A 144,179-nucleotide genomic window follows, 5' to 3' on the forward strand; every position below is an offset into this window, starting at 1 on the left:
CATTTACCTTACCTTTACTTTGATGTGATAGGAGATATTGCTCTGTATCTTCTGGGTTTCTATTGTATGAATCTATCAACACAACCCTAGGACTATCAAAACATTCTCAGAATACATTGTGTGCGATAGATACTCAAAGGTGAGCTATGTAGCCCCTGCTAACATGTGTTTCCTGTTTTTTGCACCTCTTTTTTTTTGCCTTTTTTTGTCTGACCAAAGCTCCAGGATGGGTTTTCCACGTGCACACAAAAATAATTTGTAATTTGTAGAGAAGCCACATACCACACACACATTCTTGCTCTGATGTGAACACGATTGTGAGATCATCAAAGTGTTCTTTTTGAAGAGCTTTCCTTCTATTATACTTTTATTGTGGTAGTCTTCACGATGTTCCCTCTGTTTATCTGCAGAAGTGGACAAGTGTGTGTTTTAACTCTGTTTTATTTGATATTCTTTCTTCAAGGGAGAGATAAACAAGAGTATGATCACGGAAAACATTAATGTTTTCAGAGCTTGGCCAGAGTGTTGAATGGAAATATGAAAACGATGATAGGAAGGTGTAAAGTCTTTTTTGTGTCTATTGTGTTCAGATCTCCCTGATGATCAGTAAGAAATATAAATTCTTACAAGGAATTTTATTTCTTGATTTTTTTCCCTGTAGGCTACAAACAATTTTATTCTTCGATAAGCATTAATATATGATCCTTAAATTGACCTTACATCAAATTTGCATGTAGACTAATTCTGTATTTAAAATCTGTTTTTAGATTTATTCTTTACTTTCTCTCAGACTGTTACTGGGAGACACTGCTGAGGCTGCAGCTGAAATAAGCAATATAACTGCCTCTTAAACACTAATGGAATCAAATACTCATTATAATCCATCAGTTTCTCCCGTGCTGTATAATAGAGTTCTGATACTGAGAAGTTGGTTAACTTATACAGGTAACCTTTTTCCTAGTTTTCTCTCCTAGTCTCAAATAGGCCAAAATATTATTAATATAGTAGTTTTCGCCAGTCTTACTGACTCACACACTCATAACTACTGTACAGTGCTTTTCCTCTTATATTGCTGCTTTGTCTGGAGCAGCTGTGTTGTTTTCAGTCTGTATTGTGTTTAACTGCTCCATCCATCCATCCATCCATCCATCCATCCATCAATCCATTTTCTTTCACTTATCCGGGTCCAGGCCATGAGGACGTCTCCTCCTCTCCGAAGCCATCTCCTCCAACTTTGCTTTCATGCTTAACTCTCTCGTACCAATGTACCCTGCCTGGGATACATTTACCGGGGCCCCACCCTGGAGCCGGGCCTTAGCCCATGGGCCCCTGCCCAAAATAACAACATAGACCTGCCCAACACCTCCAGGAGTCACTGTAAGGGTTGGGTGCAATGTATGTTGTGCAGCGGGGGCCATGGTGGTCCGATCTCCTGTTATTGAGGCTAACTATTGGGACATGGAATATCACCTCTCTGGTGAGGAAGGAGACTGATATAGTTGAGATATAGCTGGGCTCACCTCAATGCACATCTTGGGCTCTGGAACCAGTCTCATGGAGAGGGGATAGACTCTGTGCCAGTCTGCAGATCCCGTCAGTGAGAGGTTGCAGGCAAGATGGGTATTCTTGCATCTCCTCGGCTTGCTACCTGAACTTTGGGGATTTTTCCAGTGGATGAGAGGATTATTTCCCTTCGCCATCAGGTCGGGGAATGAGTTCTGACTATTGTGTGCTTATGCAGCCTTCTTGGAGTCTAATAGCTTCATATTTTTCTAATTTTCTAATTTAATCTTTCTTAGTGAAATCAGCAGCTCTGCCGAAAGTAATTATCCATGTTTGTGATTGGTCAGATGCTGCCAACACTACCTCTTTCATCTAAACCCGTAGAGGAAACCCTGAGCTAACTTTTGATGAGTCGATATTAGTTGAAATTAGTTGAGCATTGTGTATTATCCTGACTGAAGATGTTGGGGTAAGTGCATGCAGATATAAAGATGCTGAACTTATTTTATATTACAGGCTCAGGACCAATGCATGTGCACTTGAAATTTACTTTGACTCTGCAAGTAGTTTTCATCTGTAGTGGCTCGATAGCCATCCAAAAGTAGTACACAGAGCACTGTTAACACAGGCATGTGGAATAAAAGAAAAAAGCAGTTCATTAACACATTCACATCATGTATGTTTGTAGTCTGTGTCCAGGCCAAGCCTTCTCATTCTCTGAAGAGAGCATAGACCAGCAGTTACCAGATACACAGTGTGGAGCTTCACATCGAGAGTTTCATGTTGCCTCGTGCAGATTGCTCCATCCCTTCAAAACAGGGGTCCTGATCAACCACTGGCAGCCATACAGTGACCAGGACATGACTGGCAGTGTTCCTATCTGCAGTCACTGCCAACTCTGTTTGTTGCACAGGCTGAGCCAAATACATCGCTGCCAAGATTTGAACCTGGGTGAAAGCACGTTTATTTTAGCCTTATTTCCTCACAACATGAAGGATCAGGGTGCAAATCCCTCTGGGGATTTTTGCTCTCACCATCCTGTCCCCATTAAACAAAGCGAGCTCCGTGTTGACATATACAATTCAGAGTAATTATTTGAACAGTTAGCAAGTATGTGGGAGCACTTTACGCTGTGCAGAGAATTGCAGAATTCAACTTTACAGTTAGCCCTACATTTAAGATCATTGTTTCACTAATAATTGAAATATTCAGTGTTTTTGGCTAAATGTGAGTGTACAGAATACTCATATATACACCTTTTAAATAATCATTAACAATAATAATTGTGTTTTTTGTTTGGTTGCAATACATGCAAATCAATAACAGAACCATCAGCAGGCCTGGGAGATCACGTGGTTTGCTTTGGGATGAGATGCTTCGTCTTATCGCCACTTTCCTCGTGAGGCTTGTTGTATTTGATCTGAGTATAGAAATGACTTCTTTTAGAATTTCTGGCTTTTCTGTTTTTGAAGCTTACAACTTATGATGAATTCAAGAGAAAATGTCCTAAAGAGCATATGTAAAAGTTATTTTTTGATGCATATAAGTAACATTCTTGTCATCCAGCCTTAATCCTTTCTACATCCCACTGCTAATGCAATGTAGAACACAGTGCTGGGTTTTCTACAGCTGACACAGGTGCTTTTAAAAAGCTGGATCCCGTATAGTGTAAATTATTAAAATTTTGCATGAAGATGCAGCTTAAAATAAGCACAAGGATAGATGTGATAGTACATGTTCACGTCAGGGTGTTGTTGCCACTTCACAGCATTCAAAAGAAGATGAACATGCTACTAGACACTCTCATAGGAGATAATTGGCAGGTGTTATCCCTGTACAGCAGTCTCGTACAACCATGTATACACTCAGCTGCGGCTAACTAAACAAAAAATAATTGCAGGTTTTCTGCAGGTTTTCATGGACGTACCAAAAACTGCAGTTCTTGGAGTGACCTCTTGAGGCTGGTAAAGCGAGTCAGTCCCCATAGACTGCAGTGTTAAAATGCCCACATGACAAGCATTAAAGACATGTAGTCTGTACAAAAAGGATTGCATTAACTCAAGCTATCAACTTTTTAATGACTCGTCCATTCATGTGCCGCTAAGTCTTAAAGTTGCAACGACTCTGTGACTGGCAGGTGTGCCAATACAGGGCAGCTGTACCTGACAGCTGTCTGCTGAGTTTCATGTCTGTTATGAGCCAGTGAACAACCAGGTTTGCTGTGTGGGATTATGTGACAAAAAATCAAAGCCTGCTGTGAGTTACAGGCCAAGAGGTCAGAGCACCAGTTTTGATAAGAGAAGTTATTAGCTTATTTAACATTCACTAGCAGGTATGTGCGACTGTGCATAAATGCTAATGAATCTATGGATACAATTTCCTATCCTTGTAAATATGATCACTCTTAGCTCCTTAAAAAACAACAGGGTGGTGGCCAAAATCAATTGGTAATATCATGCTGATGGTGTCCATTCTTTACATACAGTCTGATTTAAAATAAAATACAAATTTTGCAACACGGTTGCAAAATTAGCTTCTATTACAGAAATAGTTCACTGGCATGTTTTTGAAAGCATTTAAAGTTGACTCTGTGTTCATTTTAGATAAGGAAAGGTTAGTTTAAAAGATTATTGGGATTTTCCAGAGGCGCTGAGTCACGCTTGACTCTCCTGATTTGCATAAAGACATAATGATTATGCAAATGAGGAGCTGTGCAATATATTCCATGCCAGAGAATATTGCATAGCTTGTTACAATGAGGAGACGCATGGACATGATTGATCCTGTGAACATAATGGTGACTTGTGATTAGGGTAAGTTCCCAACTAAATGAATGGGAGTCAAAGTAATATCCTCTCAAGTTCCAAAAACACAGCAGAGTGTGTGTGTGTGTGTGTGTGTGTGTGTGTGTGTGCACCGGATAATTCAGGTAATTGAATAGGCTGCGAGAATCAAGTGTGCCATGAGGTTCCTGCCAGAATGAACTCTTATAAGTAATACCTACACACACCTGTACACACTCACACACACTCACACACAGCACTGAATCACTTTTATCAAATTTGAGTGTATCCTGTGCCTTGGGGCTTGTGTTATTTGTTTTTTCCTGTACCCTCCTCGCTTTCCTTTTTTCTCTGTAATTCCCTGTTCTCCTCCAATATCATGCAACTATAAACGTAATTTCTCAAACCTGACTTCTTGGGAACTGAAAAAAGAAAGTTTGATATTTGTTTTTTTTGTCTCCATTCTTTAGAAGCCATGTGTGAAACTTTTAGTGCATTCCACCGCCATAAAGTCTAGCGAGCACCAAGCACCATAAAATGTCCCAATAAAGAAAAAATTGGTGTCTTTTTACTAACTGCTGTACTATGTTATCACTCAGAATACCCTTTCTTTGCAGTATATCAGAAACAGCTGCTGTTGCATCACAGGCAGACACCCGCAGTTTCCCACCTTTTGAAGCAACACAGTGTACAGAAAGACACAGACCTGAATTCTTGCCTTGCACTTTAAGTAAATCATTTATTTAATGGGACAGTTTGGATGTGAGAATGTCATTTTTATTGGACTATTTTAAATGTGCAAGTGAAGACCCGCGAGCAGGACTGTCCTTTTTTCTCCCTATGTCTGCAGATTCCTCACATAAAGTCTCTCTCCATTATTCAAAGGAAATATCTAATATTCATACCTAAATGAAAGCTGTTCTATAATGTAGTGTGAAAGAGGGGAAAGATGGGGGCAAGGGACAAGGAGGAGGGGCTGCAGGTCGCGGGTGTGTGTGTGTGTGTGTGCGTATGAGTAAAAAGGGCAATTAGACGAATCAGTCAAAGGGAAGAAAAACTGTGCAATGTTTTCCAAAGTGGTCAAAGGACAATCCTCACCCGCGTTTGGGCAACAAAGTAAAACGGCCACATGTTACTCTGTGAGTGATTAAAGTGGCTGAAGACTAAACACTCATAAAGAAGGAGGCTGTTCTGTTATCGTGGAAGTTGTCTGGAGAAAAAGAGACAATTTTTTTTGTTTTTTTTTAAAAGAAAGGACAGATTGACAGCGCTCCTCCCATTCATCTCTGCTGCATGTCAGTTCACACTGTGTGTGATGTAGGGCAATGCTGTCTCGCTACATCGTGTCTCAGTTAAGGGTCATATTCTCACCATTCTTTCCTACACGCCTCAATGACTTCATCAGCTATCCTCCACCTCCTCATCATCTGCCCATGTGTCGCTTTTTCTGTGTGTGTCTCTCTCTCAAACGCCTCACTTCTGTCTTAAGGCCTTTTTTTTCTGTCTTCATGAGTCTTCTCCTCTCCGTCAATTCCCATCGGTTTCCCCCCTCAAATCTTCCTGTCTGGCGCTGTCTGTCTTTGTCAAGTGTATTTCTCTTCTCACTGAAGTCTGTTTGTTGCTTAATCAATTCACCCAACTCTTTCCTTCCCAGCTATTGTCCAGGCTAATTAAGCACAATTCAGCCTCCTCCCTAGATTAAATCATGCTTTCGACTCAACTTTAAGTTTTGATTGACAAAAACGCACTCAGTGTTGACAAGTTTAACAGCACTGCAGCTCGTATGAGCACAAAAATGTTAAAAAGCAAGCTTTTAAATTGACCATGTGCCCTCTAATGCTAGCTTTGTCAGGGCAACAAACCAAAACAAGCTTAAAGACGCTCAACATTTCAGTAGTGCTGAAGGGCCACAATGAGCAATCCTTCTACATTTAATTTAGCCATTTGATTGACCTTTAAACTAGAAAAATATGGGTGATTGTAATGTGACTAAACAATCAGTGGAATGAATAACTTAAAGTCTTGGGAAATAAGAAGGAAGAGCAGCAGTTTAATCTGTAACATTGCCTCTGCTTTTGTCAGACTCCTCAGATCTTCCAGATTAAATCATCTAGGATTACCACCAGTCAGCTGAGAAGGCGATATATATATAAAAATCAGTTAGAGCACAAGCACAGGGAGGTATTATGATCGTAAGATACTAACTCTATTATTAATAAATCACAAAAAAAGATTGAAAATTGACAGCCTCCTTACCATTGCTTCCAGAAGTACACTTAAACGCCATTAGAGAAAGGGAGATGACAAAAGGAATATAAAATATACAAGAAGTGGCAGGAGAGCAATATCATAACAGAGGTTTGAATGAAGGTCCTTGAATGTTTCCCTCCAGGTTTAATTTCCTGGTTTCTCAGTTAACCGCGGGGTGATGATTCCTCCTGATGCTGTGAGAAAGACAGAAATCATTACGCCACAGAGAGGAGAGACTGAGTCAATGCGAATAAGAAGGAAATAACAGAAAGACGAAACGCGCGTGAAACACGCCTTGATCAAAAGGAAAGTGCTAAACGAGCGTGAGCGAGCGGAGTAGAGACTGAGTGGAGGGTTAAGGCACAGATGAGGAAGCAGAGAATCAGGTCAAGAATGAGAAAGCCTCACTAATGGGGCTGCACGACAGTCATTTAAATGTATGCATGTTTATGAAAAAAATGAAAATAGCCCGAGGGCAGCCTAATCTGTAAGACAAAGTGAGTTGACATTTTGTGTGTGTTTGCCCACAAGGAAAAGATAAGAAGCTGCTGACAGGCTCAAAAATAGCCGTGTAGGAATGATGGGCTCAAACAAACAACATGCCCCGTCTCTCTCTGACCTTCTCTCTCTCTCTTTTCTGATTGATCTGCCTTTCCCTACAGTCTCTCTCTGTTTACTCCACTTTTTTAAAGCTTAATCTTAATTCTGGTCACTCTTGTTTATCTCGCTCTATGTTTCATATTCAGTCTTTTTCGTGTCCATAGGGACTCAGGGGAGTGTACTTTGTTTGATTTTTTTTCTCTCTCTCTTTGGGTAACTCAAAAACTACTCAGTTATGGATGGATGGATGGATGGATGGTGGATGGATGGACAAATGTCTGGCTGTTTGTACTGGGATGTGACTGTCGGGCTGTATGAGGGGAGACTGCTGTTTAACGATAAGAGCACAGGAAGGGTTGCCACAGCAACAACTGGGACAGGAAACAGCCTTAAGATATGTAAAAAAGACTTGGATAGAATGGGAAGGGTAGCAGTATTACGACTTGAAACAGCGAACTCTTTTCTACAGATGAATCCAGCAAACAGTGTGCGTGTTTAGCCTTGTAGTGACAGTGACATGGGTCACATTAGCTGGTAGCCCTTGTTACTGATGACTTAAGCATTCTGCCCGTGATGCAGCTTTGTTGTTGTGAGGCTGACCTGTATAAAAACTTTCACGATAACATCACACACAGCCGATTTGCTTTAATCTGCTCTGTGTGATTAACACGGCACCTAATAAGGGTCATAGCGCACTAATGTTACACTACAATACCAAAAGTAATCTCTCACCCATCAAAATCATTGAATTCAGGTGTTCCAGTCACTTTCATGTCCACAGGTGTATAAAATCAGGCACCTTGACATGCAGACTGCTTCTGCAATCAGTTCTGAAAGAATGGGTCGCTCTCTGGAGCTCAGCGAATTCCAGCATGGTACAGCGATAGGACGCCACCTGTGCAAGTTCAGTTGTGAAATTAAATACTAAATATTCCACAGTAAGCTGTTAGTGGTATTATAACAAAGTGGAAGCGATAAGGAACAACAGGAACTTAACTACAAAGTGGTGGGCCATGCAAAATCTGACACAGTGTCTGACTGCATTGTGCCAACTGCAAAGTTCAGTTTGGGAATGGCCCCTTCCTGTTTCTACATGACTGTGCACCACTGCACAAAGCAAGTTTGGTGTGGACGAAGTGGCCCGACCAGAGACCTGACCTCAAACTGAAGCGTGACCTGCGTTTGCAGAACGCTCCCCCTAAATACTTTTAAAGCTCTAAGCAGCTGTTTAACAATCCTCAGCTGGGAGTGATGATAGCAAAGAAATTAGTCATGAAGAGACTGCTAAGAGGTCAGGCAGCAAAAACAGTCTTGGAGGTTTTGGTCATAACATTTCCTTTTAACACATTAATCCTGCATGTTGAAAGATTATACTTATCTGGCGTGTTTGCCATGATTCAGGTAGTAGCATAGAGAGGATGTCAGTGGTTCAATCCTCAAGCTTCTATAGTTCACATGACAAATGGTTTTTGGTTAAGATACTAAACCCCAAACTGCTCCTGTGATAGATGTTTAAAAATAATAACACTTAAAGCAATGTGTGAATGTGCATTTTAATATAGAAGTTTGAGTTTGCTACAGGAAATAAAGCAGCAAAAGAGAGATTTTGTTTTTCTATTTTTATTTTTCCCCAGAGTGAATGACGAAGCAGGAAAAAAATAAAAGCTCAGTCCGATTATCCAGCTGTCCAAATCTTTCCCAAGTTGCTGGACTGCAGCTGAATCACCGGATCAGAGCAAAGCGGAGGCGGTCCTGAAAAGCGATTGTGGAAAACTAATAAACACTCGATTGGCTCGATTATTTAGCCCCTCCTGAACCTACTAGTGTTACATTGTTCTTAAAAATTGCATTTGCGGTTTCAGTGGTGACCTGTGTGAACCGTGTCCTGTGTGGAGGAATGTATCTGACAGCTTCTTTTTGTGTTTGCGTTCGCTCTTTGCAGTTCTCAGCGTTTCTCTACATCGGGTGTGAGGTATCCACTAAAAAAAAAATACTGCCACAGATTTACTTTGCACAGGTGATCAAACAGGTCATTGTTACATATCATATCAAACCTGGGCAAAGACCTGATAAAATCATTTTTTGGCTGGGGAAAAATAACAAAACACAAAGCATTCGAGCCAATAATGCTTGAAATATTTTATTTATCAAAACCAACAGACTGATTTTTTTTTAATAAAACAACAGAAAAAGACACAATAAATTATTTAGGTAAAGCATACAGTTTTGTCTTTAATATATTTTGAATGGAGCAACAGAGGTTGACTTTTGTTTGTTAAAACAGACATCAACAGCATTTCTCTGAGTTAAAACTACTTAGCCACCTGTTGAAATTCTCAGAATGGAAACTCTGAAATAAATCTCTTTGAAAGGTACGATAATCTCAAATGTTCCCAAAGGCCCTCTGTTTGTGTTTGATCTAATAAACTAGTTAAAGTTTTACGCTGAGATACATGTGATCTCATATTCAAGAGCTGCAGGAGAAAACAAAACAGCTACATGGAAAAAAGAGCATGTCACTGGAGCATGCAACAGTGGAATGTGCTGATAACAGCAGCAAACTGGCAGACACAGGATGCACATGCTCACATACACACACACACACACACACACACACACACACACACACACATGGGTGCACAACCACAGGTCCTGCTACTTTTATAATACATCAATTTGCATGTAAAAACTATTCCTTTGTTTTATATGCATGGTCCAGAAATTGCAGCAGCTGATGTCTTTATGCGCTCTAAAAAACAAACCTCACTACTGTTGGTTTTAAAGATTCCACTTAAGTTGGATTTATTGGAGAAAGTTAACTTGAGTCATTTGTGTTATTTCAACACGATAATGTGCATTTAAAAATGTTTTAGCCTAAAATGTTGACCTGGCAAAACATTTTGTTGAAATAACATAAATGACTTGAGTAAATGCAGCACAGTGGCATGGTAAGAATAAGAAATAAGGTCCTGGCCGTCTAGTCAGGGCCTTTGTGTGTGGAGTTTGCATCTTCTTTAAGCGTCTGCGTGGGTTCTGTCTAAGTACTCTGGCCTTTTCCCACAGTCCAAAGACATGGGTCAGGTAACATAACGAGTAGTTTAATGATTTACTTTTTCCTGGTTATAATTAAGTAATGTACTGCATTACTTTTAAGAAGTGTTTTGTGTAATATGTGTAAACATTACTTTCTGAGTAATGACCCCAACACAATGACAACAGTGGGGAAATACCTCAGTTGAACACACAGCATGAATTTAACTTGCAGAATGTCTCTGATATGCTGATTAGTGATGGTGATGACTCTAAGCGGAGTCAATGAGAACCCAATGAGAATCGATAGGAAAAACAATTTTCTGAGTGTACCAAAAGTCTAACAATGAAACAACACATAGAAATTAAAAAATATATATTAGCCACTAAGAGATGATTTGGCTTTTGTTTAAAAAAATCATAATTTACGGCCAGATGTTTGTTGTGTAAAGTATCTGTAGTCACTTCTAGTCCCTTCTACATACACCTGTACACTTTACCAGCAGAGCGCCTTAGAAATCTGTCATTCTACCTAAACTTACCCAGATTTGTCATTTATTAATAATAATTCAGTGTTACAATGGTGAGCATTTCATTTAATGTCTAGCTTTGCTGCTTTGACTCTCTATTAAACCGACAGCTACACACACACATGCACACACAGTCACATGGTGAGCATTCACATGCTTGGATCCGCTGCCAGCTCTTACAGACTGTTGGTAACCCTCCACCCTTTAAACAAAAGGACCTCTTCCTGCGCTGCTACAGGGGGACTGACACGCATACACACACTCAAGTGCTGCTTGTGTTATGAGCAGAGATCAAGAACATCGCTCACGGTAATTCCCACAGATCTCTGCAAACTTACAGAGCCGTGTGTGAGACTGTGACACACATGAGCATTTAGAAAATAGAAGAAAAAATGTGAATCTATCATAAAAGCATCGCTCTCCTCTCATCCCGACGTGCTGGTGATCTACAAATAGAAGGCTCGATTTCCCCTTTTCCATCAGCCTCCTCTCCTATAAACTTCCTGTTTCCCTCTCTCTATCCTCTGCTGTGCGTTCAGGGTCTAAGTGTCGCGGTTTTATCCGCGTTAGCAGAATTCCGCTTAGCAGCTGGAATGCCAGGAATGCTTGGAAAATTGGGCACAGTGCAGGAGCCGGATCTGACATTTTCTTTGATGTGTTCGAGTCGGAGGCAGCGAGAGAGAAAGAAAAGAAAGATGCATGAGCTGTGTGGATGGACGGACAGATAACGAGGAGGATGATATCCAGACAAAGTAGAAGAAGCCTCAGGATCCTGTATAAATAACTACAGTGTTTGGGGTTTTGGAAGCCTGGAGTGGATGTGTGTGCATGTAAATGTGTTAATGTGGAGGGCTGTAGTTAGCCTGGAGGTTGTAGTTCATATCAAGATAAAGTGTTATTTTTGTGTAAACTTCCTTCAGCCCATCCCGCCCTCCCCCCCTCTCTCCCCTTCTGTTTCACACTCACTCATCTCAGCATGCTCCTGGCAGTTGCCTGAAGTTTCTAGAAACAGTCTTATTTTAACACAAAAAATGCAACAAAACATGTGAAATAAAAGCAAAAGACTTCTTTTCTAGGCCTTGGAGAAAAATTCAGGTTCAGTTCAATCAGGCTGGCCTCCCTTACAATCCTTTCATCAAAATGTAAATTTAAGTTTACAACAACGACGGTTTTAAAATTTGGGAGGAAAGAAATTGGATTGACTTTAATGGGAATTTCTTTGGAAGACATTAACACTCATACCATACATGTAATGTTTAAATGCAGCACGAACAGTGAAGACAGAAATACCAAGTTGCAGGAATGGTAAATAGCAAACATTGGGATGGGAGTTGCATTTACAGGATTTACAGGTTTGACCCATAGACAGAGGAAAGGTAAGTCATGACGCGAGCTGCAGTTTACAAGTCAATTGTTACCTTCTTCTTTGCTGCATGTTTGTCAGCGGTGCTATTATTATATGAAGTCCATTGCAAAATAGATAGAAAGGACAACTCGTCTAACAGTTCCAGATGTGTCCGCCTCAGCGAGGGGGCTGGGAGGGACACGCGCACTCACACTGTTCATGATGTGAGAGGAAAATTTCATCAATGACCCAGCGAACCTTTGGACTCTGATGGCGCTGATACCGAATGGGGTCTGGAGCGTACTTCAGCACCTAGAAGAGGCACAGAGGGAAAAAAAATGGTAAGGGCGCAGAATGGGAATGAAAATGGGCACAAATTATTTCTTGTTTTCTTGTTTTCCGTCTCGTTGCCAAACGTTGTTTTGTGTTGTCAAGTGATTGTATTTGTTGAATCCCGTTTGAATGTAAAAGAGAAAATATCAAGAGGAAGCACACCAGTCGTGACAAAACACTACAGGAGTTCAACAACAACAACAAAAGAAGAGGAACTGCTACCTGAGAGGATTTGAATATGTCAGAAAACCTGGCTTTGAAGCAAGTGGGGCAGGTCAAAAATGTAGATTACAAAGTCAAGGATGATGGGGTAGTCATGAAAAATCATCTTCTCCTGGCTTTTCGGGAGTTTCTGTTCTCCCTGTTTATTATAAGTGGCTACACTAAAAATCTGTTCATGTCTTAACCTTAGCAGGAGCTTTTCCCATTATCAGGTAATAAGGAAAACATTAAGTTACCAAAAGAAATGTTTACTGGGAAATACATAGCACTGGCATCATCATTTGATTTAGTGACCATTTGCTGCATTTCCTCTTAATGTAAAAACACAGCAAAAGTACAAACTGTTCCACAAATGATGCAGCAAATTTTTTTTCCAAAGCTCAATGAAAGAGAGGCGACCAATGATTAATGTCAGGACTTCCCAGAAGTGAAACGTTAGTGTGAGTAATAACGTGTTTCTAGAGAAGTTAAGTCACTGAAGGAGGCAGCTACAGGTCCGTGATTACCGGCAAGGAGAAGAGTGAACAAAGGAAGTCTCAGTCTCTGTATCCTACTCTCTCTTAGACGCACACACAAATACACTCATTAGAACCCAAACTGCAGTGGTTCTGTACTCTGCAGTGCAATGTGTACCGACACAATACACTTTTCTCCCTTTTTTACACACATAGCACCATTACAACCCCAAATCCCACTTTTGTCTAAATTGTCATTGTATGATTTTTAACAGTGAGAGAAAGAGAGACAGTGAGAGAGAGAGAGCCCTATGGACTATGTTTCAATAATGATGGTATGCAAGAACAAAGACACAAAGAGATGGAGGGAAGTGACAGAGAAGAATGAATGGCAGGCTTAAAGAACAAGAATGGTGGATTGCAAAGGGATAAATTGAAAATGGGAATTGGGTAGAATGAAAGGATGATGGAAACCCAGAGAGAGGGAGAGGAAGGGAGAGACAGAATGCTTACAATGCATGGAGATATGGAGAGATTAGAAAGAGAAAGACAGAGGCGGCATACAAAGCACTGAGACGAGAAGTGGAGAGAAAGCGCGAGACTGATGGTGCATTGCTGTTTCATTGTTGATGCAGCCCTCGCTACTACTCGCCCAATTTCTCCCTGCTTGTCCCTCACTCTGCATCTAAATCACTTCCTCTCAGTCCTCTCAGTCCCTCTTTCATTCGCTCACTCTCTTACTTCCACAGCATCGTGTACCTAGCACGTAGTGGAACTTTTAAACGTCGTTCTCGTGCTTGAATAAACCTGCTTCACCTTTCTGTAACATTTCTGTAACCAGACTCGCTGCACCATACAAAGAACAAATCTAAAATAATGATTTTTATGGCCTAATTGATGTTTTTTTTGTTTGGATTTGGGAGTGCTGATAAAAAAATAAATATAAAAAAATAAATAATAAAAGTCCTACTAGTGTATTGCTAGCTCAGCATTTCACTGGGCTTAAAATGTTGCTATGTATCTGAGGATTTTCATACATCTGAGTAACACACACACAAAAAAAGTATCTTATTAGTCTACTATGGGCCTGTAATCTGATATGATTGATATGATATTAGTCTTAGTGCTGATATATTACATTTAGCTATAATAAAAGTGCATTATAGGAATGTTTTTCTTTGTTTGTAATAGATGCAGAAATGTTCTTACAGGACTGCTGCAGATAAATATCAATGCTTAACGATAAGTTCTGTGGCACTCGTCGTGTTAGTTTGGTTATAAGTTTGTGCTGTTCTTATTTAGGGGTTAGTGGAGGTTAAGGTTAGTGATTATTCATCATCTGTCTCGTTGGTTTCTGTGTTTGGTTCCTTGTCTAGTCTGTCATGTGTGTTAGGCCTGTTAAGCTTGTGTTGTCGTGTCTAAGTCTGCATGTTTCATGTTTTATTTTGAAAAGGGTCTTGTGTTCTGTGTTCATGTGGTTAGTTTTACTCTTTCCTGTGCATCATTATGTTTATCCTAGTCAGCTGTTTCCTCATGTGTCTCCACTTCCCCTGATCACCTCATGTGTGTATTTAAGTCCTCTGTTTTCTGAATGTCGTTGTCAGGTCGTCTGTTATCCCCACCATTGTCTTAGTCATTGTCATTGTCATTGTCATAGTCTTAGTCATAGAGCTTCATAGTGTTTGTTTCTTAGTGTTTTTTAGTTTGCTTAGGGTTCCATGTTTAACTCCTGCCATCATCCAAATAAAGGATCGCTTTTTGTTTAAACCTGCAACTCCTGGTCTACATCTGCTTTTGGGTCCTGTTTCAAAAAACACACCGGCGCACCCCGCCGTGACAGCACTAGCTCCAAGTGTGGTTTTGGGAGACTGACACCTTCTCAACTTTTACAGTTTAGTTAGGTCTAGGCTGCTGGGGCTTTCCCATGATGCACTGAGTATTTCTTCTTCACCTTCACCTTTTTTTCACTCACTATGATATCATACGATTGTTGGGATTTTCTCTGTATTTTATACCTTAGAATGTAAAGCGCCTTTAGGCAACTGTTGTTGTGATTTGGTGCTACATGAATAGAATAAAGCTGAATTGAATTGAATTTAAAGGAAGTAAGGAGCGGAAAGGGGTGAATGGAGTTGAAAAAGATTTTCAAATGTTTATATATATATATTTATATATATGCTTTTTGTATTACTGGACTTTGTGAATATTATAGTACTTTTGCAATTATACATTCTGTCCATTGACTCATTCATCGCCAAGTGTGATCAGGGTTAATATGATTTGTTGCTCCCTCTCATGTTCAAAGTGAGCTCTCACGTTTCACATGCAAGTCTGAGAAGCGGTTAAGACGGATGACTGGAGTAACACACTGTTAGTATTTAATGAAGACAGCAAAAGTTTGTGAAGTGTGAGACATTTCAGGGCCATTTTTTGCTGAATTCATTTTTAGACTTTTTAAGAAGAACCCTTAACGACCCCGTGTACTGCTGCATAATTACAGAACAGCTGCAATATGCACAAACATACACTGAAAAATACTGAATAGATATCTTACTTTACCCCATTAAACTGTTTATGATTTGAACTATTGTTTTTATGGCTGATCTAATTCCATCATAGTTCAACAGTAACAGTAGCAAAACCATCTCTTACATCAAAAGTCTCAAATATCACATGAGCCTTTATGGAAAACATCTTTGGAAGGCATTGCTCACCAGATAGATGCAGCAGAGGCAATATTTAGCAAATTTCCCTTTCACACCCTCTAATTTTCCTGCTCTTTTTCCCCACATAAAAAAGATTTTTGCTGGTTTTCTGTGAGATACAAATATCTTGGTGTGGCTGTGTGGGTGTCTGTATAGCGTGCACGTCTTTTCTTTCTTTCTTTGTGATGCTGTGTGGTCTGGAAATCTGTAATTATCCGAACTCTGTGTGAGTGCCTCCATGGTGCTAAACCTACCTCGTGCAGTTTGAGCGTTGTTTTGGAGGCCTGACAGGTACAACCATTATTCCAGTTAGTAGTGCCACAGCCACAGTTGCCCCCGCAGCGTTTCACCAGCAGACATCGAGGGAAAAAGACGGCGTTGGTGGTCTTCAGCTCTTCTCGCAAGTTCACAGAGTAGTTGCGAGGAGTACAGCTGTACCACTTGACATCATTGTGAAGCCGGTTCAGATCAACTTGACAATAATGCAGAAAAGTATCAAATTAATAAATTATCACATTTTTTTTCCCTCTCGCTTTGTGCTTTTTATCAAGATTTACTAATTTCTACAACAGCAAATTATCTTCTCTTTTTTTAATCTGTTTTGTTTTATGGTATGACAGAAATACACTAAGGAAAATGGCCCTTTTATACTGTGTTACACTGCAAAGTTCCCTTTAACATTAAGATTGAAAGAGACAGGTCAGTTATTGCTTTATGTGATGATAAAGACAAATGTGTGGGACAGTGGAGGCACAGAATGAAGAATGGCGTGGAAGGACGGCAGTGATTTACATTGAAAATATCCTTAATATTGACTGAGTGAAAATGGTCGAGAGGTGGAGACACTATTAGTTATGGGGACAATTGCAATGACAAGTGACTGTAGAGATGGAGAGAGGATCGAAAGAGACGCAAAGATGAAGAAAGGGGGACAGAAAAGAAAGCAGGGGGCATTCATTGATTGAAGATCACAGCCTTTCTTTGTGTCATCACTTTGAAGAAAAATCACCTAGTTAGCGCACACTGGACCTGCTGCAGTGGCTCAAAACTCATTTTGGGGGAATTAAGGGAATTATTTGACAGGCGGACAGAAAATAATTAATTAAAGCACTTGTTGCTAAAGATTCAGATCCAGGAGCTCCACTAGAATCGTTATACGTTTATTATTCACATAAGTCTGCTGGGTGAAAATGTAGAAGGTGAATATTTGTTCCGATGCCAACAAACGACTGTGATGCAAAGATTGATTTGTAATGTGGTTAAGCAGAGAACTACAACAGTTATCTCAGTTATGTACAGACAAATGAGAGAAATGAAACCGACACTCGTGCTGTTTTGTCTGTGAAAAACAGCACGAGTGTTTTAATTTAATCTGGGAGCAATTCAGAGAGACCACAGGCAGTTTGAAGGCAAAATGATAAGAGGAAGAATAGAAAAAAGATAGCAGAAGCAGAGCAACAATCAGTGGTGGTTTGATTGCTCACTGATTGTGGTCATCAGCAGAATAATAATCATTGCACTGTCCATACCAAGGGCAGTGAATCTTTACAACACACGCGGCATAGAAATCATAAAGTAGATAAGAACACATAAGTTCTTCTTTATTTTTTAAAGAAATTAATACATAGTTCACTTTGATTTACTTATCGCATTGATAAAAGTAGCTGTAAAAGGTTGTAAATGCTTCTTCAGTGGTCTCCTAGGGTTTGCTGGAGTCATACTCCAGTACCATGGCTTCAGCACTTATTATACTACAGTCCGATGTTCCACCGCCTGAGGAAACCACTTCAGGGAAGCATGACTGAGTCAGAGCTTGGCAAAAGCAACATGATAAGAAGATACTGCTGATACGTTCACCTTTACGGTAGAAAGCAACTGTCCTCTCTGAAAAAAAAAAAAAAATGTAAGTACAAGGAGAAAGCCCTAAACTAACCAACTACAGTCGAGGCTTAAGCACTCAAACCCTAGCAGTACTTTTGTCCATATATATGTACTTGAAACAATTTAAAGGTAAAACTGTCAGGGTTAGCAAAGCTTCAGGTAGTGCTGCCAGCATGGCTGCCATTAGGAGAGAAACGCGAGGAAAGATTTTATCATTTCCTTTGGCAATGCAGAGTGAAGGAGAGGTGAAGGTAGATAGCGCTCTATATATATTGCATATACAACACTGATGATGGTTGTTTTCGGCCTCCTTTTTCGGTAAAATGGTAATTAAGAACAGACTTATGTGTTATATAGAAAAGAAATGCATCAAACGAAAGCTATCTCTGTGAGGTGCTGCACGTGTTTGCCTATTCCTCTAAAATCCTCGCATTCTGTCTTACAGGCAGCTGATATTTGCACATCTGCGTCAGACTAAATGAAAAGTGGATTATGTCGGCATTTGTGTGAGTATTAGCAGGTTAAATGAGGACAACTGTGTGACAATATTGGATGAGTAGAGAAGATAGTGTGAAATCAGTTTAAAGCTATCTGCTCATTTGAATAAATCTTATTATACATATAAAAATGTCAGGAAATTAAGAATAATGATCATTTGCTACTCAAATTCTTTCTAACAAGAGAAAGAACTGCCATGTTGAGCCTGACACCTCGCAACAAAAAGACTCCTGGTTCGAACCATCTGGTTGGACGGGGTCTTTTGTGTGTCTTTATGGGTTTCCTCTGGGTGGTCCCTGGTGCTCGAACATGCTTGTCAGGTTAACTGGTGATTCTACATTGGCCCTAGATTGTGGATGGGAGGGTATCAGGTTATCTGTCTGTCCGTATTAGCCCTGTGATGAACTATCCATGGCGTATCCTGTCTATTTCCCCCCATGACAAGTGGATAGGATCTAGCCTCCCACCCACAACCCTGAATTGGAGAATGGTCCAGTGTGGATACAGCTGAACTAAATGTATCTACATTTACATCCATATTATAGCCTTTATTCCTTGCCCATGCTTGCAAATGACAGTGAACCCATCATGTAGGTTGTCTGCGATTTCACTAAAGATCAAAAAAGACAAATTTTCAGCAAGGGATAATTTCATGTCTGGTGACAGAATTGTGAGGTAATGTTTGTTTAGATTTTACAATGTGACATCAGCACATTCAGACTTATGCTACTGCATTGCCTCTAATGAGCAAATCCAGTAACAGGTAAGTGTGTTTGTGTACTTTGGGGGTAAGGCGCATGCTTTTATGGTTGACGGTGAAGGCACGGGGTTCTTTAGGGGTTTTTTTATGCTGTGAGCTTGCAGGTGCGTATGTGTGAGACTTGCAGGGCTGAGCTTGTGTCTGTTTAAGGAGAATGAGTATAATCCCAGAAAGGCACTGGTGTGGAAAGGGGAGGGAAAGAACACAGAGGCAGATGAGCAAGCAACACTCCAAGAATGACTGTGTCACTCACACAGTATCAGCGTGAACACAGCATAGTGTCTGAGCACGTGTGGGAAAATCATAAAACATATTCTGCTCCAATGTTTACCCCCAGTTTCTTTGAAGATTCGTTTATTTGTATTAGCATTACGACGACTTCATTTGAAATTATTTATGTTTGAGGCTGAACGTGTGTGAGTAACTTTACGGACCTGGAGCTGACCCAATTAATATTATCATCTGGCTCGCTGTCCTTCATGAGAACAGAGGTGGGTGTCGGCCGTCTTTGTGTATGTGTCTTAATGAAAACAAAGCCAAGCTGCTGACTGTGGCAGATTTCTGCTCCACTGCACAGGTTGAATTCCCAATTAGAGAGAGCTATACTGGTGTATCGAAGACCTGCAGCATCTATGCAGCTCTAGGTAGTCCTGCAAAATGCACAAACTGCCCCTACACAGAGCCTCGTCCTCGTGCCAGCCGAGCATGCGCACGCACACGTGCACTAATAAATGAGATAGATTTGCTGTCAAGTACAAATATTTACTAAGGAACAGGACAGCCCTCGGGTAGAAAGACTGAAAGAGGAGAGAGATGGCTCAAAAGCACTGCAAATGCTGCAAGCTTGAACATTTTTTTACAGACATGCACACGCAAACACTCCCTTTCTATTGTGTATGGAATAAGCATATTAATTTTCATATCTAGTCAAAGACATCTGCAGTATGTATCCCCAAGGATAAAATCTGCTGCTTGAATGACTGCAGGTCGCTGGCATTGACTTCACAGTAAAGAGCTGCGTTGTTCTGTCTCGCCTTAAACTTGTCACTGACTCACTGTAAACCCTCCCAAAGGGCAATTCGATGATGCAACAACTTACGGCAATACTTTTGCACATAAAATGGAGCGCCCCCCGAAAAACAAGATCTCTGGTATTAACAGAAAAAATATTTTAAAGTTTCCTTTTTCAATCATAGTCAATCAGACTTATCTTAGTTGTCACCGTTACTTTGATCACTATGCTGGAAGTGCATGTGCATGTTTCTCCTGCTGTTATATATTCCTTCCTAAAAGCCAAATTAAGTATTAATGCACTCACCTACTAGAAAGCCTAATGTTACAACAGATCTCTTTCTTAAGTGACAGAGGCTGGCTAACACACCTTTTCATGGGGTTTCTTTGGCTGTCATCTGCGCTATATTTGAACATCCAGCAACAATTTTGCTCCATCAAAGTTATTACATGACTAATTTCCTTCAAATTACAGCAGCACAGACTTCTTCTGCAGTGGTGTAGCACTGAGTTTTATGTATAGCTCAGTATGTTAGAATGGGCCTCCTGCTGTTTGGGTCTGTCTGGGTCAGCACAAGGCTTCACGCTCTTCCCCTCCCCTTCAAGCTACCAGAGACCGACCGCAGCGGCACGAGGAGAAATACTGTGCACGCAGCAGAGTTTTTGAGGATCACCATCTGCAGAACAATAAAAAGGGATGACTTTCATCCTACTGCATCAGATGAAGCGAAGCCTGCGAGGTGGTTCAGGAACTGCACTGCGTCACACAGCACACGCAATAAAAAGCCTCGTCGTCCTCGTGTCATATACCAGACGCCCTGTTTGAGACCATCTCTGTTTCTGACATGTCAGCGCCACTTTTGCCTGCTCTTTCAACCCCTCCACCACCCCAGCATCCACCTGTGTGCTGACTGTCTGACTGAACATAAACTAGTTCAATATTACTACTAGTTAGCTGGTCTCATTACAACACATAAGTCTACAAAGACACTATATAACAAGCATAGAGGTGTTCAAGGTCAACTTAATGATTTATTTGTAAAAAATTAACAAATGAGCTTATAACTTACAAACTGTGATTTTTACAGGTGTGGTTTGTGTTGTCAACATATAGAGTACATATAAAGATTTAAAATATCATGTCACATTTGACCTCTGACCTCTCCTTCAAGGTCAACAGATTGATTTCAAGGTCAAAATGATAATAATGCTATATAGAGTATTCAAAACTATGTTTTTACTGCCACTGTTTGTATTGACAGCATACAGGCATATAGGGAATTATATATGGGGATTATAAATATAATCTTAATTTGGGGAACCGGCCTCTTTTTTAAGGTCAGATAAGGTCAAGCTTTCATAAAATGTCTTTTATTTTTAAAACGGCCTTTGTTTGTATTAACAGCATTTAGGAAATGATACTGTTGTAAGAGGATGATACATATTTTAGGCACCGTACCTATTATCCATTACCTACTCTAACTTAATGTTTGTGTAATCAAATAAACATCTGTCATGCTGCCCTTATCTGATTTTTACTGCACTACAAACTTCTTACAGCACATTTAAAAAGAAGAAATAAAACAAAATGAATACACAGAATCTATTCCGTCATGTTTGTTTACTTCTTTAAGCGTTTTGGATTTTTATAAAGAAAGCTGCAGGTCTCAGATGGCTGTAAAACTTACCTTTATTATGTCTGCCTGCCAGGTGATAGGCCCTGGATCTGTAATGTATGTGTGTTTGAGTGTAGATGCTGTCCAGGTCCTGTCTCCATGTGTTTGGGTTGAGGGATCTGAGAAGCTGCTCCACAGTGTCAAAGGCAGCTATGGTTCTGTCTAAATCATCGAGTGAAAAAGGCGTCTGCTCTGAGACCGCCGCTGACACCTTCCCGCCACCACTGTCCTGCAAAGGTCAAAAGTAAAATTAGTTCTATAGTTCTATTTGAATTATCCTAAATTCCACAGTTTATCCTAAATTTCCACAGTTAAAGGATTACAGCTGAAGCAGTAGCCGTAACTTTGGAGCTGTTGTTTGTTTCTGATCAGAATTCTGTACAGATTTCTGAAAAATCTGAATAAACATCAGATTTATAAACTTAGCAAAATCTGGATCTTAAGAAACTCCATTTACTATAATGTAAATGCTCACTCTTTACACACACAGCGTTACTGCTCAAATGAATGAGTGCATCCAGGCCTGTAAGCAATCTTGAGTGTGAGGCTGACCTTGTATCAAACTTGAAAATGCTACCAATCATCACATGGTTGAATACGAGCATAACAGCATATATTGCACATAATAACAATACAATACACCCTATTAAACCTGCAATCACTCCATAATTATATGTCATGTGAATATTGTTAATGCCAACATCTTTGCAACAGTGCTTTTTAACTATATGCCACCTGTTTGTGCATATGTCAACCTACTGTCTGAGGTATACACATGTGGGGAAAAAGACTAAACACAGAATTTCTGCTGTTTAAAAAAAAATTCTTTATTGAACATAAACTCTTGAAATCACAATCTCCTTCTTGTCAGTTCTTCAGGAATGGGGTGCACAAAATGTAGCACCAGATTAAACAAAAGATTTTTGGATGACCACTACTCTGTGCTGTAATTATTATGACATGTTGGACATTATAGGTATGACATTGACTGCCACAATCAGCAATGACTTTCATAAAGGTCAAAGGTCCTAATGAGGCTTCAGCAATTTATGGGGGAAGGTTGGATTCATCCAATGTAGAAACAGACAAGAGCCGCTGAGATTCGCTAAGATTTATTGTAAGCTCTTAAATAAAGTGGCTTAATAAGTATACTATAAAAATGATAATTTCAGTATCAGCAAATCTTCCTATCAAAATGTGAAATTAGCTCATATAAAATAAATGGTCACAAGAGCTCAACTGAATATTGAAATAAAATGTTTAAAGCCCCTTTGCATTGTTGTTTAAATAAAGACATTGTCATCTGTTAACATTTGTATTAACTTTTCTTTTTGGATTGTCTAATCCTTGTAACTGTCCCACTTTGTAAGAGTATAAGATTATATGTACCAGTGTAAAACGTGCACCCGCATACTTATATAACCAACCCATATGTATTAAAGCTTCCTCACAGCCAGAAGCCCACTTATTATTAATTATTATGATCAGATAAGTCAAAGAAGGTACTCTTACACAAATTACACTGATTTCCGGTACATACTTTAAACATTAGTTTAAGGAAGCAAGTCATTTGACACTTTAAGGTTCATGCATTTTAAATACAGTACATGCATGCAATAATGTATTCTGTGTGTGGGGGGTGTTGGCCTATGCAAATGGTCCATATGTTACAATTACAAGTCATTGTTCCTGGTGTGCTTACAAATGCATTTATGCACGGGTTGGAAGTGTTGGAAGGCAGGCTTTTATACTCATAACTCATGAATAAAGTTTGCGTGAGAATGGCTTACCGACATGGGCACGGAGACAGCCTCCCAGTTGGTGTTCGATGCAGGTAAAGGAGACTCATACTGCAGAAAAAGAAAACGGAAATCACTGATGTTATTGCATATGGCTGAATTGCCTTCTAAAAAGTCTGCACTCAGAGGCTACATGGATATGACATGTGACACATCAAAGGTAACTGATAATGCAGAAATGTGGATACAAGTGAGTGAGTTGAGGTTAAGATTGTGGGGATGAGATGAATTACCTTTAAATGCTGCTTAAGAGGACATTAAACACTTTCTTTACTGGCAAAGTCTGTAACATTATTTAACATTTTATAAGCCCACCCAGTCACTGCACCATCCCCTGTGACCTTTTGCAGCATACGCCTCTAACGCATGGTTTGCTATGTGAACAAACATAAGTGTATCTGCTCCATGGGGTGAATGACTGACCTATAACCACTGTTGGTATGTATTTCAGTGTAGTGATAATGTCACCTAAGTGACCTTTTCTCTTAAATCTCTCAGACATCACAGTCATACTGCACATATTTCCACATTTTCTCATACTGTGTTTTTCTTCACATATCAGCGAAACTACAGTTATTGTAAGTGATGATTGGATTTGAAGTCAGGCAAATAAAATCCTAGGTAAAGGTTAGGAGAGGACTGTGAAGATGAGTGAGAATGGAAACTCTGCTTGCTAAAGGTAAATGCTTCCATCTATCAATTCAATGCTCTCACATTTTTACTTTTCAAGTCACTGCCCTTGAAGTCAACTTGCAGGATACGGGGTGGAGCGTTCGCATGTTTTCCAAGACATTCAGGTATCTGCCTGTCCAGCTGGTAAACTGTCAGTGTGTCAGTGAAATCCTGAAAGAATTTTCAGTGAAGCCGGTCACAGCATGCCTTTGTATACGCGTATGTGCATCTGTCTGGGAACGTAATCAGACTCTGGTCAAATCATTTTTCGACGCTAAATGCTCATCCGACTGAATTATTTGGCACTCATTCACACATTCCTTGTCTTTTTTGCCCTTTTGTTTTCACACAGACAAACACACACACACAATGTCTGAGAGATCACGCTTTTTACACACACATAAAATCTCACTAGCTATCGAATCCCTCTCCTTGAAGAGTCTTAAATACCATCCCCAGTCAATGTGGAACAGTAAATCTGTCTCGACTGGACTTGAAACACACAGCGCCTTCGCTTTGTCTTGGTGTGTGCACAAAAGTAATAGAGCTGACATCAAAGATAGTCGGTGTGCAAAGGTTTTTTGTTTAACAGATTCTTCCATGTGGCCTTTGGATAAATGTACTCATACAAATAACTGCACACCCAAACCAGCTGTGAATGAGGTCAGAAGGTTTCGTGTAAGAGCACGTGTGTGTTTGCACTCATATTACTCATGTTATGAGGACTCGCACTTTGAAATTTTCATGGTAAGATTCATTTTAGGTTAGGGTAAGGTAAGGTTTAAGTCATGTTTGGTTACCTAACGCCTGGCAGACAACAGGAAATGAGTGTACGTTGATGCAATGTCCTCTGCAGTAATGAAAACATGCCTGTGTGCTTGAGTAAATGCATGTTTATAGACGCCTAGTCCCGTTTCCTTTTAAGATCAAAAGCTTCATGTCAACCATATGGAATCCTTAATAGGATTGAATAAAGAGACTTGACTCATCACAGGGCATGGACAGAGATAATTCTTTTTAAAAATGTGTTCTTGTGCAATGGAAACAAATTTTCAGAGACTGCAACTCAACAGAAAAAAGATGAAAAACAGAATTTCTCCAACTCAACTCGAGGTCTATGTCATATACATGCAGAATGCTTGCTTCATTATTAATGTTTCATTATTTATTTTTCTATTTGGTATTTTCTTTTAGTGGAGATATCGGCTGAATTTCAGGAGCAGGACCACTCCTCCTTCACACCCCCTCCGGCCTCAGGCTATAAAAGCCCCCCTTCACCATGCCCCCCCCCATTTTCCCTCTCTCTTCTCCTCATACTGGTGAAAGGGCTAGACAATTCACTAGCTGGGACTTTCACCAGTATGAGTCTCAGTACATTTGATGTATTGGGAAGCTATCTGATCTAAGACCATTAACAAGAATAGTGGCCTCATGCAGGACCTTAAGCCATCCACTATAATTGTCCTCAAAACCAAATTTGTCCAAGCAATGAATTAAGAAGACCATTCAACTTGGTCAAAAGCTTTCTCAGCATCCAAAGACAGCACTAAATCATCAACCTGTCTATTTTCCTGAGAACTGAGGAAACGGTGTCTTTCAGTTTAGTCTAAGGAGTTTGGAAAGAGAAGGATTGGACTTCTTGAAGAAGAAGTTCACCATGATCTGGATGACTGAGAACCTACACAGACATCTTTCAGTGTAACTTTCTTTTTTATCCACTGCAAAGGACATAATGAATAGGTTCGGTCTCACGAGGGTAGGAGGGAATTCCTGGATGATACTGAAAAGATATCACCTAAACACCTTTTTTCTGGAAATGGGAGCATTAAGAGCAAATTGCTGCTATGTTGATATGGTGGGAAAGCTGAGCTGGGGGAAGAACTTATTCACTAAAACAGATGCAAAATTTTGTTGCTACAGTTCAATCCAGAGCGTACACCACCTCATGCCCAGTGACAGCTGGAATAGGTCCCAATCCCTCAGTGACTGTGAACTGGATTAATAGATCAAAAAATGGATGAAAAGATGGATCCTTCACAAATGTTTAAGTCATGCTGTATCAGAAAGTCCTGTTTTATTTTCAGCACTGCATTTTTTATAGCGTTACACAAGCCTAAGTGATTCACATAAAAGCAGGTCAGGTCATTATCTTCAGATTAACTGATTAAAGTTCTGCAATGTGCCCTAAACAATATATGTTACCAGATCTAAATAAGATTCTTTGTAAATATCATGTGATAAAACAGAGAAGAGGAAGTAAAAGTCAGGAGAAAAGTTTCAATTCTACAGGACACACAGAGAGGGGAATCTCATTTTCCAACAACAAAGTAATGCTAATCATGGAAGCAACGTTAAAATTTCAAGGCGCTATACTACATTTTCTGATGTCGAGGGAATGCATTCTTATTTACAGTAGCAGCCCAGGGCAGGGCCATCAGGGAGCTGCCCTTTTCAACCTCCATTTTGTACAGTTGGACAGTGGAGCAGCTGAGGATTAAGTGAGTAGTAGATGGTGAGGAGGGAGAGAGCATTTTTCTGTCGACTTTTACCCTGCATGAGCAGCTATCTCGCTCACAGCCAGAGGACATTTAAGTTAGAAGTTAAATCACACTGACCACATTTTATGCTGTCTCATCTATGTTTGAGTCGTGAGCTAATGTTCGGCTTAGAGAACTGACAAGACTTACTGTTACAGTTCTTTGTTTAATTTGTATTCATTTATTTCTATGTATCAGTTCTCTTGTTTTTTGTAATATATATTAAACCAGAAACTAATGCAGTTATTCTTGCAGCTGTGTCAATGGAGGTTTGGTTTGTGGATCAGTGGCAGAAATTTTAGTCCATGGGCCCCACACGGCCTGTTTAGATCTCAAGTGATTAAAGCTCTTCATGAAAGATTATACATAACAAACAGGTGATGTCTTGTCCCGAGAAGCCTGCAATTTCAACAACACGTCTCAGAGTTTCCACATTCAGTATTTTGTTTACCAGAAAGCTATTGTTGTAAAGCAAATTAACATGGGCAAAGCTCTTTGGCTTTACCACCTGGCTTCTGTGTGGCATGGCAACCCACAGGTCATGCCTTTGTCAGCAATGATGACTCACACCTCTGACTCAAATGAAATTTGCAATTCAAAAAACCCACTCACTTTTACTGCAATTTTTCTACTTGGCAGAAACATTCAGTGGGCCAGATTGGACCCTCTGGTGTCACTCCTGATCTAGGAATAATTCAGGCTCATACTTAACGGATTACAGGAGTTTAGTCAGTATGCAAAACATATGTCCTGTCATATGACTCTATGCAGTGGCTCCTTACTGTTTCTGTAGGATTTAAAAGGGTAAGTAGCAGCCAGGTGCTGATAATCAAATGCACTTGATTAACTGATTATCAGCAAGTAAAAGCAGACGTTTTAGCAACTTGGTGGTCTGAAGCATTCAGATGTGTGCTACAAGCAAATTTAGCCCAAGGTTGGACCATCCAATGTTCAGACAAACTGCAAAAAACAAAGCGTTGCATCTGAGACTGTTAGCATAAGAGAAAACCAAAATAGAGCTGTTTGGCCAAAACCAAACACAGCATATTAGCTGCACAAACACCTCATAACAACTGGCAACAAAGTGGTGGACAACTGGTTTTGCAGCCACATGACCCAGGCACCATGCAGCCACTGAGTTGACTATAAACCCCTCTGTATACCAAATTACTCTAGAGTCAGATGTGCCATCTAAAATCTAAAGCTTGGTCTCAATTGGGTTATGTACCAGGACAATGATCCCAAGCATGGCTGAAAAGAAAAGACACAACGTTTTGCAACTAATCTCTCTGCGCTTGACGTACCAGCACTTACTAGGAACACTACGAAAAACAATGAAAAGAAAAAGAAAATCAATAATATTCTTACAAACATAAACAAAGAAAAGCTTCCCTTCACAGTAAATAGATGGCATATTTAGATGCTCAAAGACATTTTGGGGGCCTTTATAAAAAGTTTCTCTTGTGCAATGAAATGCACCCTTTGCTTCATGTAATTCTGCAGTGCAGGTGGTGAGTAACACCAGTTTAAAACAATGTTTTAGGAGGAAACAGTGACTGACATGAATAACAAGTTAGACCTCTGACTGCAGTGATGCCTACAGGGTTTTATCTGTCTGTCTCTCGTTTGGATGGTTTAGCAGATGTATTCTGAAATAAAGACACACATACTCACACACTCACATACCAACTGAAATTTGACCCAAATGATGGGACTGCATTTACAATTGCTGTTTCAATTTTAATAATAGAGTAGAAATGCATTTCCATGTACTTTTGTTTACAACTAGCCACATAAATACCCCCATTGGACAAACATTAACAAGATATCCAACTTTTTTTATTGACTTGTGCTATTTTGTGCAGCACTACCTCATTTAGATCAGCATTTGACATACTGATGGTTCAAATAAACACCAAAAAGCTAGTTTAAAGAAGGAGAACATGAAGCCTCCCTAATTAATGAGCAGCCATATAGGCTCATTATGAGCAGCGATGTGCCATTTTCCCCACATGTCACAGTTTAAGAATTTTCATTTTGCCTCAAAGAACACATTTTTCTTGGGTTCATATTGTGACATACACACAAGCAGAATTGCAAGTGAGTCTGCAGCAATCTACTTTGATAGATCTCTAAACTCAAGATGTGGCAATGGATCAACACCAAATATTTAGCTAAATACATGCTAAAGCTAAAGCTATGGTTCGTTACCCTTCCACAGCTCCTCCAAAGTAGTCACACTTATGGAGGACTGAGTCTGCTGCTCTGCTTGCATGCAGCTTGCCCCAAAGCTGGGTCTTCGTATCTAAGACATTAGGACCAATGAAGGCTTTTTATCAAACAAACTGAGATTTAAGTAGATTTGGATATAAAGTGTTTTAGGTGTCAACACAGCGAGGATTTAACTTTTTTTGTTTGCTTCCTTGTGTGACTCTGCTTTACCTTCCCCCAATTATACCGACTGTTTCACTTTCCCTAATGTTTTTTTTTCTTTTATCTAATCCACCTTAGTCCACTTCATATAACTTACTTCTTCACAAGAGTCTCTCTCTCTCTCTTTGTCTCTCTCAGCTCAGGTTGTTTTAGTCATTAGCTGACATGCCGATACCATCTCAGACACCTGTTCTCTCCTTCCAGTGCTGCTTCTCCTCGTTCTCTGCCTGCCTCTCCCTGCCTCTCACTTCCTCCTTTCCTCCCTCTGCCTCTTCTCCTCCTCCTTCTTATCTGTTCGACAGGTCTGGAGAGAACAAATTAGACCTGCTAAATTAAGCCACACACAAAGCTCCAGTCTAGCTGGAGGGAAACTGTGTTTATGTGCGCATGTGTGTGTGTGTGTGTGTGTGTGTGTGTGTGTGTGTGTGTGAAAGACGGAAAGAGACAAACACACACTCAAACATGGGAGCGCTTTGAAAAATGGGTAAAACTGATTAAATGAGATAAGCCTCTGGAGCTGGATTCTGCTTTAAATGTACAGAGGGGTGATTATTTGACCAGAGGAGAAATAACAAAGACTGAGGAGGGAGGGATGGCAGCGAAATGCAATGAGAGTCTGAGAGGGAGAGATAAGAGAGCAGTTTGTGGTTTACGCCAGTGGTAGGAAGTAAGTAGGTACATTTAGGCAAGTGCTCTATTATGAAGTGCTTTTACTTCATTGTCATTACATTAGGTTGAATGACATTGCTGTGTAGTGTTTGCAGTCGAGGTAGTTAAGGGCTAATTTAACCTAAACACCCTATACAGTTTATGGAGAGTACAAACTGTAATAACAGCAGGGGTGAATAAAAGTAATATGAAAATGGCACAATGAAAGGGAAGGATCTTCAATAAATACGATATCTATCTTTTCCTCTCTCTGCCCGCTTTGGCCTTTATTCCATCTGTGCTCACACCACTTTTTTCTCTCTCTTTTTTCTCGGATAATAAGCAGTGCCACCAGTTCAACCCTGTCTGTGATGCTGTGTCTCTTCCTCTCTCTGTCATAAATGAGGAAGTCTGGGAACATCTTTAAATGTCTGTGTGTCTCTCCACTGATCTTTCTCTTCCCCTTTCCCCTCTGATAATAGGGTGGGTGAACATTTCATATCGGATTCCCTCACTTTCTTCTTTCCTCTTGCCGACAGAATGACAAAGCTAATCTCCTTATCAATTTGTTTGACAGCCTTTGAGAGAACATGTTCTCATCTTTTCCCCCCAACCGTCCTGCCCTCCTTCACCTATCCCTTCATCTCTCCTCTTTGTTGAATGGACATGTGAGAAAAGCACGGTTGGCTTACACATGTTGGCAGTCTACTGACAGCGTTACAAGATCCTGTGTTTTTTTCTGTTGCTCCTGCCTCTCCTATCTATTCATCTCCATCTCATGCCTTTTTCTTTATTGCCGCTACAGGTAAAATAGTCAAAGAGACATTTTACCTAGGGCACTGCTGTGGTCCTGAGTCTGAAACTGATCGGATTTAAAAACAAAGAACACACTTGAATATAGAACTTTATGTTGCGTTTCAAATACCAGCCAATAATTCATCATCAGCTGTGTGTGTGGGGGTGGGTGGGTGTGTATGCACCTTACCAGCAATGAGTAGTAGATTTTAAATCCTGGCCTTGCAACAAAGTAATCATCAGACTTGAAAGTGACTTTGAGCTTGTTGGTTTTCGAGTTTAGACTGGGTGGTGCCTTCTGCCCGCACCACCGACCCCAAATTATAGTGCTGGTCTCCGATTGGTCCTCCACTTCAACAAAGTCATACCTGCAGTGTGAGTGAGAGCGATATAGAAGTATGTTAATAAGTAGGAAATAAGAGAGACTGGCTGAGGATTAAAACTGCACACACACACAAAAAACTATGCTCAAGTTAAGCACAAGTAGTTAGATTTTTTGTACTTTTTTGCACATTATTTCTGGAAATAAAAAACTTATTCTTGCTAAGGTCATGATTAAGCAGTCAGAGAACTGGAAAACAGTAAACAGCCATCACAGTTTATAAACCAATTTGTCTTCATATAATGTTCTGGTATTTTCTCCTGCAGGGACGAGGATTACTACTGTCAAAATTTCAGTTAACTTTGCTAAAGTTTTGGCTGATTTATAGTATCTCTAATTGTGCAGGACATGCAAATTAAGTGTCTAGACCACAGAAGCCAGTGAAGCCAATGCGCAAGTGCCTAAAAACTTGGCATTCTAACTGAAGGCCACCAGGTGGTGATAGCTGTGGTACAAAAAGACCTCCGGACCTGTGGAAGTCTATTGGAAAATGGCTTTTTGTCTTGGTCTCTGTAAACACTTTCCTGCTGAGTTTATCAGCTCAGTCACTCATTTTGAGTCATACTGAATAAATAAATAAGTCTATTTTGTAAATCTTGACTGTATCATGTTTTAGAAAGTAGGATTATTTTGTGGTATGAAACTAAAGATTGACCTACGATCAATCACAAGAACGTACGAACGTACCTCGTCACATCTAGGTTTTTGTAACCAAGATGATGCTGACAGAAACGCTCATCTCAAGGCTTCAAACTGGGAATGAGTTACGGTAGCTACGTCCATCTTTTATACTGTTTATTGTCTATCTACTTAGACTTTCTGTAACTTGTTTTTTATAAAGATGGCCAAATAAAGATGATTCTGATTCTGATTATTTTGATTAACCACAATAACAATTCTGTCACTTCTGTCAATTCTAAGGTTTTGCATAGAATTAGAATAGATAAATACAACCTGAGACTAACAAAAAACTTGACATATCACATTATTTTTTTTTATAAAAACTAAACCAAAACGCTGAAGCAATATGTGAAAACAAAACACCTCCTGATTCTGTTGTTATTGCTCTGAGCAATAACTTGAAGAATTCTGTGCCACTTTATCATTCTCCTCTATCATTATTTTGAGGAACCCTGACTCACTCTTGCTTCAGTTCATTGAGGTTTGTGGGCATTTGTTTATGCACAGCTCATTTAAGTTCCTACCACAGTCTTCAATCGGGTTAAGGTCTGGAGTTTGGTCCATTGGGACCATTGCCCTGCTGTATTACCCAATTTTGGACGAGCTTTAGCTGTCAGACAGATGGCCTCACATTTCGGTATATAGAGCTCATGATTGACTCAGTGACTTGTAGTGAGTTGTAGTGATGGTCAAACATCTCCATTTTGGTTCATCAGTCAAAAGGACATTGTTTCGTAAGTCTTGTGGTTGTTCAGGTGCAGCTTTGCAGAGCTAAGCAATGCTAGCATGTCCTTTCTCCTGACAAACCTTTCAAACAAGTCATAGTTGGCAGTCTTTTACTGTCATGAGTTCGCAGAGTCTGAGATATAGCTTTTTGGTTTTTGCTATAGTTTGTCTGAGGATTTAAAAGTCTGACCTTGGCGTGAATTTGATGGGACATTCACTCCTGGAACAAGTGGCAACTATGTCGAATGTTTTCCACTTGGGAATAATCTTTCTCACTGTAGAATGATGCACTTTAAATTGTTTGGAAATGACCATATAAACCCTCCTAGATTGAAAGGCAGCAGTACTTCCTCCTGTAAGGTCACTCCTGACTCCTTTCTTTCCTCCTTGACTTTTCGTTAACACACACCTAGATGCTCCGGACCTACAAGCTGCCATTTTTCACTCACTGCTTCTACATTTTGGCTTAGTTTTTGTTAAATACATTTTTAAGTCCTTCAAATGACCAGATGTTTTTTTTTTTTTTTTTAATGTCCTGATATATGACTGTCTATATGACATCACCATGGCTATAACTAGGCTCACGGGCAAAGCTAGACTTTGAGTATTTTCATGACATAAAGGCTGATGAAGCAATTTTAAACGTGTCACTGAAGCCAACCATGAAATTCTGCTCCAATTTTGTGCCAATCTCACAAACAGCTGGTAGATAGATGGCTAGACTGAACGCAGAGCATAACAAATGACACCAACTTTGGAATAATTTTTCTTTATGGACACTTCCTCTGTAATGGTTCAGGTAAGTTTTAGGGTTATGAGGCACTTTGAGTAATCAGACTTGTGGATGATACAAGTTTATGATGAGTTCTCGGCCAAGCAGACCATCACCATAAACTGCATGATAATAAGCCCACAAAGATACACACACATAATCAATGTGACAAACAAGATTTGAAAGACTGGGCAAAGCTCTCTCTCCTTCTTACTACCTTTCCAATTGTCTCCTCCTCCTCTCAACCCCCCCACCCCCTGCTGCTCCCCCTTGTCTTTTCAGGAAAGTGCTTACAAAGACGGCTGAGTTGCATATGGGGATTAAAAAGTCTATTTTCTCCCTGCAGCCCTCAAGGACAAACTTCTTATAGTTCTTGCCAAGAAAGCAAACTTCAGCTATCCATCTCTCCCACAGTGATTCCAGCACCTTATACCTTTTAATATTATTTTCTCTCAGTTCCTTTAAATTCCAATTTATTGTGGATCCATGTGAATACAGTACCAAATAATTCACATGTATTTCACCGTTGCTATTGTTCAGACTCAAGGCTTTTACACAATACACTTTCCTGTCCTTCCTGTCACACTTCTCCATCAGTCTCCATCTCCTACTCAGGTTTCTAAATCGCTCTTCCTTCATCTGATGTTTCTCCTTTACAGCTGCTCAGAAATGATCGGTGTTCTTTCTTCTTTTTGCTCACTGCCTTAATCCTTGTTTCCGGTATTCTATTTTGCTCCTCTTGTCTTTTTTTCCTAAAGGGATTTCACGTCGCCCTCCATACTTCTCTAGATCGTCTGCTCTAATATCTGACTCGTCAAGTTTTACCTGCACATTCCATTCTCAGCCTCCTCCAGTCCAAAGTGTCCGTCAAACTCCAGGTGTATGCGGCTCCCTGGTGGTGACAGCAGTTTCCATGACAACAGCAGGTTGCGAGGGTAAGCGTTGGGGTAGCGTGGGCTGTGGATGACTCCACCCTGTGGCGTTACTGTGATGTTTTCCTCCTTGTGGTACAAGTCTGTGGTGAGGCGATTGCTGTCTGTTAGTGGTTACAACTAATCAGTTAGTTAGTCCATTTATGAATAGAAGAAGAAGCAAAGCAGATTGTTCACAGATGCAATTTCACACCCAAGAGGAAAACGTTTTTAGACGTCGGCACCCACAAAGACATGCAACAACAGCTCATACAGAAACAATCCTCAGCAAAGACCGAAAGACTCATTTAAGTAAGAGCGTGCTGAGCACACATATTGAAATGGATCACGTAGATTTGTTTGGGTTTATCTTTTTCTTTGTTTTCTAAGTGAGACTGCGGTAGTTACCCAGCAGGCCATTTCACAGTTCGAAACTTCTCGCCACTCTTTGTATCTGAAATCTTTAAACAGGCGTCTCCATACTGCAGTTTTATCTACTAATCAGCCCACATATATACCATTACCCAAAGACTAGCCAACTATAATACATCAAATATCTGTCTGCCTGTGATTTTCTCATACATGACCACGGGACCACACTTCAGTGGGCACACTTAGCACACGGGTACATCTTAGCCCCTGAAGGTTCGTATCTACATCAAATATTGTGACATCATCTTGTTGTTGACAAACCACCTGCCGATGGCAAAAGTGAACCATCTTTACCATTTTTGCATCCTATTAACCCTTTTTACAAGCATTGCATCATTTTGATGTCATGATATTTTATGTCTACAAAACCTAATTATGACATACGCTCAAACTGCGCTACGCCAGTACTGATCAGTTGACAATGGAGGCCGTTTAGTGCAGCAAACTCATCGTCATGTTCAAGAAACCAGTAAAAGAGCATCTGAGTTTTGTGACATGATGCATTATCCTGCTGAAAACAGCCAAATGAAGATGGTATACTGTGGTCATACAGGGGTGCACATGGTCAGGACATGATAATTAAACAGTGCTCAGTTAGTACTAAAGGGCCCAAAGTGTGCCAAGAAAATATTATTCCAACAAGATGAACTTCAGGCGGTTGTCTCAACCATTTCTAAAAATGCTTTGAGTTCCATGTAAGGTGGAACTCAATACTTAATACTGTGTACTTAATAAATGTCTAACAAGTGTACAATGAGTGTGTATAATGTATTATATTATCATGTGGTTTTTAGTATGAAAAAAGTCTCTGATATCTTTCAGATAGGCCAAAGACTTGGTTGTGTTTCTATCAAACATGTATTTATATACCGGTGTCCATCAAATAACAATATTATTGTCTGACCTTTTCACACCTATTACATTTGAATATTTCAGTTCAAGTAAACATTTGTCACTAACTAAATTTGGCTTGCTATTATTATTCTGCAGAAAAGGTCAAAAAATATTCACATGCATTCCCTGAAGGTCATGAATATCAACAATAACTGGTCACCCACCAAAATCATTCAGAATAATTCTCTTGGAACCAAGAGTCATTGCTAGTTTTAGTAGCCGGGGACCGAACCGTCAGGGTCTCTGCCCCTGGCAGCCGTGATGCGGACGCTGTACCGGTCTGTCGTGGTGAAGAGAGAACTGAGCGTAAAAGCAAAGCGCTCAATTTCCCGGTCGGTCTACATCCCTACCCTCACCTATGGTCATGATCTCTGGATAGTGACCGAAAGAATGAGATCGTGGACACAAGCAAAAATTAGCTTTCTCCAAAGGGTGGCTGGCCTCTCCCTTAGAGATAAGGTGAGGAGTTCGGACAATCGGGAGAGGCTCAGAGTAGAGCCGATGCTCCTCCACATCGAAAGGAGCCAGTTGAGGTGGTTCAGGCATCTGACTAGGCTGCCTCCTGGGTGCCTTCTATTATCTGTGTGAACACATCAATCTATTGTAACAAAAATACTTAAAATATTTGCAAGAAATAGTCTTGCTTCATGTTTATATATATGTAACAACTTTATATGTACAGAAGCTGTATGGGTAGGTTCTAAAGTTATGTTTGAAGTAAAACGACTGCTCATTGGTGGTGAACATGAAATTACAACCACTCAAAATGCTGCCCTAACTAATCAATGCAATCATAAATCTATTTTTGACATTTCATAACAATAATCATTAATTGGCCTTACGAATCCAAAATCTATTCCTGAGTTCCTGAAAATTCAAGAGGGAAAAAAAAAGCTCTTACACACACTCCCAGAAGGTCAGGCTGTGTGCTGAAGTAGGCTGACAGGGCTGTATTTTCTGAGTGGTGTGTGTTTTTTAGAGCACTGAATGCATAATCAAGGCACAGTCTGCACCCCTGGGAGATGATGGTGATGATGAAGCTTTGGCCTTCTCCTCCTCCTCCTCTTCACTCTGAGCTTCTCTTAATTCCTCCTCTTGCTCAGCCCCGTCTTTACCTTTCACCTCCTCTCTGCGTTTCTCTTCTCTACAGTGCCGCAGTTCCGCCTCAGTCACTGGTCATTCTGCTCTCTTCAACAGTCTGCTAATTCCGGCTCCAGCAGTTAACACAGCACTCCAGTGTGTATCATGGGCAGCAGGCATTAATGCAGCATGTACTTCTAGTTTGGAGCATGTGTGTAAATGTGACTGCATGTGTGTGCTGGGGCACAATTTTATTTGTAATGAAATTCTTCCACTTTGCTGATCAGAAGCCTGGCTGTGTAAGTCCACTCAGTCAAAAGAAGTGCTTATATGTGAGGAACTTTAACCTAACGATATCCCCGGTGAACAGAGTGTGTCTGTTTCAGTTCTTTTCATAAAGAATTTGCGTTAAATCTCATGTGACTGCAAGTGGTCACAAGCACAGTGTGTGCATTGCTTACAATGTCCAATACATATAACTGTAAATCCACATTAGCGCCACTTTTTAACGCACCATGAAGCATCTATCTACTGAAACACATCAAGAGATAGAAGTCAGTGCTTCTGACCATGAAATAATCTAGCACATAATTGCTGTAAAACCACAACCTGAATTAACGCACCCATCCATTAATGCACCCATCCATTAATGCGCACAGGTATGAGTCTATCTGTGTGTAAGAAGAGGGCAGACACTAAAATGAGGAAATATGCAAATGTGCCTGAAAAGCAATGAGCTCTTCTGGATGATGTTCTGCAGTCACATCATGACCTTAATATAAATCATGCAGTGATGTCAGTGACACTGTTGCAAATTAATGCAAATGATACAGTGATTAGAAAGGAAGTTTCTATTAAAGATCCAGTCCACAGAATCAACAGTGGGAGAAACTAACTGGTGCATTTTATCAGACTGCTGAGGATTTTCGGTAAATGGCTCACACGGACTACGCAGAATCCGGAAACCAGCAGACATATCAGCGGGCACAGATGGATATGCAGTGCAGTCTGGAAATATTAGGACAGGAACAGATTTAGCTCAGGTTTTCACAGGTTTGTACTTATATTAGTCTTTTTTAAATTTTCATTTTCATTTTCTGAAAAGATTAACTTCAATCTGTTTCCACGGTGAGGTGGCTTTGTTCAGTGTAGGTTCTCTTATTATTATTATTATTTAAAATATCAATATGAATAATTTAATTGGTGATTATGGCAGTAGGAATGTGAATGTATATCTGGCTCTTTGTGTTAGTCCTGCGATGGGAGTTGTAACTTCTTGCTACATGATAGTCCACTCCACTCCATCTGCCATTAATTATTATTATTTCTTGCTGTTGTTGTTTCTATTTTCTAAAATTCTAAACCAGTCATATAATTTATATAAAATGAAATTGGGCGTAGGTATTTGACAGAAAGTCAACATTCTGCAGTCACAGAAAATGATATTGTGCTGATAATATCACTGTCTGACTCAAGTCCTACATTTAGCCACCCCCTCCAACCCCCACCCTCTTTCTCACACACACAAACACGCACACACATTGTCGTCTGCTCCACACTCACAAACTCACCACACAGTCACGCAGCATCATTGTCACAGTTATTTAAGTGTCAGATCAGGAGTCTGAGAGTTTAATTGGCAGTCAGTTTCTGTGTGTGTGTGTGTGTGTGTGTGTGTGTTAATCATTTTGCGAGGACCTACAACCTGCTACTTTATGGGTCTGTGTCTTCCTTATGAGACAAAAAAACAAGTTACCTGAAATTTAAATCCTTCCCTTTCAAGATAAAAAGCTCTTTATAAAGTTGGTTTTAGTTTAGGGTTTATAGTAAAGCATTAGCGTTTTGATAAGGTTAGGGTACGTTTCTACGTTTCTATCAGATGAATGGAAGTTAATGCAATGTCCTCTGAAGTCATGGATACACAGCTGTGTGTGTTTATGGATGTGGCAGGTTACAAGAAAAAGGTTCAGACTATACATGTGCGTATTTGCATGCATGCATGTCTTGAAGGATGTATGTGGTTAATTTTTCCCTAATTAAATTTGGCTCTCCCACCTCCAGTGTCAGAGTGTAATGTTCTCCATGGTGCTGAAATCTATTTCTGATCCCAGTGCCAATCACACTCTAATCACCAGCAACACGATGCATCACGGAAGGAAAAATAGCTCTTTAGAGAAAGCACTGAAGTTGCTCGGAGGGAACTGATATTGAAGCTAAGATATGAAACTTTATGTTTCTCTCTTAATTAAAATCAGATTTCGGTGAAGTCACAGGTGTGCAAAGAGTAAATATTAAACGTAAATATCTTTTTTGGTTCAAGTGTCTATTCTGTGTGAAGCAAACTCTGTTTTTCTTGAGTGACAGTTTACATACTGTATGATGAATTCCCACACAGAGACACAGTCCCAGAGGACATTGCCTATAACAAGGCGACCCCGTTTCTTACATCTGCCATCCCCTGTCTAACATATCCTGTCTGACTTTCATCTCCTCAAAATGAATTCTCATAACTTTCACACACAAACACACACACACACAAGAGAGCAGGACACACGTAATGGATTCACTTTCAGCTGTGAAAAACTACCCAGAGATTGCTGTTTTCATTCAAGGTGGCATTACTCTTTTAAATCTAAAAAAAACAGGCGTTTATTTTTGATGTGCTTCAGGATTATTAACTAAGTATTTACGCCTGTTTCAAAAAAATCACAATTAAGCATTTAATGGACAGGTCAAAATACTTTTTTTTGGAAAATGTGCTTTACTTGCTTTCTAGTGGAGAGTTAAGATGACTAAAACTACAGCCAGCAGCTGATTAGTTTATTGACAGCAGAGAGAAACAGCTAGTCTGGAAAAAGTAATATATGCGTCACTTCAATTTGCTGAAGCGTCTGACCTTGGTGTCTAGAAAACATAAAAAGATAAGAATAAAGTTGTGTGTAGAATTGAGTAATGCTAGCTCTGGACTATTTCTGGACTGAGTACGCAAACAGTGCAAGGATATTATAACGACAGCACCATGAAAGCACTCAATGATCAGTTTAGATGTGCCTCAGAAAGTATAGAAACGGAAACACTAACCATAAACCATTCAGTATGTTGCGTAGTAGTTTGTATGCAGCACTATGGCCAACTTTATTCATACTATGACAAAAATACTTGCTCAAATATGAACTTTCAGATATTAGCTTAAAAAACCCGAAATATTTTGACGACAGACCCATCTGCGTTATCTGCTGAGTTGTTTATTCATCTGTGTTTGGTAACAGAGTGTACTGCCCATTAACAGCAAAACTGCTGATAAACACAGCGAGCATGTGTAAATGTGTGCGTCTGTGTATTCGGTTTTATCATTAGTTGTTTATGTGTATGAAATAGGTTCATATGGGCATATCTGTTAGGAACTGGGGTATGTATGGGTCGCTGTTTCTGTGTTTGTGTACATGTGAGTGTGTATTGGTTGTGGATGTGAGAGCTGCACTTACATGCTCAGAGTATTTCCACCCATGAGGAATAACCAAAGCCTTTTCCATCTGGCTAAATGCTCAAGGCATATATATGTATGTGTGTGTGTGTGTGTGTGTGTGTGTGTGTGTGTGCGCTTCACTGTACTGCTTATGCAGGCTCATTGTTTTACCACTTTCTCATGACAAATCAGCTGTAAACATGCCCCTTTGTTTCTCTGTCATACTCAAAACACACGCACAAAGGCATGAAAAAGTCACACACATACACACACACACACACACACACATATCCTGGGGGTGAACAGTGCATGCCGAGGGGTGTCAGCTTTGGTCAGCATCGGCTCTTACCCCACATATCTACTCCCTCCTGGCTTCTTCTCTTTGCTCTTTTCTGCACCATCTCCTCTGTTTCACTCTCTTTCTAATCACGATGAATCACTTTTTCCTTGTTTCCCCAGTAATAGATGCCTAATGTAAAGTCTTACATTTAACATTTAATAATATTTCATGAATAGTGACCAGGTCAAACCTGTGTTGTATGTAGTTAAAAAAAAAACTATAATTAATCATTATATTACATCTTTTTCTGATATTTTACATTTTCTTTACGATTATTACTGGCCTACATTAATCACAATGCACTATGAAGGAACCAAAGACAAACGGCTCTCAGTCGAGGCAGATGGCCCCGCCCCTCCCTGAGCCTGGTTCTGCCGGAGGTTTCATTCTGTTAAAAGGGAGTTTTTCCTTCCCACTGTCCCCAAAGTGCTTGCTCATGAAGGGGTCATATGGTTTTTGGGTTTTACTCTATATCTATTATTGTAGGCTCTACCTTACAATATAAAGCGCCTTGAGGCGACTGTTGTTGTGTTTTGGCACTGGATAAATAAAATAAAATTGAATTGAATTGACTGAGAGAAAAGACGGCAATCATTTGATATAACTTGTGAGATGATCAAGAATGAAAATATGTGTTTAATAGAAGGGTGTGTGGGACTGCATAGTGTTAACCAGCCCACACGGGCATGCATGTGCCAAGGCAAATGTAGTGTGGACACACTACATTTATTATCTCACACAAAACAGAGCTTCTGCCATATTTGTAAGCAATCAAGTTGTGGTTAGAAAGTATATCGATCAGCTTTAGATGCACTGTGTACTAAAAACCACCAAAGAATATGTGAATTAATATATATAAGAATATTTGCCTTTAAAGTGCTTTAAAAGTTACCAAAGAGTTAAGAGGTTCGGTTCAGTCACTACAGAATTAAAAAAGTATAAATAGATGATCATAAAAAAGTCACACTTGCACAGCTAATCCTAGGGGTAAAAGACCAAAAAACATTTGTACCAAGCTGCAAACATGTCGGCTATTTTAACAAGTCAGTGGAAATCAGTGTGTGGGTGTAGTGTGTTACTTTGTAATGACATAAATTTTTTCTATAACACAGTAATGCCAGTATTGCAATACTGCTTTTACTGTTGTTACTGTTGTTACGATGTCTGCACAATGGGAAGATGGGAAAAATATCCTGTCCTTTTTCCTTCACACTTGCTAATGCAAACTTCAGTGAAGGAGGAAAATAGAGGAGAAATCTACAACATTTGAGGAGTGGAGATGTGGAGTTTACTTTTATTTCTAAAAAAGGACGAGAACATGATGTGCAAACTGTGCCCAGGTCAGAAAGAGCAACCTGCTGCTGATATCACCACATCAACTCTTTGGAAGTCTCTACAAAGACAACACACTTATACAAAATTAGTAGTGAAGAATCCAGAGTGATATTGCAGATAAGTATGCTGACCCCTGCACTCAGCCAGAGTCTGATCTTCAGCAGGTAACCAAAGAGCAGTGATGAGCAGACAGGCCCATAGCCTCGTATTTCTACCCTGACCTGTATCTATAAAAGAATCATTGTGAAGTGCTCTTTAGGCTGGATAACCTACTTAAAGACTTAAAGAAAGTTCCTGTTTGTCCTCATTATGATAAAGATTGCTGATGAACTGATGTTATTGGCCTAATATAACTGAGTTATAATTTTCTTCTTTTTTTGTACTTTTTTATTGTTTCTGAAAAGGACTTTGTAAAGTTTTATATGCATAAACTTTATTATTATTATTATTAACTGGTAACTATATGAAAGATGTTACTGAGTAATGTAAAAGTAATGTCCAATGTAGAGTCAACAATTACTTTGTCAAAGGAGTAATTTAGTAATGTAATGCATCACTTAAAAAAAAGTAATACAATGTTGTAATTTATTATTTTGAGTAACAGCCGCAACACATATGGGAACTGGTTCCCTTAAAGCCAGTTTCAAGCTCCACTTTTTTACACCACATTGGCTTCATTTTTAAGGCCCGCAGGTTAATGCTTATATTTAACATGAGCTACATCTAGTTGCTGGAAAACAGGGAAAATATCTTGAGATATACTTGGTTACGATGTAGTTACAAGCTGCGGAAGATGACAAAACATCTCTTGCAACAACCTGTCATTCAACTGCTTTCCTGTGACTATGCTCAAAAACTATGTAGCATACCTGCCAGATCATCATGCTTTCATTTTGATTCTTTTTAGGTAAAAAGTGAGGCAAATACTTCGTCTGGACTATAAATGTGTGCAACACACTAACGTTTGACTTTTGCAACATTTGCTGAGAAAACTCTTAGTTGCCAGGCAACATTATCAGGCAGAACTTTGTATTTCAAAGCTTTTGGTGCCTGAGTCATATCAGTGTCAGGGCTGTAAATACATTGATTTACACGCATATTTAACTTTTCACATGCAAACATCACGATCTCACTCACTTTTTTTCAGATTCCTACAGGTAAAACTACAGTGTGTATCAGATCCATCCATTTTTTTTTTTGTCACATGTGAAAATGCTTATCATGACCAAACTTATCATGACAGAGCACTTATCCTTATAACCCCCTGCCTGGGGGCAATTCCAAAACACTGTAGGGTGTTCGCCTCTCTCCATTCTCCATAGCAGCAGTTACACCCACTGTGACTGTCTATGTGGGTGGATGTTTTCAGGGTGACAGCATGAGCATTTGAAACAGAGCATAAGAAAGAGTTTGTGAGTTGTAGGGTGGATTTAGAAGTTTTGTTTATTTTTCATTTCAGGGAATATGCGTGTGTGAATATGTGTGAGAAAGAGTTTCATGGCCCTTTGAAGCTGAAGCAAAGGCGTGCCCTGTGACACGGACAGATGAGGTTAGACAAACAGATGTGACCAAATTATTGTTAACTGAGCTAGAAAACTCTTTGTGGACATCCTCACAGGGAAAGACGGTAGGGTGGGGAAGAGAAAGATATGGGATGCAAAACAATAAGAGAGATGGAGCAGAGATGAAAAAGGCTGCAATGGGTGTGAGAAAAATTGGGAAAGTCTGGGATGTTGAGAAAAACAAGAGTAAAAGGGGAAAAGATGGTCAGGACAAAAAAGGAAAGATGGAGCAGTGGCCACGGCTACTGTGCAGCGAAAACAACAAGAGAAGCCCCAAGATATCTCAACACATGAAAACTGTATAAGTTACACAAAAGAGCATATCTGAGTTGGACTCATAAATATGCAAAAAATGTATTATTATGTGTGTATATATATGAGCGTATGTGTATGTTTGTGTAAGTGTTCCACTTGTTTTGTTGTGATGTGCACAGATTTGTGCAAATTCATCATTATCTTGTTTTTTTCATCTATTTCAAAGGCATAAACAAAGACAAAACATCAATGCAAAGCCATGACTCACAACGCATTTAAATTTCCTTCGGTACTGGAGCTTTTTAGCTGGCCCTCACATCTTCACCAGTGAGTTTCAACGGTCCTTTTAGGCCTTTGATTAGCATTAGCATCCACTTAACTTTTCCAAGTGGCTCTCAGGCATCTATGACTCAACACCTGTTGATGAGGGCAAATTAGTCTAATGGATACAAAGAAAAGGGACAAACAGCTCTCAATGATTTGCGCCCGAGTGAGTGGAAATCAGGGATTAAGTTTGAGTTGAAAAGATAATACGTTAAAATGTCTTAATGATATTTATTGATATGTATGATAAAGGATGTTAAGTATTATACACTGCAAAAAATCATCATATAACCCAGTAGTCTGTGGATGGCAATTTTAAGGCTAAAGTTTGGTGTTTTGGCAGCGACCTGTAGGGTACCCACCTGACTGATACTTAAACTCTGAAGATCACCCTTTAAATTTACCTTAAAGAGAAAGGAGTCCTAAGCTGATTTTTTTTCCTTTTCCAGGCTGAAAACCTGTTTGTTTCTTCTCCTAACACTAGAACCACCAACTTGGTCATTTTGACCCTGATTTTAAAATAATCTTAACTCCTTTAACACTGTTAAAAACCTTGTAACTCTGTTAAAATCAAACTCTACCAGCTCATATTTCGTGACTTTTACTAAATCTGACTTACTAACCAAATTCTGAATTTTGGGGTGTGTGGAATCAGAAGAAAAAAAGTTATGACAGATTTTACCAAGAACCACCGCGGACGTCATTTTGACCTCATAGAAATGAATCTAAAACCACTACTGCGGGATGCGGCGTTTCCAAGCAACACGATTGTTTACACATATTCATGCTGACATGAAGGCTGCTATAACATTAGTCAAAGCTAGCTGGATGTGATTGATTAAAAATAAATAGGGGACTGTAGTTGGAGTTCCGACAGGGTCAAACTGACCCCTCCAGTTCTAGTGTAAAATAAAACCCATCACCTCATATTACATGACTTTTTTCTAAAATGGTCTTTGTAAAACCACTGATAATGTTTTTGACTCCATAAAAAATCAATGTAAAATGCCGTGCTCAAGAAAAAATAAGAATTGTTTACACATTTGGATATAAGGTCTGCTATATCATGAGCTAGAGCTAGCTTGTTAGAATTAATAGATACATATATTGGGGACTGCAGTTAGATAAAGATGAATAATTACTGCGGGGCTGAATGGGTTGTAGATGGCATATTGAGCAGGTGCAGAGTGTGTGACTGGATACACGGGGAACTGTGCACATTTCTGGCTGTGCAGAGCAGCAGGGGAGCTGTAGTTGAATTGAGCAGAGAGTCCAGGGTGTGCAGAACTAATATGAACTAATAATAAAGGAAATCTGAAGCAGGGCAGCCCAATGGACATGTGTCAGGCCTGAGGAGCAGAAGTGAGGAGGGCTGCAGACTAAAGCAGAGCAGTGGGAACAGTGGGTGAGAGAGAGACCTCAGGTCTGGTGATCAGGAGGCAGATGTGGATGATAAACTTTTTCTGTTCTGCTTTTACAATAATTTTTTTCATTTATATTTTGTTGTAGCCAACTGTGAGATCAATTTTAAAAAATAGGCAGTGAGCTGTTCAACCTGTCTCACAGTGAACTTGTTGTTTTTTATGCCTTCTGCACAATTAATCAAATTTTAATCTCCATCATGATTTTGGCTTGCCACAATAAAAGGAACGTGACTGAGTGATACTGAAAATGTGTGCTCCGCCAATTGAACACAAAGCCAATCAAGCACTCCCTAAATCACCATGCCGATCACATCTTCTCTGTGTAGCTTTAGGTTTCCTGGACTAGCCTGGCCAAGTAAAACTACATTAAGAGACAGACTTAAAGCAAAACTCTAACATCTGGCAAAGCAGAGGGCAAAAAGCTTGTCCCTGAAAGTGGATCATCACCAGTTGTTTGGAAATACTTTGTGATGTTAACCATGAACCATGCACTGCAAAGGCAACTTATTCAACCATCTAAAAAAACACGCCATAAAAAGTATAATCAGTGAAGGACAAGAAAAACAATGCGGTGGTTGTTGCTAAGGTGAATCATCGAACATCAACTCACACATCCGTAAATGTGAGTCCGTACAGCCCATCGGTGTATGCTTGCAGCTCACAAAGATGCAGTTAAATCACCAACACAATCACATACTGTTTGTTCAAAGATATGTGTCCACTAAACACGGAGAGTAACGATCACTTCAGGGAAATGGCCAACATGCCCCTAATGCACTTTTTCTAAAGCAGCAGAAACCAGCGCTGTACGCAAAACATCACAAGAAAAATGTGGAGGGATCTCACAGCTGTGGAGTGCTTTGCTACAGTGTTAGTCACATCCATCACGAGTGAAACACTTTATATTTTATTTCTACTAGAAGCACTCAGGTCAGGTGAATAAACATGTTATTTGCCAGCAAAGATTTTTTAATTAACAGGCGTGCGGCACGATGTAAAGGTGAATGGATTGCCTGTGGATTCGATTTTCAATGAGGTTTTTGTGTAATTCTTTTAAACACGTTATCTAAAATTGATTTTAAACTCTTCTACAATAAATGAATTATTAGGATGTGTTAGGTTTTGTGTTTTTTGTTGTACCCTTTGTTTATCAGTGGATTCTAAAATGCATTTCACCTTTACAATCTCTAAATAAAACACCAATTTCTGTACAAGAAGGGCCCAGCTGCGATGTCCAGGACATTACTGAGAACCTTTTATGACCTTTTATCACACAGGCTCCTCTGGGGTGGCAGCAAAGAGAGAAGGAGGAAATGGCTTTGTAGACAGGTAAAGAGGGCCACCTCTGTCCTGGCCAGTCTCCTAAACTGAGGAGGTGGGTGAGAGGAGGATCTCAGCCAAGCTAATTTCCATTATGGACAACACTTCTCACCTCCTGCATGAGACTGTGGTGGCCCTATCATAAGTACTTCATTCCAGTCAGATGGTACAATACATGCTTTCTAAAATATACATGTATCATTTTAACTGCACTTTATGCACATAAAAAATCTCTGTGTATGTATGTTACTGCATGTATGAGTTTATCTGTGCACTGCTCTTCTTATATATTTTTCTATTTTTATTTTTCTAATATATCTCTAATTTGCTTTTTTGACCTTTGTGCTGCTATGTAGGATTAATAAAGTCTAAGTGTATGTTAAATCTTACTTATATTTAAAAAACTAGATGAAAAAGAATAACTTCTTCAATACATGGCTTCTTTGTCATTGCTGCTACTGTTGTACTTCTACTGTTAAGATGGGATTTTAATGAGTGAGTCATGGGACTGGCTTTGATTTGCTTTTGGGTCACTCTTACAAGTGGCTTTTTCTGAAAACTGCCTCATTGTTCAGCACTGGAGAACAGCACTTTTAAGTTGTAAACAACTTGAATGAGTAGCATTAAATCAGCAGCGAAAAATGTTATTTCCGGTCTTCATGCTCCTCCTGATTTGCATACAAACAATTTCCACGCTTTTCCAAACTAAAATCAAGACAAGCCAGTGTTTCGGGCGTTTAAAGACACATTACTTGTTTTTAAGTCCCTTAGAGAATCTTATTTTGACTGTGACAATCTCCCACATTACTTATGCATTACATAGAAGGATAATGTATTAATCTGAATTAAATACTCAAGCTGATTTGCCGTGGGTTTTTAACATCCGTAAATCCAAACAGGATACAGCTTTAGTCTTGTTTCTATAAGATAATCTCTCCATAGCACTAAGTTAACATCTCTACATTCTCCTCGCCTTCTGCCAGTCCACTTAGCATGCTCCCATCCTCTGCAGTGATGTGCTCCTGTTTAACACCTTGGCTAAGCTCGCTGAATAATGCAGTGGGGGGAACAACTCGCTGAATCAGCACTGAGGACAGGTCAGCGGAGACACTGTGGTTGAACGACTCTGGCAGCCTCGACACATGAATGCAGAGGCAGCCCGCATAAGCAGACGCACAGGCGCATGACATATTCACATAAACACAGAAATCGACTTAGGGAGATGGGGCTCAAATGCATAATCAATGCAGATTAACGCATGTTTCATAGTCAACACATTCCCACCACTTCACCAATACATCGTGGCATACTAACTACACATATTAGAGCCCAATTTATGTCAGTAACTTCAATTATATTTGCCTCCTTTATTAAATCCAATTCAAATAAACACAAAAGTGCAGCATTACTAAAGACAAAAACATTTTTATAACTTTTAGATTTACTTTACAAGAACATAGAAGTGTAGCAGGTTTTTTTCTCCGACATCTAAGCTGAATACAGATTGTGGCTTATGCATAACATGAATAAATCCTTTTCTGGCCACAGTGTTGTACATGCTGTGTGGCGCACATACACAAATACAGTGCGGCACCAAGTGAAGGACGGAGAGGGAATCACAGCATGGTGTCTGACATCTTTTCCCATCTTGCTAAATAAGGAAGATGAAGCAAAAATTTCCTTGTAATTATGTTAAAAGTAAGACTGATAGGAGGACATGGAGGGAAGAACTACAATGTTGGAGGGGGGGATGACTGAGTGAGACACAAGAGGCATCTGTGCCTGCAAGCTGGAGAGAAAGTGAGAGGAGAAAGCAGGTAGGTGAGGAGAGTCAGCTCAAGTTGTAACAACAGATTTTAAGGAGGTTCTGAGGGAGGGGCGGGACAGGGAGAAGGGAAGGATGAGGGATGAGAGGGGCTCGTCCCGACGTAGCCTCTAACTCCTTGATGCAGAGCATTTATGAAGCCCTCATCAGCAATATCGTCCCCATATGAGAGTGTGTCTTGATACAGAGTGTTATTTCCCATTTTCATTATATTCCATTGTACTCACTTTGTTTGATGAGGTACCTTTACAAATAACATTGTGAACTGTTGGTTACTGGTCCTTTAAGGCAAATAGAAGGTAAACAGCTCAAAACTGTTTCTTAAGATAAAATCCATCATACAAATACAAATGGTAAATATTAGGACTGGTCTATTATAGACCTCTTAAGCTGTCTGTCTGCATGGATTTGTATGTCCTGTGACTCGGCATTCATCACAAGTCAGTGTGTCTCTGCATTAAGAGTTGATGTGTGTGCGCTTGTGAGAATATAAAAGTGTGTGTTTGTAAGGCTTGTTAGAGTAGCAGTTGGCTCCTGCTGACAGCTACTGCAGTCTGAACAGCAGGGCTGACGAGGACAATCAATTAGCCCTGATTTGCCCACATACATACACACACTCACAGTGATAGCTGCATAACGATGCGCACTGATCTAAACACACCTTATACAGTACTGTATTATAAACAACATTATATACAACATGATCGACATCTAATGAATTTCATTTGCAAAAAAAGCATATTTATCTTGAAATTCCGTCACCGTTCCAAAAAAACTCTTCTACTTTATGGAACAAGAAATGAGGGGAAATTGTGCTGGGCTGTGGCACTATCTGCCCGTGTGTGTCTGTGTGTGTATGTGTGTTTGTTATGCCCCAGCTGGGGTAGTGCGAGTTTATTAAAAATCAGACTTGATCCCTCTAAGGGCGGCTTGGATGCTGTTTGCTCGATGTATGCTTGTGTGTGTGTTTGCTCTGAGCGCTGTGTGTGATCCTGAGCAGATGCTGATGTTTTGACAGCCATCCTGCTCTCAGTCTGTCCGCCTCACATCAGCTTGTGTGTGTCTGCAAATGTGCATTCGTGTTTGTCGTAGAAAGCATGCGGCAAGCACAAGCCGTACGTGTGTGCACGTGTGTGTGTGGTCTTAGTGCAGGGTTAAACAGTGGTCTCACTGTCAGTGAGTATCTGACCTTCTATCTACCACTGGGATCACTTATCCTTCTGCAGGCTCCACAGTAGCACACAGCACCATCCTCCTGTCATTTCTTTCTTTGTTTCTCCTTCTTTCCTTTTCTTTTTAAACTTAATCTTTCTGCCACTCTTTCTCATTTCCCTCTTTGATAGCCCTCTAACAATGCCATCTCCCTTTACTCCTATCCAGGTCCCCTATCCCCATTTCTCTGCGTTAATAATTCCCTGCTTCTCTCCCTCAACTCTTGCGGCTCCCTTCTCTTCGCTCTCTGCTGCTCAGATACCAACATTCAGAGAGTTAATGATGAAATGAAAACAGAAGAGGAAAAGCTAATGAAGAAGAGGGAAGACAGGGGTAGAGGGTAGAGGGTAGGAGACAGTGTGAGGAATGCTGAGATACACAAACTGAGAATCAGAGCAGAGTGAATATGGGGCAGAAACGCTGACAGTAGGGGAAGGAAGGATAAAAGTGTTTGACAGAGGAGGAAAAAAGGAATCTTTTTCATTTGTGTCAGCGCGCCATTGTCAGAGTAACAAAGACATAGCTCTCACAGTGCACTGGAGGATTTGTCAAACACACTTTCCCTTTCGCACACTCAAACACACACATATATAAAAAGCACGAAACATAAATACACAGGGTGTTTATCTCTTTCCTTCAGCAGGGACGAATCTCCTGGGGTGAGAGCAGCTCCTGCTCTCATCTTTCTGCAGTGTCACTTCTGACATTTGTCATGTTCTCCCCCTCATTCAAGTCCTGGTTACGAGAGAATGAATGGTATCATACCATTTTTCAGGATCTGAACCCTGCACTTTAAAGTTTCAGCAGTCATTGAAAACATCTGAAAGACTTTATACCTTTGTGTAGTTTGAGAAAATAATCTAAGCACCATTTACCTGCACCAGTGTGTTTCACCTCGGTTTCACCCTCAAACGCGACCCATAAGCAATCCTTCACACGCGATTAATGACGGGAAGGCTAAATTCTGCATCATTTTTGCACAGCACCCTTTATGAATCCTTTTTGCTGCCCACTGTTTGTCTTTGGCAAACTGGATTGTAAAGATTTGTATGAACACAAGTCTGAAAAAAGGTAACTTGGTAAGTTGACACAGATTGTCTTAAGAATACAGGATATGTTGAGTTGATTATTGGTCTCAAGGCGCTGAGCTCATTAAACCACTGCAGGATGCTTCGGGGTCAGCACAGCAGATATTGAGGAGTGATGGGAATAATTTTTCCCCAAGGATAACCCAGCCCTTAAGAGAAATAGGTGGATAAATTGTAGCAAATAGGCTTTACAAAGCTTTAGGATAGTAACACATTATTTTTGTACTGTTGCCACCACAGTGGGTTTTACATCAAACAACCAAGATGTGATTGAAACACAGATTTTCAGCTTTAATTTACTGGGTTTATCAAAAAGGTATTGCATTAGCTGTTTAGTAATTGCAGCCATTTATATACAAAGATTTTTCCAGTTCTGAGAAGTAAACTGACCGACTGACCGACAAGTAGTTGGACGGCCAGGTGAGTCCTGCTCTTTCACTATTTCATCACAACCTAAGAAGATAGAAGATCTGGAGTTCATTCCAAATGTTGAACTTGTAGCGTTTAGCTTTTTTTTGCTGAAATTCTAAATATGAGGTCCAGAGGCATGTCAGTGCAACAATTAGTCCTTTATTAGGCCTAAAAACCAAAAATAAACCTATCAGATTAAAAAAAGAAAAGAAATAGTGTACTGCCCAGCTGAATATAAATACAGCAAGGTGCAAACCACTGGTTACACTCAACAACAAGAAGGTCTTTCCATGAAAACAAGATAAAGTTATGAGAACAGAAAAGTATTATGAAGAAAATGAAACACCTCCTGATTCAAAACCATAAAACGTTAGCAAGCTAATTGATAACCATCCTATCATTTCAGTGTGTGTGTGTCAAATATGTTAACATTTTTAAAGTCTGTCACTAAAGTCTGTCAATAAATAAATTGAATGTGAATGTTGTGCAATTCTACTGATATTGGTACTGACTATTACATTTCTGCTACTGTGAAATCTCTAATGGATAGTATGCACTACAGTACAATTTATGTACTTCATGAAACCATTCTACATAACTCACCATTTTAAGGCTGTGTTCACTTTCTTAGTTATAGTACAATAGCTTTAGTCTTTGATTTGGAAATAACTCAGCAGTTTTTAAGATGCATTCTCATGAAGTTAATCATTTATGCATTCATGCTAAAAACGTACACTTTATAGTACCTAAAATAGAATCATTAAACCCTACAGAGCCATAAGGGGAGAGGTCTGAGATAGCAAGGTCAAAGTTTGCTTCACAGCAGCTCAGCAGGAAATCGTTTTCACTCGTTTTCAGGTATTTTTGTGCCAAACTGAGGATGTTGTCATCTTTTGGTTTTATGCATCTTTGTTCCCTGCAGCGTGATATAGATCAACAGCTTTCCAACTCAAGTCCAAATGACTGCCAAATAGCTGCAAGACAGACTCTTTTAATTTCACTCTCAATCCCCTCGGAGAGCATGTTTCAAAGTACCACCTTGCACCAAGGGACATCGATGTAATTAACACACCTGCTGCAAGTACAACTACAGTGGCGTTGTTAATTAGAGTTCATTTGTTTGTGTAAATAGGAAGTAGAAGCTGTTCTGACAGGTCGTGGAAGTCAGGCGCCTTAAGTAGGCGTTTTATGTTTTTATTTATTCATTTTACTGCGTTTAATACTTTGTTCCACGCGTTACTTTATCACTCTGTAAGCTTTGAACATGTAGACTTCATTTTTCCTCATGTTATAGACTACATTTGAGATTAAATGCTGTTTTACAGGTGAGTAGTTTTAGGGAAAATGAAGGGATATAAATCTAGATCAATAAATAAAACTTTTAGAGCCCAGTAGGTGTTATTGGACTCGTACCTACACAGATGCAGTCCTCCTCTCTTGTATCTTTAACACACTCATACAAACAGATGAGAAGTTTTCTCATGCATTTACTGTTGACTCACATTAGCTTTGTTTGTGAAGGACTGGGGCAGACTCAACGCCATGAGAGCAGCTCACTATCCAACTAATCTACTACCTTCAAAGTACACACTCCCATTTCTTCACACTATGTTTTCTCCCTATTAATATTCTTCATTCTTATTCATCTGCGTTTCTCTGAGGTTGAGGGGGTGCTGCGAATCTTTGTTCACACTCCCTCCCTCCTCTCTCTCCAAATTTTTGTCTCCTCCTATCCTCTTCTTATCCCTCAATCTCTTGTTTATCTCACATTCACTGCTTATTCAGCACAACCCTCTCCCACTCATACTTCTCCTTTTTGATGCCATGCACTCTATATCACTCTTTTCACACCTCTACAGTCTCTCTCCATATCCATCACTCGGTTTCTGTTGTCTGAAGTTATCCCTCTTACTTTCACAAGCTCTCTCTTTCATCTGCTTGTCAGCTGTTTTTGTAACACACTGGCAGAATACAGCATCTCTCGCCACCCTTTTTTGAGCCTTTCCTCTTTGTTTTACCCCAGTCAACCTCTTACCTCCTATACAGTTATACATTTCTACTTGTTTAGCTTCCCTCCTTCCTTGTTTAGCTACCTTCACTTTATCTTATTCAACCTTCATTATCTTCTCTGTCTTTTTAATTTAATCTGTTCTTCTGTTTCACCCAAAAGTCCAACTGCTTTCTGTTTCTGTGCACCTTCCACCTCCGTGCTCTTTCCCTCCTCTGTTATTTGCACCCTGCTATTTGGCAGTCCGATGGCTCAGCTGCCAAGACTGACACTCTACAAGGACTAAACATCTGTCTCCCTTTCTCTCTACCTCGCTCTCTAGCACGCTCTCTAATTCTCCTCTACCGAGTCCCCAACTCAGCTCATTTTCAAAAGTGCATTGCTGGCTTGTAAATTCAGTTATTACAGCTAAGGAAGACAATGCACATCAACAGAGATAAATGATTCTGCACAACTCATAACAAGCGTGCATTAACAAGTGCCATAGTTGCCAGTTATGGGAAGCTTAAGTAATCAAAGACTATACACAGTATAGACTAGAAAGTATTACAAAATTTTCTACCACGGTACTTTTGAATTATCCCACTTTTGGCATGATTGCACATTAGAGTTTATGTTTTCAGCTCACTTTGGCTGGAGAAACAGTAAATATGTCAACTGTTGTCCCTCATACATATATCACCCATCTTATGGGGGGATAAGACAAGGAAAACTCTTTAGTGTAATACAGTCAAATGCATCACAATGTATATATATAAATGGAACTGTTGTTACTCAAAATAGTAATCTATTACACATTAATTGTTACTTTTCATAATAGTAATGCAGAATGTTACTTGATTTTTAATTTGTTACACTACCCGTTACATTACGTTATTCTCGTTACCTCGTAAAATGACTTGAAATGCACTGACACATAATTTTATGGTTTGTTTTTTTTTTTCTATCTGCCCCACATGTAGATAACTGAAGCACGTTTGTAAAGCAAGTAATAACATAGTTGTAACTTTAATGTAACTACTAAATTTAGTACAGTAATGCATTGTAATGTGTTACACCCAACACTGCCAAATGATAATAATGTAAATTATATATATTCATTATTTTGGTAATTCCCATGCATCTAGCACTCTCCCTTAAACCATCCAGAGCATTTTTTACTAGTAAGAACACAACTTATCTTCCTTTGTGTGCAACCTTTGAGAAAATGTTTGCAACTGTGTACAGGGGTTTCCCAAAGACTGTAATATGTTTATGTGCAAGAAAGATAAAGATAAATGTGATCGTGTTTTTCTAAATTGTTACAGTATAATCACATTTCTGTAAGACGATATGGTCACGGTTAATTTTCCTTTAAATCATGAATTTACAGTTCTTGGATTCTCACATCGCTGTGGTTAATGGGGCGCATCAGATCCTGTCATTGCCTCTTTTCTTTCTGTAAACTCCTGTAAACTTTGGATAATATTGGGGAATTCATTGTTCTTGTTTAGAAATTAGTATTTTAGGGAAGAGGTGAAAGGAAAAAAACATTTTTTGCATCTTGCATCATGTAAGTTTTAATCAAATACTGAGATATCAGATAATCTGCTGATGTTTGGCACTGTTCTTGATCTTGGCCCCCTCCCTCGTCAGAAATAGCTTATCTTTCCCTTCTCTATCAGTTCTGCTTACCTTCATCTTCTCTGTCCATTTGGCTTCCAATTGGTTTCACTATATATCTTTGGAAGCTGACAAGGCAGAAAAGTAGAGGGACAGGTCTTTTAACTTGGCATATCTCTCTCTACACACCTTTTCCCCGTTCTCCTCCTCTGTGCCCCCTAAGCTTCCTTTAAAACTACCACTTCTCTCCCACCGCCCTCGCTTCCTCCTACTAAAATATGAGCACCATATCATACAGGGCTCCACACCTAGACCCACTCAATTTCCAAGCCATCATTTCACCCTTTGCCTCTCTCTCCCTCTCTCTCTCTCTCGCTACACAAACAGCACACACTCCTCTCCCACTACACTGTCCAAGTGGTCGCCGCCCTATTTTTTTTTCTATGCAGGGGAGGAAAAGACCGTCTGCCAAACATTTAGAGGTGGGGTAACTTTGGCTCATGCAAAGTGTGTGGCAAAGCATGCATGTGTGTGTGTGTGTGTGTGTGTATGTGCACAATGAAAAGTGTTTATTGGGGGATTCCCTTGAAAGGGAGATCCTGTAATTGTGTTTGATTCAACCTGGGTGGGCGGGTGGGGAGTAGCTTCATGTTGGGTGTCCTAAATGTGACTCATGAATTCCAAATAACCTCAGTCATAATCCTCCCTGCTGTCACCCCTGTGTTTAATATAGTCCTAGCAAAACATTTGGAACCCATTTACATCCTGTCATTATTCAGTTCAACCAGGCTTGTATGATATCACAAGTCGGTGTGACCAGGTTCATGGCATTAGGCACAACAAAGCCTATTGTACAACAAGATATCATACTGGCTTCCTCTCCAGAAACATTATTGATGAACTGCTTCACAGAGTGATAATGTGATATAACACAGAAAACAGAATCCCTGTATTTTGGTTCCATCATTATCCTTATGAAGCATATGTCTAAATTCAACAAGGGAAATCATCCACATCTCTATCTTCATCTTCACTACCACCAGCATCTACACTCCTGTCCTACTTCCTATCCTATTCCTTATCTGAGTCTAATTGCCAAATAGCTTTTTTAGACATGATTTTGATTTGAGAAGATTTTAATGTAAAGTTCCACATTAGCTAGTAAATGAACACTAGAGAGGATATATTTTCACAGGTGATGCTTAAGAAGGTCAAGTATGTACAAACTTTGCATCTCAACTTTTAAGGCAACACGAGTAAAAAGAAGCCGAAAGTGGTCTAGGAAATGGAAAATGGAATACACAGTTCCATAAGAATGTGAACATTTGGAAAAGCTCCAAGACATCTACCAACGGATACAGAGGTGAAATTGTTTAGTCAAACATGAATCTCTACTTTGAACTATTCTTCACAGGGTTTCCACGAGTGTATTACAAGTCCAGCGCTGCACCAATCCACAAGACTGTTTTGATGGGGGTGTGATTGTGCCTCTGTGTGTCTGTGCTGTGTGTCCCTGGCCACACTGATCACTCAGACACACCGAGGGCCCGCAGGACATCACAGTTCCTGATAATGCAAACATATTTTTGTCAGGACATTATCCATACCAATATCTATCTGAATTGCTGTGCAGCTTGTGGCTCTTTTCTTTTTTCTCATAATCTGTGCCCTTTTTTCAGTATACAAAGGTAAATAAAGGTCTATCAGGTGCATCCACAGTCTCTGATAGAATACATTTGACTAAATGTGTTATCCTTGTGCAGGTGTCTCTGTTTTGTCTTAGTATGCCGGTGTGCCTGTCTGTGACACTGTTTGTCGCATTGTATTTGCCCACAGAGCCAAAGGGGTGAAATAGCTTTTGATTAAAAACAGCTGAAACAGATGGGTGAAGGCTGAGGGATAGAGACAGACATGACAAAGAGAGAGATTGAAAGAGGAGGATCTGCAGAGATGAAGTGATATGTAGCGAGGCACAGACTGATAAGACGGCACTGAGTGGACGGCAAAGATAAGAATTATTGGAAGAAAGAGCAGAAGGATTCAGAAGGATACTCCACGACTCTTCATAAAAAAATATTCTCATCAATACAAGATGTGTAACTTCTAATCTCTGTCTGGCAAAGTGACCAGTTGCACTCCATGACTAAATGACGGTTTTATAACAAAAACACAGAAACTTGTATGTCTAACCTGTTGTTAGTAGAGAGCTGATTATCATTGAGACTAACTGCAACTATGGTTACTCTCTATTTTTCATACTCCAAGTATAACTCTGTATGTGGTGCATGTGAGCATTCGTGCTAATGGCTCAAGCATAGTTGTGCTTTGGCCCTACACAGAGCCTACGCACAACTTTGCAAATTATCCACATGTTACAACTGTTTAGTGTCACCAGGGGGCAGTGTTACAAACAACCAATCTGTGGGCAACTCACACTTCTGTTGTTGTTAGTCTTTCAATTGGCTGCATATATAACATACAAAGTGACTGTTAAAAACAAGGAAAAGTGTCCATCATAGCCTCTGCCTGTGCTTTCCAGGCCCCTTTTGTCTCCTTTGAGGATTACACGCAAGCATCTGCAAAAGGGACAAGAGTGTACAAATGCAGTATAATACAAGCCCCCTGAATATGTAATATGCTATCATATTAAGCTTCTAAGTGTGTGTATTAGTTTTGCGTAACTTTAATCCTGAAGCAAACAGTTCAAAAGAAGATATCAGTGCTCTTATATCGCTAGAGAACTTCACTTTACCGCATTCTCTCAAAGTCACATATTGTCTGCCTTAGACCTCAGTATGCTAAGTAGCTAAACACACCTGTGTAAATTTAGATTAGCCCGGCTGCACCAATAAAATTTAATATTACAAGGTGAAATCTTAATATAATATATATGGAATAAATAACTTAAAATTACCATTCTGACATTTTCATTACAGCTGATGTCAGCAGTTTTATTTTACACGGAAAATAAATTTTAGGCTATGATATGAGGAGTCTCACAAGGATTGTTGATGGTGTGTTAGATTAATATTTCACCAAATATCCCTCTCATTTTTTCTGTTTTTCCACATATACACAACATATGTATACACACACACACACACACACACTAACGCCATGTACACATGATTTAGGCGAGCTGCTGAAGTTAAAATCAAAATGGGGAGGAAAAGTGCCTTTGGGATGTGGTGGAACAGGAGAGTATCATCACGGATGTGCAGCCAACAAATCGTGTGATGCTGTCACGTCAACATTGACTAAAATCTCTGATGGATGTTTCCAACACATTGTTGAATCTATGCCATTCTATGGTGTGCAATTCTATGTGATGTAGAATGGGCTTTTGCATGCATCTACTGCATTCTCAATACCTAAGGATATCATTTCTCTGAGATGAATACTGAGTTCACTCTGAGAGTATTAAGTTATACCTCTGTTAAAAACCAGTGCAGAGCACCTTCAGAGTCACCTTTACCATCAGTTGCTCAATATTTCGCTGTATTATTAGTCCTGCATATTAACAAGTTGTTGTAAATTGTTATTATAATAATAAATATCTTGAGCAATATGAGAGCAGTTCACAGAATATAAGCAGTATGGGAAATAGTTGAACATCTGTGATATTTTGTGATGTTTTCGATGGTAGTGGCCTAGCATGTGTATATGTTTGTGCTTGTGTATTAGTTTTTATCGTATTTGGGTCATCTGGTCTTTTCAGTGGAGATGACAAATTGCTCTGAGCAGAAAGGCCAAATAGTGTTTACTTTGTTGTATGTGTTTACATGTGTGTTTTTGTGTTTCCTTCTCTGCAAAAAGACGCCGTCTCCCTGGCTTACCCCCCCATCTCCACACCACCCAAACCCCTTTAAAGCACACGTAGACTCACTTCAATAGCAGGCAAAAAGAATGAGAAAAATGCTGAACAAACACGGGAGGAAAAAGAAAAACCTTGGGGGGAATTCCTTGAAATGAGCTAAGACATTCTGTCAGAACATTTGCACACAAATACACACATATGAGCACATTCGCAGTGGTTAATGGATGAAAGAAAGCTGTGGAGGCCCTATCAGCTTTAGGTTGGAAACAACTCTAATCAGCTACAGTCAATCAAATAACAGAACTAAACTCTCATATTCCACATAAGCTGGCTGTTTTGGCAAAAACTAGACACAAACACACAAGTAAAGATAACTTCGTAGCAGTGTATTATTTTAAGACTCTGCAATGGATTAAAGAGCTGATGAATCTAAGCATCTTGCAATCAGGCTGACTGAACAGCAGCTTCGGTTCCACATGACTTGACTACACTTTGATCTTATCAGTCTGATTTGGTATTATTAGAAAATATAGATGGTTTGACAACTGTGTCAAGGGGCTCTCTTATCAAATGGCTGACCTCATCTCATTGCGTGTGAGTGTGTAAAAAAAGTTAGACTGATAAGACACTGTTGTTTTAGTGACAAAGGAGTTTGGATTACAATACATGGGAAACAGTGCGACTCCAGTATAACAGCTTTTTTTAAATGTTAGAGTAAAACCAGTTTGTGGGAGAAAAAAACAATTTAGCAGTTTATGAATAATCTTGCATGCATGTGTTGTATGTGTTGACTTGTGGGAATGATTTTTAAGCTTCAAACTTTTTATCCTGACTTTGTTCATTTAATAGTTGCAACAATACAAAGCTGTTGCAAAAGGTAAATAGGGAACTCTAAAGCAGCACTGGATTTGCTTGATTAACCTATTTTAAAGCGGATATAAGTGAGGTGTCTCAAAAGTTGAGATAGAAAAGAAAAATCTTTCGTTGTAAACAATTTTCATGACATGCTGGTGGCATAATTTCTGTGTTTTAAACTTGAGGTATTGCAGCAAACCTCCCTGGACAAGGATTAAAGCTCAAAAGTTCCCCAAGACCATTCAATGGTTAGCTATGTTACTGTCAAAGAATTTCAAGAAGGACAAGAGCATAGATAACAGTATAATGTACAATGGTGTCTAGAGTTCGACTGATAACTCTAAATTAGAACCGTCTTTAAGACTGATACTGATACCAGTCATTTGTGACTTAAAAATCCAATATATTGGATGATGTTGTTTTACTTTTCAACAGATGTAAAGGATTTCCCTAACATTTTGTATGTGAATTTATTCATATGTTCTTACAGAGATAATATGACAGTGCATTTTAAAAATAATCTTGTTTTAATGTCGCCACAAGGCTCTACCTAACTCATATCAGCTCGTTCTTGTGTTTGTGGTGTTTCAACAAATACGCTGACACTGATAGTACGTTTGAAGGGTGTTTCTCCTGTTTCTTTTTTTTTTTTATTTTCATTTATCAGCTGTTATAAATGCTTGTTAGAAAACAACTGTAAATATATTATTAGAGGTCATGAAGGTCAAAGATTATTATTAAATACTGACTTTGGTATCAGAGTGTCTGGAATACTAAAAGAGTAGAACAACTGTGTTTACAATTGCAGTCTGAGACAGACTTCAATAACATGAAACATGAAAACAATAGCAACAATAGCAACCACCAAGGGAGATTTTCTACAGAGCTATGATACAGAGCTGAAAAAAGAAAAACAAAAGTTGGAACACGTATTAAAAACTCAGATTTCAACAGTATTGTGAAAACCTACTCTAGTGTTAACACTGCCTTCTTCTGATCTTTGCAGCTAATACCGTTTCTTTTCCTATTCTGTGAGGGAACAAACACTTTTCATCCTGCTGCTATTTTGAACCTCGCCCAAACAGATCTGATGCAGCTGCTGTCTTTTTAAAGCACCAACTTTTAATCTGTACCATTTCTTCCGTCACTCACCGCTTTTCTATTCCATCTGCTTGTCTTCATAACGCTGCTACAGCACTGCAATGGCTATTGTGATGTTCGCAGTAAATAAATGCATTTATCTAACGGGGTACAATGAAACGTCCTTCGGGTGGATCCTACACTCTTGGATTAAAATGATAAAACTCAGATACTGACTGATTTGTTGACAAGTTTGGTTGAGATGATTCAAATGACAAATGATGAAAAAAAAAACTAATAATAATAAGTTTAAGATGTATCTAAGATGTGTTTTGTTGTGTCAGACTTCCATTCATGGCTGAGCTCCCCATGCAACCTTGTGTTTTCTACACCCACACAGGAGAGAGTTTGGTCAAACAGGCCTCAGGGGCAGCTATCCAGGTCAGAACCTAATACAGAGGTATTTTCATGCTTTCCAGCCAAAAGCAACGCTGCAGCTGTTTGGGTGTGCGCGCGTGTGCGAACTCAGCGCTACTTCACCATGACTTTGCCCTCAGGCACGAGCGCAAAGTAAGCATGGCACACATCCAGAAACTTATACAGCCACGAGACTCGGAGAATCTGAAGACCTCATCTTAAATTATTTAGAGATGCATGATAATTATGCTACAAAGGTTTTTAACACCCAGTGGGACGAAGTGATGCCAGTTCTTTATTTTATTTTCAAAATCAGGAAAAAAAAATGGACCAGTTTGTTATTCAACGAAATTTTGCTCTTCCTGTTTCTCCACCGCTTATTTTTAGATCACTTAACTTTCACCACCGAGTCAGTCGTTTGCACACACATCCACGTACACACTGTGCACCACAAAACATGTTATTACAGCTACATCGATATTAAAGCTAAAGAAGGGTTAAAAAAAAAAAAGTGATCTCACCGTCTCTTCTGTTGTTGCCCCTCATCACTTTGGCCGTAGAGACCTGAGCCCTCACGACCCCTGTTAAAGTTCCCAAAATTAGAACCGTCCACATGTGGAAAAACACCGGTCCTCTCATGGTGCTGAGAATGATGCTAGGTTAAAAAAAACGACAGCGGTAAAAATGAGTAAATGTCCTCTTCACCTTCTAGTGGCTTAAGCGAAAAATGATGTACTTCAAAAGTTATCTAAAGCTTTCCATTAACGTTTCCAAGCTTTGAGTAGCTCTCTCCTTTACCCCTAAATTGGAATCACTTGTTGATTCCAACGCTTGAAGTCTGGCGCACTCTGTGTCCCGTCTTGCTCCAAAGTGCCAAAAAATATGGAAGTCTTTGCTTTCTTTAAAAAGTTATGCGCGCACAGTCGTACCAAGTGCAAAACTCTGAAACAGCTCAGCGCAGGTGGAGGGTAATATAGCCACGCTCACGGTCAGACTGGAGACTGTAGGCGCCGGACTTCTTATCTCTGTGGAACAACTAAAAAAAAAATCTATTCTGCCACTGAGAAATATCCCGCATAGTTTTCCAGTTTCTAATGCATCTGCACTATGAAAGTTGGGGCGTCAAACTTTGCCAAATGAGCGGCGCGTGCGCACCGTCTGTGAGCGTCCAGCTTACTGTGGGTGTGCGGGTGAGATGCTTGGGTGTAAGGTTATACAGGATAATTTAAAAAAAGAAAAAGAAAGAAAGAAAGACTTTCCAAAGAAACGTCGATAAAATGTATTTAAAGTTTTCTTCCTATCTATTCTTTCTATTTATATATCTTTTGCATTGTGATTATTGTAATTAAGTACTTGATTGTTAAAACACACTTTGCAAAATGGAATGAGGAAATGAGCAAACGCGAAAGTGGATTTTTTTTTTAGGAAATCCAGAGGAAATGGGGGGTGTCACCAGTTACATGAAAGGAAACGTGTCATGAACTTGTCCAGGACTTACTGGGAAATTTACTTGCCTCAGGTCTTAATTGTTGAATCATGCTGACGAAATATGAGATACAAGTAAATCCAGGTGATGAGATCTATTACACAAGTTTTAACTAAACAGTCACAGCAAATGACAGCATTGTGCAATGGGCGCTTAATCATCTGGGTAAGGAAAGTCGGACCTTCACATCTGGATGTTGTGTTTTTCAGTGTGAGAAACGTTTCATCACTTGGCAGTGACAACATCACTTTGCCTGAGCAACGTTAGTGTCATATATTTTCTGTAATTCAAAATGAGGTGTTGGAACCCATCTAAGATAACACAGCACATGTGATAAATCTGGAAATGAACTGTTTGGAATCACTCCCTAACAGTGATCTAACCACCACCGTAAAATATCACATGTGTGTTTCTGACTTGACTAATTCCCACTCACTGTTGTTTTTATCACTTTTTCCCTGGTCACACAAATACTGTTAGTGTCTTGTTTGCTTTCATTTCTTTTGCCCCATGTTCATGTGCATAGTCACAAAAAATCATCAGAGTTATTTAGACTTTATAAGATGAACTTGCCAACTTCAGGTTTCTGCTAAGTCAGCAGAAAGCCTACCCATTACTGAGCAATTGGCTAATGACTAATGCAGCACCTCTAAAACTTGGAACCACTTAGGGAATTATATAGGTTATTAATAGGGAGAGAAATTTAATTAAAATTAAAAGCTATTAGACTACCCCGCTGAGCTTCAAAGGCATATGCACCACGGGAGTGAATTTGTAAGTACTGTATACGTGGAGATCGGTGGTTTTCATACACCATGTGTATGGACACGCACACATGCACACACACACATGAAATCTTCTTATGGTATTAAAACTTTAACCTGCCAAGAATTTAATAACCGGGTAGCAATATTTGGATCTTAAATGAACATAAGTTGCTCATATGTAAAAACATAGACAGCTGAGGCCAACTAGCCATGCTGACACAACTGAATTACCATGAATTTTAAAATAATGATAATCTGTGTCATTAGTTTCTATCTAGACTACAAACATACATTAAAATGCAGTTACAGTAGCAGGTATTGTCTTTTCATTTGTATGTTTCATGCCTGTGTTAAGTGTCAGCCTAAGTAAACTTGTGTTTTGTTTTGTTTTTTGCTAAAGCAACCGCACATTGCATGGATGTGCTGTAGAACTAATGTCTCTTGTGTGTCTTTGTTTATGGGTGCAGTGGGCTATCCTCTTAATCTGTTGATTTAATCTTAAGCACTGACAGGCCTGTTGAAACTTTGGAGGCTACTTTGAGCAAAGCTCTGCATAGTTCTGAGCCTGGTGAAGCAACATTTCGGTCTTAAAGTCTGAATATTCCAAACAATGGTTTTAGCTCAAGGGTGATCTTGATGGTCCACAGTGTATGTTGATTTCACCCTTGGTTTACCAGGATGTCCTTAGCACCTTCATGCTAATCTCACCTTGTACCTAATCAAGTGGTAGCAAAATAAAACTGGGCTCAGGAATGAATGACTTATGAATGAATGATTATAACCCAGTGAATGCCACTGTTTTGTTACTGGTCCAAGAGAGGTGATCCACTATTAGCCTTCTGAAATTTTTAGATATATTTAGGAATACTATAGTTAGTAATATTTGCATGTTAGAGTCTCTATTTTTAAGTTTATCATTTAAAACATTTCTCTCTTATTAATTTTCTGTTAAATAAATATTTTCAAAAACAAAATCACATGCGAACCAAAATATTTTTAAGGGTAGACTTCTCCCACAGTTCCTCTGTAGATTAAGGCTGCACTTCTGTCTCTTCATGTAATCCCAGATTGACTTGGCTTGATGTATATAATGGGGTCATGCGGGTGCTAAATGTCTGTTGCAGTTCTTTGTGAATGTGGGTAGATGATTGTGATTGCTGTCAGAATGGAGGAACTGCACAGATCGATGCATCGGGAGGAATATAAGGTTCATCATCTTGTCCAAGGGCACTTCAGCATGTGGGCTGGGGGAGTTGGGGAGTTATGTCTGTGTATCAGCTGTGTGGTGTGCTCTAATGCTACACTCACTGTGGTGTAATGACGATGCTGTTTTCAACTATCCATCTCTGGTAATCCTGCACAGTCATACCAAGAAAGTAGTCAAATGGGGAAACTCTGTAACTACAATCCACTTCTTTCTCTTTCAGACACACACCCACAGTTTCTGGTTTGGGCCAATTAGGCTAGGGTTTCTGAGAATTGGTGTGGTCTTCATAATATAACCATGAATGCTTGTTTTTGTGACTCTGCATGCATGTGTATATAAGAGAGAGGTTAAGAAAGAATGCAAGTCTTTATGTGTTTGCTGTCTGACTAGACTCATACTCATATAAATAACAGACTTCCTTAGCTTAGTGTTTAGGGTCAACTCCTGGTTTATCATGATATAACATAAAAAGTGAAAGAAGGGATGGAATGGAAATTCAAAAAAGGATGAAAAGGGCAAAAAGAAAACAAAGAAGCCATAAAAAGTAGTCCAAAGAGAGTCTGTGTTACATCTGAGAATGATCACCAATAGTAATGAGGTCAGAGGTGATCCAAATGAGGTCAGACGGTGCTTTTTTACAAGGCGAAAAAATAGAGAGTAACTTGAACTGAAGTTTGCTCAGTTCAGATAGGTTTTTAGGTTTTGCATGTATTCATCATTAAGTCTCGAAATGTGGCAGTCTTCATGATTTCATCAAGACCGGACACACAAAAAGGTGTATCTGTTCTCACTCTGGGCTGTATTTTCCTGAAAGGAGTCCAGAGACAATCAAATGAAGGAAAGAAACTTAGAAACTGTCTCTATTAGTGGCTGAGTGCCTCCATGAAACTATTGCCATCTTTGTTGATTGCAATTGCATCTTTTTAGGTGCTTGTATTAATGCATGATTCTCTTACGTTTAAGTTGCATTCAAGCTTGCATAAACAGTCAAAGCTTTGTTACAAAGCTTAAAAGTGACTAAAAACTGGTGATTAAAACTTCAAGTCTGCGTGTTAAAATGTTCAAATTAACAAACCTAAACTAACTATTTGCCTCAAAATGTCAAAATCTCTTCAGACACATTGCGTCGGATTAATAGCCAGAGGTCAAAGGGAAATAGGGCGAAGAGGATTGTTATCTTTAGCTTTTCTCTGCTTTGTTCTGTCTCCCTGTCTCATCCTCTGTTTACCTCCTCATCCTTCCATCTTTTGACTTAGTATCAGATGAAGGGGGATTATGTTTTAGCAGATGGAGATGTGCCCAGTGTTTTAGTGTGTGTGTGTGTGTGCTAGCATGAGGGCAACTTGGGTATGTGTGTACAGATCCCCCTGGGAGCCATGACATGAAAACTGAAGTAACCTTTACTCATTAACTTGTACAAGTCAAACTGTAAAAAGTGAAGCTAGTTATAGGTTGGACAGTCCAGGTGAAACAACAACAACAGCACTTTGCAGAAACAGTATTTTGAGCTAGCTGAAACAATCAACCTGCTTTAACAGAATTAAGTTTACATTTGTATGAGTGTGAAATACAGTGTGCATACAGAAGTGGATAATGTTGAAAAACTGCTTGTAGATGTTTCTTTATTTTTCTGTAATGCATGCTTTCTTATAAGTGTCATAAAATTAACCAGTCATGACCAAAGCCATCAGAACTTTGCCAAAGCCTGGCAAAAAGCCTGGGGTTAGTATTTGACACTGAAATAATCAATTCTAGGATAAAGTATCAAAAAAAGTGAAAAAAAAATCTTCAAATCAATGTGGGAGTACCTATCAGTGGTGAATGGTCCCTCATCAGAATAAAGCAACATATTGTCGTCTTCTGTTCTTTTATTTCCTGGACATAATAAATGTGCCTGTTCAGCTCAGAGTGGCAGATTCCTCCAGGTTCCCACAGTAGCCTGTCTTTCTTGGCTGCCCTCTGAGAATCCCTTAATGAGCTCAACATCTCTCGGTGTGTGCATGAACACACAAGTGTGTGCTTACCCACGTAGCTGTGTGTGAGTGTCGCAATGTGAGCAATGAGGCATGCACTTCCTGGTTTCTTGTGCTGTGCTTGCACTGTATGGGTGTGTAGGCGAGAAGAGAGAGGAGTGCATGTCCATGGAGTGTGTGGATGTGAATTCCTAATTGAGTGCTGCATGTGGGGGTGTTTTCTCACAAACATGTGTGGAAGATATTGTTTTCTATTTCCAGGTTTCGGCAATTAGTGAGTCCATAACTGTAGTGTGAGTTATGGCATCCTGTGTCCAGCGCAAAGAGGTTGACCATCGTGTGTAACAGCAGCTTGGTCACATGCACACACACAGACAAATCACCTTTTATTTTGACAACAAAAAGAATGGATCATTACGGTTTGATTTTGCCACCACTGATATGAAGAGTTAATTAGTAAAAAACGTTTGCTGTAATCAAAACATAAAATATGTTCTACCTTTTGCACTGTAGTTTCATTATAGAAGACTGAAAAAAAATGAACATTCAGATTTGGAACAAACCATGGGCAGCCATAAAGTACCAACAGTGACCCAGCACATGAAGTTGCTTTGTCTGTCTTTCCCTATAGTTTAATATTACCTGTTTATGATCACTGATGCCAATATTTGGTTATACGTTTAAAACACTGTTCATGCATAACCACTGATCACAGCTTTTGAGAATGCATGAAGCCAGCTGTGCTATCTAGCCACCTAAATGGAAATATGATCACTCCAAGCCTTGCTGATTGTTTGATAACTGCAATGTCCTGTACTACACTCATACATGCCTGAATTCAGTGAACAGCTAAAGGCATCACTGCTAAAAGGCATGAAACTTCTCAGGGGAATCTTGAAGCAGTCTCTGTGGGAATCTTGGCATACGTCACTGACTTACAGGACTGTATCATAGACTAGGAGGGTAATGTCTCAGAATATGAAGGCTGGAATTGTTAATGCAATCATTAATGCCTACAGACAAAAAGTAATCTCTCTAGGTGCCAGTAAGGTTAAAGAGGAAAGCTAGCATAAGTGGTGATCAGGCCATAATGCATAAATTGAAGAGACTGAACCACTAGTCCAACTTGTGCAACTCACAATATCCGTCTTGCACTAAATTAATCTGTTAAGACAACTTCCTAGAAGTTGCTAATTTATGCTTAAGTGTTGGGTGTGGATAAAAAAAAACATGGATCATCCAGCTCTGGTTTATGAGCCTCCAAGGAATTCCTACTGCTTATCCACAAAAGGCAGAGGTCTTCAGTGTTGTTATCGTTTTTTTCTTTGTCCAACTGTGCAAAGATTTTGCAAAACCTACACATTAACAACCCGTTTTCTTTGACCTTCTAAGATTGGGTATTGATTGTGTATCGAACTCTGCAAAGTTTGCTTTCTCCGTGCCCTTCAGAATACCTTTATTTGTACTTCAGCCCTTGCAACAATAAATGGATAAGCAGTGATTTGATGGATGTGTTCAAACACTTTTTTTTTTCAAGCAGTTCAAGCAAAAACCTTTCGTGCAGTGTTATAGCCATAAGCATCAAGGATTTTTTAAACAACAGCTTGTTTTTGTATTTCTGATAGTGCTAGTTGTTTCTGTTGTTAAAGCAGTTACTGTATACGGGAGTTGTGTGTATTTGTGTATTTTGTGTAGGGCTGTCTGTTGTCTGCAGTGTTGGGACCGTTTTAAAATGTATTCCACTACACATTATAGAATACATGCCCCAAAATGTATTTTGTAATGTATTCCGTTACGTTACTCAATGAGAGTAACGTATTCTGAATACTTTGGAATATTTAATACTATTGTCACGCTTTTTACAACTACATGAATGTACTATTGCTGTGTGATTTATTACTATTACTGAAGGCTACTCGCCATACCAATACCAACTAGATTTTTAAATCTGAAAATGAGTAACAGTATGGTGGACATTAGGTAAGGCTGCACTTTTGCAGTGATCTTGTATAGAAAACGATTTCTGTATCAGCAATATGTTTTCTTTTTGCCTGTTAATAATCATGTGGAAGTGATTGTGCTTAACTTTATGAAGCTTATTAGACACTATGAAACAGATGATACGTAAAAGGGAAATACTTTTTTAAATTTCTCTTTTTCTTAAAGAAATCTACAACATCATGTGCAATTTTTAAAATGTAATCTGTCACGCCCATTGCAAATATTAATCACAGTTAAATTAAGAGGGGATGGCAGGAAAAACTCCGGAGCTGTGATCTCATCACGTACACTGCCGTTCCAGTGTGGAATGATCGCGCTGCGTTCTCGGGACTCCCGTGTGAACTTACAAGTCCGGACAAGCGAAAAGGCGAGTACGGACTCGCGTACTTGAAATGACCTAACAGTCTGCAGTCTATGAACTAACCTCAGCTAACGAGTAGCCTTCATTAATATTAATAAAAATCACACAGCAATGGTGCATCGAAGATACTGAAATTTCACCCACCCCATTCTTCTTATGAATCGGTGTCGGAAATTCCAAGTAAGAAATGCATTCCTGCCCGTGCACTGCCGCCTCTCTTGTGCTGGCTCCAGGTCCATTGTGTAACTGACGCCACCAACATTAACAGGACGCTTACATCAGAGCCTCTTATTGTGTGTTTTTTTTGGGTTTCCAGAGAAACTGTATTAATCTCAGATGGAAATTGGGTTAAAAAAACAAAAAATTTCAAGAAAGGCCGCGGGTCGTTTTCGAACCCGGGCCGGGCGCTCGCAGCCAAGACAACGTACATGGATACAGACCAATACGCTCGTCTAACTGAGCTAAACCTGCGCCCATTTGCATTTAAGGAACAAAATTGAAGAAGGCATAGAGAGGGGATAGCATAACGTATGAAACGGGAAATGACCGCTGTGTATTCTATTTATTTCAACAAAGTAAATGTATTCTGATTACCACCTACGGTAACTATAACGGAATACACTTACTCATATTTTGTATTTTAAATACGTAATGCCAGTACATGTATTCCGTTACTCCCAGACACTGGTTGTCTGATGTGTTGTGTTTGGAGCAGATTATCAATAGGAAGGTGTTCTTCGCAGGCTTGATACAAAAGGCAACGAGGCAAAGGGAGAATTATTATACCAAGCATATTGTTTTTGCTCCACTGACACAGTTCTCTTGCTTCCAACTTACAAAATCACAAAACAAAAGACTTACATTCTGTAAATAAATTCAACTAGGAGACATTAAATGCACACAAACACACCCAAAGTCATATATTAAAATGCATACATTCATGTATGGCGTATAGATATATGTATCTATTGCAGTATATATTCCTGATTCTCTTGAGAGCAAATAAACTTTGACATCATTACAAGAAGAATAGTGTTTAACAGGCATTGAACGTTGTGCTGATCCATGAGGACCAATGCTCTAGAAAACTCACAATGCACAAACAAGCACTTACTGGACATGCTTGAGTCACACCTGAGTCAAACAGATGCACATGTGAAAATAACATAGCCAAGAATATATTCATATCCCCCTCGCCCCTGTCTCTCTCTCTCTTTCTCTTTCACTCTCTCTCTCTCTCTCTCTCTCTCTCTCTCACACACACACACACACACACACACACACTATATGTGAACAAATGATTAGTATACGCAGTGCTTCCCGACACAGCTGATAAGGCTTAATTGCCTTAGTTCCTTATTATCAAGCACACAACAGAGTCATAAAATGTGAAATTAAATCCTTTACAGTCATTACATGACTTTAAAAAAAGAAACACTTTATTTACTTCCTAAGCATTAAATACCAGAATGTCACACATGGACAAGTTATCCACCAGCATCTAAATGCAATTTGCATTGAATTTAAAAGTATAACGCAGAGTTACTTTCTTAACTTTAAATGACATCTCAGACTCTACTTGATTTAAAAACCCAAATCAGTTAAACAAGAGTCAGTAGAAATGCTGATTACTCTGTGCAGCTTGAGCAGAATAATCAATACTGATCTTCCAACATGCTCACAATGACAACATGAGCACACTGATGATCAGGGGTAAGGTTTACTTAGTGGATGTGTAAGTATGACAATGGGACGTTTAGTTTTGTGGGTATTTTATTATATTCAAAGTATTGTATTGTGAGAAGACCAAAGTCTTTTGAACCAATGCTCTGTAAAGACAGGTGACTGCACATTGGTGGCTGTCATTTGGTGGTTAAGTACTGGTTGATCAACCAATTATTCAATCCCGGAACAGGAATGAATTCAATCCAATCACTCAGCAGGCACTGGTCTCCATCAAGACACACCCATCTCCATTAAGGCACGCCCACCTTCACACCTGAGACAGAGAAGAGAGAAAAAACCACACCCTTCTCTGGTGGGAGGAGTCACACAAACACACACACATATGAGCCACATAATCTTGGGTCATAACACTACATATACCCAACAGTATGATGACTGAGTAAACTGAGTGGTTTGAGTAGTGAAGGAGAGTTTGTGGATCGTAGGTAGCAGGTTACAATTTGTTAAACATTTTCCAATTGGTGAATTGTTTCAAAGACAGTAAGAACAAACTATGATAAAAACTGTGTTCTTGTTGACTTTATATAAATAGTTAGTATGATGTTACGGTATCCTTTTAGCCATGTGAAAGAAGATGATGGCTTCTCTTGAACAGCTGTGAGATTTCTTATTTAGTAAAAAACAAACACCAATGCATTGTTTGGCAACCTTTTGTTTGCCTTTTGAGTTTTCCTATATATTTTCTTGTTATGGGTTTCTATATAGCAATTTATATAGCAATACTATAACTCTAGCTATGTTTGGAAAATCATAGATTAATGGCCAGTAATTCTGCATGCCACGCAGAAGTAAACTTTTGCTTTGTTTGATTAAGTTCCATTAAATGTAAGGGTCTTTTAATTTGTTAGATATATCACGGGTTACAAAGTACATACACTCTGAATAGTTTAGCAAATAGAGAGTTTGACTAGATTTATGGATTTATTACAAAACAGGACCTTATGTGTTTATAATACATTATTTCACTGGAAATCCATCAGTCAGCTTTATTTACCAGCATCTCTTTTTCTGTTTGTGCAATTTATTTTGTGTGTGCATGTGAAGAACATTTGTAATACAGTAGCTTTGCATGTATTTAATTTGCAATTTATAAAAACTGTAAAAATAATTTTATGCACCTGCAGTATAACAAGTATCATTTTTGTGTTGTTCTGTGTTGTTTGCCTGTGTGTTCATGTTGGTGACAGTGGAGCGGGGGCTTCAGGGTTGTGTTTCTTGTTCTCTGCAGAAGAAATAGGCGTCAGAAATGTCAAGTAGCCTCAAATGGCCCATTAATCCCCGTGCTTGGCTGGTGGTGGTCTGCAGAGGTATGTACTCTGCTACGTGACAGGATACCCTGATCCTCAAGCACACAGCTGCATAGTTAAGGCAAGGACATCCATTCAGACTTTAACATCCATCCGTGAATCCGTGCAATTATTCTTAAAATATTCAGAAGATTTTTTTTCTCTTTTTGGGTTTCAGTGGAAGCAGGTCTGTGGCCTATTTTGCCTTCAGTGATAATTTTGTCAAACTTTCTTCATTCAGTGTACTTCTTATTTAAACAGTGTCCTATTTCACATTCATACACACATGCATTTCGCATAATCACAACAGGGGGCCACCGTTGACCACTCAGCTCCTCCACTGAAGCAGCAGGGGTTTATTTGCCTTGTTTTTTGTTTTGTGCTATTTATTTATTTTGCTTTTTTGGAACTTTGGAATCAAACTGATGATCCTCTTCTCAAATGGCCTTTTCTCATATTTAGGTCACCACCATTTAAACTAACACAGAACTCTACCATGGCAGCATTTGCAGTATGTTTGCTTGCTGGGAATTGTTTTGTTGTAGAGAGTAAAAAAAACCCCTGTTTTTCTAGTGCTTGGACACAAAGTGCTTTTCATTAGCAAAAAAAAAATATGTATACCAAACTCATGAAATACTGTAATCTAAGTATGTACACTGTTTTAAACTAAATTAGACCAGTTATGCACTCTGCTTACAGAGGTACCGTATATTTGATCATTTCATTAAAAGAAACTGTCAGACATCGTTGACACGTCAGTAATAATACAATTTTTTGCGGGCTAATATTTTGAACAGATGACTCGATTACATTGATAACACAACGCCGCCCTTGTGGACGACATACTATGTTTGTTTCTCTTCTCTCTCTTTCGGGGTTAATCATGCTGTCTTTGATGATGTTTGGTCAGACTTGGGCTGAGGATACCACAGTGATATGTTAACATCTCCTGGGGCAATCAGATTTCTGCGCTTGCTATTCTAAGATTGAGTCGTGCATTTTTGTCAAGTAATAATAGTTAATAACAACTTAAGCAATACCGGCAGCACTGCCATGAAAAGACTACACAAATATGAAATGATGTCACTGAGGAATGCTTTACATTTGCCATAGAGGTAATTTGAGTTGCAAGTGAACTGGGTCATAATTATTATTATTTTGGTAATGAATGCAAGACCACCATTGCAGTCAGTCAAAATTATGTCAGTGCATGAGAACCTGCAGGTTCAACTCTCAGTCAGTATGCCAGGCAGTCTTTTGCCCTTCTTTTTTCCATCTACTTTATTTTATGAGTGGTATATTCCCTCAGGAGGGGTCTTTTTCTTAACAGTATAGCAGAGCGGTTTTAAGCAGCAACAAGATAAAGGACCAATGCACTTTCGTGCAAACATTGTATATTGCAAAGAACTGACAGCAATTTGTCCTTGCCCACGCTCAAACTGTTGCTGAATAATGGGGAAGATTGATATTGTTTTGCTTTGTCCCACCCCTGAGACAAACAAACTAGACAACAACTGCTTGTGTTCATTGCCCAATTATTTACCAGCTAATTATTCATTCCCCTTTGGCTCGTAGTGAAGCGTGATTGGCACTTAAGAAATGCAAACTGTAAATGAAGATAGTGATATCCTTCTTCCAAGCAGTTAAAAAAGATGCACTGCTTGCCAGTCCAAACTCTGGTGTCGGGCTGTTACTGCTATTTCACCCACTGCACCTCTAGGCATTGAGCGCCCACTTACATTCACTTAGTGTTTATTTCATTTTACATTTATATTTTCTTTCTTACATTTAAGGCTGTGGGGTAAATCATTTTTTGTAATTTTGTCCTGCTGAGGGAAAAAAAAACCATTCATATCTGGGACGTTTTTTATTGTTTGGTTGCAAAAGGGAGAAGATTGGCATGCATTAGGGCTGGGAAAGAGATTCTTAGAAACAGGGTAAGTGAGGGGAGAGAGTGATACATATAAATGGATTGCAGAGTTTCGGCATCAGTTTTTTTATATTCAGCTAAAGTACACGGCTGATTCAGCTGGGATGATCAAACGGTCTCGTCTCGAGGGCACTTTTTTTCTCTTTATCTTTTCTGTCTCTTCTATGCACCCTTACCCCCCTTCTTCCATTCCCTCGTCTTTTTTTCTTGTACTCTCAATCGTTGTTTTCTTATGGTTACAAAGCTTAGTAGCACATAAGACTGCTTCCTCTAAAGTTTAGATTTATGTGCTGTAGGACAAAAGTTCTCTGCAGCAACGCCAAAGGTCTTGTTCACACTTGTTACTGCTGGATATGGAAGTATTCCTCACATTAAAATGGATAATACCTTTCATTGAGCAACATTTTCTTTTGATCTCTGTCTTCATTCTGCTTTTTTTCAATTTATCTTGAGTGTTTCTTCCAGTGACTGAGGCTTCATTTGAAGTATTTTTAGCGATTAAAGATGGAAAGTTAAGTCTATTCATCACTGGTTTGCACGTATTTAAAGACAAAAGACTTACCTGCACTATTTATCTAATTTTTTCAAGGAAACATGTGGTTGCTGATTTGCACCACCACAGGACACACATATACATGCACACTGCCGTCACTTGCATCGCAATAACAGGGGAAGTTCCAATATTAATTACTTACTGCAACTATTTTGTATTGGCCTGTGTCCTGTGAGAACAGTCACATCCCCATGGGCCACTTCCTGAAAGTAAATTCACAGGTTTTTTCGTAACATGACAAGAATACATTTCTAAAAAAAAGAACATGGCGCTTACAATATGTGGCACTGTATGTGCATAGATGCTTATGTGAGGGTGAGAGGAAAGTGGAAGGGACTTTTCTATGCATGTTCACCATTAGCGGGGTAGAGAGTGGCCTTCCTAATCTTCTTTCTTCTAATTAAAAGCCTGTGACTAAATGGACCAGCACCGGAGCTGTCTGCCAGGGAAATTAAAAAAGGAGAGATGATTAGAGGACAGAGGAAAGACAGAGGTGGCATAGAGGGATAGAGAGACAAAGGATATAACTGAGGATGGAGCAAAAACAATGGAAAGAGAGAATATGGAAGGCAGAAGGAGTAAAGGATGGTGAAAGGTGTAGGGTGAGAGTAAAGTAGAGACAACTTAGAGGACATAATGATGATAGAACCAGATGGGAAAAGAAAGAGACATGGATGTGATGGGATGAGGAAAAATTTGATTATGGAAAGATAAGAGTCACAAATAAATGGGACAGATATGCAAAACTAGAGTCATTCTGTGGTTCAGCTATACCTGAAGCTAAATTGTAATGTGTAATAATGTTAATGTAATTGTCTTTGTTTATCATGTACTAGCATTTGATACCTTGCACTAAACACAGATTTTAGCTTCTTAGAACACATTACTTTACATATTTGTGGTTTTATGAAAATATAAACCTTGATGAAGTCGGGAGATCGACCAGTTTATTTAGTCAGGCTGGACAGGTTCCCAGTGACTAGAACCATGGAAAGGGTCTTAAAGTTGGGAGTGCTGAAATGTTGTGTAAAATGTATATAGTATTCCGTTCACCTTGTCACATTCTTGTAGAACTCTAAAAAGTATTTTATTCTTGCAACTATCAGACCCTGCTGCACAAAACAGAAAAACAAAACTGAACTGGTCCACTAAGAAAAATCTACTGGGAAACTTTTTGGTAAATCCCTTTTTGGTAGATCACTTTGTGGCATAACACCAGCATGCGTCAAGAAACAGGTGAGCAACTTCATTATAAAATCACTAAAAGTATACTAGACTTACAACTACAAGGTTTCTTAATACAAAGTAGTCGAGATATATATAATCAAGCTACTGTGCAGCACTGACTAGAATCTGTCCAAATGTAGATATTTTACCCAGAAGCTAAATTTAACCAGATAGTCAATTATCAATTTGCAACAAAGACAGGACTGTGAAATTACTGCTTAACAATAATGCTCAACTGTGCAGTGGCAGGTCATAATAAGCCAAAGCACTACCTGTGTGTGCAGGTAATAATATTCCAAATGTGACTTGGCGTTCATAAGTTTAGCTTCTAATTTTCCTGATAACAGGCACTGATCCCCAAAGTGTGAGGACGTTTAGCTGGTGACAGGTATTGTCTAATAGCTCATTATATTTTTTCTGTACTTCTATAGTGTTTTCATATGACATGTCATATGAAAACACTATAGAAGTACAGATCTGTCCAAGGGAACCGCTGATTGGTTGATTTTGATTATAGTTACATAGTTACATATATCTCTATTGTTCTAGTTAGTTATAGTTCCAGCAAGTTGGCTATATCAGCTAATGAGTCATCCAGGGACTTTGAGGGATTTATAAAAATGTTAAATTATCGATTTAAACCAAGTTAATGACTTACTGTTAAGTTAAAGAGAGCTTAAAGATAAAAAGGATAACTTAGCATTATGAAGTCAAAATAATAACGTGACCATCAGCATTTACAATGGTGCAAGCAGAAAGAGAAAGCAAAGAATTGGAGAAATGAAAGAAGAAGGAAAATAAGAAAATAAAAATGAACCTCAGATACCTCGTAAAATTAACTTCCAGACAAGGTTTCAAAGCCCAGAGCAGTAGTGAAAGAGTCTGACTTATTAGTACAATTTGGTGTTTTAGTTTGGCTTCATGAATGTCGAGATTAGCTTCAAATTGGGATTCTTCTTCTTGCGGTTGTGTATTAGACAGTACCCAGGCTGTTATGAATCAGGAGCTGCAAGGAAACAAGGACGGACAGAGTTTGCTTTTTCTCAACACATACAGAAGAAATTCTATCTGCTTTTATGCCTCTAAGCCAACATGAATGAGTAAACTTGCGGTTCTCTCCTAATGTTTTCGTCTGCCCCTCCATCCACCTCGACACCAACTCCGGTTGTCCTTTTGTAGTTACATATTACAATATTGAAGCAGTTATTTTTTCATAAAAATATATTCTTTACTTTATGTCTTTATTTAACATGCTTGCGTATTTGTCTTTGTCTTTACTATCTGTTTTGCTGGTAGCTACTATATTAGGGGGGAGAAAGTGCAGAATCTACTGACATTTAAGAAAATAAAGTCTACTTAAAAAACGGGAGTGAAAAGAAAAAGTTATGACTCATGGAAAATGATCTTTAAGTGGCGTGTGGGAGGAACAAGACTAGTTGCAGCTGCTATAACCACATCTACGTGAAAACGATACCTAATGCAAAGTTTAAATATGAAGGGAGTACAGTAAATGTATATTGCTCATTAAAACCACACATGTTTAAGGCCTCCACAAAAAAGAAGCATTACATGTACACAGTAGGTTTTTATAAAGCAGATATCAGCACTCGAATATAATTTCTTGTTGTGCAGTTACCGAAACTCAAACTAGTCATCAACCTGATCAAACCTGATCTAATTCATTTCCATTGCAGCTGCTGGATGTAGATGGTGGTAAAATCTTTTCCACATTAAAATTAAAGTTGCTTATTCCGCACACCTGACAGTATATAAACACAGCACTGCACGGAGGAAGTATTTGTATATGATTGTGTGTTTATGTTATGGTATGCAGTCATAGTCTTGTTACCTTCAAGTTTCTTCAGCAGAGTGCAGGTGTGTCAAAGTTTGCTTGAGCCACATTTGTACACTTTAGAACATATTAAGTGCGTCATGGCTGTAAATGTATTCGGTGAAAACGTACACATGTAAAATTCATGCACAGGTTTTTTTTGTGTGTGTTTCCAGTGCTGATGGTGGTATGAAAGAACTCCTTTGCTAATTCCTGTCTGGCTGGGAGCTACAGTATTGTAGCAGCATCACCAGCTGTTCTTGGTGCTAAAGAACAACAAAGGCAGAACATGATAGGTCCTTTATGAGCAAGTTTGAGTTTTCTATTTGAATATAACTGAATTGTGACAACATTATGGAAAAGATAATGTGCCAGCAGAATTATTAAAAGTTGAGTTTATGATTCTCTAACCTCTTGTTTTTATCTAACCTTGACTATCCGGTTTTTCTCTAATATTTCTGCTGCTGTTTACTGCTGTTGAAATCTGCGCTTTTGGAGTCTGTCAGATTTCCTACACTTTTGTTTTCCACACACCTCCAGATGCTAAATTGGTTCTATTGTTTATCATTGCAGTGATTGTGATTCATACTGAGTGAGTCACAGTCACAAAGGCCTGGCATTTTAGCAATTTAGAAGAAACTTCCATTTTGTAATTTGGTCTTTAAATGATGACCTTATGATACCAAAAATACCACACAACTTTTATCACAGAGTAATTTTTTTTCCTCTGCTTGAATTATACTGAATAGTGATTTTCATTTTTATTTTTTTATTTTTTTACAGGGACAGCTTGCCCCTGAAACAAATTTACATATTTTTCCTCTGGCTTCTACTGCAGTTTCTCCATCTATATCATTTTGTGTGAGTTGCCCAGTTTGGGAGATATTGGCAATATAATGAGACTAACTGGCATTTGCCTTGTGGTGCTCACAGTGCCAAATAAATAAATAAATATATAAGCCTTGTAGCAATGTCTATATCAAGAAAAAAAAAGACTGTTAGTGTTACTGACTGTTCCTCACAACGTTTCACAAAAATTTGAGCAGTTTTCGTTTGAAACTATATTTTCTTCTGCACAACCACACTCGCCAAAGGTATCACTGCGGAAGGAAGCAAGCATCTGTTAGTGAAAACAAGCTCATGCTCATGTCAGTGTGATAGGATGTACAGATTAATAGCATCACTCCACATCTGAGCTGTAAAGTTGTGTAATGGAGCTGCTTGCATGTAAATATGTGTGTAAAAGAAGCGACAAAAGTTTGCATTTGGTAGTCATGTGTGTGAATGTTGTGTTTATGGCTACTTGCCTGCATATTGCCTCTGAAGGCAATAAAAGAAGCACATTTAATGCAGGAAGGGTGGGACAACCCTGTTTCCACATGCACACACACAGAGAAACACACATACACAGAGGGAGGGAGAGAGAGCAAGTTAATGATTCCACTTTTTCTGGGTTTGTTCAAACAAGTAATTCTCCTCTGGACCACTCTCTTCTTATGTCTTTCTTACAGCCTTGAGCCTGACGCAGTTGAGGAGCAGGCTTCTCTGTTTTTGTACCTGATGTGCTTTTGTACTAAATCAATTTGTATACCTTTGATTAGCTCAGCTGGGTACTATAATTATGTAATTTTTGCTGTCAAAGAAAACAGCAAATAATTTTGTGGAGTCCAGTCAAAGCTACAGAAAAGAATAAGTAACTTGATGCTCTCAATGACCTCATTTTTTACCCCATTTACAGAAAAAAAATGCACATTCAGTCCAAACACACACACACATATATATATTAACTAATATATATAGCATTAACTAAACTAAACTTAATTTAGTTAATGCATAATGTTAATGCATGCAACTTAATCTTAATTTTTATGTCTTAGTTTTTCTTTGAGTTGCGATCATACTGAAAGAGACAAAGTAAGTTCTTATAGTACTTACAGCAAGATTGTTATAGGTTCAAACCTGTTGGTATGTTGTGGCCTTTTACGTTTGGATTTTGCATGTTCTTTTGTGGAAGCATGGAATTTCTTCTGGTGCTCCTGCTCCAATTCATGTCCAATTATATGAATGTTTGGTTAGCTGGTGACTCTAAATTAGCTGTAGTCTTAAATGTAAAGATGAATGGTTGAATGATGGTTCAACCAAACGATGATTTCTGTTTTCCTGGTTTAGCCTTGTAATAAGCTACACACTGCCTCTTGGCCAGCGCCTGCTGTGATAGGCTCCAAGCCCACATGACAGCTGGGTAAGAAGTTATGGATGAGAAAATGGATAGATATCCAAAGTACAAGAAGATTCGTGCAGCAATCACATATGGCCAGTTTATGAGAGGTAGAACTTTTCAATTAATTCAGTTGTCTGTTTGTTTGTTGAGTTGTCTGTCTACATCAGTCTAAGTGGAAGCGATGTGCTTCATCACAGGATGTGCCCTGTCGAGGTAATAAATCGCAAGGCGTTCACATATGAACAGGACTATACCAAGTGACCTGGTAGACAGAGGAGCAAATGTGTTCAAATGTGGAGCAAATGTGGATAAAAGGATTTTGAATGCTGAAGAAAAACTCTTTATCACTGCAAAGTAAAGAATGCTTTCCACAAGTGAGGTGTCTAGTTAAAACAACTTATAAAACAAAGATGCAACTCCAGAAGAACAATAAAAAGGAACATCTAGTAACTCAAAAAGTGATTCAGGTATGACTTGGGCATGTTCGCCAACCAATGGAAATGGTAAAGTGGCACCGGTACTGATGACAGCACTGCTAGAGAGTTTAACTCATCCTGATAAAGTATAAATAGGTATTCTGTGGCCTAAAAGTTTTAAAATGCATCAAAACACAGATGGCATTTGATCATTTGATGACAAAGGCAAAGCAACAAAAAGACTGGCACAAAGAGATGGAGAATCCTTGATGATTCTGAACTGCATACAACTCACTGAGGACCAGACTGAAGGCAAAGAGACTGCACAACAAGTGAGCAGCAAGCAAAGGCTGAAGGTGGCTTCATCAAAGACCCGCGAGAGAGTCATGACAGTGTCTTGGGTCAAACCTGTCACTCACTGCAAGTGATTTTTCAAAAAAAACATTACATAAGGTTGTTTTTTCTTTTTTACTTCATACACTTTTTCCTTTACCTTTGACTGCTAAACTCTGAAAAAGTTCTACTGAAAAAACTGGATGTTAACCTTGAGAAATTAAAACTTTAGTGTAACCAGTTATTTCAAATTAAATTTGCAAAGCAACGAGGCTGAAGAACAATGCTGTGTTTATTGGTCTAATAAACTCTCTTTCTTCACAAAATGAAATGCTTGAACACCTTCCAAGTTTAATTCACTTTATGAAATTCAAAGGTTCATTTTGCCAAATGTCAAGAAAGCCCATTTTCTCATTTTTAATGCCATAGCTTTTAGCATGTAGCCATGCCATAAGCTGGCAAATAAATGCCACTAGCCCTGGCAAAAAAAAGAAAACCCCAGATAGTTCTGGTTTTATTTGCCAAGGTTTTATTGATTTATAGTGCCACCCTTAGACAATTACAGTTAATCAAATTTTGTCTGTGGTCATTACAGCATTAAAAATATCTCTTTTATCAGTGTCTAAGTAAATGAACTCTAGTCAAGTATGTGGATTATTAAAGGTAATGGGAGAAAAGGAAAAAAACAGTTGAAAATCTGCCACATTTTTCATAGTTTGAAAATCATAAGCAAAGATTAGAAAAAATGTGTTTATTAGGTGGAGAGAGGTTTGTCTCAGTGATAAGGAGAGCCTATCAAGAATTCAGTTCAATTCAATTACATTTTATTTACATAGCACCAAATCACAACAATAGTCACTTAAAGGGGCTTTATATTATACATACCCTACAATAACACAGAGGAAACCCAACAATCACACCCCCTCATGAGCAAGCACTTTGGTGACAGTGGGAAGGAAAAACTCCCTTTTAACAGGAAGAAACCTACAGCAGAACCAGACTGAGGGAGGGGCGGCCATCTGCCTCGACCAATTGAGGGTGAGGGGAGGAAGACCGGACAAAAGACAGGTTGTGGATTAAATGAAATGCTCTCTTTAGTCTTTAAGTGACATCTGTCTTAAATTCATCTATGACCTTATCACAAAGTTTTTCAAGTCAATCTGAATATTTTCTACATTAAATTGGACCAAATCTTCACCTAAACTTAACAGTGCTCTCTTTGTCTAAACAATCAAATTAATAATGCTGTAGTCTGTGCTGAAGAAAGTATATATTTTGAAGAAGTGAAAGTGTAGCAGACCAAAGTTAATCAAAAAAGCTCATTAAGCTGCAGTTCATTCCACAGACAAGACAAACACTTGCTATGTCGCTTCATCTCTACTTCTTCATCAGCTCTCAAGCTATCTTTATGAGCCAATTCCTTCAGTTTGTCCCTCTTGACACACATGCAAATGTGCAAAATATATTTAAATTTTGTACTTTCTAGTTGTCAGCCGTGAGCTACGCCATGCATTTTAAACATTGGTAAGAAACAGAGAGCTACTTACCATTTAAAAATGCATACAAACCCCACACATGTGCACACACAGATGCTGCCACTTCAGCAAATGCCGCAGAGTGGCTTCTCTTGAAGGAGACTGAGAAATTTCTGCAGTGCCATTCTGTCTGTGAATGTCAATCTCTTTTCCTTCCATTCCACAGGAAGGCTGGTGTTACCTTTGGAACAACAGTCAAGGTTTTCTTTTAAGTTTTATCAGACTGATGTATTAGTCATCACACACATTCTCATGCAATTACACAAGCATAAAGCCCTCTAGAGGAAAGTCAGAGTTATGGGCAGAGTGTGTGGTCCAAGTCTTTCTCCGACAGACAAGAGATTAAGAAGCAATATTTAACAGTTTACATGCGACTGTGTTTTTTGAGAGAGACAGAATGTTCTGGTGTACACGTTCACACTGTGAAATTCTCTATAGGCCTCTGGCTTGCATTTCATGCATTTCAGCAAATGTTCAAATATGCATATATATTTATATGGTTTATATATATATGTTCATATATATATATATATATATATATATATATATATATATATATATATATATATATATATATATATATACATATATATGTATATATATATGAAATGCATTTTTCTGCACAAGAGTCATCACTGAGGACACTCCAGTAGGTCACCACTATACCTGCCAATCAAACCCACACACAAACACTTAAAAATAAGCAGGTGTGGTTCTGCTGGGGTTTTCATGAAGAGCTCTCTGCTGCTGATATGGCTAGTAATAACTACCCGCTCAAGCCGAGTAGGCTCTATTATATTTGTATTGGACTCGCTCTCTCATGTATTCAAGAGTGAAATATGAAAATTCATATTGTTATGTACATGTTCATTTCACATACACTTAAAATATGCATTATAGTGTGTGTGTGTTTATTTATAAACACACACACACTATATATATATCTCCTTTAAATGTCAGAACTGTAAATACACAGGATGTATATTTTCATTTTGATTGAGGATTCAGATTATTTTCAGTTTCAATGCTTTATTGTGATCAGTTCTGCATTATGGTGCATGCGCAGCCTGAAAGGGTGTGGACAGTAGCAATCAGATAGACAATGAAGCAAAACTTTCACACAGACAGTTGTGATCGTGTGTGTGCTTGTTTATGTGTGCTTTTGTGTGCTAATTTGCATTTACAGTGTTGTTCCCCATGCAGTAAAGTCAGAACTGCAATAAAATAACCCAATTGGCCTTGAAAGCCTGTGAAATCGAGAGGACAGTAAGTAAAAGGGATGTAATGTGTTTAAGAGGAATGAAGGAGAGAATGATACTATACGTCATGGTACAGTGCCTGCCTCCTCCTCCTCCTTTCTTCCTTCCTCTCTATTTCTCTCTCTTGTCTTCTCCTCCTCCTCTCAGGTGCAAGACCCTGAGAGGAGGCCAATGGGTTCATTTTGACCCCCTGGCGGTTCTAGTGTTAAACATTGGCTAGTCTCCGAGTTTGCATTTGTGCATTTAACCTTTTTGGTTATTAAATCCTGACACTATAAGGCTGTTAAGCAATACCTGATGGAGCATGACTGAGAGCCATTCTGAATTTCAAACATTACCAATATACCCGTTGGGACCCTACAGGAAGGAAGGTCATTTTTTGACACCAATTGGCGCCAATACCAGAGACATACAGTACAGCTAGCCTTAATTAGCTTTAAAATCAATTTAAATATTTTTACTTAGTAGACTGCTCAGACTAGTTTTCTGTTTGGTACATTTGTGATATGACCTGATAATGATAACTCAATCTACTAAAATGTTTCATGTAAGAGACATCCATAGAGGCTGGGGTCTACCACACCAGGCAAGACTCCAGGTGCAGGCTGACATAGTATACAGAAACATCTGTGCTGAGTGCGGCCTGGAAGTCCCGAGGTCAAAATGGGATACGCTTCCTGGGGTAGAATGCCAGGCTAAGATCCTTTGGGACTTCTGGATACAGTCAGACAAACTAGTGATGGCTAACCAACCGGATATAGTAGTGGTGGACAAGAAGAGGAAGAAGGCTATAGTTCTGTGCAAGGCCGTCAACCCCCAAGGTAGTGGACCCAAACTTGCAGACCTCCTGCAGGGTAAGTTGAGATTTTTTTTTTAAATGAACTTTAAAATGATTTGATCATCTTTATGTGCCTAAAATATAACTCAACATTGTGCCCGTTTATATATACCACTGGCACAGTTTATAGACTGAAGATTATACTGTCGCTAGCTCCATGAGCAGTAGTTCTATTTTGGATTTTTAAGACTTTAAAAACTGATACCGACAAATTTGTCGTTTTTTGTTTTTCGGTGGTCTTTATTTTTTATTTCTTTGCAGACACACAAAACATGAAGATTCTCTGAGATTTATTCTTTCCTGTTAAATTTGTTCTTCCCTGTTATTTCCCTGTTGTCAACAGGGAAGTTGCAGAATGGAGAATACTACGCAACATCAACACTCATAATATGGTTGACGTTCATATTAATCTTTCAGTAAATACTATACTGTTCAGGGTCTAATGTGTAGTCATAGTTACTCTACATGTACTCTACAAGTATTCTACAGGAATATGGGTCTAAATTACACCTAATTTTATCCCCCAAAAAGTCCTGTTGAAATTTTCCAAAGCAAGCCTGTGACCTGTAGTACTAAACATTTCTGATGGCTTGGTAGTCGTCTTGCTTTACTGTCACCTTATGGACTGGAGTTAAATGGAGTATTATATAATGACATGAAAATTTACACATCAAAACATTAATTACTAATTTTGTAATATTTTTTTGTAATTTTGTACTAATCTTATGTAACTAGTGTTTTAAACAAACCTCTTTGTTCATTGAAATTCCTTTGACTAAAAGTTCAAATTAGCCTCCCATGAGTGAAAATGCCGTTTATCTTTGCAATGACGCGTTTATGAGAGAAAATCATGCATATGCATTTAGCTATATGTTTGTGAAGCAATATACAACTTTTTTGTATGTCTATGCAAAAAGAGACGATAAACATCTGTCCATGCATATGCAAGTATACATCACGGCATGAATCATATCCCATCTTGGATGTGTTTGTGTGTCAGCGTATGTACCCGGGCCTTCGAGGTTCCCCTTGTCATGCATTCTGAAATTTGCCCTTAGGCTGTTCCACTGAACAGCTGCTCTCTCCTCAAAGGCTGTCTCGCTCTTCTTCTGCTCTCATTCCTCTCAAGACCTTTCTCTCTGTTTCTGTCTCTTTCTCTTTTCCCTCTTCATAGCTCAGTTGGTGTTATCCTCTGGTTTGTGGTGATGTACTTGCATTTATTCCATAAAGGAATCTATGGCCTTGCACCTGGGTACCTCTCAGCCCTCATTACAGAATACAAACCTTCACACACTCTGTGTCCTCTAGATTTCTGTTAGTTATCTGATCACATTAAAAATTGCCCAGCATGAGTTTCATTTTCTTGTCCATTTCCATCCGCTGTTGTATTGTGTTGAATACCCTCTTATCCGAAAACCTTGAAATTTAGGTTCAAAACCAAAGAGGAGTGACTTTAAGTCTCTGGATTAAAATGAAACATCCTTTTCTTAACCTTAAATGACCCATAAGTTTATCCAGTCCTTAGTATTAGAGAATTATAGTCAAAATATCTCTGAAAAAGGAAAAAAACAAAAAGATGCCGTGATTAAAAAGAACTTCTGTTCCTAAAAACTTAAATGTAGAGATGCTTATCATTAACAGGTTAGGATAATTTGCTAAGCCCATTCACAGTTTGCCATTTGAGCTCAAAATTCAAGGAATTCTTATAAAACAATGGGTCTGTACTTTCAGACCAAAATAACAGCAAGCTTCTCATTTTTAGCTAATGACTCTGGACTTTTTCACCAAAAGAATTTAACAGACTGGTTCAGGTGGACTTGTGAACGTTCTTGAAAATTCATTACTTTGGTTGGATTTGGAAAATGGCAAATGTCCCCAAATGAAATAAAAAACAGCTGCTGATGTAAATGTAATGAAATTCCACAAATTCATCAGTGGATGTTCCCATCCTGAATAGATATTTTTCTTTGCTTTTGCTACAACAACACTGCACTGCATGGCTTCCACCATGCAAGCCTTCTTAGCCAAAATTAAACTAATTCAAACTTCAATTAGTTTGAACAAAGTAGGCATCCAGCCATGCGCAGAATGCAAAATGCAAGAAAAGTTTATATTAGGTCTGATTTCCTCCTAATGAAGTTTATTGCAGTAGGTTTGTGCAAACACAGCTTAGATTTCTTGTTTTCTCCCCAATAGATCTAACACATCCAAGCTTCTTAAATAAGGAAAGAGATGCAGTTTTCCATCCATCCCATCCATTTTACTGGCTTATCCAGTTTACGCTTGCAGGGACTGGTTAAAAGGCTAAACCTGTCATAGGGCAAGAGGCAGTGCAAACCTTGGGCAGGTCGCTAGTCTAATGCATGACTGACAGCTTTCATTTACAATGCTATATTGACTAATTGCCTTGGTTCTGCTAAACGTTTTGAAAAATCCCGAATTTGTTATTTGTAAAGTGAGAATAACTAAATAAATATATAATGTAGTTGTCTTAATACATCAAGATGATTAAAAGTGCCCTCATGTTCAGTCCAAACAGAGTAAAGCTGATGACATGTCAGATGGCAAAGAGGCTATTTTCCACAGATATGATTGCAGGTTTGCTTTGAAATTTTGACTTGCCCTCTGGTGTGCCTTGGGCACAAAATGTCTGAAAACCACAGCAATCAGAGATAACTGTGCATTGTACCAAACTGTTTGGACCATTCACTTGCGTTTCATATATTTTTATTGGAATCATGAGAAACACTCATGTCTCTGAAGACTGCACGCTGCATCTTTTCTGTCCTGTGCTTCGGGTACTTTCAACTTTGTTTTAAATATAAGGTTTTAAATTTATGTTTCTAAAAATATTCATCTTTTGATTACAGCTTTCATCAGTGCCTCATCTACATTATTCCTCTCTTTTGAAACCCCCACCCCGTACTTCTCCACCTCACTTTTCAATCACGGAAGAAATAGAAGTGAAACATGACAAAGAGGCATTTATCTATTTCTGCTGGCCAGAAAGGGGAAAGGCTATTGAATACTGGATGAGACCAGAGAATAAAGAGGCGAAGTGGGCAAGCTGGTTGCTGCTATGTGATGTAAGTGACATGCTCCTCTCTCCTGTGTGGTACAAAACAGAAATGCCCCATTGCTCACTCTCTATGCCTCAATTTTTCATTGCACCTAACATTACTTTGTATCTCTCATCATCGCTGTCTCCCCTTAAATCTCTTTTACCTGTCCGTCTCTCCCTCTAATCTCACTCTTTCTGTGTTTCTGACAACCTCTTTTTCCATCTACCCCAACCCTCCCCCCTTCATGGGCTCTTTAGATTTTTAATGAGCCTATATTTAGCCTTGCAGGATAAGAGGAGTGTTTCTGAAGTGTTTTAGCCTGAGCAGCATTTCGCCCGTCACCTTGGACATTTTTCCCGTCTGCCACATGCAGTTAATTCTCAAGTGTCTCATCCTTACATATCACTCCCTCTATCCATCTTTTAAGAGATTCATTATGACATATTAGATGCATTAGTAGATGGAATAAGGGCTCGCATACACTTGTATCCAAATAGTAACAAGTTTTGTGCATTAGGAATCCCTCTTTCTGGCCTCTTTCTCCGGATGTAAGTGTGGATTATTTGCCTGCATGAATGTCAATATTTTAAAGGTCCAGCAGCGATTTTACAAAAAGTTCAGGGGAATCTTTCCAACTTTCCAACTTTCTTGAATAGCAGACTCATTCCTGAACATGTGATAACAGGAACCACAGTCTGCTTTGTTTTTATCACATGCACTTTGCTCCTGTTTTTGTAATGAGTGATGAAAGAAATCAAGAACTACACTGAATACTGTAACTAAAATAGAGATTTAATACCTACATGATAAACTCACACATAACTTTGGAGAAATTAAATGACATCGTGATTTATAGGCAAGATCACCTGGGCATTTAAAATAAACTCAGGAATACCTATTATGACAAAAAGTCATGACCCATCGTGGAACACACCCACACTGCTGGGTGGACGTTGAAGCAAAATACAATAGCAGGAAACACACACACACACACACGAACGAAACTGTGGAAAAAGAACGGCTGAAGCGTTAATGCTCAGGAGACAGGACAAACGTGCTGAGGTATGAGAAGACACAAATGAAACACATCCTTTTTCTCAGCTACTAAAACTGTTATCCAGTGTTGCTGGGGGATCGGTGCAGTTCCATTAAAGTTTAAGGAGAGCTTGCTGTCAGGCAGCGGCTCTTTTATCACCTTTGGAGACTACATACAAACACATCCGCTTCAAGTCTGATCACCTTCTCTTCTCTTCTTTAAATTCCTTCACTCCTTCACTCTCCCCCCTTTGAAACTTAAGTTGACCATTTCCATTCATCACCTCCTTTAGATGTTGTTGTTGCTGACCTGTGAGATGCCTTCTCACAGGTTGTCTGTTTTTTAACCACCTTTCCAGTCATGGGTTACACCAATTATTCATTCTCTTATAGTCAAATTTAATGGGTTTCAGCCCCCATTTAACATTTTTTTAACTACATGCCTGAGTGACAGGAAACAACCAAACTAAATCATCAGCATGACACATCCTCATGCAGGCAGGCTTACACAATTAAATGGTAAGCTAGAAGAAGTTATATTTTAACATGAGAGTGAAGCAGTGTTAGTGTTCAGATCCTGCAGTTTAGATTCAGCTTGCTAGTGTTAACCAATTAATTTGACATTTAGATGAAGAAAATTTCATAATAATATTTAATAATCACTATGTCCAAACCTTGTTTTCTTTTACTTTTAAGACTCTCTGTACTGACCTCGTGTCCCTTTTGCCACAGTTGTCTTTGCAAACGGCTGACACAGCGTCATTATTTGTCATCAAGGAAACAGTCTGACCTCCCGGATAGGGGATGGACATATACATACATAGCTGCACACTCACCTTTAATCAGGAAAGGGATGGGTTCCTTTTATAATATATCACAGAGCTGCTTGACAGTGTGGGTGTGTGCATGTGTGTGTGTGTGTGTGTGTGTGTGTGTGTGTGTGTGTGTAATGTGGTGTTGCAGTACCTTGGATTTGGTGAGCGACAAAAGCAGGTGATCCGGAAACAAGGAAATCCAGGAAAAACATCATGAGCATGGGAGAGCGCAAGCACAAGAACGAGCACGTACAGCAAAATTGTTGAGGTTGTCCATAATGTAGGCTTTGTTTATTTTTAAGTAACATAAAAAAAGTTGGCCATTCCATCTCTGACAGCTTCACATGCTCAAGTATTCATGGGCTAGACTGAAGATGCATCATCTCATTATCATTTTCAGATGTTCCAGACAGAAAATGTGTTTTCATGCATTTTTATTTTTTATTTAACCTGTATTTATACAGGTAGTCCCATTGCGACTCAATGCCTCATTTACAAGAGAGACATGTTTCAGACAAACGTATTAAAATGAAAACAATAAAAGAAACAATAAAATAGCTAAAATTGTCTAATGTTTACACAGTCATATCAAAAACAGGAACGGGTTCCCGGTGATGATTTCACAAGGTCATTTGTACATCTTTTAAGATCTGCAAGTGAAATCAATTGAGAAAGGTGCAAGTCCTTCTGTAATGTATTCCATGAAGACGGGGCAGAAAAAGAGAATGCCTTCTTTCCATACCAACTGATGGAACGGTGAATGTAATGAAGTCCTGTGACTGCAGAGTGTGACTTGTTCATAGTGACTATGATCATGTTTGTGTGTCTGAGAGACTGAAAGAGAGCACATGTTGCAAAGTACAATGCACAGACACTCATAAAACTAATGAAAAATGATGATGTAGTTTCTAATTCTAATAAGAAATTAACTAAAATACACACATTTACATTCTTAATTGGCTAGAGACCCTAATTTCAAGATTGTAAAAGGTGTTAGTCATTCACATATTCATTGCAAGCTACTATATGTTTAAAGGCTGGGACTGGTTAAAATAGCACCATAGGTCAAGGTCAAGGTCAAATTTATTTATATAGCACATTTCAAACAGCCGATGCTGCACAAAGTGCTTAACAATATAAAAATGGCATTAAAAAGCAACAATGTAATACAATAATAATAATAAAAAACAATAATAGGACAATAAAAGAATTAAAACAATAACTAAAACTAATTCAAATAAGACCAAAGTGCTTGGATCATAGTGTGTCAAAAGCCAGGGCATAAAAATGTGTCTGTAGTAATGATTTAAATTGCTCAAGTGTTTGTGCAGATCTAATATTTAAGGGGAGACTATTCCAGAGTCTGGGACCTGCCACAGAGAAGGATCTATCACCACGGGATTTGAGATAAGTCCGTGGGATGGACAGCATTAATTTTGAGGTAGACCTCATGGTTTTTCCTGGAGCATAGGGAGAGAGGAGCTCAGACAGGTAAGGAGGGGCTCGGGCATTAAGTGACTTAAAAACAAAAAGTAAAACTTTAAATTGGATCCTGTAGGAGACAAGAAGCCAGTGTAAAGAAGCTAAAACTGGGGTTATATGCTCTCTCCGTTTGGTACCAGTTAGCAGGCGAGCAGCTGCATTTTGAACCATCTGAAGACGATGGATGGTGGCCTGATCTAGACCATAATACAATGAATTGCAGTAGTCTAATCTGCAAGTAAGAAAAAGGTGAATAACACGCTCAAAGACGTTAGCCCGGAGGTATGGCTTTACCTTGGCTAGCTGTCTTAGCTGAAAAAAGCAGGACTGAACTACTGCACTCACCTGCTTATTCAATTTAAAAGAACCATCAATGTAGACACCGAGGTTTTTTACATGTGTTTTACAATACAAGGAAAGGGCGCCCAGAGTGCTGTCGATATGATTAAAGTTGCCAAAAATGACAACCTCAGTTTTATTTTCATTTAGCTTTAAAAAATTTAATGACAACCACTGTTTGACATCATCAAGACAGCGTAATAAGAGCTGGGGATGGTCTGACCCTGCTTTTAAAGGTAGATAAATCTGCAAATCATCAGCAAAACAGTGAAATGAAATGCTGTACCGCGAGAAGATGGAGCCCAGTGGCAACACATAGAGTGCGAACAGGGCAGGACCCAAAATAGAGCCTTGAGGTACACCGTATTTAAGAGGGGGTATTTTGGAGTTGTGGGGGCCCATATTGACATGAAAAGACCTTTCTGACAAATAGGACCGAAACCACTGTAGGGCAGATCCTTTTAGGCCAGTATGAAATTCTAGCCGTGATAACAGGATGTCATGGTCGACCGTGTCAAAAGCTGCTCCATACAAGAAAATAAGACACACAACAAGGAGCAGACATATATAGTTTACTGACATGCTTAAATTGTAAAAAATGTTAGCTTCATACAGCCATTTAACACATAGTTTGGTCAACATAAGTCATCAGTTAATTTTTTAGCCTTTATCTCTAATTTTGTTCTTTAAAATATTCCTAGAAGTCTCTTCACTACCACAGGCATCCAAATTAAAAGAAAAAAAATCTTTAATCATGTGGTTTGCCTTTACCACACAGCCTCGCTGTCATAAATAATGAACCTTTCCTCTTTTCACTTCAGGTACCTTATGAAGCCCTCTGTCTCCTGTCTATGACTCTACATCTCTGGCGGTGCATGGATTCAAACATCAAACAACTTTAAAAAAATTAATTGTGGCTACAACTAGTCAGCCCTGAATTTATCAAGGAGCCAGATTCAAGTTTACAAGAAGATGGATTTGAACCTGCAGGTTTTATTTTGACACATGTGGATGAAAGCCCAAAACAAGGAACTGAATCAAGCTGATGAATGTGTTGTTTCAATTTGTATGGTGCTACTTTAAGGCGGAGGGAGACAGGGGAACTGGATTTTCTGCAATGTTTTAAAGCCAGTTTCTCAGTAACACAGTTGCTGCTTGTTGTCACAGCAGCTGAGTTAGTCCATGAGCTGTTTGTGGTTTAAAACAAACAGCAATCAGCACAAGCTGAGAATTCACTTCACTTTGTATCTACATTCAGCTTGCTTGTTATCTTGGCGAAAGAGAGAACATAACACTCTGATTTTTAAAAAAAATGCTACTCTGAGGCACTTTGCTCCTACTGTGCTGCTCACTGAGCCAAAACCCCCAGAAAAAAAACATTTAGCTGAAACTGCAATCATCTCAATCATCTTCTAATTCCATGTTTTATTATTTTTTTACTGCTGTATTACAAAATGTTTTGTCACACTACATAACTGCAAACATACAAATATCATGTTTTAAAATGCAAAGAGAAAAATGATCCGTCACTGGCTACCCTAATGTTGAAAACTGACAGCCTGGACAGAAGTAATACCTCACCTGTGAAGGCATCACTGTCAGTTAATAAATGTAAGGTCACTGTAGTAGGTGAGCACGTTTATCCTTTATTTAAGATATTTATTCATTCTGTAAGACTAAATATTATCACAAAATCACCACAGGTGTTGAAGGTGTGTGGCGGTGGGATATCATTATTTTCCTATTACTGAGAAGCATCTTCATGGAGTCATGGGAAGCAACGCCAGGCAGCAGCACATGAAAAATTAGCTCATTCTTTAGTAATATGAGTGAGCAATATGGTAGCTGGGATAAGCTCCAGCCCCCTGTGACCCCCTGTGACCCCTCTGCCAGAGGTTTCTTCCTGTTAAAAGGGAGTTTTTCCTTCCCGCTGTTGCCAAAGCGCTCGCTGAAAGACCGTTTCTACCTTCTGCGAGACGCTGGGGTATCAGTGAAATTCAACAACTTTGAGTGACTACAGGTGAAATAAGTTACTTTTCCTAGCTTCAAGGCAAGTGAATGAAGGGACTACCTTCCTTGATTGACAAATGATAGGGTGGTAAAGACATTAGAGGGTTGCCTAGGCAACCAGAGCCTGAAATATCTCCTATCGACCAACCTCCAGCTTCAAAGCAAGTCATTTCTTATGAGGGCATCCCTTACATGAGCTTTTATCACATCAAGTTTCTAAATGGATAAATAAACCGAGCCTTTGGATCACGACTATCTTTGACAGCCTTCAGTGGCCTTCTTGGCACCCCTACTTTGGGAACCCTTTGCTTATTAGTTAGTCATGGATCAGAAAATGTACTTAAAACCTCCTTTATCGCTGTTTCCATTACTGTACAGTGTCCTCTATAACCACATTTTGCCATAACAGGAGAGACACACATGTAGACATACTGACAAGCCTGCCAAGCTGTGGCAACTGGTAATGGCCACACTAGCAGGTGTAACAAGAACAGTTCTGTACCTGTGATCAGGTGGTATAATTATGTATAGGGATAGTGAGTTACGCAGGCGGGTTGGGGATGCCGAACTTAACCTGCTGTCTGCAAGAGAGGGAGAATACTGATGAGACAGTAACAGACAAATGGTGTGTGAGAAGAACAGAGAGGAGAGGAGAGACGGGGAGCCGGGAGAAGATGACAGAAAACAGGGGGAGGTAATGGCTGTGGTGAGAGAGAGATAAATGGTATGAGAAAGTTAATAACAAGCATTGTGGTTCCTCAGCTCCGAGTGGAGGAAATAGCAGAACAGAGTAGAAATAAAAAGAGAGAGAGGAGAAGAAGAAAATGGCTGAAATGCACATTCCCTTTGTGGTCTCTGTGGTGATGAAGGAAAGACGAATATGAGATGGACAAAATGACAAAAAGATGTATGAGGCAAATAAGGTGAGAGACACAGATACCACCTTCTTTGATCTGATATATTTTTTTAAACAACCATAAAGGATAAAATAAAGTTCATGGATATTGCATTCACACAGCTAAGATCACAAATGGAAACAAGGAGAATGACAGAATGAACAAGACAAGCAAAACAAGCCCAATCCCAGACAGACCAAAACCATCTCCATATATCACTGTGTCTGTGATAACATTATCATGTAGCTGTAGCCTTAAACAACATGTAATTTGTCAATGAACGTTCTCGAAATCTTTCCTTCTTCTTCTGTTTTATTGCTACCCTCGTACAGTGAGAAGAATTCAGAACAGAAAAGTTATCTTCTGGCCTGTGACCTTAAGAGATCTAAAAACTTTTAACAACCCACCGGAACACTGTTCAGTTCAGTGTTTTTCAAATTGAAGACTGTCAGGGTTTCTTGCTTTTGCTGTCTAGAGGAAAAACAGCTAATGGTTCTTGTTGTGAAACACACCATTTGATCTGTCAGATATTTGGAAATGTTTTTGTTACATATTGTGGCAACAATAGGAACACTACTTGGTTGTGGACTATGAAGAGTTAGAAATATGTTTCTTTTTGTTATCGCTGTATTTTAAGGCCTTTGGTCATTTTCATTTTGTTTGTGCAACAATTTTTATAGATTTGGTCATAATGTCTCTCACAGCTAAAGTTAAAATCTGTTTTTCGCCAGGGTACCTGCACACATTGTGAGAGTTTGTTGAGACAATTTAAAGATGTTACTACAATAAACATTAAGTGGACCTATATTGTGGCTTGAATTTTGCTAAAAGGATTGAACTGGAATCAAATTAAAAGAACTGTGGTCTGCAACTGTTACTGATATATTATGATGTGAGAACTATAACCAACACCATAAATTAAAATACATACATAGAAATACAGTTTATAAGGTAAACGAGAGTTCTAACAACATTGAGAATCATTATTTGGTATGACCATCCTTATTTTTCAAACCAGCCTGAACTCTCTTAGGCAAGCTTTCCTATAATTTCTTTAAGTAGGACATCCAAAACTCTTCTTTGGAGTTGGCTGCCTTTTGTTCTGTTCTCTGTCAAGATGATCCCACACTGCAGTTCTGGCTCTGGGGAGCTGATCTATGTCCTCCACTGTGTGTTTTTCTATCCAGGTATGGTTTTAAATGGTAAATGGCCTGTATTTATATAGCGCTTTACTAGTCCCTAAGGACCCCAAAGCGCTTTACATATCCAGTCATCCACCCATTCACACACACATTCACACACTGGTGATGGTAAGCTACATTGTAGCCACAGCCACCCTGGGGAGCACTAACAGAGGCGAGGCTGCCGAACACTGGCGCCACCGGGCCCTCTGACCACCACCAGTAGGCAACGGGTGAAGTGTCTTGCCCAAGGACACAACGACCGAGACTGTCCGAGCCGGGGCTCAAACCGGCAACCTTCCGATTACAAGACGAATGCCCAACTCTTGAGCCACGATCCCCCCTTTCATTGGGAGTGTGTTTGGGATCATTGACAGCATTCCATGTGGTAATGGATGGTGGATCAAAATCTTATGATACCTTTCTGTGTACATATTTACATCAATTGTAACAAAATTCCCAACACCACTGGGTGAATGCAGCCCCAAACTATCATTGAGCCTTGACCATGTTTTACAGATTGCTATAGACATTCACTGTTGTATCGCTCTCTCTCTCTTTCTCTCTCTCTCTCTACCATTTTAAATTGAAATCCACTCCATAAAACGTGTCGCTACCGATCCTGCTCAGTTCTTGTATAGTTTGGCATACCTCAGCCTTTTCTCCCTGTTTACTTTTCTTATGAACGCCGGCCTGATGGCCAACTTTCACTGAAACCATTTCACATGAGGCTTCAAAAACTTCAAAAAGATATGAGTTGATTCTTTGCTAAATGGTTTATTATGTGTAGAAACAACACAGATTCTTCTTTTGAATTATGTGACTTTTTACCAGTTGAACGATCATAGGTTCATAGTTTAGTGTTAAGTAGCTTAACAAACAAAGATATTCTTCTGAAAATAGTCAGGTACAAGAACTGGACTGAAGATGAGTAAATAATTGGTAATGCCGAAAGAAAACCTTTGAAAGATCTTCAGAAAACCTGGTGAACTATTAATCAATGTCGCTTTATTAAATTACAAGACAGTCTTGGAGGAAAAATAGCTCAAGAGTTTTGTACTGTACTCTTTGAAATTTGATATTTGTTGGAGGAAAATTTAACATTATTGTTGTGCAACATTGTGAATTTTGGTATTGATCTGACACACAAAAAAAACATTCTTTGTTTACAGCATTTATTCTCAACTGCCTAAAACCTTTGCACAGTACTGTATGTACAGACAAACCCACAATAAAACCAAGAATATGGTAGAGGGACAAACTTCTATTATATATGTATAGTGATAGTCTATAATTATTGGACCAATCCACATTAGTTTAATACTGTATATTCAAGTCCATGGCAAAATTGGGGGATGGTCCAAGTCCACTGCAGGACGGCGGGGAAAAAACAGAGATAACACTGGATTGCATGATGGCTGGTCAAAGAGAATAGTAGCAGTGAGCAGAAAAGAGAACATAAGAAAGATAGTCCCAAACTGGCTCCAGCTGTCACCAAGTTTGACAGCAGGAGCAAAGAGGGAGTGAGAAAATGACTAGTTGGAGCATGAGAGGATTGCATGGGCAAAAATGAAATGCGATGGCATTTCATACATACAGTACTTTTGTTTTCTGTCAACTTCCTTGGAGTAAGAGAAATAAAAGCTAGCTAAGTGGGCAGAGAGGAGCTGACATAGACAAATGCAGTTAGTGTGAAGCAGAAAAAAAAGGAGGAAAGCGTGAAAGACAGACATTGACACAAGAGACACCATGAAAATGAGGGGAAAGGGGGTTATATAAGGAGCAGGTAAAAAGTACGTAAATCATTGAACACTAAGAAAAAACACTTCAGTTCAAAAGCACCACAAACATCTGTAAAATGTCTCTTGTATGATCTCAGAACCAACCAACCAACAAAACAAACCAAGTAAAAAGTAATAATTTATGATTAGTATTTTAAATTAGACTTACCCAAGCTGACTGCGGTTTTGAAATGGGAAACACGCGTCTGTCTCTTTTATTGACCTGAGTTCTCCAACCACACATTGAATATCTACATTATGTTCTTTAAATATCCCAAGGTTAAAACTGATCCAATATGTTTAGAAGAACTAAAGCAATAAAAAAGCAGTTTTAATGCACAGTATTTTCTATTGCTGTTGTGTTGCAGGGCTGAAACAACCAATCATGTTAAATCCAATAAATACTTAACCATCCAACAGGCCCTGGTTTTCACACCTTGTGATCTCATTGTTTTTGGGAGGTCACTCTCACATTGTAAGCGGAACAAAAAAAGAGCTTATTGCATGCCTGCTCTCCTCAGTCACATTAGATGCAGCTGTAGATGCAGTTAATTAGCTAGAAGCACACTGTAAATGCTGTAACAGTTGTTCCCTGATGATGGCTTATGCTCTACTGAGTGCATTCTGGTTGCAAATGTTACACAGCATGTGTATTCAAATTGCTCTTAGGCTGTCCACTGCTCTTGTGTGGGTGCATCTGTGTTTGTTTCCATGTTTTCAGACAGCCTATTATTCCCTTTTATGCATATGTCCTTGTACTTTTTTGTAGTATGTGTGTGTACGTATGTGCCTGGAGAATTGAGTGTCCATACAGACGTGAGTGTGTGTGTTAAAGTGTGTATAATGAATGTATATGTTCCACACTGCTATGTGGCCATCGTATTTCAATCCTTGAGGCCCTCAGGGTTAACATCTCAGAGGAACAGGGAGAGGGAGAGACTGAGAGAGTGACATAAAAGGAGGTCTTAAAAGCGCTCCTGCAATAAAAAAGAGCTAAAGAAGGGACACAGCAGACAGAGTATTCTAAAGATGAGAGCATGACTGACATTTAAGGATGAAGAATGAGAAAGACGGCCTATATATTAGTATTAATGCAAAACCAGTTAAACTCAGTTATTTATTATGCAAACGCATTGTGTCAAAAAAGCAGTTTTCCTAATTTCTGCAAGGATGATCATTTGCAGATAATACACTAATACATCAGCCTGTTTTGCAGTCTGTCCACATTCATATAGTGTATATGGTGCAATAAAATGAATTTATGATGAGTGCAGGAGATTAATTTCCAGGTTCTGGCCAAATATGAAATATGGTTACTATCTGTCTTGCTTTTTCCAAGTTGTGGCATTGAATAATGGCCACAGAAAACAAAAACAAAACAAACAAAACTATACTGTCACTTTAAGTTTCAACCTTTACCTTTTAGGATGATTATGCCTTTACCTTATCTTTTCATCCTATTAGCCATTTGTGGGAAATTGTGTTTCATTTAATTTTATCAAAGTGAGCGTTTGTGAGGAAAGTAATAAAGATTTCATAGTGTTACTTACTCAGTACATTCAAAGGAATAAAAGATATGAGGTCAAAGTGACCTTCACTTTTAATCACCAGAATCAAATAAATTATTCCTTGAGTCCATTTATTCAGAAATTCTGTCAAAGTTCTCACTAAATATTGCCTTCATGTCTATTCTACTACTAGAAACGTAATGTCTAGAGCCATAGCACTATAGATACATGGAGGTTAATGAATGAAAAAAAAGGAAGAGAGAGTGCTGTGAAGAGGCCAACACTAAATGCACAGAGGTGTATAACAGTAAATGTTTTTTTTACCAAGAAATGATTGAAGATAAGATAAGAAGCAGCATTTTCATAGACTATGAAGATAATAATAATATAGACTCAAGACTAAAGTGCAACAAAAGATTTTCCAATTGTGACCTTTGACATTAATTACATCAGTAGTCACCACGGCTTAATCTGAGTTCTATGAAAAACACAAGTGGCCAGTGTGGAACAGAAAAATATTTGTACTTTATGGTTTTGTGTCAGTCACATTTGGTTATACAAAAAGCATATTTATTTTAACAGCAGAGAAAGTCAAAGGACTAAATTATGTCTTGTGTTCTTCTTGTTCTTGTTCTGTTTCTCTTTTTTTTGGCTTGTTTGCATCCTGTTTATGTGCATATGTGCAGACTAAAGGCAGATATGCGCCTTTAGTCTGATACAGGTTAATGAGGGTTCAAGTTATATAGACTAGATTCTTATGGATGAAGAGATGGAAAGTAAATTATTTTATTCTTAAATAATGTCACTAATTTTATGTGTACAGTGAAAAGTTTCATTCTAGTTAGCTTCACTAAATTCTATGCTTACAAAGAAGGCATGATTCAGTGTTGCAGCTACAGCAGGGAGCTGTGAAATCAAGGAGCTATCAAGCAACTATCCTTATCATCACCCAGTTACACAATGGGCTAAACATTCTAGTAGAAATTCATTTGCTGGGCCCAGGTTCTCATTTTAGGTTTGACAGCATTTTAGTAGATAAAGGTGAATGGCTTAAACATGAATTGAGCTGCAGTTTGGGGAAGGCCTCGAAGGGGACTGGTGGCGGCTCCCAGACCTGCAGAACCCAGTGTACTAAATAGAAGTGAAGAAGTGAAAGAATTGAAAAAAGGAGGGAGGGTGGAGCATGAAAACTAGAACAAACAGCTTGTAGAACTCGGGGATCACATATAGATAAGAACCTCAAGGAGTGTGTTTGGAGGCGTGCTCCCGCTCCTGAAATTCAGATACTTTATCTCCAACATGCGGCTGTGGCCAGAAATAACAGGAAGTGATATTGTCAGAATCAAAAGACAACATGAAATATTTAGTGGGAAGTGTGGAAAAGAAAAAAAAACAGCTAAAGGAGGGTAAATGTAAATGAAAGATAAACCATAAAATAATAAGAGGTTAATAGACCATGCTGGAGCTTAGGTTGGTTGAATAATAAAAGAAAAAGTAGCTGTCTTTTTGCAAGTCTTACAGCAGTTCTATTTTAAAAACCCATAGAAAACCTTTGAGGTGATTTATAGAAGATCAAAAAAGTCTAAATACCTAAAAACGGTTAAGATTAGTCATAGAAACTGCAGGATCTGAGGAGAAAATCTGGTCAGCACCTTTGGCTCTTTGTGTTACTCGACTTGTTCCTGAGCGGTCTTTATTTCAAGTGTAACAGCATGTGCTGTTTTACTGGGGGAGACGGCTGCCTTCAGAGAGTGCCATCTGCATATGATTGGTGGGTGGTGCCTATCACTGATAGATACGTAGGTGGTGCCTGTCAAAGTAGCATCCATATAAATGCAAAACCATTGGTGTCACAGCAAAGACTAAAGGACATGAACAATATAATTCATATTTCACCTTCATTTCAGTGATGTGGCTGATCTAACTTACCACAAGACCCTGTCCCCCAGTCCACAAAACTTGATTGGAGGACTTGAGCTGTCATAGCAAGTTTAGCCTCCTGAACTGCTTGAAGAAGAAGCAGCGAAAGAGGGGTTCTTTCGCTGCTTCTTCTCTCTTCTGCAACCTGTGACCTCAAGAACCTTGTGTTAAGGTTTGTGGGGTTTTCTTTAATCATTTTGTAAGGCCCCCCTCACTAGAACATGCATCATGGGAACCACCCTTTCTGGTGGTTTTAAATCACTGAAAAAAATTAGGAAGTATCTCAGAAAGTACATAAACTGAGTTCACTTCAAATGATGAAGACAAAGCAGAGTTCCCAGACCAGACTAGGAACAGCCTTTCTAGAACAAACTCTATGCATCATAAAATATTTTATTTAATTACCTCATGGTTTTTAGATTATCTGCCAGTAATTAGCGCTACAATATAGTATTTGCCATACATTTTTTAGGCTGAACTCTGTTGTTAAAATGAATATTCATACCAACCTTTACCCTCCCACACACAGATACACACACACACACACACACACACGCACACACACACACACACACACACACACACATAGTATGTGACAAAAGTGGTTATAAGACACTTGCTGATCTTTCTGGGTAACATTAATTATTGCATTTTGACAAAACACATGTATCTATTAGATTCAATATCCAATATCATATCCAATATTGTATACTGCAGATCTGGTAGCAAAAGATAAACAAACAACATGATGTGTGGAGCTGCAGAGCTGTATGACTTCCTCATGTTCATTATAGACTGATTTCTACAATTTGACTAAAAACGTTAAACACAAATTCATCAGCTCATGTTAAAAATATCTTCATTGTCTACATGTTTCTCAAAATGTGGCTCCCCTGTGGTGCTCTGAAAGGGAAACTCCAACAAATACATATTTAATGAGGTCATCTGCAAAAATAACCGTGTCCATGGGCAAGATTTACTATCACTCTGCACCAGAGTAAAACCCTCATTTGGCATTAAAAAAACATGTTTGCAGAGCAAAAGATGTGGACACGGGTATTTTGTTTGCTGCCCTTCTTGTGAATATATATTTGAAAGTAGAATATTGGGTGCAGAATATTTAAATGAAGGTTTTTGGCATGCAGTTTAATACAAAATGTAATGGTACAAAAAGCATGTCTTACCTTGGTTGTGGGATTTGTGAGGGCTGTAGTACCCATTCATTTGGAATGAAAATGTAGGATGAAAAATAGATGTTATCAAAATGAGTGCACAGTTGTCCCTGGTGGAAGACTCAAAGCTCTGAATGCTGAGTGCTAGATTTTGGCTCTGTTCTGTATCTCTTTACTCAGTCCTCACTCTGCATGTGTTAGAGGTGAGTTCCTTTCTGCTCTTCAGTAGTAATGCCTGCACTTTACTGAAACTAAGTAGAACTCAGTGGAACTGTTTCTTGATGCACGCTCAATCATCCAGGTATAGAAATCCCAAAAAGTTGATTCTGTTCATCTGGATGTCGCATTTTTGGTGGGAAAAATGTTTCGTCGCTCATGCAAGTGACTTCTTCAGTCTTCTTCGTCTGTGAGATTTCCATGGTCAATGATCAATGGTCTTTGATCAGTGGTTGTTGGTCAGTGTTGGTCAATTTGCATATTACCGATCCAGAAATTGAACTCACAGCCCGTTGTTCGCCAGTGTTGCTTGTTTCAGTCATAATGCATAATAAGGTTGGGGAAACCTGCAGTCAGCTGAGAAGTCACTTAGATGAATGATGAAATGTTTCTCCCACTGAAAATGTCACGTTTAGATGAATAGAATCTAATTTTTGGGATCAATGGAACTGTGTTACAGCATTTCCGTTGCATGTCTGCAAACCGTAAATTTTCGGTAGCTTTTGTTTTTTAAACTTCTCTCTGTTGGAGCGAAACAGGTACCATATTAATAGATACCTGCAGCATCACACAGCCTACAGAAAAAACAAAGCAATGCTTGCATTTCTTAGCATTTCTGTGCTGATGACATTCAGCTGTATATGTTTTTAAGCCTCATATATGGTTTTTTGTTTATCCCAGATAAGTGACTGGCTCTCCAATAGTTACCTTGTTTTCAACTCAAGCAAGACTAGAGCCATGATTATCGCTCTTCCTTAAGTATGTTCAAGAATCAGTTAAGTGATTTTTTCCTTTGTTGCATCTTCAAAGCATAATATTTGACTCTTCTCTGGGCTTTGCTTCATATGTAAAATCTCATGTTCAGGTTTCTTTCATTTAAGAAACATTTCTAAATCACAAGCTATAGTCATGCATTTATCTCATTGTGCCAGATTAATGCAATGCCCTATTTACTGGGTTAGAGAGAGCCAGACTATTTACACATTCTAGCAAGCAAGCATTACCACTGTTTTATGCTCTTTATACTGGCTCCCAGTTGATTTTAGAATTGATTTTAGAATTTGTTTTAAAATTGTCATACTTACATATAGAGGTCTAAACTGTAAGTGGACTAATTTCAGTGGACTGTTTATCTCAATTTCTTGTTAAACACACAGCTGGCTGCTGTCTTTGTTCGCAAGTTCAATATAAATTTGTTATTTCTCATAGAAGATTGAAGACGAGCGAGGTAGAGCTTTTCAGTCTGTGGCACCTTGACTTTGGACTGCTCCTACATTTAACTAACCTGTGAATTTTCTGTTTAACTAGGACTTCTGTAGAGTCTCTTGTTATCATTATTTTTCTTTTAATCTATTTCTTTACTATCTGTTTTATGATGTTTTTTATCCTCTTTTTAACAAGGTTTTTTTTTTTTTTTTTTGCCATAGACTACGTTTCAATTTTCTGTTTTATTTGACTGTATGTATTCCTAGTTTTTACTCTTTGTACAGTGCTTTGTGACTTTATGCCTGTGAATAGCACTCTGTAAATAAACTTTACTTAGGAATTGGTTTACCCTTATTTGCAGGCTTCATTGTGAATTTCTATCTATCTAAAAACTGTCCGATGAATAAAATCATTGAGATGGCATAAACAGCAATGATGGGCAAATGCAATGCTTTATATCTGTATAATAATGGCTAAAACGAACTAACTAAATAAATCTGTGGTGTTTTTATGTTCATATGTGTTTATATTCCTCTATAGTGGTCCGCTGCATGTGTTTGTGTGCCTCCAAGCTGCTTGGGAAAAATCTGCGCCCATAGCTGTGTTCTCTGTGCAGCGAAGAGCGTTGAAAGCTCAATGACATTTCTGCCATGTTGACTGCTAATAACTTTGTACTTGATGTTGATACAGAGCTTCAGATGGCCAGTAGAAGTAGTACTCACAGAGCACTTATGAATGCACACGCATACAGAAGGCCCTCAACCAGACACAAATATGTGTAAGCAAGCATGTGGGCACATTTGGAAGTCCACAGAAGATGTGGACTTCCAAATGAGAGTACACAAGTGCACAAGTAACACATAAAAAGACACAATAATGTGGCAAATGCAAATATGCAGAAACAGTCACTCTGCCGTCTCGTTCTTGAGCCAGAATGCCACCATGACCTCATCAGTGTGAGGTTTCACCTGTCTTCCTCACACTGAACAGCTCCACAATCTGTTTGAACCCCAGCTAAAATCAGGTTAACATTTCTCTCCTTCACTTCCATCTAAGGCAGTGATCACCCTGACAAGCAAGACTTTTCACATTTTAAACTATATTTCAAGAACAACATTCCTTACAAATATACCAAAATATATATTCTACACTGAGCTGCTGAATCACCATGACTGAGCTTACCTTCAGTTTGCACAGTCATAGTTCAAGTGTTTTTATAACATAACAAATATCTTTATGCTTTGAATTTCTTTTTTAAAAAGCTAGCTTGATAGATTTTGTGATAAACAATACCAGTGCTTAGCAGACCCTGTTTTTGACTCTCCATTCCTCTGGGATTGAAAGAATGCATCACAAACCTCACTAAAAATGCATGCATTTGCTCTTTTTTCTCTTATTGTCTCTGTTATTCTTTTGCTTTTTCCTCTTCTCCACCTCCTTTCGCTTTTTGCTGCTCCCTACATTGCTGTTCTCCTCTTTGCTTTACCCTTTGTTAGCTCTTTCTCCTTTGCTCTCCCTCTTTGCTGCAAGGTGAAAATTGAATGAGAGTGAATGAGCATAGTGGAAATCCCATCAGAGATGCTACGGTCTCCAACATTATTAATTAGCTGATATATTTACATCAGCATAAGTAGTAAGGAGGGAAAACATGCTTAGAGATTGAAAATGTATACACAAATGCTTACAAATACTATAGAGTACAGAATACTCTCTCGAGACAAGCAGGAAGCAATCTTATAGTGTACAATATTCAACATGTACTGAGACAAGAGATAATTAGGCGGAGTGGGTGGGGAAGGAGACAGGGAAATGTGAAGAATGGGACGAAAACTTGGGATTTGAGACCTTGTCCTTGGAGGTCTGGTATTCAAGGGAATATTTTGCCACATGCCAATCTGTTGGGTTTCACATAACAACAGTTACCAATTTAGGATTGAGATAGATGTTTCTTGCTTGTTTCTTCATTGAGACAGAAGTTGAAGTCAACTCTAATGTTAAAATGCACAACAAACCCTGAGGTCACCTTGAGGCATAACTGAAAATAAATTATCCATTACAACAAAATCGCTGGAGTCTGGAAAACAGAGAAAACATTGAACGCGCAACATCGTGTAAGGTCCAACATAACAGCTCCAAACAAAAGAATGTATGAGCTAATTTACAGACACCACTTTGAAAAATAAATGAGCCTAATCTGCTCTCCTAAAACTATTTTCTTCCACAAAAGTGCCCAAAGGCAAACATATTTTGTAAAATAGCATATGAGATCAATAAAACAGCAAAACAGATAATAAACAAGTACATGAAAAATGCCAGTAAATACATGAATAAATAAATACATTACATTTTGATATTGGCAACAGCATGAACTGAGAAGAACGTCAAACAAGAATGCACATTTAACATGCTGCACATGCATAAGCTGCTGGAGTGTGCATACTGTATTTCAGCTCACAAGGAGCACTGGAGGCTTTCTTCAAATTTTGCTTTCTACCTGTAGATTTTCCTATAACGACACATGCCATATGATAGCAAATTACAGCCACAGTAATTTTGGTGTTATCTTTCTTTTAAATGTTTTGAGGTGACTTATTTGTGTATGCACAATATTAATACAAATGACTAAAAATGTTATCAGTGACCATAAATGGCTGACACACCACTAAAGACAGAGGTATGACACGCAGCAAAGGTTCTTGCATGGAATCAAACCAGTAACACATGTTTTATTCTGTCTGCGACTTAGAAATCACATGCTGTCACACCTGGCATGAAACCTACTGAGTTTGCACCTGTTTGCGTACCTTACAAATAAAGACTACTCAGATCATCTGCGAACTCTGTGCACAATCAGTTATACAGATTTCTATTAAAAAACAAAGAAAAAACTTTGGGAAATTTGCCTACAAGTACTGTATCTTTAACTATTAGATAGTTCTCTGTATAAGAAATACTGGTTTGGGCTAGACTTCTGCCTTCATAGAGCTTTCAGGAGTCAGGGCACAAGGCAACAATTTGTTAACTGTGAACGACTTATTGTTGTCTCAATTTGAAGTGGCTTTAAAGACAGCAAGAAAACTGTCAGAAAAATGAATAAATGAAAACCCGAACATGGAAATGTTGCATTATCATTGAAAAACTTGGGTGGGCTCCAAAGAATTTTCCAGTTTCAAAATACGTTGTATTACTCTTAGACTTAGGATTGTCTCTTCTATGATAACAAATGAGGTTAAATCTGTATTTCCTCAGGGTGGAGCTATCCTGATCATGCTGGCTGCACCAGAAGTTTCCTCATACAGGAGGTCTACAGACAGGCTGCTTTCTAATGCATCACATCCATATGCTTTTATGTTTGAGTAAAATACTGTAAAAGTCTCGAGTCAGTCTTAATTTAATTGTGTTTTGCTCTGATATGGGCTATGGAAAATAGTTGCAGCGATTTATTGAAATATCTAAATAGCTTTCAGATACTGTTCATCTGCTCTAGATCATTTTAATGCCTTCCACTTCCTCTTTTGTCCTCCACTTCTCCAATGTCCTCAGTCCTTTTTAGGACACATTACACTGAGATATGCCAACTCTTCAGCTTTCTTTGGAAATCACCTTCTTGCCGCAAAGATACTGTTTTATACCTGTCTGTATTTTTGGCATTTTGGCATTTTTCGCATTTTTCATAGTCTCCACTAAAGAAATGGGAACAAATGACATGTTATTGTAACAAGCTTCTAGCAGTGCCTAAGGTTGCAGTTTCTTTACTAACTTGAACCTTTTTATGCTTGAACGATTCATAAGTGTTGAGCAGTTCAGTAAAACACTGAAAATGGTCAGGTACAAGGATAGCACTAAAGAAAAGGACATGACTGAAAAAGGAGCCTATGTCCTATGTCCTACGACCTTCATGAAACCTGGAGAACTATTGCCCCTTTAAATAAAACTACAAAAGAGTCTTGCTCCTTGGAAACAAAATGGAAAGAAATGAGGAGTGATTCAGGACTTTTGCACAGTACTCTACATCCCAACTATCCAAGAGCAACAATTAAACCCTCACAGATATGCTCACCCTCACCCTCCATTTGCATTATAGATGAATAGTCATTGGTGTGAAGCAGCTGTATCGACTGGCTGAACAGCCTTTATTGATAAGCCCATAAAAGACATGGCATCTTGGTATTAATAACTCACCACAAAGCTCTCCTCTGTATATAACACAGATATCATTAACTGTGGCACCGCTGTCACACTGGTAATGGCTATAATCAAGCTCCCTCCAGCAGTAAAAGTTGTGTGTGGGTGTGTATTTGTGTGTGTGCCTGTTTGTGTATGCACACAGTTGTCTTACGAAGGAGTATGGAGCAGCCCTTTGAGCCTCATTTTGACAGAGAATAGATTAAACAGAGATGCATGCATGAAAGGAAAGGCTAATTTTGCCTGATATGGCACTGGCCAACTTGAGTGTAATTCTACATTATAGTCTGTAAGGTCTCATCTGGTTTCAAACAGACAGTATATTTATATTTATGCTTAGATGTAAGCATAAATACAAGCACAAGAGACTATATTTATCTATATTTCTATAAAAAAGGATTTATTACACAAATTATGCATACTATTATGTTTTATGTATAATGCATAATAACATTTCATATCATTTAATTATGACATAGCATATATGGACACAGTGCTTTAGACTACAAGCCATATTTAACCAATCATTAAAACAGTGATTTTTATTTTAAACACGTTAATTTACTTCTCACCCTTGGCCACCTTAGAATCACTAATTAATGCATGCATCTCTTTGGACTATGGGAGGTTCGCACAGGTAGAACTTCACAGAGAAATGCCGCAGCTGGGGTTCAAACCTGGTGTTGCGAGGTGACAGTGCTAACCAGTGCAACACCATACATGCCATCATATCTGAGTGCATAGAAAATATAAAATATTAAGGCATGGGTTAACTTAAAGGAAAGATTAGATAAACTATATTAAACCATCACAGAAGAATCTCAATATAACTTAGCTCAGTCACTCATGCTTGATAGTTTCAACAATGGATAGAAAGGAAGTAACTGAACAAATCCACCCACAAGCGTGGCTATCAGCTGTATTGAGCACTTGAGGAAATGTGTTGCCTATATGCACTGCAGGTGTGTAAGTACATTACTTGGCTAAACAGATGCACAGCTGTAGTAATGCGATACAAATCTGGCACTACACTATATTTACTGCAGTACCGCACATGTATTTATGAGTTACATTAAGTTACCTGCAATTCCATGACTGCAAACGGTTTAAAGAAAAACATTTTGCAATGTTTTTTTTTTCTTAAATATAGAAAAGGTTTTTGGTGGAATATTAAATTTGCATCACTGTGAATTTATATACAGCAAATGTATGGCACAGTGTGGCTTTCTTAATTTCACCAGTGCATGAAAAGCAAAGACAAAATACAGAAATCCATTCACTTAGATATGGTAATTAACCCTCAGGAAGTCTTTTTAACTTTCATCGTTAGCTCACTACTTATGATGAAAAGACATCTTAAAAAGATACAAAAGTGGTACAAAAGTGTAACTGGAGACCAGCTGGTAATGGGATCACACCAGCTGCAATCCTACAGCGTTCTCAGACCACGCCTACAGTCAAACGCTCTCATTTTTATTCCCACTGCCTCTTGAACAGTTATGTAGGTGTCATGTTGACAAAATCTGTCAGAATTTCAAACACCAACTCAAAATTAATTTTGTGGATAGACTAGAGATGGTGTCTGCAAGGCATTTTGCCACGGCGACACACATACAGACAGAGATGAAGAATCAAAAGTACAAGAAGTACAAGTGCAATGCAATCGACACTTTTAATGACATCATCAATGTTGGTGTGCTTATAAATGTACAAGACATTGTTCACTGATCAGGCATAACATTATGACCACTGATGTTGAAGTGAATAACACTGATTATCTCTTCATCATGGCACTTGATCTTGATCTTGATCATCTTGATCTTCAAGATGGCGGCGCGAGCAGTCGCAGCGGCCCGGCGCTCTCCACAACTTAGCGGCTTTCTTTTATTTTGTTAGGGTGGGATATATTAGGGAGCAAGTGAACCTTTTATCCTCAAAGTTGTTGTGTTGAGATGTTGTTGACCCACTCTCTTGGCTCTGGTACCAGGCGGTTCTTGGGCGCATGGAGCCCTGGGACCCTGATCTCGTCTTGCACTAGGATGGCTGGCCACAGCTGCCTGTTTCCTCTGGTCCTCTGGAACTCCTACCCCTTGGCCCGTGGGCAGCCCATCAAGGGCCTCTCTCCTTCTCCTGCTGGGATAGGCTCACAGATATCACAGAGATGTGTGGCCTTAAGTCTTCAGTATTCATTGAGGGTGTGGATGACCCGGTTCTCCTGGATCCATCGCTGTCCTCCTCTGGCTCCTGGAGAGCATTAGATTGATGGTTATCTGGCATGCGCATTCATACAATAACACTTTCTTTAATGCTTACACACACTTATTCCCTAACATACAAATGTACTTAAAGGTTTGTCACTGGGGATGGTTTTTCAGTTCTATTTTAGGGCTAAATTTGCAAGAATTACCTCCAAATACAAAGAACATGGTTAATGCATTAGTGTAATGTGACAGAAACATATGACAGTCTCTATCTTTAGAGGTTCAGGATAGGTCAGTATTTTTAGAAAGGTTTCTTATTAGACTCTCTGTATTTCTGATGCCATACAAACAGCCTCTACTGAGTTTCCTCTGTTTTCTTTTAATTTCATATTTATTCCTTAATGAACACACAAAATATTGGCATACATCAAAAATATCTATATTAAATACAGCAACTTTTAATCTTATATCATATCATAATCTATGATCTATAATCTTAATCTGATAACCAAATTCTTAACGGTTGGCTAGAGGAAAGAAAATAGACAAAGTGGACTTTACATCATAAATGAGCTTTTATTGTGACAGTATGATCCACCGTTTATCAGTTTAAAAGCCAATCAGAGTGATGTCAATATGTTGAAGTCTCACAAATACATGTGTACAGTGTATTCCCTAAGTGAGGAACTAATTAGACTAAATAATTAAGGTATAACATAATATATTTAAACAGTGTCATAAAATACAGGGGAATATTATAACCGTCATAAGTGTAAGAGTTATTGCAGGGCTGTCGTGTTAGATAATAAAAATGTTAAGAAAGTTGACTGTGAATTTTTTATTTTTATTTCTAATAATAATGTAGCTCATTTTTTCAGACCTACATTGCCAATGGGTCAGTACACTTCATCTATATCTACTGTAAGCAAAAAACCTAACTGCATTTATTGCTTTGACACATTGAGAATAATTGGCTACATTGACTATGGTTTTATTTTTATACGATAAACAAGAAATTTGTATTTTTTTAAAAAGCAATCTTTGTGTACTGAATGTTGCCTTCACAAATTAGAAGTCATATTCTGAGGTGCTTTAGCCTCCAAATGCCCTTTCACTTTGACTTAAGCAGCTATTTAAAAAAAACACTAAATATAATGTAACAAACTGTTGACATCATGAAAATTTAATAAGTTCATCCCCCACAGCTGTAAACAATGTTCAGTGCTATAACTGTCATGTGGGCTTGGCCTATGCATGAGTGTGTACATGTCTACGCTTGCTAATATATTTGAGGTCATAAATATGTATATGTGTGTGGGCTTTGGCTTCTTATACAGTTGTGTGTTGTTTTTCAAAGAAAAGGGATGGAGAAATACATTTTTCTAGATAACCTGTAAGCCTAACGTATATGTACTGTATGCAACCAACACTCAAAATATCACAGTTCAGAAAGAACAGACCAGTTTAAAACACATATGTGGTGCAGACTGTTACGTTCCCCTAAAAGTCTAGGGGATGTAGGTAAGTAGCAAAACATGTCCAGGTTGAAAAAAGGAGACGTGAAGGCAAAATTGTTAAATTAAGGGTTTTATTAAAAATATTTCTACTAATTAAACTGAAAGAGACAGAAAAGCTGCCATCACGTTGAAAAGAAAGAAAAAAATAAGAACAAAACCCAGGAGCTGCCACACACAGCTCGCTAGCTGCAAATCAACAGTGCTCTCTGGCATTAGAGCTCCCCTTTCTCCAGCTTTAAACATCCATACAGGGTCAGTCACAGCAGGCCCTGCTAAATTTAAAAGCTGATGATGCTGATAAGATTCACCTACCAAATGTTACCTTTTATACTAGCTACATACACTCTAGGACTGGGAAACGAGCCATGATAACTTGTAAAAAAAAAATATCTGCTGAATATAATGCACCATATTGTGCTGAATTCACGTGGCTGAGAAGTTTAATAGATATAGTGAAGGAGGACACGCAAAGAACTGGTGTGACAGAAGAGGTTGCACGGGATAGGATGAGATAGAGGCAGATGATTTGCTGTGGTGACCCCTAAAGGGAGCAGCTGAAAGACGAGAAGAAGATTTTTAAATGGGATCTTTTTCAAAAAAAAATTTAAATTAAGGACTTCAGGGGATTATTTTGTTCTTCTCTCAAGTAGAATTTATACCACAAGTGTAGAACATTGGACAAATAAGGACACACAAGTGTTTGTTGTTCATACTCAGTGATTACTCTGATCTGTCACATTGTTGATAACAGCAAAAGAGAAGATGATTAAGAGCTTACTGGAATAGCACCAGATCACAGTAAAAGCATTATAGAACCTAATAAATATCAGTACTTAATTAGCAAATCCACTGCATAATTCACAGCATGTCAGCTGATCCTGACAAGCAGCCAGCAAAACTGTCGACATACTGATGTGTAGGTTCTGTAGAGCATATATGGAATTTGTAGTAGGAGCAGAAGTCACACATGTCAGGGAAAAGTAACCAATGGTTATTTATGAATGGATGATCTATGATAATGCGATAACACTCATGAGAAACAAAGAGCAACTCAAACCTGGAAACTGGACACAGATACAGTATAAAGAGAGAAGCTCACATTAACAAAGTGGTCAGGCAAAACACACAAAAAAACAATTAAGCAATGCTTGAACAAGCAGAGAAGCTGTATGAGATAATTAAACAATGATTTGGTTGGCAGATGATGGGTTAAAGCCCCCGCTCTGCACTGTTGGTCCTTAGCTGAGAAAAGACCTGCCTCAACATATTCGTTCCACTGAACACCAGAAGGTCTGGCTCATGAGAGGATGTCGGGACACGCAGTTATGTAATATCTTCATTGTCAAAATCAAATGAATGAATTTTTCATTTGTTATGGACTTGTGGAATCAGCAGTTTTGTGACAGCCAGCAGTAGCTGACACACACAAACCCCAAACTCCAGTTTGGTAGTACATGTTGTGGGTAATGAGGAAATAAACCCAATGAAGACAGAGAAAGCTTGTACTTCCAGATTAGGAGGGCAAAGTGCAGTAAACTGACTGTGGCTTTAATGTGAAAAGAGCAATAGTACATGTCTTTTTACACATACTAGAAAGCAAACACTAGACTTGTTGTAAATGTTACAAGAAAAGAAAAATTCTACACATATCTGTGCATTGTTGATCCTAAATATCCCAAAGTGCATCATATAATGTAGAAACCTAGGAATAAACAAAGAAGGAACACTGTCCAGTCAGTGATTATTATGGCACCTGCATGATATTTATCCAACTCCTGAGTGGTTTATTGGTTTCTGGGAATAAATGAAGGCAAGTGCCCAATAATGATATCTGCCACTGGCATGACAAGCACATATTTGAGGCAGGCAATTTATATCATTTAGTTTGTTTTCACACCAGAACATGACAACCTGTAACTGGATCTGTGGCTAACAAGCTGACAGCTGATAATAGGTGTTCATTCAAGTAGATATGTTAATCTTTATGACTTGGGCAATTATCTACCCGCACTCTGTCTCACTGCTATACTGCTGATGAATATCTAGAAGCCAGTGCTTTTTTTTTTTAAAAAGGGAAGAGCCACCTCTGTGGTTGAGTTCATATGTGTGTTCAGCAACGCAAGCACATAGAAAATGCATAAGTGGGAGCTGATGATTGATGCTTACACTGTGCATAAAGACTTAGAGGTCACAGTAACATCCGCTTTGGACACAAAAGGTGTAATTACAATGTAAAATATCAGCTTTTAAGCAGAAGTCATGCATGCTGTGGGATTATTATTTATTTATAGTGAAGACAGAAAAAGTGCATGATGTTAGTGCCAAATGAATTACACCTAAAGCATGATTAGGTTCATTTTAACCTGGTGTATTACACTTTTATGTCACTTTTCAGGCTTTATGGCTAATTCTAACCGTAGAGTAGTCACTGCGCTGTCACATGCTGATTTGGAAGTGAAGAGGGCAACATTGGCCTGGCCCTTGGGGCTGCAACAGCCAAATTAAGTGGATAAAAAAAGCCAGGGCAAATGAAATGGATTAACGTTTAATGGCTGTGCAGTTAGCAAAATGTCTCAATGAGTCATGGACAGTATAAATGCTGTGTAGATTTTATTCTTATACCATTCAGCTGTCATTTGGAAGATTTCCCAAAAAGTGAAAAATATTGTAGTAATTTTTTCTGATTTTTTAATAAGATGAGAGCAGGTATTCCTTTGTTTCAAGGAATACATTTTTGAGCCTTGAATAGCAAATATTTCTCGTGCGCCCTACTGAAACATATTCAATAGAAGCAACAACAAAGTCTCGGCAGCAGGCATCGAGGTCAGAACCGGGAGGAAGAGGAAGGAATGTGAAGCAGTCAACCTGGCTAGCTTTTCCAAAAGGATTAAAGAAGGCTGGTCCTGCAGGTCCATATGGATGCGGCAACAAGGAGCATGGACACAATGGGAACAGGTGTTGACCTGGAAGATTATTTTGTCCGAACTCTGGAAGGCTCAGCCACACTGGATAAGATTCCTGATTCATTCAGTCTATGACACTCTTCCCAGCCCATCCAATCTGCCCTGCCTGGGCATTGCAGTGACCCCAGCATGCTCGCTGTACCAGAGAAGGGGTTGCCCTGGTACAACGTCACTATCACTGGCCCCACAACCAGGTGCTGAGGGCAATAGTGAATGTCATCAACAAAGGTATAGCAAACAGCAGGCAGCAACAACCTACAAAGGAAACCATTAACTTGGTCTAGGCTGGAGAGAAGCCAAAACAGCATACAGGTCCAGCAGGTGACTCCTGGCAACGGCACGGGATTGGCAGCTGAAGGTGGACCTTGGAAAGCAGGTCACATTCCCAGACACTAAAGCAGAGACTACTCTCAGGCCCGACATGGTCCTGGTGTCAGAAAACAAGCCAAGTAGTCCTGCTTTGAATTGACTGTAGGGAAGACCGTATGGAGGAGGTCTTTGAGAGGAAGAGGGCAAGGTATGAGGGGCTGGTGGATGAATGCAAGGGGGGTTGGTTTCAGGAATGCAGGAAAGTCTGTCTAAAAGGCATTGAAGTCTCTAGACCAGGGGTGGGCAACTCCAGACCTCGAGTGCCGGTGTCCTGCAGGTTTTAGATGTGTCCTTGATCCAACACAGCTGATTCAAATGGCTAAATTACCTCCTCAACATGTCTTGAAGTTCTCCAGAGGGCTGGTAATGAACTAATCATTTGATTCTGGTGTGTTGACACAGGGTGAGATCTAAAACCTGCAGGACACTGGCACTCGAGGCCTGGAGTTGCCTACCCCTGCTCTAGACATTAGGAGCTTCAAAACCATAGAGCCATCAAGAACACCAAAGATCCAGCAGAAAAGGCATCAATGTGGTTGGGGATCAAGCACGGTGATCCATGGAAGACAACTGCTACTAGGACACAAGCCAGGGTCTGATCACCCTTAGCTAAGTCGCCCAGGCTAGGGTCTTATGTTTTAAGACCCAAAACATCTGATGACCCCACATTACATTACTGATGATATGTCCAAGTCCAGAAAGTGTATGTAAGAACCAGCCCTATATGTAATTAATATGCATAATGATGGTGACACTACACTGTGAAGAGTGCAATTAGTGGATTTTTTTCATGTATCTCAATGAAGTGCTTTGTTGAATGTTTCAGTGCACTAGTCTCACAGCCAGCTGCATATAGGGACCTACTGATGTGCAGATCAGGATCACGTTAGGAGTGCTAATCCATAAAAAATACATTCTGCATTACTCATCCTCCTGAACCTAACTGGCAATGACCATAACCATTACTGTGACATGTGTAAGTCTTTGATTTTATTTCATCCCGGTGTTTTTTGTCTTCCCACTGATGCAATTGTTTTGTATTATGTGTGTTATGTGTGTATTATGTGTATTAGCATAATGAGTAAATACACCATGAAATAATATGCAGTTGACTGAGTTTAGGAAGCATTTTCTCACAATACAAGAAAGTCCATTTTAAGCTATCCTGTACAAACCTCAAATTATGTATCACTGTAGCAGCTGAGTTCAGTGTCATCAGTGACTGTATTCATGTCTCGCCTTAGATACTTTGTTTAATCCCTGGACTGTTCAAATGTTTATTTGTAATGTATTTTGAAATATATTTCTATTAAATTTGTGGGTTATTTGTGATGGAAGAATAGTATTGACCTGCTATGATGTACTATGGTTTCAAAATAGTAACACTAATAAAAAGACAGGACATGAGTGAATGACATGAGTAAAAGACAGATATGAGTAAATCAGAGGGATGGCTTAGGATGAGCATTTTAGGGACAAAGCTAGAGAGGTAAGGCTGAGATGGTAGGGGCACGTGCAGAGGAAGGATATTGGATGTCTTGGGAAAAGGATATTGAATGTGAAGACGCCCAGCAAGAGGAAAAAATAAAGACCACAGAGGAGATTCATGGTAGTGAAGGAGAACATGTAGAGGATTGCTGTCACAGAGAAGGATGCTAGAGATGGGGTGAGATGGAGGCAGATGATCCACTGTGTGGGACTCCTAAAGGGAGTACCCAAAAGAAGAAGGAAGTTTTTATATGATTATTACCACCTAGTGTTGTTATAACAGACAACATGTAGCAATGCAACTTCAGCACCATGGACAGTGCCACATATCACAGATGCAGCAAGCAATGCAAAGCAATAGTTGATTATATCTTAGCTTAACAACAAAGAACTGAATGAATGAATAGGCAAGCATGACTTATTTACTTACTCAAGTTTTATTATGTTGAACTATGTTTTCAGTGAAAGGACTTCTGCTGTCATTGGCTTTATTTTCAGACTGTGGTAATTCACAGTCCACACGTGCAGGCACTGAGGACACATATGCAGGCTGAGTACTAGTAGCAGCTCCCGCTGTGTCTCCATGCACCTGACAGGACAATTATGCTCATTCCTGAGATTTCACACTTAAAAACTAAACTAACACTAACACTTGGTGGCATATGCAGTATTAGAAGATGCTACTCTTAATTTAACTTTCTATTCTTCAATTATTTTAATGCTATTTCATGTTGAATTCCATTGCTACAACAAGCAATGATAATGTCATTAATTAGCATGAAATAGCAAGGACACAGTGTATTTGTGCTTAATACTGGGGAAACACAAGCCAGGGTAAGTGGATTCATGGGCAGCACGTGATATGAAATGAAATGCTTGTGTAAGCTATTCATTATACATATAATGATTCCCCACATTAATTTTTTACAGCCTGCCTTCAATTCATCACTTCACATTGCCGAAAGTCTCTAAAAGGAGTTTGTTTGCTCGGGGTCCAGGACCCATATTGTGTGTATGTAACAGTTATAAATGAGGTCCCTGCACCCTCCAGTGCTGGTGCCAGTGTCTGTGGCAGGGACACAGAGAAGAGAGGAAAAATTTGATTAGTAATCACAGCCTAGCACTTGAAGTTGTTGCAGTTAACGTGTTTGGTATGAATGCTGCTATGTCACTTTGTGACCTGACTTTTTTCAACCTAATCAAGCCTTGTAAACTGCACATCACCAAAATAGCTGGAGGGCAGCTTGTTTTGATGGAAAAGTTTCTTGTGTCTACTTTAGTATGGTTAGAAAGAAATGTCTTTGTCTTTTAACAGTGTTTCACATATGAGTTATTTATTTGGGAAGTTTGAATCTCTCCTTCTAGTTAAGCATCAGAAAGGGTGCCCTTCGTGCTTTGGGTCAAAATGCTAGATTTTCTTGTGCAAATGAGTTAAACAAAACATGAGCACAAATTAACCAAAAATAAATCACAATAATCAAAAGTGTGTCGCAAGTGTGAAGGAATCATATATTCATTAGTTAAGTATTGCTTAGTAAAGTATAGCTACTGAACAGTTTCTTGCCAAACAAAATGTAAAACGTCAAAATAAGTAAATAGATAAAAGCCAGGTGAAATAAGGACTGTACCATCAGCTCAAGCCCAGTTTTGTAAATTACACCCATTTCTTCTCATGCGAAATTTTTCTGTCTTTTTATCTTCAAGGTCTTTTACATATTTGGAGTAAATCATGTTTCCCTTGAAACATGATTGAAAATGTCATTTAGTTGTATGTAGAGGGAAATTTTTTATCCGCCCCATCCAGTTTCTTCCAGCTTTGGTGCAGTTTGAAAATACAGCAAATAATGTGGCTTCTGAATGTAACTCACCCGTCAATTAAGCGTACCAACACAGTGTAATTGGGAAAGCAATTTATTTGTATAAGAATGTAATTTCTAGCATGCAGAATGTCACAAGAAGCATCCGCTGTTGACAAACCAAAAGGCATTTTTCCTGACTGCTCCCGAGGAATAGTAAATGGATTGCTTTTGGTTTGTGTCTTTCATTCAGTCATTCACACCAAATCCACTGCTGATGGTGGAGTTATCATTCAAGGCAATAGCCTCTCAAATTTGGAGAAACATGGCTCAGTGTCTTGTTCACAAATCCGTCAACATGTAAGCAGGAGTCGTCGGGGATTAAACTGCCAGTCCTTCAGTTTGTGGACAATCTGCTACAGTATCTGAGTCACTGCTAGAATGCCTTCAAAGGTATAACATAAATTGCCTATAGATATGAAAAATGAACCCCTGGGTAATGCTGAAGGGTTAAAAATAAAAGTAGGCCTTCTGTGTATGGACGATTTAGTTGGTAGTAGATGATAAAAAGGGTAAAGGCTGTGGTAGTTGAAGTTGCTTCCTAGAGAAAGTTTTACAACCAACTCTAGAATGCTCTGTGATCTCCTCCTTCCAAGTGGCTGCCTTTGGCAAGCTTTACCCTGACTTTTATGGAGGCAGGCCAATTAAAAACAGACAGTAAACCATGGATTCTGATTAAAGAAGGAGTTCTCAATACAGGGAACTTAGAGGGAAGTATGATATGCTTTATTTGTCTATACCTTCTATGGAAAAAAAATGTGCTGGTATTGCAGACATTTAAAATATGGAAACAGGGGAAGGTAGTTACAAGTGACACACAAGCACACATAAGCCACATTAGTTCTGTAGGACCTATATAGGCTATATTAGTTTTACACTGTATAAAGACCATTTGCAAAGCCAAGTAGAGCATCAAGAGATTCAGTAAATTAGTTCTGCTACTGCAGTAAGCAGAGGTCATGTAAAAGAATGGACAATATTTATTTTGCATCATAAGCTTATTTGGCAATTAGACTCCAATCAGGAAACGCAGCAGTCCTGACAATATTTGGAAGTAAGAGAAGATGCTGGTGGTGGTGGCGATGAAGCACATGGAGGAAGAGGCTCACAATGATTGATATGTGGTGGAGATGGGGAGGAGTAGGGTCATACAAATGAGAGTCTAAAAGGCTAATGGACAAGAGTTACTAAGATTTAAAGCACACAGAACAGAAGATGATTGGCCTCCAGGAGGCGAGAGAAAAAATGATTCGATCAGAGCGATTGCAACTGAAGTGAACTTGACATAGATTGAAAAGAGGAAGTGATGAAAAAACAACAACCAAATACCCAGTAATGCAGACAGACGCGTACACTTCCTCATTGAACTTATGCATAAGCTTCAGTCATTTCTAAAATAAATATGCACAAAAGAAGGTCTTTCCCTTACCTGTGTAACCCAACCTGAGAACAGGCTTAAAGGAAAACACTATTGTCATTCATTCAAAGCATCACATTTGAAACTTTAAAGCGATTAGTGGCACTACAGATAAAATAATTTGTTGTTTTGATTGTAGTGCTCTTCATTCAGGTGTCAGATCTTTCCCAGTTTTCTTTGGGCAAAGTGAAAACCAATCTGGGAACTCTGATGGCGTAAAACTTCAAACACAGCCAGCGTATTAAACATTTGATGGAATTGTTCAAAAAGGTCTCAGGAGCAGATACCCTCTACCCTGCACAGCAATCAATTGTGCTGCAATAACATTTTATAGCATTCATTTTTATTAATGAATTAACATTCATTGTTTACAGGTCATCAGGGTTTGTTTGCTTTTTAGGTTGGTTTTAATTATTTTTAATAGACTCCCTGTAAATCTGGGGATGTTAATCTATAAAGCACCTCTACCTGAAAGGTATATTCTGCCTACTTATAGGCTTGGCAATACAAATAAAATGTGTGTCTTTGTGTTGCCTGTGCAGATACTAGTGCATCGGTTCCATTAATGGCTGAAAAACATGGCTGTAACACTCAGGCAGACACAGTGTTATCCAGCATCATTTGCTAGATTCTGTTTATTGCTGATTGGCATCATTGCTTAAATTTGTATTTCCTTACTTTAATACAAGATAATTGTCCTGTGTTACTTGTGTTTAGTCTGTGGTTAAAATGAATATTCATACCAACCTTTACCCTCCCACACACACACACACACACACACACACACACACACACACACACACACACCAGGAGACTACCATCTTAGTCTTAATTGAAAGATGTAATCTTGGAAATGGAAGCCATGAAACATTAACAGAGAGAGGGAGAGAGAGAGAGTTTATGTGTATATACTTTATATCTAATCCTCAAGAGAGTCACTCAGAGACACTTCTGTCAGAATTTTAAAAAACTGACCTTCCCCCATCTTGTTTTCATCTTCTTCCCCCCCTTTTTTAGTTTTGCTCTCTCCATTCTCTTCTTTTTCCCACTTCCTCCTTTGCATTTCTTTCGCAGTCTCCTTCTATGCCTGTATCCTTATCCCTCCCTAAATCTGACTCTCAGATGCCCTTCCCATTCTGCTAGTCTCCACCAAAACCACACACACACACACATCCCCCACGTCTCTCATTTTCTCTTCTCCTGCCAACTTCTTTCCTTCTCTCTAGATATCCCCTCTTTCCTGATATCTGTTCCCATATCTCACATCCATTGAGCCCCATCATCTCACACGTGTGTCCACTCAATCACTCGAATTTGTCTATTTCCTTTATAAAATATCTGAATAGGTACAATATCTCACAGCCCCTGCTCATGTTTTTCTTATATACATTTCATATCTATTCTTACGCTCATGCCTTTCACTATAAACCTAGGTCCCTCCTATGTATGCTTTGTAAGAACCCTAACAACCTACTGGTGTTTCTGTGTGTTGCTGAAGGTGTGCTTTGTTAAAGTGTTCTGCACCCACTACACATCTGTAAAACAACTTTTTACCCTCAAGTTACTTTATATTAAATTGAAATCATATTTACATGTGGTGTGGTGTGGTAACACTGCGTTTATGAATATGAATATGACTTCATGAAAACCTGGAATAAAATTTTTCTGTATATGTTACTAGCAGTTCAACGGTTGCAGCACACTGTAGGATTGAGCTTCATCCTCCAAATTGTACAGCTGTTTTCCTACATGAGTTGTTCACACTTGCACAACATTTTCCAAAATACTATATACTAAAAATGTTATGAAAAAGACAACCCTGGTGAGTGGTGTTTCATTTACTGTAAGTAGTAGCATAGGCCCCAACACAGATAGTTAATACCGATAAGTTTAGACAAGAAGTACACTTTCAATTATTATCAAGCATTGGTACAAACTGTGTATAGCCCATATTTATGCTTAGTGATTTCCATCTGATATCATTTCCTGAGGGTGTTTTTTTATTGATCTACACATTGAGCCTATTTGAGTTAGTGATTTCTAGCATTTCCTATAGTCTCTGTTTCATTTTCTAATATTATTTTTACCAACTCCTGAAGAGGATAATCAAATTAATCTCTACCATTCAAAAGCTGCCATATAGTTAGTGACATTTAATAATAGCTTGTAGAACCATCTCTTTGGCAGCAACAGTTTGAAGCATTTGCTTTCCACATGACTTTATCAGTCTGCATGATATTGTCTGCATCTTGAAGTCCCAAAGGATCTTAGCTCAGGTCATTCACGATCACCCTAGGGGGTGTGTCCTATTTTGACCTACGGACTTTCAGGCTATGCTTGATACAGATGTTTCTGTATACTATGCCAGTCACCTGTTTATGGCATTCAGTGTATGCCCTGCCTGCTATAGCATCTTGCAGCCTGCTGTTATAAGCTGGAGTGTCATTTTTACACAGTGTGCACCTGGGGTCTTGCCTGGAGTGGTAGACCCAGCTTCTTTCAATCTTATGCTCAGAGCTTGTTCTTGTGCTACCGTGATTAGTGCCTCTGTGCTGTCTTTCAGGCCAGCTTTGTCCAGCCACTGGTAGGATTTCTGGATATCAGCCACCTCCTCTATCTGCTGGTGGTACATACCATGCTGGGGCCCGTCCTTCCATGATGGTTCCTTCTCTTGCTCCTCTTCTTTCTTGGCTTTCTGCTGCCTGAGGCATTCACTGAGCACACGGTCAGTTGTGGACATCTTCCTGATGTACTAATCGCTGTTTGTTGTCTTATCCTGGACACAGTGGCTCTGACACTCACCAGTTTCCAGGCTCCTTACGTTTGCTTAGCGTACAATCTCAGAGTGCTGGACTTGGGGTGTAACCCTCCATGAATGGTCAAGAGCTTCCTTGTATTGATGTCAGTGGCTTCTGTCTTCTCCTTTGGCCATCTTATAATCCCAGCAGGGTATCTGATCATCGGCCATGCGTAGGTGTTGATTGCTCGGACCTTGTTCTTGCCATTCAGGTGACTCCTCAGGACTTTCCTGACCATCTGCAGGTACTTGGTGATTGCGGCTTTTATATAGGCCTCTTCATGGTTCCCATTTGCCTGTGGGATCCCCAGGTACTTGTAGCTGTCCTCAATGTGTGCAATGTTGCCTTCTGGTAGTTCAATCCCCTCATTTTATACTGCCTTCCCTTTTTTTGTTACCATTCAACTACATCTCTCCAGTCCAAATGACATTCCGTTGTCATTGCTGTAGATCCTAGTGTGGATCAGTGAAGCGATGCCTTGTTCACCCCTGGCATACAGCCTAATGTCATTCATGTAGAGGAGGTGGCTGACAATTGCTCCATTCTGTAGTCGGTATCCATAGCCAGTCTTGTCAATGATAAGGGGGTTCAGGTCTATGCAGAACAGCAACGCGAACAGGACATCTCCTTGATAGCTTCTGCACTTTATCATGACTTGTGAAATGGGCTTGAAGTTGGCCTCTGCACAGTTCCTGATGAAGGCTCTTAGGGTCCTGTTGATCTTGTATAGTTCTAGGCATTCCACGATCCATGTGTGGGGTATTGTCATAGGCTTTCTTTTAATCAATCCAGGAAGTGCACAGGTTGATAAGCCTGGTCCTGCAGTCTTGCAGCTTGCAGCAACCGCTCTGTCTAGCAGTAACTGGTGTTTCGCTCCTCTGGGATTCCTGCCAATTCCTTTCTGTGCCCCGCTCATGTATTGAGCCATGTGCCTGTTCTATGTGTTTAGGCCTTTCATCCACACGTAAATGGCATTTTGGATCACTGAAAACGTGCATTTTTAAAAACTCCTTCCAGAGTGGAGATTTTCGAAAACTCAGTTTTTGTGTTTGTGTGTGGACGAGGAAAATGGAGATCGAGTAACGCAAAGTCAAAGGTGTGAGCCTTTTTTGACGTAACGCTGTGTGCCACGTTATTGTTTACATGAGATAAATTTCTACAAAAGCTTTCACGTGGGTGTGAATTTTGATTGCGATTGTGCATATTATTGTGGATGCACCATAGAGAGTATAAATGAAGGCAGTACCTACCATGTCGCTGGTTTCTGAACTCCAGATATGAAGCACCAAGATCAACGTTTCCACTATCTCTATTGGTTCCACAAAATGCCAAATGTGACGAGGAGGGGTGGGTCTGGCTGCGAAACTGCTTTGTCATTGGCTAATGACTTGTGATTGGCAAGTTATTAGCCAATGAGCAGTGGAAAATACCATGGATAAGCCTCCTGTTTGAAATGTGATATGACCAAGATGTATAAAACAGATTTAATTTTTATTCCTAAGACAATGAAGTCATTAGCAAAGCATTTAGAGAGATTTTCATTCATTTTCCAGAAGCTACATCCTTCTATTTTTTAGGAAATCTTAGGAATGAAGAAGGACGAGGAAATGAAGAAAAAAGCAAGCAGCTGGGTGGAAAGAAACAAAGATGAATTGGTTTAAATGACAAAACAAATTATATTCAGTTACACTGATTTGCAAGTTAGCTGTTCTGGACCTGCACAGTCAAATTCCTTCCACATACTCTTCAGTCAAAGAAATGAATAGCTTTACTTGCACCTTGCTTTGACCTGCAGCCACAGGATTACAGCTACCTTTTCTTTTCTTTGGTCTAATGGTGCATTTGTGTCAGTTTAGCTAACGAAACTAAACATTATTAAAACAAAATTACTGCGAAGCATAAAATGACTTACTTTGTATTAACTGACTGACAGTCAAATCCAAAAAAGAAAAAAAAATGGATGCATAGTGAAAATAAGCAAGATGTGAGAGAGCACCCTGAAGAATGAGGAAATCAACACTCTGTATATCCTGGTTTTGCCTACATTTTGTCAAAGAGTTATGTATTATATTTCTGCAAATTGAGCTAAAGTGCCCTGGTGCTATGCAACTCTTGTTAAATGGAATGTGAAATATTTAAAAGGTTATGGCTAATATTATTATGCTTAAAATAGCCTTAGCTTTACAGTCACTTTGTAACACATTGCTAATACAGCTTTCTAGACACTGGCTGCTAGAACACTCCTTTGACATATTAAATTCCATTTTGTTTCGGCTAACCACAGCCATTTTATTAGCCTTTATGTCCCTGTATATTATGATGCAAATTGTTTTCCCCTCTAGCACGCATTTTTGTTTTCTTTTTTTCTTCTTCTTTTTGTAATGGAGCACATTGAAGTCTGTCTCTGTAGAAGACCTTCAGTGTCATAGTCACAATATTAAAATCACTGTAAGGAGTATGTGGTATACCTATAACTAAAAGGATGTCCACTACCTGTTTATCAAAGGAATTGTTAGTTTCCTGTTTTAAACTTCACTGATTTTATTCTTTAGTCTTTACAACATACTTCCTATGTGGAGCTCTTACTATATGCATTTTTCTCTCTTTTTAATATCTATGGCCTCTAAAGCTATACTATTAAATGAGCATATGTTTCTTGATAAAGCTGCAGGTGTCATGAATTGGCTGTGGCACGCAGGATGTAGGACCCAAAATGCAGGACACTCAGATGGAAGAGTAAACCCAAAGAGGCGGCTTTTATTGCAGTAGCAGAAAAAACTCCATAAACAATAAACTTGCAAAAAACCAAAACTAAACTAGAAACTAATACTAAACACTAAGAAACCTGAAGACGAGGGACGAAGAGCACAGAGGGAAAACCACACAGCATGAGAGGACGACGCAACACTGACTGAGAGAAACACAGGGCTAAAATGCTTAAATACACTGAGTTATAACAAGGGAATGGGACACAGGAGGAGAGCACACCTGGGAGTAATCAAACACAACAAGACCAGAGGAAGCCAAGCTAGACACACTGACATGAGACACAGACTTACAACACATAGACACGGATTTGACAAGGGGAGACAGCTGACAGAGGAGATAGAGCAAACATGGAACACAGAGACAAAAACCACAATACTAAGAACGCTAACACAGAAACCAAAATACTAGAAATAATAAATACTGACAAAATCAAAGTTCAATAATAATGCAAAACAGCAGGTCTTCTCTTTTTTTTTTTTTGCCTGTCCCATTTGGTTCTTTAGCCGTCAGAATTGGTATCTGAAAGCCAACAAAGATACCCAACGGATGTACTTTACCAAGTGGATCATCGCCGCCTGCCATATTGGTCCATTTGATCGACCTTTGTTATTATTATTTATTTTATTTTATTTTATTTTCAGTTGTTACAGACGGGACAGACATGGCTGGGGGATAGGAAAGGGAAAAGAAAGTTGATGGAAAAGGAAACCAGAGGGGAATAGGAACAGTGAGAAAGGACACTTAAAAAGAAAAAAAAAATCTCCCGGATCACCTGTTGAAAGAAAAAAAAGAGAAAACAAGCAAAAAAAGAGAGCAACATAATAAACACAACACCATCGCATTAATCTAGCTAAGTGTAAATGACGGTAAAAATTAAATATTGAATGTTGTTGTGCAGCATGCAGGACCAACAGCGCACAATGTGCTTTGAGGTAGCAGCCAAGAAATTCAAAAGGTTTCTTCATGTAACGATCTGCTAGAGGGCGTAGGGAGCCATAGCCCTGTCAACCAGGGCATGAAGCAGGCATGGAGGAGATCCAGGCCCCAGACATCCAGAGGCCCCAGAGTGCGAGAGCCCAAGGAGGACCACCGGAGGGGCATCCATGCCACCCTCCTGGGAAGAGCAGAGGAGAGCCCCAGACGAGGGGTTACCCAGTAGCCATGGAGCAGAATCCAGACGGGGCTGCAGTGGCGTCTGGAGTCTAAGAACCGAGCTGCAGGCCCAGAGGCCGGAGGCTTGAGGGCCCCCACCCTCGGAAGAGGCCTGACCGAGCCACGGGCACCAGGCCCCACCAAGTAGCCACCGGGAGTGAGCCGGTACATACCTGAGCGCCCAGCCCCGGACACCAAGAACCACCAACGCACCGATGCCTGAGGGCATCAGTCACCGGCAGGGAGTGTGGTGAGGCAAGATAGGCCTCCATACTTTGGATAGCTTGAGATGTTCCCAGAGAGGTGGAGTCTAAGACCCGACCTGACATATAGACACAGACAAACAGGCACACACAGACACAAACGTGCATTCCCACCCTCATGCACACATATACAAATACTCAGCACTCACCCAACGTAAAGACAGACACAAATGGGCACTGTACACACAATCATACTCCCCAAACATACTCTATACCCCAGGTCCAGGTACCCTTGCTCCCAGAGGGGGAAACCGCACCTAGACCCAGAAGCTCCAGGTCTTTCAAAGTTTTCTGGTGCATGAGGTTGGGAGATACCAATGACTGGCGCAAAATTGTTTCCTTCAAAGAGTGGTTGGGCTCTCCCTTAGAGATAAGTTGAGCAGCTTGGCCAGCCGAGAGGGACTTGGAGTAGAGCCACTGCTCTTCCACATCAAAAGGAGTCAGTTCAGGTGGTTCAGGCACCTGAACTGCCTCCTAGGCACCTCCTCTGGGAGGTATTTCGAGCATCTTCTACCTGGAGGAGTCCCCGGGGCTTGGGAACATCTCAATGTACCCACTGATGAGCTGGAGGAAGTGGCTGGGGTGAGGGAGGTGTGGGCTTCTCTGCTTAATTCCAGATATGCAGCAGAAAATGTACGTTGTACCTGACGATTTTCAGAACAATTTAGTTTGTCTATTTGTTTGTTTGTTAAGTCATTTAACATGATCTCATGAATCATTTAAGCATAAAGAGTCATAGAAACTCAAGGTATGAATCAATGCTGTTTCTGAAGTGGGGGACAAAAAAAAGACGTGGTAGGCCCAAACATACTATCCATAGCAAATGAACCGGATCTGAAAGTTATGTTACTAAGAAACAAAAAACATCCAGCAAAGACCTGTCACAGGACCCGATGTTTTTCTTTTGAAATATTCAAATGATGTTTGCAAACTGAACTTGATATTATTCTCTTTCTCTATAATTGGCAATGGTTGGTAGAACTAAACTCATCTTACAATGACTTACAATGACTCAAACGTTTCACTTTATGGTGAATCTGCCCTAAGTTTAAGGGTGAATAAATGAGTTAGCTAATCTCTCAAGGTTTTCTAAATTAAAAACTCAGTGTGTAAAAAGTATGAGAGATTTTTTCAATATGCATTCATATTGAAACCTGCTTCACTTAGACTCATCGGGGATTCTTTACCCTCTCTCCAAAATGCACATCACCAATAATAATAATAATCACACATAAACATACTAGAATTATGACAGCTGCCCTATGACAGCTGGGATGGGACACATTCCCATCCCCCAGCTGTTAGATAAGCAGAAGAAATTAAATGAATGCTTTGCCATCTCTTTCTGGTAGAGAAGAAAATTCACTATAAAACTGGAAAAGAGTACTACTGCTTTCCTATTTACAGACCTTTTAATTGATCCATTCTGCCAAGTTGACAGACTTGTCACAGTTTCATGCAACAGTTGTTTCTCTTTTAAACAAAGAGCAGTCCAACAGATCTCATTTGTAGCACTGAGGGACTAAAGATTATTCAGTTAGCATCATGGATTGTTCTTACGCTTTTGTCAAGGTAGCTAACTAGCTAAACAATGGAGCCAAGGTGGTTATGCATGTCTTCAAAGTTGGATGGATAAAATCAAATCAATTAAATAGGAGGTCTAAAGATAGTATAACAAATCTACACCTGTGTCTGTTATCAAATAGCACGTGTCCAGGTTTTTCAGTCCACCCAGTTTCAACTGCAGTCACTACTGCTGACACCAGCCTGAAGCTATACACTGAACATAGCTTTTCACCACTGAAGCCATAAAACATCTAATTTGCACATTGCACAATATGATGGAGAACTCAGATGAACTAAAATAAGTGCCTCAAATAACCAGAGAGAAAGAAATGGAGAATCAGTGAGTCTGTGTAACAGTGAGAAAGAAAGCAGGGGAAGAGTCATACAACAAACTCATCGGAAGAAAGAACTCAGATCAGAAGCTGTTTACACTGCTGCTGCAAACAAGCAAAGATTAAGCTCTTTAACCAAGCTCACAGGCCTCTTTGAAACAGACATCAGGGCTTTGTTCGGTGAGAGCCTCAACACAACAGCTACAAATTCGCTGCATGGCCACACACCCCGAGAATGACAGAAAACTGATGCACCTGCCTCTATGGGGAGCACCTTTATTTAGTCTTGGCACTGCTTCTGCAACAGTGAGAGCTTTTTTCTGTTTTTACATTTTTATATCACATCATTAAAGAAACTGTTATGAGACTGATGCAAGAGAAGTCAATCATAAGATCTGCCCTCAACATTGTCATGCTGGGTCATTCCAGCTGGGCTTATTGAGTCTTTCAGGGACAGACGGGGAAAAGACGTTTGAGTACAGTACCACTATTTATAGTCAACTCACTTTAAAGTCTAAATATCAATGCAGAAATTTGTAAAACTACAGTACTGTACAAAATGACTGAAGATATAGTCTTGAGCCATTTTGCCTCCAAAGGGACAGACTTTCTTGTGTCATTTTTTAAAAGGTTCTTGAGCTGTTCTCCAGTTCTCCAGGCTTTCTGCAGGTCTTTCAAAGTTTTCTTTAGCCATTGGCTACATTTTCACAAATTTTCAGGCCAGTCATTGTACCTAACTATTTGCAGAGGAATGTTCATGTTTTTTAAGCCACTTAATCCTAATCATTCAAGCATAAAAAAGGCAAGGGATGAACCAGAGCTGTGTGTGTGTCCTTTAAATATTTGAGGACATTGGACAATTGGGGACAAAAAAGAACTAACAGGCCTAACAAACCATCATGTCCTTAGGAAACAGGAAAAATTCCAGCAATGACCTGACACAGGACCTGAGATAGTGGATGGAGCCCTTCAGTTGATCCATCTACTGTGTGGGATCGTCTTGGCAGAGAATGGAATGAAAGCCAGCCAATATTCAAAGAAGAGCTTTGAATGTCCTTTAAGAAGCCTGGAAAATTATTCCTGATGACTACTTAAAGAAATTACAAGACTGCTTGCTTAAGAGAGTTCAGGCTGTGGTGAAGACTCAGCATACCAAATATTGACTTTCAAGCTTAAAATTGTACAAACGTTTTTGCTTTACATATTCTATTTCCATTCATGTTTGTGCATGTTTCTGTAGATCGCTGCACCTATTTCCAAAAATTCTAAACTAATGTGCACTGGCTCTAGACTCTTTGGACAGTACTGTAGAATATTTAAATAAACCCAGGTTGCAAGCAAAAGTCACAGCAATTTCATTGTGTGAAGATGCGAAAGTCCAAAATAAAGAAAATTATATGGAATAGAGATGCATTAAAGGTGTTTATAAATAGACAAGGTGATGAAAAAGAATAAGGAAATAAGATGTTTAGAATGATAAGAAAGGAGAGTGTGTAAGGGTAACAGGAAAAAGGGAAAGTACACATAGAACAACAGGGCTTGGAGAGGGGAACAGTGTGCAAAAGACACGGGATATCAGATGGAGAAGGATTAGATTCGAGAGATTCGTAATTTGAATGAAGAGGGACAGCTAAAATACCATTTGGGAAATGTAATGATAGTCCACAAAAGAGCAACAGAGAATTTAATTGGGAAGATTCCTTAGAGGGACAGGAAAATAAAAAAAAGGAATTTGAGAACAATTTGCAGCGTGTGATTGAGGGAGGAGAGAAGATTCAATATTTAAAATGAGAAGAAGCAAATCACAATGAGCAGAACAAGCGCTATTAAGTAATGGTAGTGGTGAGTGAGTGTGAGTTGATTCAGCAAGAGAAAGAGACAGTTAAGAGGATGGTCCAGACAGAGGGGTGGAAAAAAATGAGGGTAAAAGTGTGATTCAGAAAGCCATAGGAGGAAAGAGGGGGTGCAGCAGGCATAGACAAGCTCAGAAAGGGGGGTCTTCTTCCGTTCAGCTGTGTGTCTTGGCCGGCTGTGAAAAGCCGCTCTCTTCCTGTCAGCACAGGAAGCCCACAGGGCGCCATTGTGCCAGACTCGGAGAGAGATGAGGACAGAGAGATCAACAGACAGAGGTTTGAATAATTTAGTGGATTTATTGATACATTTAAATTTCAGGAGGTTGTGTATTAGTTGATATTCAAGTCATGCTTGTTTGTTATATATTTCCCCTCCTATGATTTTGCTGCCGCATATCTAGATGGCCAATACCAGGCAAGTCTCATTAAGACTAATAAGAGACTGATTTGTGTTTGTTGGACTGATTCACAGTCCCAATTGCCACAAAGACAGAATGAGGCTGCCTTCAAGCATGACAGTCGCACTCAGTCATGCTGTGGCTTAAACCCTTCAGCCCCTCCCCCCCCTTTTGCCCATATTGACTAATACATTTAATTACTGGGAAATTTTACCCAGGGTCTCTGTTTCACAGACAGTTTATTGTCTTCTTTGGGCACATTCACCCTAATGTCACTCAGAGATTAGTTGCCAAGAGTCTGTAGTGGTAACTGGTTCTCCTCAAGGGAGATAGCTCTTTCAAGCTCTTTCAGTGAAATGAGAAAATCTTTCATTTAATTTCACTTGTTTTTGTAAGTAATTGAGCAACTCACACACTCAGAAAAAGTGTCTCAAACAGAAGTGCACAGCTGTGTGTTCACTAGAACAAAAATGTGAATCATCTCGCCTTATTCATTCAAACACTCGCATTAATTGACACAAATTGCACATCATAAGATTACAGTACATGGCAAGACTCTTCCGCCTGTTTATTAGTTTTTCCCATTATGCTGTTTAATTTTTAACCAGAGTTAGAAATCAGCGTGTCTACTACTGTGATTGTGATTTTTTTTTCCTGGTGGGATTTGTCCGGAATACGTTACCTAGGAGGTGTCCAGGAGGCATCCTAGTCAGATGCCTGAACCACCTCAACTCTCGTCCATCAGGGAAAATTCCAAAATGCAGGCAGCAAACGGAGAGATACAAGGATGCCTCTGCCCAGTGCCTCTCATCGTGGTCCACTCTAGATCGGAACAGAGTCCTGCCCTTCTCATGGAGACTGATTCTAGAAACTGTGCGGTGCGGTAAGTCTGACTGTATCTAGTCCAGATCTCTCAACTTCATGAACCAGCTCGGGCTCCTTCCCCACCAAAGATAAGTTGTTTCATGCCTCAAGAGCTCGTTACAATTGGGGATTGAAGCACCAGGACCGAAGTCTATGACGGCTGTCCAAATCACACCAAACCACCGTTTGAATCCGTGATCTCATTCTTTCAGTCACAACCCAGAGCACATGGCCGCAAGTGAGGGTAGGAACAAAGATCAACCAGTAAATCAACAGCTTCACTTTTATTCAACACCCACAGATAACAAGCTTGACTTATTGTTTGCACAGTGGTTGTACAGGGATCTGCAACAATGGGCCCATGGGCAAACTCCTATGCACCCTTGAATATCCTTGCGGAGATACAGAGCTGGTGCAGAAAAAATATTGTTTCCTTGAATATTATTGTTTTGTTTTGGGTTTTTTATGTAGTGATGTTTCCAGGAAATACAAGATTCCTGTTTTGGGAAGTGTGGAAAACTGATTGAGCATCAGTTGGGAAATAGGCCAATCTGACCATAAGTCAGGTAAGTATTAAGTGTGCTAGGTGTTTTAGGTCAAGGAGCCAGAAAAAAAAGCAGAGGAATTGAGAAATACTACAGAAGTGTGCAAGCCTCATCTTCTTTATCTTCTTTCCTGACAATGAATCGATTTTAGCAGTTTTCTCAATAATCTCTCCTAGACCCTGTCTGGGTCTACACCCTTGAACCTGTCCACTGTTTGTCAGTTTTGGACGTCCAGTTTTGTTCAGAATCATGACCTGAAGTCTCTCAACTGAAAAAGAAACAGAGGACTAACGATTAGCCAAAAATCACTACGGGTTATGGTGGGGTAGCCAGAACCAGGTAAGTGGACCCAAATGCAGACACAGCACGGAGGCAAGGTTAGAACGAGAAGACAAAAACGTTATTAACAGAAAGTGACTCTAAATTAACAGAGAAAAAACAGTGAAAAAAGAAAACTGTGACCTGAAGTGTTGCAAACATGAATAATAAAAACATGAACTATGAACTATGAAGTAAACATGACTGGGAGTTAAAGTGTCAAACATGAACTATGAACTAAGATATCTAACACAAAACTATGAACTAAAATGTCACACGGGGCTGTGAACTATACAGCAGGAGCAAAATGGAGTCTCGGGGAGAAGGTTGTGGCTCGGGCAGTGGAGTTTCAGAGACAAGTCTTTGCAGGTGGAAGCTGGCATGGAAGGGAAAGCAGTCAAAGTGGTCCGGGTGAGTTTCCAGAGGCAGGGAGTCCAGAAGGTAACATGGTTCGTAAATCCTTTTGCTGTGGCAGAGAGGCAGGCAGGTAAACTAGCAATGAACTGAGCTTGGGCTGTGGCTGTGATTCCAGAGAAGACCAGCATCCAGATAAGAGTGAGCATTTCCAAGGGTGAGATAATGAACCGGAGGATCGACTAGTTTAGCAGAAGATCTAGTGAGGGCTCATTGAGAGCGCTGGTCTTATATACTGTCAGGCCAAATTGCCCACAGGTGCACCACTCCAGCTCTATGGAAAAACACAGCCACTCACCATGACACTATGGATAAAACTATTGTCAAACAAGCTGTGCATTAGAGGCAATAAGTAGTAATAACTAACAAAGGAAAAGAAAATGAGGTATGGCAGCATATATAACATATTCATTCTGAGCTGTTGAAATCATAGATCATAGGGTAAGTATTACTTGCTTACCTCCCTTGTAGTACACCCAAGTCTGAAAAAGGTAATTTGTTTTGAACATTTTAATTATTATTATTCTCTGACTCCTCTCCTGTGGTGTTTGTCCTGTCTTCCTCTCCTCACTCCTAACTGGTCACAGCAGATTGCTGCCCCTCCTTGAATCTGGTACTGCTGGAGGATTCTTCCTGTTAAAAGGGAGTTTTCCCTTTCCACTGTTGCCAAGTGCTTGCTCATTAGGGGTCATGTGATAGATGGGGTTTTATCTTATTAACTGCTGTTGTGATTTGGAATCGTATAAATAAAATTTCATTGAATTAAATAACTAATTAAATAACTAACTCAATTACTGTTGAGATATTTGTTGGTCACATAGATTTCTTTCTTTACTAGTGAGATATTTTCTGATTCCTTCAGTCCACTCTTGAAACTTTCGTACAATAAAACAAACAACATAAATCATTTAATATCAGTATTCATATCTGAAAATAATTGTCTTTGTTTTCAGTTATTTCTTCTATCACATTTTCTTTTTTCTTTCCCTTGTGCACTTCTTTCATATTTTTCTTTCACATTCTTTCCTTGTTCCTCTCAACTACCAAATCCCTGGTCTCCTTTTCTCTCTCCTCTTTTTCTCTTTTATCCCTGCTCCCTACTCTACCCTGTTTTGTTCTCCTTACTCTGTCTTGTTCTTTGTTTTTGTCTTCAGCTCTTTTGCTTCCCCTTTTAAGCCATCCTTTCCTTTCATGTTTTATTTCCCTATTCCCCTTTTCCCATCTCATATTATGTCTTGCCTGACCCATTCTGATTTCTCCTCCTACTTTCTCCTTTCATTTCTACCACTCATTCCTCTTCGGCCCTTGCTTCTTCCTTTTTCTCTCAACAAAGTTTCCTGCCTATTTTTTAAGTTGTTCCATAATAATCTCTCAATGGAGGCATTGCCACCATTACTCCATCCCAAACAAATGTAAGCATTGACAAAAATGGTCAATGTAGGCAAAGAGCAAAAAATAACATGCCAAAAAAAGTATTGTAAAACAAACATCTTTTGGACTGTGGACTGATGCAGCCATCTGCAGTGAGACCGGGTCATCACAGATGAGATGTAGGTTACCACACTCAGCTATTTACTCCAGTGGCTTTTTTGTAGTGCCAGGCCACAATAAACCACAACTGTGACTTTTATACACAGATGCTAATGTTGGAACAAAACACCTCAGGCAAACTTCTGAACATCCAACTCCAAGTTGCTGGTAGTTACTTCAGGCCCAAGCCCTGAGATCCTGCTGCATATTTAAGTGTTGCACCACAAATGTGTCAGCACGGGTTCATCCTCTGATCTGTTCTTTTTTCTTTTTTTTCCTTCACTTGATATAATGGTCCCCATCTGTAGCTATTTTCTGGTGCTCAGATTTGTTCGCAGCAGGAGAAGGCCAAGCTGACCCATACAAAGCCTGACAGCTTCCAGCCTCTAACAAAATGAGTTGACATCACATTAATTGGCTCAAAGTGATATATTACACAGGTTACAGCAGACAGAAAACGTCATTTTCAAGTTAATATGAACTTTGAGTAGTTTTGTAAGATCTTGTGTAATTTATGAGTCACTCTACTGCTTTTGATATAAGTCATGTTTTTTTACATACTGCTTTTTCTCTTAGCTGTAATTACCTGTCAACTGATCTGAAAAACAATGCCTCACTGAGAATACATATTCTGAGATCAATCTGTGGGCTTGATACCTGCAAAGCTGCAAAAACAAATGTTTTCAGCTTACAGTATACCAAGGTCATAACCAGTGGATTGAATTTGGCAGGTGGGAGAGCCCTAAGATCCAGTGCTGCAGAAAAAACAATTTGTAGTGTGCTCCAGCGTTTCTGTCTTCATTGTGGAGCAGCTTTTTGATTACCTGACCTCTTCTTCTATGCGTCTGAATATTACTGCTCAACATGCCAACAAATAATTCATCAGTGATTATCAGCTACTTTAACTATGGGCAATAGTAATGATATATTTCTGTCTGCAGAAATTTCTTCTTTGAGAAATACCAGAATGTCCTGCCACCTACCAGCACTAGATTGGAAAAAACTTATATTTGATCATCTAAAGGACAACAGGACATGAATTCCATGTATTTGAAATGGGAAATAGCAATTTTGAGACATTTGGGAAAATATCATGTACTGCGCAAAATGACATTGGAGTGACCTCTTTTATATGCGAGTTTTGGACGTCCAATTTCGTCCACTGAAGGGGTTGTTTTGTAACGCCAGGCAACATTTTTTTGCCTGATGTCCCATGTTCGGGCTATTTATAATCCAAATGTGCTCGTTGTGGATGTCTTTTCAATGCCAAATTTAGACTCATTTTAGATGTTGTTTTTATATTGCTTCTTGAGGTTCTGTAGTCCCATATTTCCAGAGGGTGGAGGACATGTGTCCTTTAGGCTAATTTTTCTGTAGTTTTGTTTACACCTGCAGCTGAGACAATCAAATGAAATTATTGGAAAATGATCTGGAACAGTATGCCACCTTCCGAAATGGGACTAGATCATAACAGTTATGTGTGAAGGAATGCAGAATCAGCAGACATCTCCATGATGGCTCAGGCTTTTGACGCTAAAACAAAAGTGAGCAGCTGCACAGACTTCGAGCAGAAATGTCCTGGGCTTCTCACAGGCAGTTTGCAAAATGTACATAAAACAAACAAACAGATAGTCCAGTTCATACATACACACTTGCACAAACGTCTCATACTTTCCATTCTTCTCTCAGTCCAGCTACCAATCACAACCACATTCACTTCCTCTTACAATCATGAGCTTTTCACAATAAAACAGGATACTTGTAAAAAATAAACCATATGTAATGCAAATGCAATTTATTAAACACATTTTTCTAAACACTTTAACCATTTTTATTTTACATTTTAACATGGATTTAACATGTTTTTTAATATTTCAACACATTTTAATAAATGGCAGTTTTAACCAGGTTACAAACAAATAAGTTGATTCATTAAAATAAATAAGCCAGTTAAAGAAAACAGGAAAATTTAAAAAAACAAAAAACACTGCACATGTACTGAATAAATCAAAAGAAAAACATAATAAATCATGTTTGTTTATAAATAATCTGTATTCATATTTATCATGTTGATAACAACAATGTTGATATTTGTAAATCAAAAAATAAAATTATTAATCATTTATATTTCTTGCACCTGTCATAGATGTTCACATGTTGTTAAAAAAAAATTACCCAATCCAAAGTTCAAATGTTGAACATCCTATTGACGTCCAAGTTGGGCCATAATTGGACAAAAAAATTGCGAACCCAGTTTGGACGTCGTATAGATGTCCAGAACTGGTCATGGACGACAGACCCAATATAGACAAGATCTGCACATCTGTCCAACATCCAATGTTTAGTAGGTATAGAATTTTTTTTACTTGAGGAGTCAGCAAACCGTATTTGAAAATAAAAGTGAAAGACAGCTTCTTGGGAACCAAAGTCTCGATAATAACAGAGTCTATAACATTTTGATAAAGGAGATTGTTTCAGTGTCAAAGTTAATTGTCTGCTTTTTTATATCAGACCAATTGAAACCATATATGATACACATGCATAAAAGACACACACTGTTCCCAGTCAACCCCCTCTCCCCCATTATCATCATGATCATTTATTAAATGTGACTTCCACCACAACGAGTGAGACCAAGAGTGAGGGAGCTCAAGGGAAGGAGGGATTGCTTTCTTAATTAAACGAGAGGAAAAAAGAGAAGGAGCACGGCGCCACAGGCTGGGCTCCTTTGAAGAAAAAACATTTATCTCATTCACTGCATTCCCCTGCTCCTCGTTTCTCCCTCTTTGAGTTGGCTTAGTTGCTCTGTGGCAGAGAACAACACGTACACACACACACTGTGCTGTTCTGTGCCTCATTTTCTTTGTAGAGGTGTAACATGAGGATTATTTCTTTCCAGGTCACAAAAACTGTGCAAAATTATATAACATTAAACATTCTTGTGCACCTGCCAGTTTGGCTGCATGTCATGCTCTTGCTTTCTTTCTCCCACGCAAACTCACACAACTCAAGCGCATTCGAGTTGAGGTGAGTAGAGTTACACACATTAACGCTCACAGTTAATAACTTAACATAAGCAGAATTTACATGAGTGCAGATAGAAATGTAATGATCAAAAAAAACACACCATCATACAAAGTAAAAAGCCATAAAAGAAAAAAAATCCTAAAACTTAAGCTTTTAATTTCTTTAATTACTCTTCTTATTAACACCAATAACATGAAGCAAGCTCATATACACTTTAATGATGTCATTCACTTGTCATGCCTCATTCATATTTACATACAATATGACCATTTTGCACTGTAAGCTTTATTCTATGTTCCTAAATGGCTTTAGTAGTTTATGCGATCCCATTTGCAGCACAGGACTTCCATGTACCACAGCAGAAATATACAGAAGCTTTCAGTAAGGCTGCATTACTTTTATCAAATGTAGAGCAAGTGAAGCTCTCTCCCTAGTGACAGATGTAGAAGGAAAGGCATCAAACATGGAAGACATGAGGTAATGATATTGTGGGATACCAGGCAGTATGAGAGTTGCTCCAAATGAGGTTTTTTTAAAAGTATCCTTAACTTGATGGACATTTGCATAGGAGCAATAAAGTTATTTGTGAAAAAAGCATTACATACAGTCATGCAATTGTAGGCCATTTTTTATATTTTTTAAAATGGTCCTCGGCTAAGGGCGTGTTTCCCCTTTAATGGAATTTTTATGTATTTTATTTGAAATGAGAATTTAATTATAATTACATACAAATACGTAAAGGCAGGTACATTAGAATAAGGGCGTAACAAGTCAGGTTTTACATGAAACAACGGAAAAATTATACTTGGCTTAACCTCGCTCAATTTACAGGTATATTACAGCAAAGGGTAAACAAATTACATCTTAAGTAGTTTTAAGTACAACATAACAAATTTAAGTATTGTGTAGTTCCCTAGTAATTTTGCAGAAAAACAATATTTCCCCATTTTGCAGTACAATTTACTTTTCTGGGCTTTATTATGGAGTAACTTGACCTTGTCTTCTAACATTGTTATTTAATATTTATTATGTTGATATGCATTATGGATTTTCTATTACTCAACTATCCTTTTGTACTTATGCTGTGCTTAAAATGACAGTATACTTGCAGTATAATGTGTCTCTTTTCCTGTAAAATACCCAGAACTTGGGCAGGGTTAATCCACTCTATAATATGGAAAGTACAGGGTATTTACGATGTAACATTGGGAAATATTGTTTGTTTTTCCACTATATTACCAGGAAATTATGCAGTTCCTAAAATTATAGTATAATTTTTTCTTTTTTCCTGACTTGTATCCCCATATTCATGTGTACCTATCTTTGAGTATTTGTATGTAAATATGATGACGTTGTAATTTTAAATAAAATATGTTGAAATTACATTTATTTACAGGGTAATTACACCTTCTGACATGGGCCACATTACAAAGAGTTACCAATAGTTTTATCAGTTTTCCGTTTGTATGACCTTTTTTCACGATAGGTAACACAAATTTTAAGTGCACAAAGTAAATAGTTTAAGACTGAGTTACTAGTGTTTTACTTGCGCACTGTCACTTGCAGTGTTATGCTTGTGGGAATGGAAATGTCATCAATATCAAGCAAGTTATTATATGTACAAGTATTGCTTTTATCACATCGAGTGGGTCTTCACGGTTGGGCATTATTGTCTGCCCCACAAGCGGATATCTCCAAAATAACAAGCAGCTTGGGTGAACTGATAGCAGGCTCAGTTTTTTTTATGTTGAAGCAAAAGCCAGCATAAATGTTGTTTTGACAGAACATGAAATCTACTCAATTTGCTCAAAGAGGTCTCCAGAGAGCCCTGAGCTTCTTTGGATACTCCCTCTGAGGGGATTTAAACACACACTGTGTCCTCTGCCCCACTTCCTGCAGAAAGCATGTTACAACAAAGTGACTGAACACAGGCCTCCAAAACCAAAATCAAAGTGAGGCATGCTCAAGATAATATTCCCAGATAAGTTCTGTCCAGTGAAAATGATGGTTGTGCAAACTGAGCAGGGCAGAGAGGAGAGCCTTTTTTCCTGCAGCACATTTAAAAGCTCATCCATTTGGATTTTCATACAAGAACAGTAAATTCAGTAGATCCATGCACACCACATGATCCCCACCAACAAGGTGCTATTCAAATAAGTTCAAGCAACAACACCTTCATTACGTCAATGATTCTTGTTGTGCTATTATGTCACTAAGTGCTTGTACCTGACTCTCATCAACAAATGGGAAAATCAGATGTGGGAGAAGCAACACTTTATAAGTGTTTTCTGTAAACACAGCAACATCTTAAAATGGACTGCTCTTTTCCTTGGATCAATATGATCCAAGGAAAAGAGCAGGGGGCAAAGCTTGGGAAGAGGGGGGGTTGTCAAGGAGCAAGTGCTGAAGATCATTGTATCCCTGACATTCATCTGCAGCAGCCTGATGTTGCAAGTCTTGACAGTCCTGTCTCACACAACCAACTAGATTTGTTCCCTCTTTTACCACCTCATGAGTGAATTTTATTGTGAGAAGGGATTCTAAGTCTTCTTGTGTCACAATCTAAAGGATTTAACTAGGATTCAATAGCAAACTGATTGCTGGAAGAAAAGGTAAGTGTTGCTTTTTGTGATGTTCTTATCTAGGCCTGGGCAGTTACACTAATTACATATAGGCAGTTCCTATCACAGCAGGGTGAAGCAACTAAGTGGAAAAAAGTCATTTAAGGCTTCAGTAGTTACAGAAGAGTGAAAAATTAAATAAAAAATTACCATGAAGTGTTTTGGACACCAATAGCCAATAGCCCCACCAATAGTGGGGTTCAACTTGATTGGATTGTATCGGCTATAAAGAGCCGCAGAATATAATTCACATCATTTTTATATTAATCAAATTACTCATTTTTCTTTTATTTTTTCCCCCTTCCAACATAGCATTAGGCTTTACAGAATGTGAAATCAGAACTTGGAGATCAGTCTAATGGTGAGAAAACTATTCACACTTGCAACAGACCCCTTAAAACATAAATTACTGTCGAGGAGAACGATACAGGAAGCCGTCAAATTATACAAGGACCATACTGTGCACATTTCTAAAAAAAAAAATATTTAAATGCCTTTGCACTTGTGCCGACCATTTAATGGACTTTAATACTCTGGAGTATTTACAGACCGTAATAATATTAACTGTTTATTTATTCATCAGGAAAAATACCTGCACATAGAGAGAAAGCTGATTGCACTGCAGATAAAGGTCATGAAAGGTTAGTGACTTCTCCCACTGCTCACAGTCGGTTCTCAGTCAGCAATTGCGAACGGAGGGAGAGAAGTGAGAGAGAGACGGACGGAGAGAGAGGAGGAAGGGGAAAGTGAGAACAGAGAAAATAAACATAGCACAAAGGAGGGTCCAAAAAGTGGAGGGAGTGAAGAAAGCAAATTAAAAATGAGAAGAGAGTATAGATAGGAGGAGAATGTGAGGTTAAGAGAAAGAGAGTGGGTTGAGTAGGGTTTCACAATTAGACCATTGATGGATGGATGGCATTTAGCTCCCCACTACTTACGGAAATAACTAATTAGGCGCGTGAATGTATGTGTGTCTGTTGTCTCCATATTAGAAATGATATGGGACCTATATCTTTTTTACACATTCACTTTAAGCAGGAAGTATTCACAAGTATGTCATGTTTAAGGGAACTTATTACGTATCCTGTCTGATAGACTAATGGCTATAATCCTCCTACCAAATCAGTCTGTAAAGAGGATAAGCAGTGAGAAAAATAAGTTGGCGTGGAGATAAAATAAGGCTAAATGCTGTTGTTTTTAGAAGTTTTGCAAACACAGTGTTACATTCAGATATGTGTTATGAATAATACTATTAAAGTCTGGCACCAAAACTGGCTCCAAAAAGTAATGACAGCAGGCAATTTGAAGCGCCTCACCTCTATTAGGAGGAGGTTTACCCTTTTCCAAACACAAATTGGTCCCAACATTTCTCCTTATACCTTTTCTGTCCTAAATAGTTTATATATTACCATTTTTTTTAATACTTTCTACTTTTTTGATTATTTTCATTCAATGTGACACTGCTTTTGTGGAAGCACTCCAACACTAATAATAACCCAGTGGTAGTATACACAACATAATTGGCGAGAGAAATTTTTGTAACAATAATTTAAATAATTGCACCCCTTTCCTTTTAACATGAAACACATGTGTTTTCATTTCTTGCCATCCTACAGAAGCTCCAAGTGTGTTTGGATAGTTTCTTGTACACTTATTTATAGACATACAGCGCTGGTGGGAAAATTGCATTCTTTCAGCTATATGGACGTTTCAGATGGAAAAACATTAATATTATATAAATTCGCTGAATTAATACATCATTATGAAGAAGATTACTGCTGAACTATTTTGGACTGAACCACAGATATGCAGAAACCGGGATGGTAGAATTAGTTGATAGTTGTTATTTTTAACTTTCTGTACTATGACAGTTTTATACTCTTTACTGTTACTGTTTTCTCCATTCTGTTATGTATCTTCTACCTATAGATAGTGAGTATCTGTTCCATTTTTCACTTCGCTTAATTTCAATCTTTTTACTCATTTGAAATTAGGAGAAAAGGGCTCATGAACGCACCAGACTGCATACTGCTACTTGTTTAGCAATTAGACCGTATTGCTATACAAAGCTTTTACGTGACTCTCACAGAAAGCATCCAGTGCAATTTCCTAAACAGGAACAGTCCATTACCTAGATTCTACACAGCATACTTTTGCCAATGTTTATGTTTTACACTGTATTTTTCAATTTTATATAATTTATCCACAGGCTTTATCCTAAAATAATTTTTTTCCCTGATCCATCTGGTATTTTTCTGGGTAGCTCATTTAGCCCGTTGATTATAATGGAGGATTGCCAGTACGCCGAGGGGGTTGTCCTCAAACAGATTGTGTTTTAATAAACAGAGGTGGTTCCTCAAATATTAAAAAAACAAATTTCAACCAGTACTGCTCTAAGTTTTGGTTTACAAGTTATGTTTCAATTAAAAATATTTCTCCAGAAGACATTTTTTTCCTTTCTACTAAATCTAAACAATGTGAAATAATTAATAAAATAATTACAAAGACTGGGTTTACTATAAATATGTATGGTTAAGATTAAAAAGGACTACAAAATAAAAGATTAGTTGTACAAAGGAGCAGCGTGGTGGTGCGGTGGTTAGCACTGTTAGCCTGTCTGTGTGGAGTTTGCATGTTCTTCCCATGTCTGCATGGGTTCTCTCCAGGTCCTCCAGCTTCCTCCCACATTCCAAAAAAATGCAGTTTGTTGGGTTTGGTTAAGCTGGTATATCTCAACTGAATCCTCGCGCTATGGCAGCTTGGATAGCCCACCTCCTAAACACCACAACAGTGAATTGGATAAGTGAAAGAAAATGGATGGATGGATAGTTTTCCAACACTGGTGTTTTACCAGGACATTTTAAAAATTTTAATCACTGTAGCTAGCGTACAGCATTATTGGTACATGCTGCACAATCAATCCTCAGTCCAAACAATGCTTGCTTGTGAAAACAAACCCATCTGTGCAAACCTCAGCCCCATCTGACTGAAGAAATGAATAAGCCTTCAGTTTCATATATTGAAAGCACTGTCAGCGTGTGACGCGTGTTATTGCCACCCCTTTGTAACTGAGAGCAGCGGGTGGTCGAAGCTTGTTCTGAGTGTCTCTCTGAAAGGTCTCACCTTGCGTGCTGCTGTGATCTGTTTTTTACAGCTTCAAGAACTATGCCAGTAGACTGTGGACAAACATCAATTGGAGCACTTTATTATAGTTAGGAATTACAAAAACTGTTTAAGATATCATTGTCTCTGGGATTAGCAATAAAATTAGTTGGTTGTTTCAGGCACGATAAAGGTCAATGGAAAGATATAATATACAATTCTAGGTTGCGGGGGAGACGTTTTAGTGCTCATAAACAGCCAGAGTGAGAGAGAAACTGATGAAACGGGGGGTAACATCAAGACAATTGTCAGAAATGAAGAGATGAATAAGAATACACAGACTGAAAGCTTTTATACCAAATGTTAAAGTGACAAAGTGCTCTTGAGGAAGAGAGGAAAAATAGTCAAACACACAGATGAAAAAAGACAGCTTTTTTTGCTTAACCCCACCTAAAGGACAAAGTGCTCTTCAACTATTTTGAGCTACTGGCAAACACTTGTCATGCTCACACGCATGCACACACACTTCCACCAGTGCTGTGTGTTTAGAAAGCTCTACAGATATATGACACTCACCTGAACTCCATTCAGACACACACACACACACACACACACACACTTCAGCTTCTAGGAAGGGATTAAACTCAACATCCTCGTACTGTACCTTCACTGTGCTGCATGTGGCTCAGCTGGTGTTAAATCGGCATACACTTACACACTCACACACTGCCTCGGTATTACTTTTACTTTCAGTGCCAAAAATAACCACTGTGTCATGTTGAGAGCAACATAATTTTTTCATAGGCACAAACTAGTTGTGGAATACTTCACTGTTTATATTTCATAGAAATACAGTATGCACTCATAGCTGATCACTGTTGCATGGATAAATTTTGAATGCAAGACTTGCGTCCGCACACATGTTCTTCTCTTTCTGTCCCACGCATATACAAGTTCAGAACAAGTTAAGACACGAGTAGAGTACAGACATGTTGTTCGGCTGTTTACAGTGGAAACAAGCGTTCCATTATTCATGTTGATTAAAGAACAGCTCTGTTTTTGTGTTCCACTAACAGGCCAAACAAGAGGACAGGAACAGAAGGAAAACAGTAATTGTCTTCATTACCAGCAGCCTTCATACGCTGCGCAACACACACTCAAAACACATTCAGGTTACTGCTTACCATGTTTAAATGACTGACAGCTAAAACTGGCATTGTGTTGAGTTGCTTGGAGTATTCCTTTGTCTTGATTGTGTAGGTTTGTTCACAATGCTGGCTTGGTTTCTATTCAAATCTAGTGCATTTTTTAATTGAATCTGCAGAAAATCTGCAAAAGAGAACCATCCACAGCTGTTATGCATAAAGAAGAGGTTTGCCTAATTTTTTTTAAAGCAGCAATAATCCAGTTGTATAACATTAAACCAACCTGCTAAAGTAGAAGAAGAAAATATAATGCATGTATGACATTTCTGTTTGTTTCACCTATTAAATTCAGAAAGTTTCCTTTTCATGATGCACATGTTTGAAGGTTTTGTCTGCAACAACAAGAGAAGACACTTCAGTGGGCATTTAAATAGATTAAGCAATGCTATTGTTCATTTGTACAGTAGTACTTTAATTATGGCATTACTAGAAAAGGGCTGGGATTAGATAACATCAGAAAAAGACTCCATTCTGAAGAATGTTTCGAGGTTATTAGATATTGTTTCTGTAATTAAGTTTTAATGAAAACGTGTGTGCTGAAAGTTGCACCCATGATAAAATTCTACTCCAACACCAACTTATGCATGGCACAATACCTATAATCAGTTCAGAGGGACATACAGTACAGTACATTCATGTTGTAGTAGTGATCTTGTGAATGTTTGGTAAAAAGCAGGTGCTCATGAATATTCAAAAAGAGGGGAAATTGTCCAAATGTGTGCTGCTTTTCAGCCTAAAAAACATCCACATGCATGTATTTGTAGTTAACGTATACGGGATGAAAATATGTGCAAAATGTTTCCATGTATACTGCCACAGGTGTGAGTACATGTGTTTTCTTCTGTCGATGTTTCAGCTATTCAAACCGTGTCATAGGTTTGATAAACCCTCTTCTCTTCAAGCATCTTGTCTTTCATTAGTATGCATGGTTGGGTTCACCACTGGTTCACAGGAGCCTGCACGAATGCAGTAAACTGTAAGAGCTGTATTTGTGCCAGCAACATTGCAGTCATTTTGATGTCTCAAGGTTATTTTCCTCTGATATGCATCCAAGAAATGCCACTGTGTTGTGACAGCCAACAATGAACTACTACAATCTGTCATGACACCTGTTTGTGCTTTTTTGGTGATTTCTTTTTATATATAAA

General features: G+C 39.0%; 1 protein-coding gene across 2 annotated transcripts; it reads right to left on the bottom strand.

Moving 5' to 3' along the window:
• Positions 1-10,283: 10,283 nt before the first annotated feature.
• Positions 10,284-61,852, bottom strand: pdgfd (platelet derived growth factor d). 2 transcript variants are annotated; one of them, XM_013269387.3, is made up of 8 exons: positions 61,484-61,852; positions 61,207-61,340; positions 33,853-34,063; positions 30,657-30,834; positions 23,373-23,432; positions 21,595-21,811; positions 16,011-16,228; positions 10,284-12,353 (listed from the first exon to the last, which is right to left on the bottom strand). In XM_013269387.3, exons 2-8 carry the CDS (start codon positions 61,322-61,324, stop codon positions 12,219-12,221), a joined length of 1,137 nt encoding a protein of 378 aa, XP_013124841.1. In that variant the 5' UTR covers positions 61,325-61,340; positions 61,484-61,852; the 3' UTR covers positions 10,284-12,218. The 2 variants fall into 2 exon arrangements, with proteins under 2 accessions (XP_013124841.1, XP_005474706.1); XM_005474649.4 differs by having other exon boundaries at positions 33,853-34,042; positions 61,207-61,852.
• Positions 61,853-144,179: the final 82,327 nt, after the last annotated feature.

This window comes from Oreochromis niloticus, linkage group LG14 (assembly GCF_001858045.2).
Source record: "Oreochromis niloticus isolate F11D_XX linkage group LG14, O_niloticus_UMD_NMBU, whole genome shotgun sequence".
NCBI classification, from domain to species: domain Eukaryota; kingdom Metazoa; phylum Chordata; class Actinopteri; order Cichliformes; family Cichlidae; genus Oreochromis; species Oreochromis niloticus.

Bases quoted from the DNA above. Each gene is read 5' to 3' on its own strand.
- pdgfd (XM_013269387.3), bottom strand. From the start codon at position 61,324: ATGAGAGGACCGGTGTTTTTCCACATGTGGACGGTTCTAATTTTGGGA. The intron at 23,433-30,656 runs GTAAGGTGCATA...CTTTTTCTGCAG, and splicing joins AAATCTACTACTCATTGCTG to TATGAGTCTCCTTTACCTGC. The intron at 12,354-16,010 runs GTAGGTTTAGCA...TGCCTCTTCTAG, and splicing joins CAACGCTCAAACTGCACGAG to GTGCTGAAGTACGCTCCAGA.